Source organism: Leptosomus discolor, chromosome 5, assembly GCF_034619465.1.
Source record: "Leptosomus discolor isolate bLepDis1 chromosome 5, bLepDis1.hap2, whole genome shotgun sequence".
In the NCBI taxonomy this organism is placed as follows: Eukaryota; Metazoa; Chordata; class Aves; order Leptosomiformes; family Leptosomidae; genus Leptosomus; species Leptosomus discolor.
Window position 1 is genome coordinate 21,752,870 of NC_141395.1, and position 121,896 is coordinate 21,874,765.

The 121,896-nt window shown below is 39.6% G+C and overlaps 1 protein-coding gene across 1 annotated transcript; it reads right to left on the reverse strand.

The window, feature by feature from the left end:
* Nucleotides 1-15,614: 15,614 nt before the first annotated feature.
* STK39 (serine/threonine kinase 39) lies at nt 15,615-120,420 on the reverse strand. Its single transcript, XM_086465400.1, has 17 exons — nt 120,300-120,420; nt 96,083-96,195; nt 90,891-90,999; nt 89,428-89,569; nt 87,215-87,270; nt 85,611-85,720; nt 85,411-85,512; nt 85,083-85,216; nt 81,810-81,858; nt 81,638-81,703; nt 59,902-60,024; nt 59,749-59,781; nt 57,740-57,807; nt 43,307-43,359; nt 41,324-41,392; nt 19,750-19,814; nt 15,615-15,689 (listed from the first exon to the last, which is right to left on the reverse strand). The coding sequence occupies exons 1-17, from the start codon at nt 120,418-120,420 to the stop codon at nt 15,615-15,617; spliced, it is 1,488 nt and encodes a 495-aa protein (XP_086321526.1).
* Nucleotides 120,421-121,896: the final 1,476 nt, after the last annotated feature.

A 121,896-nucleotide genomic window follows, 5' to 3' on the forward strand; every position in this document is an offset into this window, starting at 1 on the left:
ACTGCCTTGTTACTTGGATTCAGCATTTCTACACATGATGATAAAACTAATGGTCTAGAATAAAGAATATATACAGCATGTAATTAAAATTACATTTTTCAATAAAGGGACATGCACGCACACAATGTGAGTGCTGACATATACTTAGAAGTACAGGTTATGGAAGTATACTTCTTAAATTGTATTATACTGCAATTTAGCTGTTAGTTCAAACGGATGAGTCACGCAACATTTTAAAACTGATTTAATTATTTGTAAAAGTATGGGCTTGTGTTAATTAGGTACAATAAATTACATAATGGTTTACAGATTCCTTTAAAAGGGGTTTGGAACACATACTATCTATAGAAAAACAAACCGAGCCTTCCAAGCTACTATTTGACAAAACAGTTACTGGCTATTTGTTTTATCTTGAAACAAGATCAAAACACCCTCACCATTCACGCTAGATAAAAATGTGCCTAACATGACAGATATTGCTGTATATTTGCACCTCAGAGACAGGTGAATGCCAGGAATATCATGTAGACAATATATGCATCCATATGCTTAGAAGAACGGTTGGACTAAGTAAATGTAAACTGATTATCCTTACTCTCCCCCCCCCAAAAAACACTAGTTAAGTGTGCAATTGAGGCACCTAGTGTGAGATTATTGCCGTTGTCCTTGTTTAGGGCAAAGGCATTTGCTAAAACATAAGTCACGTGGAAGAAGGTCCACAGGTCAACCTGAACATGCACTAACTAGCCTGTGAAGTATCTCGACCTCTACTCACTTTAAGGTTCAAGCTCCAGATGCTGCTTCTTGTCTTGAACTCCAGGGATATCCCATAACAAAACCTTCATTCCCAAGAAGCCCCAACTCTATGAATATGAACTACAAGCAAAAACAATGCATCCAATAATAAGTCTAAGTAGACAAGTAGAAAAATTTCTCACCCACTAGGTACCAACAGAGGAGTACACTGCAATTAGATAACCAAACCAAACCTGTAGGGCAAGAACGGTTATTGAACTCCCTGGCTGCATTAGGAAAGCACAGATTAGCAAGGAAAGTCCTTTCTGACTGATGAGGCTGGCAGGTCCTTCTCACCTCTAAGAGAAAGGGCTGTGCTTATAGCACAGCTACTAAAGAACACAAATGAAACATATCCCAACCCATTAAGATCCTACATCCTGAAGACTCACATCAGCCTCAGGTTTGGGTACTTTCTAGCATAACCATGAAGAAACCTTGCAGGATCCTTGGTTGCTCTTTGGCACAAAGCTTCCACTGTGTAATGGCATGTTTTACCCTGGAGAATAAATCATGGTGCCCACATACATTGCATTTTAGTATTTCTAGGTTGTAAGGAGAGTGACTCCTTAGCAGATAAAATAGTCTCATTCATGATAGATCATCTATTTCCTGGACATTTTAGATGATGAAATGCTTTAAATTTTTTTATGATTTCAAAAACACTGTGCTGGAAATGTCATTGAAAACAAGCTTGCACTTTTATCTTCTGCTAAACCCAAGAGAAATACCACTTCAAAAGAGTATATTACATTTCATTTGAATGCTAGGACAGACACATCAGAAAGCAAACTAAAAACCATATGGATTGCCAGTATTAATACTACCACCTGCCCATGTTTTCCCTTTTCAGCTCTGATCATCAATCATATTTCATTATCTTCTTTTCCATTTCCTTCATTTCAAAAGTACTCAACAGTTGGGTTTGGGGTTTTTTTGTTTGATTGGTTTTTTTATGCATCATAATTTCAGTAAGGCTTCATTTTGTTTTTGGAAAAAAAAATGCTTAATGTGATGCAAACATTTTTAAAGAAAAACAGAAAAAATTATACCTGGGAAGTTGTTCTTGCATGCACACACTGGCTAGCAAGACGCACATGAAATATAGAAATGAAATGAGAAACCTTTTGGTGTTCCTTGACATGTACTGTGAGGATGGGTGAGAGCTCATGAGGAGAGATTAGAGCAAACAGGGCTGCCCTTTCCCAGGTTTTACTTTTGCTAGTTGTGCTAAAGTTTGAGAGCAAGAAAACCTGATCTAGTCAAAAGACGGGTTGGACTAGATGACCTTTAAAAGTTCCTTCCAACCCAAACTATTCTGTGATTCTGTGCCCCTGCTCACTGCAGGGTGTCTGGACTAGATGGCCTTTTAAAGGTCCCTTCCAACCCAAACCATTCTATGATAAGAAGTGAAAACAACACTACCTCCCATAGGTGAAGAAACTCTGCGCTGGAGAAGGAATAAGCAAGCCTTACCTATAAGGACTGGACACAAAAAAACTTGGGAGCTGCAAAAATTTAAGCGGAAGTGATACATTACAGGTGACAAAATTACTTGTATCTTTGAAGCCTATGTCAGATAATAGCAAAGCTTTAGAAAAACATACATGTTCTGAAATTTCATGGACAACACTGTCTCCGATCCGCAAGTTTATTCTCAGTTTGTCATAATGCCAAGATGTGTATTTGATTTAAGCAGTAATTCACAATGGGTAAGGCAACATCATCTGTGGGATTTGCAGCTGCCTGGACACGTCAGACAATTAGCAATAGATTTATCTTATCTTAACTTTATTCTTAAAGTACATATTTCTGAAACTGCACTTTTAATCGTATCAGTACCCACATTATGACGAGAAGCAGCATTTTCAAGAGTAGTACACACTCTGTCTTCTTCCCATAACTCACTCTAACATGCCTTCCAATAAATTTAGTTCTAACTGTGCACTTAAACCAAAAGTATTTAATATATCAAATTTAAATTACAACATACACTTAATTTAACTATAAACCACGTTTTGCTTTTACTCAGCATAATATGTCATCAGTGGGTAAAAATCACTAAAACTTACTTCAATTTTCCTGGAAAAATTTCTTCCATGCTAGTTTGAAAGGATATCTAAACCAGAAAGAAGTTGGTAATATAAACTTAAATGGTATACACCAAGAACTTACTTAGCTTCACCTGCCTGTTAAAACAGAATTTATATAGGTACCATTTTTTATCTTGCAAAGTAATTGCATTTATATCCTTGTTCCTAAATTTGCCAATATCTGCACTAAGAGGACATCATATACGAGTAAACTTCCTTTGTATTAACTTACCATAAATTCAGACAGTAATATAGTTCAGTTCTACAAGGACATGTAATCTTTGAAATCCTCTCCAGAAGGCAATAATTTTGCCTTTAATTGTAAAAATTATTTTCACAGATAAGATTTCTTTTGTGACTAAGACAAGGATTATGATCTTTGTTAGATAAGCAGTAGAAGCCTTAATTCCCACTGTTTGTTATGTATTTATATTAGGTAGTGTTAATATGCATGTGTATTTGGCTTCAACAGAAGGTTTTGAAGGGTTCTCATTGAGATCTGGGCATGTAAGCAGTTGAAACGGCTTTTGTTTGTTTGTTTGTTTTTTCAAATGCCTTTAAAAGTAGTAACAAATTGTTTAAGTGCACAGATTTATTTTGTCAAGCATTAGTAATACTCCATCAGCTTAATTTGTGTTGACATACAAACAGAACACAGGACTAGGCAGAAAAACACAAGTTCACAGGTGGCAAAGAAAAACACAGTATGCACACACCAAGAGCTCAGTATTGTAAGAAAGGACCAGACAGGTATACATCTGAAGTACCAGCTACAAAACAAATTGCAATTTTTTCCTTACATCACATGTAACTCCACAGACATCAAAGCTCTGGTTTGGTTTTGTTCACAATTAGAGTGGTAGATTTTAAAAACCACAAATGACTGCCAGAGTAAATCAGACCTGGGGGAGTTTCTATTACAGAACATTTAGAAATTACTCAACAGTTAGTGCAGCTGCATTTCCATCTCCAGTGCTGGCTGTCAAGAACTAAACCACAGAAAGCTGCAAGCAAGCTCTGAAACTGTTTCCTGGAAGGGGCAATTCCCAAGCAACAGCAGTTATAACTTCTGAAGAGAGTCTGCACACACACCTCTGCATGAACCACAATATGACATCTGTGGGTCCCAGGACTTCCTCATTAGACATTGAGTTGTCCACAGAAAAGGCAAAGGGGAAGGAGAAGGAGGGAGACGGAATAAGGGGCCCGATAGCTCTCCTTTCTTACACGTCAAGTTAAGTGCTGTGACGCTGGGACTCACCTGAAGAGATAAATCCTCTTGTAAAAATAGAATTTCAGAACAGAAGGAAAGGAAAATAAATTATTTTGTGAACTGCAAGGTTCTCAACTGGTTTATATAAATATGTGTGTGTATATATATAAATTGGGAATGAAAAATAGATACTTTGGAGAGCTGAACAGGTATTGATGCCACTAGTAAAATTAAATTGATATGTGAGGTAGTGGAGTTTTGTTTAAGAAATTGCTACCATGTACTTTCTAGACAGGAAGCAAGGGCAGCATATAAACAAAGAGCAGCACAAAAGCATGCGTACACCTCCAGGATGGATTAAATACTTTATCAGTATTCCTCATCCTGAATTTTTTTATAGTCATGTAGCTCAGTACAGAGTGAGCACTAAAACCACCAAGTGAAAATAACTGAATTTACAAGAGAGATGTGCTGGTGCAGGGCACTTGCTTTCAGGTGCTTACAATCTACATACACACGATGTAATAAAATACACTGTATCTACTGGCAATGCTGCACTCCCCATCCTGCTCCACAGAATTTGCTCCTCTTTGACTGTACAATAGGTTTAAATAATGACCACAGACTGAGTACCAAGACAACATACAGGCAATACTCTGGAGGTCCGTACGTGCTTATCATGCCTGTGCTCCACATACGCACAAGGCTTGCTCCCTCTGTGCTATGCAGTGACCCAACGCCACGCAGCTGTGCTGGGGCAAGTGAACTGGCCCTGCTGGACGGCTCCTGGACTACCTTTAGCACAAGAGCTCAACCACCTCCAGAAAACAGAGTAGACCTAGATGGAGCAGCTCTGGAGAAGATATGTGAGGGAAGACAGGGTGGCCACGTGAAAGATCGCATCAGGAAAGGATTGCCTCAGCATGAAAGAAGCTGCAAGAGGAAGAGCATGAGAAAAACATGTTCCCTGAGCTTTGTTCTTTTAAAGCCAGAGATTGTAGTACATGAGTACCATAACTGACCTAGTGTCCATAGTAAAGAAACCACTTCAGCCCCAAGGACAACAGAACAACTACTGATGTCACTGTCTGCTCCATGGCTTTTACACACCGCTCTGTGGTGATTTCCAAGCCCCCACACTAACAATCACACTATCCGAGGGCTATGGCGCTGCCTTGAAAGGGAAGTCTGCAAAGTGCACTGCATCCCAAACACAGCAGGGCAGGGGAAGCACCACTTCCCATCTTCCAGTATGGCTTAAATTTAAAAAAAAAAACAAATTTGAAAAACTTTCATGAACTATTTTTGCAAAAGGTGCTTTGTTCTTCCAATGGCACCTAGGGTGGATGCACCAGAGTCAGCACAGGGACCGGCATAATTCCAGCTGCGGCAGCACAAGCCGAACGTGAGAGAAGTGTGGGGTTGACCCCAGCTGTTGCCAGCACTCAGCTCCACAGCCCAGGAGGACCTCTGCGCAGCTTTGTCCATACCCCACCCAGCTAGCCAGGTTACAGCTGCTTCACATTTGCAAGGATCACAGCACTACGCTAAGCTGATTGTCTATAAACCTTCTACAAAACCACACTGCCTTTTAATAGCATTTTGAGCCTCTGTTTTAGATAAGATTTTTCTGGTAAATACAAGTTAATAAAAGTTAACATAATATCTGGTTAATACAAGTTTACATCCAGGTGAATATGAACAATGATGACAGTTCAGTATAGAAAAAAAACCCAAAAGCATGAAAGATAAACACATGGGGACATATGAAATTACAAAATATTATGGTATAAATAATTTTTTCTATGCATTGCCTTGGCAGTAATTAGCATAAATAAATACATAAAAAGGTGTATTTGATAAGTGGTAGCCCCGCAGATACCTGACATACGCAGGAAAACAGACCTTTTGCAATTATTAACCAGTCAAAATTTTATCTTAGGCTAAAGAACACTTCTTGCATCAACTGAATTTGAGAATATATTATCTGTATTTTCCAGTATTTCAAAATATATCCCTTGTAAAACCAAAATGGTACCAAACATTTTCAGGATGCAAATTTTACAGTAAGTAAAACATTAACTTTTCTGTAACTCTGAAAGCATACATCTAACACACTGCAAATTGGAAGACAAATCTGTTTACTCTCCTGAGTTGAAACCAAATTCTTAATTTTTCACAACAGCTGTCTTCCATTTAAACTGATGTCAATTTGATTTGCCACAAGGTCACTGAAGTACTTTTCCAAAACGTACTTTCAGGCCTTTGGCTTATACCAGAAGAGGGTAAGTATATTAAATTTACTTCAGTACTGTTACTTTTAGCATAAACTCTTACATTGCCTAAAACAATTTATAGGGCATACACAAATGTAACAGCTCCAGCTGTCTGAATTTAAATACATATAGGTTTACTGTAAGACATTATCTGCAATTACTTTATGACAAAATCTTTGCCTGTGAAAAAGACCCTGCGCAACTATGCTGACAGTGGAATACAATGATTAATAAAAGGGCAAGAGTAACACTCATTTGCTTGAACACAGCCCCACTTTGATTTCTGCAGACTGACCCAAGCTATGCTGCCTTCAAGTACAAAAGACCTCAGAGATTCAGACCTTTGTTGACCTTATAAATCCAACAAGGGAGCACTGTTATACAATACATAAAAATCCATGAACACAAAAAGTAGTTTTAAGTAAGTGTAGTAATTTATATAATGTTAAATTGCAGGTCAATAGGTCTCATCCAAGAGCCTAGATTTATCTTTGTGAAAATCCTTCTGGAGGAAAAAAAAAACAAAAAACAATCAAGCAACACACAAGTGCAGGATTTTCCTCACCTTTTCAATCTTTCATGAAGCATCAGATTTACGGATGACTTGACTGTGCCCCATCTGACAGACAGATTCACAAGGTTAGCACTGAACCTAATCAGAAACAATCAGAAAACTCTTTCTCTCTAGTGTCATTTTCTGCTTGGATGGCTCTGCTATGCTATTATAAATAGGAAAAGCTTGCAGAACAAGCAGGGTGGAAGACTTCAGGGACATTTTAGTAATCACCTTCCATTCAAATCACACCTACTCTTTAATCACGATTGGATCCTTTTCCTTTATAGCCCCAGGAGTAAACTGAGGAGCTCATAATCAACACAGATAGGGAGAGAAATTTTAGTTTCACTGAAGCTCTTGTAAAGTATTATTAATTCATGGGGCTGAGATTTCAATAATGGTCCTTCCCTCTGGATTATCTGTTCTAATTTAAGGTGTTTTTCTCCACCCTCTTCCTATTTCTCATAATATAGAGTAAATGCTCCAGTGAAGTTAAAGTTTGCTTTAATTGGAGGTGCTCTAACAAGAAAAAAAACAAGGAGAAAAAAAAAAACCAAAACAGACAGAGAGATCCTGGATCCTGAATTCAACAGGATTCTCAGCTGATTCTCTGAGATGCTGGGAATAGTTCAGGTTTAACAACTGCAATCACATACCTATTGCCCTTTTCCTCAGTGTGAACATTTACTTCACAAAACCCACAACTACAAAAACCTTTCCACAGAGCTGAAAAAAAATGGTTAATGTCACAAATTACGTATCTTGCACTGTCAGAAAGATACAGCTTTCATCTTATGCTAAAAACTCTGCAAACAAAGCAACCATCACATGTATTTCCCAGTTTAAATATGAAGTCCTTTATCTCTATTGCAAAAAGAACCATAGAAAGTTTACCTTTAAGACAACATTTTTTTGCATCAGAACAGAGCACTGCTAACTTCTTGCTTGGGCACATTCAGGGCCAAAGGCATTGCTCACTGTGAGAGTGACGAGCAGCCTCACTGAGGCTGTGATGCCCTGCTACGCTACCACACAGAACCTCACCCCACCAGGCAGGGTAGGAAGGGAGCACTGGACAACAGGACTGATTAAACCACAGGGAAGCTTGGGAGAGGTGGCAACATGATCATCCACACCTCTCTGGTTCTGAACAAGCTCACTGTTTGCTGACCAGTTGATTTTATATTTCATTCTTTAATTTAGCATTTTGTTCTTTTTGGTCAATAATACAGTACTAGCAGAATACAGGGCATTAGCTAAAGATACCCATTTACCAGAACAAAACAGCCAAACTTTTAGCAACCTTAATAATAAAAATACCAACAGGTTAAGGTTAACATAATAATGGCGTACATGGGTCCCTCAACCTTCTTTGATGTATTGGAGAGAATAGTAACTGTTAAAAGATATAAGGAGCTTTCCTGGTAACAGTCTTCAAAAACGTTCCTTGCGCTTTACATTATGAAATACCACAGGTACAGGCTCTAACATCAAAGTACAGCCTCAGCTTATCCCTGCCCACCCCACCCCCAGTAACAGAATGCTTCATAAAACTAACACCAGCTTTCAAAAACAGAGATGCAGGCAGAAACGCAGGCCTCTCCCTTAAAGAGGCTTTCCAATTTAGCACTACATAGTCCATCTTTCAGAACACAGAAGTTTTGTTATGAGAAATATAATCACAGAACGGCAGGGGTTGGAAGGGACCTCTGGAGATCATCTAGTCCAACCCCTCTGCTAAAGCAGGTTCACCTACAGCAGGTCGCACAAGACTGCATCCAGGAGGGTTTTGAATATCTCTGGGGAAGGAGACTCCACAGCCTCCCTGGGCAGCCTGTTCCAGTGCCCTGCCACCCTCAGAGTAAAGAAGTGTTTCCTCATGTTGAGCTGAAACTTCCTGTGCTCCAGTTTGTGCCCGTTGCCCCTTGTCCTATCACTGGGCACTGCTGAAAAGAGCCTGGCCTCATCCTCTCGACACCCACTCTTTAGATATTTATAACCATTGATAACATCCCCTCAGTCTTCTCTTCTCCAGGCTAGAGAGCCCCAGATCTCTCAGCCTTTCCTCAGAAGAGAGATGCTCCAGTCCCCTCATCATCTTCATAGCCCTCTGCTGGACTCTCTCCAGTATTTCCCTGTCTTTCTTGAGCTGGGGAGCCTAGAACTGGACACAGTGCTCCAGATGTGGCCCCACCAGGGCAGATTAGAGGGGGAGGAGAACCTCCCTCGACCTGCTGGCCACACTCTTTGTAATGCCCCCCAGGACACCATTGGCCTTCTTGGCCACAACGGCACATTGCTGGCTCATGGTTAACTCGCTGCCCACCAGGACTCCCAGGTCCTTCTCTGTAGAGCTGCTCTCCAGCAGGTTGACCCCCAGCCTGTACTGGTGCGCGGGCTTATTCCTTCCCAGGTGCAGCACCCTACACTTGCCCTTATTGAACCTCCTCCCAGTTTTGTGTCATCAGCAAACTATCTGAGGGTGCACTCTATCCCTTCATCCAGGTCATTGATGAATATGTTGAACAAGACCAGACCCAGTACTGACCCCTGGCGAACACCACTAGTTACAGGCCTCCAGCTGGACTCTGCGCTGCTGATCACAACCCTCTGAGCTCTGTCCTTCAGCCAGTTCTCAATCCACCTCATTGTCCGCTCATCTATCCCACACTTCCTAAGCTCACCTATGAGGATGTGATGGGAGACAGTGTCAAAAGCCTTGCTGAAGCTGAGGTAGACAACATCCACTGCTCTCCCCTCATCTACCCAGTCATGCCATCATCTTTTTCCCTATTTATGTGTTTTTTACATGATGTGAGTAGCACAGAATAGACCTCCTCAAAACCACTGGACACACTCTGGTTGTGTGTCCTGTTGATGACAGCCACACACACAACCTTCATGTGAAAAGACAGTTGTATTACCAAAATAACTTGGAATTCCTTTACATTTTGAGATATCATATGTCGATTGCCCTCAAAGGAAACACAGCTATATCTATAGGGTCTACAGATGCAGAGTAAACATGACAAAACTAGAAAAGCCCTTTGCTCCAAGTGAATCTAAAGAACTCCAGCATTCCTGTGCATAAGCAGCATCTTTCCTTAATGAATCTGAATTATTGGATGAAAAAGAACCAAATAACCATTTGGTTTCTTTCCAGAAGAAAAAAAAAAAATAAATTAAAAGAGTTCCATAATCAAAAGATAGCTCGTTTTCATCAATTCTTAAAATTTGTACAATGGGGAAAAAAAATAAAAAAGGAGGCATGTATTTTCCATCTACTCCAATTCTATTTCTCATAGATGTTCCTCTACATAAATGCATCCACTTGTGTAAGTGATTTTCTACACCCTACTGAGACTATAAACAAGCATAGCCTTTCAAATTCGCATATGAAAATTAGATGGCAAAATATTCATGTCCTGAGTGGGACAAGATTGCCTCCCTATTGGTTTATGCAGTGAACATCAAATACTTCTCCTTCTTACCACACAGTCTTCCAAGTCCCTGTAATTGCACATTGATCCACCATTGCCAAACATTATTAGAAGTGGACAGCTTCCCAACCAGTGAGTTTGATTCAACATCTCAGATTACAATGACTATGCAAGCAGCTTGACGAGCATCAATCCAATGATCATATAGCAGCTATAAACACACATTTTTACGTGCACTGTAATGTTACTCCTGGTCATTGAGGGAAAATGAGTAACTAAAACATCACAATGCTCAACTAACATGCCTGGATATATCAGCTGGACCATTGTGTGATAAAACACAAGTAAACCAGACTTTGTTGGAGTTTTTGTGGTTTGAGTAAATCCAGCTGCTCCATCAGCTCATTAGCAGAGCACATGCACAGGGAACTCAAAGATGTAGGCTCCTGCTGCTTTTCCAACTTCTCATTTTAGAATTCAAGAATTAGCATTCTTAGTGCATGCACATGCATGAGTACATTGCAAGAGGGTGGAAAGGCTGCCCACTTGATGCAGTGGAAAAACCCACAGCAACTGACTGAATAAAGTCATATTGCAATTGATCGATGGGAAAAAAATATACCAACTACTATTTGTTATCAACGAGGTCTCATTTTTTTGCTGCTTTAAAAAAAACGTGGGGATAGGGCATCCTCTGCTCCCTGCTAAACAAAAATCAGCATTTTCAATGCACTCAATTAGCTGTGTTTTAGGTCTGTGTCAGATTCATCATCAGAGCTAACTGATTTCAGGCACAGGCCAGTCTCACCATCCAACGTCATTATGCAGAAGTAGGTGGTGAAAAGGAAAACAAATCTCTGATTAAGAAAGCACGAGGGGGAAGGGACACCATTTGCAAGCTGCATGCAGCATTCCCTCTCAGAGAAATAACCATGTTTAAAAACATTCTAAAGTGATGCCCCACAAATTTTATAGGACTGGTCTGGAAGCCCCCACATTGGAGATTTTTAAATTAGATCAAGCTGGCTGAAAAGGCACACATTCATCTTTATCTCAGGAGAGAATATTCAATGATGTTTCCTCGTTTATTTCCCTGCTCCCCTTTCCACCTCCACTCACAAAGCAGAAGTGCTCTGGGGCAGACAGGTCTATAGAGGAAATTGTGGTAGCACATAGGATAATATTTCTAGAAAGCAAAAATATTTATCACAACTAGCTAGCTGCATTGCAGTTCGAATGCAGCTCTCTGTATGTGTCAGCGGGAATATCTGAGGTCAGAGACATGCGCTCCTGTTCTCTTGGCACGAAAAGCATATGTTGCCAGAGTGGGAGGCAGCTTTCCTGGCCCAAAGCCAAAGTCCCAAGAGATAAAAGGCTGAAAATGTCCCTGCTCTCCCACTCCTTTACACATACTCAAACGAGTTATTCTCCAGACCTGTTTTTTTTCTGAGCTAAATTCTATGTTTGTATTCATCTTTTAACACTTTGAAAATAATAAATACAGAACCATGTTTCATCGACTGGCTTCCATCTCAGTCCACAGCACAGAGCTACTTTCAGCACACTAAAGCAGAGCACTCCGTCAGGGCTGGTTCCATGGACATTGACATTTATCAGCCCACAGAGCCTGCAAATGCCCAGCTGCAGGCACTGGCATATAATCACCACTACAGATGATTGTATTTTTAGAACCATCTCATTAAGCCAAATTTTCCTGGCTTCAGAGACAGCTATATGGCACCTCACCTGTTCCAGCTTCAACTCATTAATTAGCAACATCTACCTTCAAACACAGCCAGGTGCTCCAGCTAGCAACAGGCCTAAGGTATTGTCCAGCAACACCTTTCTAACAGAAGCACCACAACTGCTTTGGGGCAAGTCATGTCATACATATGAGAACTGTACCCATCTCCTCAATGCTTTTCATGTGAAAACATGAATAAATGAATAGTTCCTGGTTTTCTCTTTTCCCTTGTTATTCAACAGAGGATGTGAATATAATATTCAGGAAGCAAATTCCTGTTACATTTGGTGTCTATTTCTACTCTATCATCACTTGCACACTACTTTCTACCACAACCTACTGTATATTTTCACCTTTTTTTTTTTCACATGTATACAGTTGCAAGAATAAACTGCTTATGAGTCTCATTTTAACATACACTAAAGCTTTAACTACCTTTTCTTTCAGGTCATTCTCATTCTGAACCCATTTTGCTCACATTGTATTTATTCACAATACCTTAAGTGGCAAAAGAGATTTTAAAAAGCCAAAACAGCTGCAATAAAACCTGCTGCATGAATTTGCTGTCTCACTGAACTAAGGAAGCTCAGTGAAGCATTGGCATGTTTCTGCATCAGACTGCAAGTGAGCAATAACTGTTACAGCTTTATCTTGGTACAACACCATTGACTGCTTCAACTACAGTATTACATTCTTCTTTATTTAGATACCTCCTGCAGCCCCAACCAGTACAGCAGATGAGCATTTTTGACAGTTGCTACTCATAGCCCAACACCTTTTCCCCAGCCTTTGGGGAGGCATATAGTGAGTAGAACATGATTTTCAGCCAATTATATATTCCTGCTTCTTTTATAGACCTGTGAAAACAACAAGATTCCCTGAACGTTCATTTCTTTGCCTGAAAAAGAAAGCTAACCAGCTAACTACTTTGCAGGTGGATTAGTCAGTACCAGTGCAATGTTTTGAGAAGCACACATTAACATATGTAACAAAAATAATCTAACAGCAATGCTCTGAACTTAAGTCCTTCAGGTCCTGCTCAATAGCCACCCCATTGCAGCGTTGTAGGCTATCAACTGTTTCATTGGTAGACGCAAGCTTATGGCACCTTTTAATTTATTCTTACTCCAACACAAAAGCTGCTAATGAATAACTAGCTGCCAAATGGCAGCCTGCCTGCCAGACCAGACATGATGCGGTGCCCTCTGTTCCCACCCAACACAGCCATGGTGGAGGCTCCCCAGCTGCAGATGGGCACATACCCGGAGGCACAGCCTTCATTGCATGGCTGTTGGTGGCTGCCGCAAGTCCCCTGCCCAGCTCCTCCTCCAACTGGCCCCAGGGAGCCCAGAGCAAAGCGTGCATAAGCTGACCGAGGCAAAGCATTAACCAAAGGCAAGAGAAAAACAGCCAGTTACAGGGTGCTGAGGTAAGATACAGTCAACGCAGAAGAGGTACCGATCAGATTATCAGTAATGCCACAGCCACACCTGCAAAGACACCCCAAAGCTAAGAAAAGACACACTCACCATTTTTGTCTGCTGCCTTCAGCCGGCTACAGGCCAGGCCCCACCAGATCACAGGGCCCTTCCACCACAGGGTGCAGCACCTGCCCCTGCCAAGACCTCCCCCAGGGCCGGGGCTCCCCCGCTAATGAGCCTGAGGGCACCAGTCCCCGAGAAGGGCCTGCACTGCCCCAACCAGCCCCAGCTGTGGCCACCAGGCCTGCACCGGGGCTGGGGGCAGTGGGCAGCAGGTGTCAGCCCCAGCCCGGCCTGGCACTGGGCCCCTCTCAACCTCTTCCCCCACATAAGCCAGCATCCCACAGGCATACAGGTCCCACCCTGAATAAAAGAACGATTTCTTGAAGTACAAACACCTCAGGAGTCTTAAAAATGCTTCTGCAAAGCACTAGAAAGCAAGCAGTCAAGAGCCACCCTCTCCCATGAGTGAGCAAGTGTTGTTTTCACCCCTCCTCCTCCCCCAGGTGCTGCTCGTAAACTAAATAAGGGCAGCAGACATGTGTAACATCAGCCTGTCAAAACACACACAGAGCATGAAAATTCAAAATACAAATCTGTTTGTGCAATACACTTTTATTTTTCTTTTATTTTTTTAACCTTTGCAGTCATCTTGGAGTAATCATCATGTAAACAGTAGGATGGGATGGGATTACATCGAGTCATACGCAAATGGCTCTAGAACACCTCAATGATTATGACAAGGCATTATAAATAACTTCTCTTAATAATATATATTTGCCATTTTCAGTACATTAAAGAGCTGCCGCTTATCTAGGATTAGCTAGGAAGTAGTTTAAATTGTAACCTCTGAGAAACATGTCTCCAAATTTGAAAGTCTTTCTAAGGCTCGCTAGCTCCATAACATCTATGTCACAGGTTAACCATAAGACTACTTGGGTCAGAAGTGTTTTCTTTGTAACAGTTTTACTTGATCATTGCACAAAGCCCTATTATTTTCACTCCACCTTGGTATTTTACAGAACTTCAAGTAAAGCTTCAGTTCCGTTCTTCAAGTTTTTATCACCTGTATGAAACTGGTTTCTATTATTAAGGATAAGTTGGATCAGAGATGGACACAGTAAGCAGTCTACCTCGACGACAACAGTTCAAAGTAGTTCTAGCTCATAGACTCCCCAATAAAGCACAGTCAAAATACTCTAACACCTTTGCTACTGTATATTCCCTCCTTGCTCAGATAACTATATATATTTATATATATTGTACCACATGTATGGTACTTCTAGAAATGGAGATTATTTATTTAAGCAGCCTCAGGCACATTCTTGAAACATTAATGTCTGCAAGGCACCTCCCACTCCCTTGACAATCAGTTTATGGACTGGTTTTTAGACACACAACCAACAAAAGCTTGCTAATGCCTAATTAATTAATTTCAAAAAACCCTAGAAGTTACTAAATACTTCAAAGATATACCTGAAACCTTTTTAAATAATGGGAGATTAACTGCAAATAGCACATAATCAAGTCAAATCATTTTTCTTATTACTAGGATGTGTAATGCATAAATATATGAAAAATAAAATTCACAGTCAGTTTTAAAACTAGAATTCAAGTTTGGCTAATAATTCTTAACTTTCATATTTATGTTAATTTCTAAATATAACAGAACAGAGGCAGTATTATCAACCACAAGTACAGTTAAAATAGTATCACTCAAAGTTTATGAAAGAAGTAAGCTTGATAGAAAACTCCTTTTGTAACCAATAAATACAGCCACCTGAGCGCATTTCCACAGGCTTTTCACTTAGGGGGAATCCAAATCAAGTGCTAAGAGACATTTAGTAGCATTTTGAATGTTAGCAGCAGTGGTGTAGCTGTGGGCTTTGCTTGTTCTGACTTTGTGAATTGCTACAGAATGAAGCAGAACTCAGTGTGTGGTGCGTTAATTTTCCTTTGCATCAAAGCTGGCCTCTTCACAATCTCACAATGCGGCTTGGGGTCAAGGAACAGACATCAGCTGACGCTTAACTGAGCAAACCCAATCAGTTTCACTTCATCGGGAATCTCAGTGCCATCACAGCCAGAGGCCTGCAAGTATAAACAGAAATGTTTAGTATATCATGATACAAAGGCAGATTTGACAGCCGGGCTATAAATTTTCCCCATATCCCCTAGTCAGCAAACAGCTTACTAGAAGGAAAGCTTTCAGACTGCATGGTCTGTCATTGTTAGCCAACTGCATCCTTAATTTTAGCAAACTCTTTTAAGCAGTATTAAAGATTATGAAAAAAATACTGGGAAACAAACACTTTAACCCAAACTTTCCAGACCGAAGCCAAATTTGCTTTCTCAAGTGAGCATGCTGTTTCTGTTTGCACTCATGAAGAGCAAATAACCTACATATACTGAATCCACCTTTTACTGTTATGCTGTATGTCTCACAAGTCCAGCTATCAAGTCTGTTTGGAACACCAGTCTACTGAATTTTTAAGCAAGAGATTAAAGCAGTCTACAAAGAGTAATAGTAATATTTGCAAGGACAGCTCCTTTCTGACAGTACAATCTTTAGTACTTAAAACTGTATAGCTGAGATTCTTCAGCAAACTCTGTCACAGTACAAAGGCACAAGTAATCAGTTCATTTCTCATAACTAACAGTAAGAATATACATCCACCTTGCTCAGGACTGAACTGTTACTTTAAGTCTGCTTTAAAAAAAATTACACATGCTGTATATTTTTATATTTTGATTTTTAAACAAAGTGACTACATTTTAAGTACAGTTTTTTATGCATTCTTCACCTGTGTGGTAGAAAAATCAAAATAATAATACAACTAGATGAACAGTGTGTAATGGTAAATTATGTATCACAGATGCCTTCAGACTCTTTGTCATATCCCCCCAAAAAACATGAGAACAATTGGTTCACCCTATAAAAATGCTCTTGATCCTTTTATGCACTAGTAGCAGTTGAACCCTTTAGTAGAACTGGTTTGTATATACACAATATAAGGAAAAGAGCTCTCAGACTGTGCACACAAGGTGCACCAAGTGACATTATCCATTGGGTTTTCATGACCAAAAATAAACTCACTCAAGACTTGTGGAAGCATTACATCAGGCTATTCCTTCAAAATTACTTTGACCAGACACAGAGAACAGAAGGTCTCTCTTCAGAGAGTATTTCACAGGTCTTATTCCACTGAAGCAGCAAGTTAAAGGGCTCAGATCATCACCATTAGTTACTAGTAAGATATCTCAATGGTTTTTAGATTGGGAATTTACTTAAATAAATGAAGTTTGAATTTTGCATTTAAAATATCATGATAAAAAGAGCTAATAATATTAACATCATTCTACACTCTAGCTAGCTATCAATCTCCTCAAAGCTATGCTAAGTAACATATCTATATCCATATAGATTTTTAAATGCCTTCCTTATCAATGAATACTGTCTAATATTTAATGCACCTGGAACCTATTAGCTTAGATTTTGTGCTTAAGTACAACTACTATACACAAACTGCAACATAGAAGAAAAACTCTTAGTATTTCCAATTCATTGTTTAGTGACTGAATGCATTCTTTCATTAATTTTTTTTTCCTCCCTTTTTCATATGAAAAATCCTTACATAAAATGCAAATTATGCTGCACAATAATTTTGTGTTTCCTTGAGTGCTGCCAAGATTACTTGTGTATTAAAGCAGCCTCCTTCCCAAAGTGTGGACAGCTGGATCCTCCACAGAAGTCATTCTGTGTTAGCCAAGACAACTAAGGGAGGCTCAGTACTATATATGTTCTGTAGAATGACATCATCGTAGATCAAAGATGCACTATTAAAAAAATATGCAAAAGGGAGATCCAACCTTAAAGAGAGATTCATTCAGGCACCTCACTTTAATAACCTTCTTTACCATTTTGGCAATAATTAAAGACAAAAATGGTTACAATAAGCTGTTCTTTTTTTTCCCCAAAGATGAAAATGCTTGCTGTTTGAATAGAAGTATTATATACCAGCAAAATACCAGCAAAAGCAATCTGCAAGCAGTGAGATACTAACCAGATTCCTTGTCAGCAAATAGTAGTAACTAATCCTAGTGCTAAAGAGCACTTTTCAATTGAAATCTCTGAATGGATATAGGATTAGCTACATTTAGACTTCGAATCCCCATGAAATATTTACCAACAAAATGTGTTTTAATCAAGCTGTATAGAAGCGCTCTCAAATTCAGTGAGAGCTTGCTAAGAGGTAACAAAGACTCAGTAGGGCATAGAAAAAAAATAACGGGGTTCTCCTAGGCAACAATTCATTTAGCAACTCCATTACACGATACAGAAACAGACAGAAACAGAACATATGAATTAATCCAAGAATAAAAATAAAACAAGATACTTCTTGTGGTTATATTCTTTTTTGAGGAAGCAGGGAACTAACGCCGGAAACCTAGGTTAAACATATCAGGAAGAAACTTAGGTTAAAAATCAACCTAAGGAATTGTTACATAGCCAACGGAACTTACTTTGAGAAGGGACAAAGACGTTGATTTTGGATTGTCTGTTAATTCTGATTATGGTAAGCGTTAGGATTATAACAGCATTCACTCACTGGCATCTGAAATACCATGTGATGTTGACCGCACCCCAGCAATAAATCCAACTGAATCACAGAAATACCCCAACCCAAATTTTCAAGTGGATCTGGTTTCAACATATGTAAATATTAACTGGATACCATGGGATGTTACATTTTGTTATCTTGGCTTCTATTTTAAGTGTGAACAAGAAACTCAGTCTTCCACAGAGCCTCTGGAGTATCTATGTATCTAAATATTCTTCGTGAGATTCCACTGACTACCCAATAAAGTCAGATGTTTAAATAGTAAGAACACAGATCAGCTGCAAAAAGAGAAGCATCAGCCTTTAAGCTATATTTAGATAGTAAGAGCCACAGAAACAAAACAATTTGAGTTACATGTCCTTATTCCCCTACCCCAACTACTTCTCAGAAGAAATGTATAAGTTCTGGTGGTTTTACTGGACTGCAGGGAAAAAATGAGTCCAAACAATTTGGTCAGTTAAAACTACTCAAATCTATATTTAAAAAATACATGGAAAGAACAATCCTCAATTAATACATTACCATCAACTAGGTCACATACTGTCTAAAAATGGCTGTCTACAGCCCATCTGAAGCAGCTGCTTTTATAAATGAAGTTGTGATTCTGGGGACCTGCTTGTCTAACAGACATTCAGTCTGGTCTTTCATACACGGCTGAGTCACTCTCAGCAAGGGGTGCCAAAAGCTAACTGGGAAGAGTTTGGTATTCACATTGCTAATTATTCAGTAGCTTTACGTATGTAAATTTTTCAACTTAATTTTAGAAAGAAATAAAAACAAATACAGCACATCAACTCTGAATTAAGTTTCTTCATTATGAATTTAACATTAAATTAGACCTATCATTATAGCACCAAAATCGACCAAAATGAGGAGCCATGGTCCTGGGCCCAAAATGCAGCACAGAAAACAGTCCTGGGCCCAAAACCAGGGTCTGATGTTGTATATACAGAAGACAGAAAGAGGTGGAAGGGAGAAAGAGTGATGAAATACAGTGGGAGCAAGATCAACTTGCAAGTGTGCATGGTCAGTTGAAAGAAGGTTGAAGGGAAGAACTAAGTAAGCAGTGAAGAGGGCAACTTGCACGCAAGAAAAATGGTGGCAGGTGTTGGAAAAAATAGGATTGCACAAAATGTCCATTAGCAGGGGACACTTCAGCCAGTGTCAAGCTGAGGGAGTAGGAGTGGAAGGGAGTTAATGTAACAACTACAGTTTTCCGTGCTTTACTTGTTTCTGCAGTTCTTTCCAGGGGTTTTCTCCTTGCAGTTTCTCACTTAAACCTCAGACTTCTTCAGAACTCATGTGAACGAACCTCCTTCCCCCGAACAGTTATGGAGCTGTGTGACTGTACATATCCCTAATGTCCTATCAAAATAGGGTTTAGGATTTTTCTCTTACACATGGCAATTTCAATCATCTTCTCTGTCAACACATTTATTCATCAAAATAGCTGTAAATGAGATGAAATCCAGACTCTGTGTGAATACTGTGGTAATTAGTTTATTTCTTCCCTTCATGCTTTTACTTACCAACTTAAAAGTCAATGTTTTCAAGGCCTTTGGATCATCTACTATCTTCTGTAAGTTAGCAGCAACTGTGAAATAAAGTATGAAAAAACCTGTGATTTACAGAAAATTGCATTCAACATGACATTAAGGTTCATGTTGAGTCTTCTACTTAATTCTACACATACACATCTGTAAATTACCACTTGAAACATTTAATCACTCTCTAGCTGTCATTTGGAAGACATAGGGCAGCAGGACTGCCTCCTTTCTTTTGCAGTCACTGACACTTTGTGACTACGTGAACTGATTTAGAGGAAAAATCTGCCTGAAAAACAAATGACAAAAAAAAGCCCTACTAATTTTCAGCTTAGTCTACTCCATAAACAATTAACAATCACACAAATGCGAGTGCAAGGAAAATGGAAGAATCGTGCAGCCAAGGATAAGCTGATGGCTGTCATGATTTATATCATGTTTCTACTATAGCCAGGGCCACCATCAGCACAAGTTTCTAGGAGAAGAGAGAGCTCACTGTCCCTTCTAACTTCTGTGTCTCCTGGCTTTATGTGTGTGCTCCTGTCCCTTTTTTGGGCTAGCATTAGTACACACATAGACTCTTGGTGATCTGTTACAGCTTACCACCAAAAGAAAAATGAGCGAAAACGAGAGCGTGATACAAAAGGAGCTGAGCTTCAAACTACTGTCCCAGTGAGCCTGCCCAACATTTGTGATGTAACAGCAATAAATGGTTTAACTAGTTCTACAGAGCCTGAGTGTCCAGAGAAGGAAGCTGTATGCCATAATAGAAGTAGCAGGAAGGGAATAATTTACTCCTTGAAAACAGAGGAGGTGGCAGGAAAATAATAAACTCTTTTTCTATCAAAACACCTAAGTCACACTTTTAATTGGTCTATTTTTTACAATATTGCTACCATCAACCTTGACCAAAAAATTGGCTGCTTTCAGCTTTGTACGTTTACAAAACTTGCTCCTCAGCTTTGCACAGTCATAGATCCTGAGCTAACTCAGACTGAATCACTGAGAGCCTTTGTTCAAGACTGACTTATGAGCACAAGATGTAACAACAGGACATCAGCAAGAGATGAAGACTCCATACTTGGCAGAGCTGTTTAGACAAGATTTTAAAAAGGAAATAAACAGGTATTAAGCAGCAGACATTTCTTAGTACACTGTGTAGGTAAGTACCGTAAAGCAGAGAAGCAGGAAACCAGATGTTCTCCATAAATAATACTTTCCACAGGCTTCACAGGGTGGAAGATAGACAGCAAACATTTGCATGTTGAACGTCCTACCACTACAAACTCAGGTTCCTACTTCCTCCATCTTCTAACATCACAAGGATAGAATTTTCCACTCCTACCATGCCTGATCATACACGATCCACTGTGTAGTAATGGAAATTGGCCTCACAGGGGGAAGTACATGATTTGGCAAGGGAATTTAGAGATGTAAACAATTAGGCCAATCTACCACTGTTAAATGCAAATTTATTTTGGGGGGGGTCTCATTTCCTTTATATCACTGAAATGGCATCAAGGATTATTTATACACCTGTAACAAATTTGAAGGATAAAAGGGTGCTTGAAACCAAATCCAAGCCTTAAAAGCAAGCACAAGGTACAGTTTGTGGGGAACAGTTTTTGGAAACAAAAAAATTAACCTTCACAGTTAAACGAACTCAACTACAGGCATACAATAGAAAATCTTTCCGTTTTTAAAGCTTCATTATCCATAATCTTCTTTATTCTAGTCATTACAAACAGTTTTTATTTTAATCACACAATTCACTTCTACAATCAATAAGTCAATTTTATTGCAATACCTCCTACCTGATAAAATACATGCAAATACAGATAATGCTTGTCATTACAATTAATACTTAGAACCTCATATTTAGGCAAAAAGAAGTGTTCAGCCTCATAGCTCCTAAAGCCAGGGTAGAGTAGCTTCAATTTTTTATGTCTTAAAAGTCTATAAATAGGATCATGCACCCAAGAACAGCTCTGGCTTATCCAAATCCCTGTAAAACACATCTTTAAAAAGTAAAAAAAAAAAAAAAAAATCAAACCACATTCCCCAGCTACTATTAGCTGGCTTGACTGAAACGGAGACATAGTGCTACAAAACCAGATAGGAGTTGAGTTCTAAATCCAAAGATTTCTAACTTCACCTATTATTTTACAAAAAGATGAGCTTCAAATGCATGCTTATCTTCAGGAGGGGCAGCCTTTCATCTAAAGTTGAGAAGTTCTAGAACAACTACGGCAAGTCAGCATGCTGCTTGGCTATTTTGCCCGAAGGCAAAAACTTCCAGCTGCCCTTAAGCAAAGTCAATGGCAAAGTTGTTATTATTATTGCACTTGCAAACAGCAGCCCATTATCAGCAAGTGTTTTAATGAACTATCATACAGTGGAAAGCAGCACGGAGGACTTAACAACTAGTATCAAAGTCTTAAAAAACCCTAACCTTCCTGCTGATTCTTTACCAGGGAAAAAATTAAAATTTTCAAAGCAAAAATAGCGAAAGATAAACTTGCAATATATGTAAATAGTTAATTCTAATTACTTTTTTGTTGTTGTTGTTAACACCATAACAGAAAGGGGTGATATTTTAAGATGTATATCAATCTTCAAGAAAACTGCTTTTCAAAGAACACTGCTCATTAAAAGACTACAGGGACAGTTTTATTTGTTCACTTGTCTTTGCTTTTAATATGAACACAAGCCAAAAACTTTTACATATAAGATGCCAGAGAAACATCTGAAGTAAGCATATAAAATATGCTTTATTTTTTGCTTCTCTGATGGGCCATAACTTGAGTGGTATATGTTTAATCAAACAGAAGATTAAGAGCATTTAAGGGAGTAACGCCAGATGTTTTCAGGCTATGCTTGAAAATAAGAAAGACCTGCAAAGAGTCCATCATATTAGAATACAAGTTTACATAAAAAAGTCACACCTGCAGTTTCCTACAGAGAGATCTTTTCAATTTCATTGTACGCATTCAGCATTTTTCAAGTAAAACTAGCATTTCACCTGTGACTTTTGGTACTCTGTGTTTTACATTTTCTGGTCTTTACAGAATGGCAACAAAAATAATTTTGCCAAAATTGTGTCATTAATCCCATTCAATTATGCCACTATGAATGTGAATCCTGTCAAAGGCCTGCTCTTTCTGCAACATGTGTAGGTAACTAACATCAACTAAGAATCAAGTAAGTGTGTGTAATTACCTAGCAAAACCACACAGTCCTGTTGGTATCTTGTTTTTCTAACCCCTTGCTTTTGTTTTGCTAGGTCTTGTCCTTATTTAGGCTGCAAGGCCAACAATTAGAGGCAATTGTCTGATGGGTAAGCATCAGGGGGAAGGCCAACAAGGCAGACATCACGGTAGGATTCCGTTATAGACCACCCAACCAGGATGAAGAGGTAGACAAAATATTCTATAAGCAGTTGGTAGAAGCCTCACAATTGCTAGCCCTTGTCCACTGGAAATGCAACACAGCAGAGAGAAAATAGTCCAGGAGGTTCCCAGGGTGTGTGGAAGACAACTTCCCAACACAGTTGATGAGTAAGCCGACTAGCGAAGGTACCCCGCTGGACCTGTTGTTTGCAAACAGAGAAGGACTTGTGGATGATGTGATGGTTGAAGGCTGCCTTGGGCACAGCAATCATGAGATGATAGAGTTTTCGATTCTCAGAGAATTAAGGAGGGGGCCAGCAGAACTGCTACCTCAGACTTCCGGAGAGCAGACTTCGGCCTGTTTAGAAGACTGGTTGACAGAGTCCCTTGAGAGGCAGTCCTGAAGGGCGAACAAGTCCAGGAAGGCTGGATATTCTTCAAGAAGGAAATCTTAAAGGTGCAGGAGCAGGCCATCCCCATGTGCCAAAAGATAAGCCAGCAGGGAAGACCAACCTGGCTGAACAGAGAGCTTTGGTTGGAACTCAGGAAAAAAAGGAGAGTTTATGAACTTTGGAAGAAGGGGCAGGCAACTCAAGAGGACTACAAGGATGTCGTGAGGTTATGCAGGGAGAAAATTAGAAGGGCCAAAGCCCAAGTAGAACTTAATCTGGCTACTGCCATAAAAGATAATAAAAAAACATTTTTATAAATACATTAGCAACAAAAGGAGAGCTAAGAGATTCTCCATCCTTTATTGGATGGAGGAGGAAGCGTAGCGACAAAGAATGAGGAAAAGGCTGAAGTACTTAATGCCTTCTATGCCTCAGTCTTTAATAGTAAGACTAGCTGTCCTTTGGGTACCCAGCCCCCTGAGCTGGAAGACAGGGATGGGGAGCAGAATGAAACCCCCTGTCTTGGTTTGAAAGACAGGTGTCTGCGGAGGAAGGCAGAAGCCTCCCTTGAAATGGAAAATGCAACCCCCTTCCCTCCAAATTGTTATAATTTTGAAATTAACGGGCCTTCAGGCAAAGATATGGGGAATAGGAATAACAGTTCTTTACTAATATATATATATATATAAAAAAAAATATATATATATATATATAAATATATATATATATAAATATATATATATATATATATAAATATATATATATATATATATAAATATATATATATATATATATATATATAAATATATATATATATAACACAAGGCAGGGAAAAAAAAACAACCCACTGGTTTACACTGACAGAGTCAGAAATACAACCTGACACCCTGTTAGGGTGGCAGTAGCAGTCCGATAAGATGCTGGCTGCAGTCCTCCTGAAGTGATGGATGTAGTTCTGTTGAAGCAGCGATCTTGTAAAAGGGTCTGGTCTTCCTCCGAAGGTCCAGTGGTAGGTAGGTAGCTCTTGTCCTCTGGAACTCCAGTGGGGGGAAAAAACTCCTCTGGGAATCCAGTGGAAGAAGGCTGCTAGGGTGTTCGAGGTCTCAGTTTTTATTTAGCATGGACTGCTTGGCTCCTTCCCCCCAGGCGGAGCATCTCACAATGGGATGGGGAGTCGTGAGGCAGTTCCTTGATGGGCCATTAACAGGAGATAGCCCAGGAGCGAGTTATCGATGGGTCAGGCGATAAGGCATTGTTGTGCCCATTGACAGGAGATAGTCCAGAGGGGGGAGGCAGGGAGCACCGCCCCACCTGGTCTCAACAGCTCCTGAAGATGGTAATGGAATACTTTTCTTTTTTTTCTTTTGGCACATTTTACACTGTAACCTAGGACACCCCCATAATCCAAAGGGAAACAGCGACCTGCTACACCACATAGACACACACAAGTCTATTGGGCTGGATGGTATCCACCTAAGGGTACCAAGGTAGTTGGTGGAAGCGCCCACCAAGACCCTTGTAATAATTTACCAGCAGTTCTGGCTAACTGGGGAGGTCCCAGTTGACTGGAAGTCAGTAAATGTGATGCCTATCTACCAGAAGAGCCAGAAGGTGGATCTGGGGAACTACAGGCCTGTCAGTCTCACCTCGGTGCTGGGGAAGGTTATGGAGGAGATCATTTCGAGTGCCATCACATGGCACGTACAGGACAGCCCTGTGATCAGGCTCAGTCAGCACAGGTTTAAGAAAGGCAGGTGCTGCTTGATTAATCTGATCTCCTTCTACGACAAGGTGACCCACTTTGTGGATGAGGGAAAGTGGATGTCATCTACCTGGAGTTTAGCAAAGCCTTTGATACTGTTCCCCAAAGCATTTTCCTGGAGAAACTGGCTGCTCATGGCTTGGATGGGCATACTCTTCACTGAGTGAAATACCAGCTGGACGTTCAGGCCCAAAGAACGATGGCGAATGGAGTTAAATCCAGTTGGTAGTCAGTCAAAAGTGGTGTTCCCCAGGGTTCACCATTGGGGCCAGTTCTGTTTAATACCTTTATCAATGATCTGGATGAGGGGATCAAGTGCACCCTTGGTAAGTTTGCAGATGACACCAAGTTGGATGGAAGTTTTGATCTCCTTGAGGGCAGAAAGGCTCTATAGAGGGATCTGGACCAATGGGCCGAGGCCAATTGTATGAAGTCCAACAAGGGTCCTGCACTTGGGTCACAACCAGCCCTTGCAATGCTACAGGCTCTGGGATGAGCGGCTGGAAAGCTGCCCGGCAGAAAAGGACCTGGGTGTGTTAGTTGACAGCCAGCTGAATATGAGCCAGCAGTGTGCTCAGGTGGCCAAGAAGGCCAACAGCATCTTGGCCTGTATCAGAAAGTGTGGCCAGCAGGACTAGGGAAGTGATCGTGGCCCTGTACTCAGCACTGGCGAGGCTGCACCTCGAATCCTGTGTGCAGTTTTGGGCCCCTCACTACAAGACAGACATTGAGGTGCTGGAGTGTGTTCAGAGAAGGGCAATGAAGGTGGTGAAGGGTCTAGAGAACAGGTCTTGTGAGGAGTGGCTGAGGGAACTGGGGTTGTTTAGCCTGGAGAAGAGGAGGCTGAGGGGAGACCTTATTGCTCTCTACAGCTACCTGGAAGGAGGTTGTAGTGAGGTGGGTGTTGGCCTCTTCTCCCAGGTAACTACCGACAGGAAAAACTTCTTCACCAAAAGCGCTGTCAAACATTTGAACAGGCATTTCAGTGAACTACTTAAAATATGGGGGTTTTTTTAGGGATGAGGCAATCATTACCCTTTTCACTTTAGTGCAAGCCAAAGATTCTAGGCATGCCTCTACACCTCAACACCTTGAAGCTGTGGGCCCAGCTGCTAACAGGAATCTTTTGGGGCCTGATATAACCAGCTAGGAAAACCATCAGTAACACATGAAATGCAGGTGGCCATGGCATCTCTATATTAGTTAACCTCCTTTAGAAATGGAGCCTGAAACACAGGCAGCAGAAGGTATCCAAGCAGTTGAAAGTCCTTCCTGAAAGCCAGCCTGTAGTGCCTTACAATTATTTCTCCAGAAAGTTTGGGGATACCATCTTAACTACAGAAAAGACATCCTCAAAATCTACAGCGGAATACCCATCCTACTTTAAATGCAATTAGATTAAGCTATCAGTTGCATTAAATATAACTGACTTACCACTCTTACGAATATACTGCTAAAAATTCAGGACTATTACTAAACCTAGACAGCAAAGCCTCCTGAAAGACACAAGAAATTAAAGCCAGATGTACGCTCACAACAGCAAACAATGTTCTTGCATACAAGCAGTTGCTGCTACTGTGCAGTCCTATTCAGAATTACTGATCACATCAGACGAGAGAAAACCAATTACTTTTAAGTGGAACTGCTATTGGGCTTTACTGATGAACATCTCCCCCAGCAACCAAATTTAGGCTCTTTTCATCAAGGAAAATTATTTACTAGGTTGAGACTCACTAACCCTCCCAGTACAGCTCATGTACAAAGTTTTAATTTGGCTTAAATACGAGAAATGAACCTGAAGTTTCTGAATGCGGATGAACCCAACCACATCTGCAAACACCAGGGAGGAAAATAACCACCCCACTCTCACCACCTCTCCCTCCCCCATGCTCCCAACAATTCTATTGCAAGTCAGTGAACGACGTCAACTTCATACAGTAATGCTCTCCCTCAAGTGAAAAGGAGTTTCTCATTAGGAGTTTCTAGAGAGGTAGGAAACGTTCTCTCCACTGATACTTAAATTATTTGGAAAAGTGGAGAGCATTGTAAAATATATGTCTCTGGATTCTACTTTACAACTTATCTCTAAGTTAAGTATACTACTGTTCCTATTGGAAAAGCCATATTTCTTTGAAGTACTCTGAAGTTATGCCTTGAATGTTGCACTTCTGAAATTCATAGTAGATTAGTTTGCCTACAAGCAGCATTAATTGACAATTTCAAATCCTGTTGGAAATTCACTGTTTCTACAAGGCCTGGATATACGAGACTCAACTTTTTTTTTTCCAGAGTGTTTTCTCAAGATGTTATGGCCATGCTCCTGTAAAAGTCAGAAGAAGAAAAATGAACAAGATAACTGCAGGAAAAAATTAAGTGGTGGGGGAAAAACCTTTGCCAGCAGTATCCTTAAGTAAACAGAGTATAATTCAAATCATGCCTTGGAGCAAAAGCCTTCTTCAAACGTTAGCAGTGGTTAGCACAAGAGGTTTTTTGTTGTTTACAACAATAAATGAGATGCCATTCCACTTTCTTCAGAAGGCTTCTGAAGGACATATAATCAACCTATGTACCACAAATCATTCCAGGTTCTTTTACAGGTTTTGCTCAGTGACAAATGGTTGTGCCACTCTGTCAAAATAAGCGTTTGCGCTTGTGGAACGTGCAATAGGATAAAAGGTCAAACACAGCATATAAATATACACAACACAGGCTGCTAATTGCAGATGTAATAAATAAAAATCCCCCACACAACTACAGTCCTCTAGCATGCTTATTTATGTAGAATATACTACAAATCACTCTTTGCCATACAACAATTTTGGCCAACCACATCAGCTACAATTTTTAAATATGTGATCAATATAAGCTGAGGTAACAGAAGAAAAAAGGCCATCTTCAAGATCACAAATAAATATAAGAACCATACTTCGAGCAGTCTCAAATAGCTGTTTTGCTCCTCTAATGAGACAGAACTCTGCCTAGTTATTTAAAATTCTTAACACAGCATGAAACCTAACCCTAATGGCTTCTGAGTAGGGACAACTTCTGGAAAAGTTAAAATTAATGAGACAGTAAATAAAGCTACATGAAGTACAGTAGAACTATTTCCAGTACAATGCCAACCCAGCCAACTGAGCTGTGGCCATCTGGCATAAACACAGACACAAGCAGAATCTAAAGCTCAAGACGATATTTCTGGGGTGCTCTCAAAAGAATAATGACTCATCTGCTTTTCCATTTTGAAAAGAATGGATGGGGAACCTCTGAAAGTATGCTTAGGTTCAACAGTTTGCAAAGCTATTGCACATTGTAATCCTGAAATTCAGATATGAGGAAAGGGAAAACGTTACTGAGGCACAAAATTACTGTCACACAAAACCTGAAAAACTATAAGCTCTGAGAAAGTGAAAAATATTTTTAATACAGGAAAACTGTAGTAATTTTTATGTAGTCCAAAACTCAGTCTATAAGAAGTAGCCACCTTCAACTGCTCCCTACCTTCATCAACGGTATTGCTGTTACAAGAGGCCAAACTTGAAGCTCCACGGACTTATTGGCTTTCCTGGTGATTGTTTCAAATATTACCTCTTCCCCAACTGTAGGCAGTTATTTTGCCATTTTTATCTGATACATGGAGTTCTACATAATTAACTGCCTTGGGAGTCTGCTTATTTGAGAATTAATGCTGAGTTCTCCTGTATGGGTCTTAGGAAGCAGGATACCTGAATGACAGGGAATACTTTTCAATGGAATTATCACTCCTGAAAATTCAGCTGCTGGTATGGCTTTCCTCCAAAAAAGCTGAATTTGTTATGCAGACTTTTGAGGCAGTTTCACATATTTCAAGAGGTTCATTGCAATTTACAGATTCATTTATATTTCATACTACACAGTGGTGTTCATGCATTTGGAAGTTCATAACAAAATCAAAACTAAGTTCTAAAACCTAGCTAGCACTGGATTATAGTATATCATGTAAACAATCAAAGCAATCAACCTTTAGAGCTTTTGCTAATAATTCCTACAGATCTCTGACTTTCTTATTATTATCTAACATTATCTAATAGCTCACAAACTCCACGAAAGATCAAAAGGCTTTTCAAAAAAAGGTCAAAAAGGTCTTTTAAGTGCAGCGTGATTCCACTAGTTTACCCATTCAGGATGCTAGACATAAAATCCCTTTTGTTTATGTTGCTGGAGAACTGTAGCAGGGGAAATATTAAAGCATTTTGAGATCTGTGACAGCTAACTAACAAGTGTTTATTGCTAGAAAACTGCAAGGAGCTAGACATGATTCTTGTAAGAAAGAAATAAAAGAAAATAGAAAGATCAACAGCAAGCTGGCTTCTCTTCTGAGGAAGCTATTGGACACTGATAAGGCGGAAACATTAAAAACATTTAGAAATGTATTATTTATGAAGAGGCTGTCATTAGGAATTTATCAAAGGGAGATTAAGGCTCACAAATTTGTCTGAATTCTCAAAGTACATTGCTGAATCAGTAGATATAGACAAAGACAGTGGAAACTATCTCCACTTCAACATTTGGTACTTTTAATATCCAACAGCTTGATTTGCAGCCTTATAACCAGAAAACACAGCTTGAAAAGGAGAGCTACAGGACAACAGAAGGCCAAAACAGTTCTCCTTTGAAAGGAACATCAGGAGACTGAAAAAGGTCTCCTACAGCATCTTTATGAACAGGACCACAATTTCACAGTGCAATTCCCACAGTAACCACTTGAGCCCTGTGGTTCATAAGGGTTCTAAGCTCCAATATTGTAGACATGGGAAACCCAGGAATGTATGCTGTTTGATGTGTGTATAAAGTTCCAGGCATGAGAAAGAACTGTACCAAATAAAACCACCCTGACCTCCTGAAGAATGGCCCAACATACAGCAACAGTAAAGAAAGGAGGCAAGCAATACTTCTAATTACATACAGAATACTCATATGCGCAAGGTTGTGCTGCCCCTAGTGAGTACCAAAATCTGTGTGGATTTAACTTAAGTATTAATTTATTTGTTCTATACAGATAACTATGGTTAAGGCTAGTTCACGTCTTTTTAGATATTTTTAGGGCATAAACTAGTAGTTTGGCATCAGGGTATCTTGTTCCAAAAATGGAGAGGTGGGGCAGAAAGCAGGATCAAAGCTTTAACAACTAATCAGTTATGCTGTGTTTTTCAAGAGTGGAACAGGCAAAGGCATGGAAGACATCAGGGACATACATTCCTGATTGACCTCTACAGACAAATAAAGAATTTAAATATTTATCCTTGCTCAAACTAAAAAAATAAAAGAGTTTATGGAATAACAGTAGACCTCAAATGTCTTCACATTAGGAACCATTAACATGGGTTATTAAGACCTAGCGGTCACAGACAAAAATTGGAAAACTGAGGACTGACAAAGTAATATACAAGATTTCATTTTTCTTTAGGTAGCTGAGGGAAAAATTCCCACCCAACAGAAGCAGTATATGTTATGAAACAGGAGCCCTGTATCAAAAGAGAAAATTAACTAAGTTAGTGCTAGATATCTACCCATTTCAATTCCAATAGCACATTATTAAACTCCCAAATTCTTAATGATTTAGTATGAACATCTGATCCCAAGGTAATGTTTTACATTCTACAATCTGTAAGTAAAAAAAAAAAAAGTCTGAAATTGTGATCACTGTTTTTATTGATTAAATTAAAATATTAATATAACTGGCAAATTGTACCTTTTCCCAGAAACTTATGAAAAAAATAGAAGGCTGATATTTCAGATTGATTTTTTTTTTCCGCCAGAGTGTGTGAAGAACACTTAGCCAAATCACCACACATTTAAAACAAACTATTATAAAAAGGTAAGTAGAATATATTTGGAAACTTAAATGCTTATCTATTTCAGATCTTGATTCTGCATATGTCTAATGGGGTAGATCATCCAAGGAAGATGAGGGAGGACTATACAGAGATTTCAATATTTACCCTTCATTTTGAGAAGAGCATTTTGATGATTCTGAGCATTCTAAACCTCAGTTCAGTCTCAAATGAACATTTAAAATAAAAAAATTAGACCTGCTGCCCAACATTGCTAGTAGGGATATTTAACAAGCTTGAGATATTACAGTAAATTGTGCTCATAAATTCTCTATAGAAAAGGAGTCGGCGTACAAGGTTGAAAAAATTGTTTGCCAGTGACTGAATGTAGAAAGCAAGCACTAGCTTTCAGACAAGGGTTTTCAACAACAGTTTGATACTCATCAAGATATTGAAGACAGCTCTAACAAATACCTTCATCATTCTGCATTAAAGTTGAAATGTAGGGTTATGCAGAAATAAGGCAGGTCACATTCTGATATGCATATTATTACTTGGTAATCTCCTCTCCCCATCAGATCTTCACAACTCCTCCTGCCCTGAGTTCTGCTATGAATTATAGATATTGTTCTGACAAAACTATTAAGAAGATGAAATAGCAGCCAGACTACTTCAATACCTTGTATCTGAAACATGAAACAAGGAAAAATATATTTAGAAAAGACTCCCTGATGTGCAGGAGTTAGGTTCTGAAATAGACTACCTCTAGTTTGAAGAACCTCAATAAATCCTTATTTTGACATACTAAGCACTTGCAAAGAAGTGAATGCCAAGGAAACAAATAACAGTAACGAAATTACTATTGAAAAGAGGAACATTACTTATATTGCTGTCTTTGCAATTTCTGATTCAAATTCACAGTTGTTGTCTTTGGTTGTGTTTTTTTAACGAGAAAGGAAAGACCTCAAAACTACAACTCAAACCTATGAGAGCAGGGAACACTTTAGGCCTAAGAGTTTATCACCTACTGTAACAGGTGAAACCCAAACTAATCCCACTAATAAACAGATGGATTTATTCCTCATTTACACAGTTAAGTAGGAACTGGTGGAATGCCAGCTGAAAAAAGGAACTTTTCTTTGAAGGCAACTGCCAAGTCCACCTTGTTTTTTCTCTTAAAGTAACTAACAATTATTATTTACTTGATCATGGCTATAAGATAAGGACATTTACTACGATACATGAATACACATATATGTGTAGAGAATAATTTGCACACTTGGAAAATGTCTTACATCATATATCCATAGTTCCGCCACAACCACCATTACAGTAGCAGTATTAATCACCTAATACAATACTGTTTTTTTCACCCTGAACCTGTAAATTTCCACCACACTGGAAATTCAGCAAGGTGGGAACTTGCATGAAACCTGCCAGTTTCACACAATAAACTTTCTCAAGTGCACCTTCTATGTACAGCACCTATAGCTAAAATAACTTCAAAGGCGCAATTAGATGCAAAGCTTGATTACCTACGGGTGTACCTCAAGCTTCCAGATCTTCCGGCAGTCTAGTCATTATGAGTCACCCTTCAACACATTAGCTCTAAATGAGCCAGATGTGTTGAAATATTTAAGTCCTTAGTTAAACCCTGGGGATTTCAGAGACATTCTCCTATCTGTAATGCATGTGCGTATCTTGCTAAAGAGATACAGAGTTATGTGCACACATTGAAGGCACAAGAGTTTCTACAAAAAGCCTTAAAATACAGTCAAGTTTTTTTAAAACCTATGTTTCCTTTCTGTATAATACATTAAAAAGTAAACACCAAGTATTTAGTCTATCATTTGAAATTAATTGTTAGGGTCTATAAAGGCATTTTCTTATTAGAAAGTTTATGGGTACATTGAGCTTTGGAACATACAAAAATATGATCCACTTAACTGAATTTTTAGTTATTTCACTCAGTTTGAACCTCAAGAATAAACAGATACAAGAAAATGAAACTTGTAACAAATTCCCTTCAAGATTAAAAAAACAGTACCTCTCAAAACATGACTGATACTAAATGACAAACCTATCCTGCCTTCAAATGCTAATGCTATCCAAGTCACCTACCCGTAGCAACATTACTCTTTGAGGACATAAATTAATACAATATGTTTCCTACTCATGTAGCACTATCCTATTTTCTGTAATATGATAAGCCAGAGTTAGCTGAACAAAAGGCCTCACTTCATTCAGTTTCAAAATGATTAATCTAACAAGACAGCAAAGTAAACTAGGTATAAGCAAATGCAAAGTAAAACCAAGGAAAGCAAAAGGATATTCACTGTGTAACTGTGGCTTTTCTATGAATTGGATTATCAGTGCCACTATGAGTGAAGATGTCGTTACAGACAGTATGCTAACAAACTGGGCTTCCGCTTTCTCATCTTTCCATTTTAGTTCGAAAGTATCTTCAGCATCAGCAACCATGACATTGTAAGACAGTCGTCTGTTTCAATTTCAAATGCTTTAATACTTTGAATAATTAAGAACCATACATATTACGTACTGTTTAACATCCCTTGAAATAATGTCATTCTGGATTTGGTTACTTATATGTTCTCTGCACTCATAGCCAAATAACCCACCCACAGCCATGATTTTCTTTTTAATTCTAGGTGCCAGTTTAAGTCCTGTCTACTTACCACAGTAACTACACCAAATAAAAATGCTACTCCATCCTCCCACCCCCCAAAAAATAATCCAACAACCCCAGAACCCTTAGTCAAACCATTACAGCATCTATTGTATTCACACTTCTAAGAAAATATTCAAGATGTTAATGAAAAACCTTGCTACATTCAAAGTATGATCTCATTTCAAAATATTATCTGGTTCTTCTACACGCATTTCAGAAGGAAGCTGTTGTTTTGACTGACTAAAAGCTGTTCCTCTGGCTACTAAGTGGATACCTGGGTCTGGCTCCAACACCGAAGACAGATATCCACTTACCAGTAGTTAATGTCTGGTGTATTTAAAAGTGAAGGTACATCTTCCATGATGCTCAAGGTATTTACAGATACTTTTTGAGAAAATACCTAAAATAAAGGTACATTAATACAGGGAAGGGTAACTGCACATTTCTTGATGGCATGGATATCAAGGCTTTTATTTAAGCAGTATTCAGGAAGTATTTTTTTTTAAATATACTGCACTTTAATAACTGTAAACAACCTTTAGCTTCTGAAATTTAAGCAAGGCCTCTAGAAGATTAACTACAGCCTAAGACTTTGCTGAAATTATCACAGAATCATAAAATAGTTTGGTTGTAAGGGACCTTTAAAGTCTAGTATAGTCCAAGCCCACTGCAGTGAGTAGGGACACCTTCAGCTGGATCAGGTTGCTCAAAGCCCCCTGTCCAACCTGACCTTGAATGTTTCCAGGGATGAGGCTTCTACTACCTCTCTGGGCAACCTATTCCAGTGTTTCACCACATCACTATAAAAAACTTATTCCTTATATCTAGCCTAAATCTACCCTCTTTTAGTTTAAAATCATTACTCCTTGTCTATCACAACAGGCCCTGCTAAAAAGATTGCCCCCATCTTTCTCATAGGCCCCCCTTTAGGTACTGAAAGGCTGCAATAAGGTCTCCCTGGAGCCTTCTCTTCTCCAGGCTCAACAACACCAACCCTCTCAGCCTGTCCTCATAGGGGAGGTGCTCCAGCCCCCTGATCATTTTTGTGGCCCTCCTCTGGACTCACTCCAACAGGTCCATGTCATTCTTGTACTAAGGACCCCAGAGCTAGACACAGTGCTCCAGATGGGGTCTCACCAGAGTAGAGGGGGAGAATCACCTCCCTCGACCTGCTGGCCACGCTGCTTTTGATGCAGCCCAGAACATGGTTGGCCCTTCTGGGCTGCAAGCGCACATTGCCAGCTCATGTCCAGCTTTTCGTGCACCAGTACCTCCAAGTCCTTCTCGGCAGGGCTTCTCTCAATCCCTTCATCCTCCAGCCTGTATTGATACCAGGGATTGCCCCGACCCAGGTGCAGGACCCTGCGCTTGGCCTTGTTGAACCTCATGAAGTTCACACAGGCCACTTCTCAAGCTTCTCCAGGTCCCCCTGGATGGTATCCTGTCCCTTGGGCATGTCAACCGCACCACTCAGCTTGGCGTCATCTGCAAATTTGCTGGGGGTGCACCCGATCCCCACCATCTATGACATTGCTGAAGATATTAAACAGCACTGGTCTCAATACGGAACCCTGAGGGACACCACTTGTCACCAATCTCCATCTGGACATCAAGTCGTTGACCACTACCCTCTAGATGCAAACCTCCAACCAATTCCTCACCCACCTAACAGTCCACTCATCAAATCCATCTCTCTCCAATTTAGAGAGAAGGATGCTGGGGGGATCATGTCAAAAACTTTACAGAAGTCCAGATAGATGACATCCATAGCTCTTCTCTTGCCCAATGACGTAGTCACTCCATCATAGAAGACCATCAGGTTGGTTGGCCCTTGGTGAAACCATGCTGGCTGTCTCAAATCACCTCCCTGTCCTCCATATGTCTTAGCATAGCTTCTAGGAGGATCTGTTCCATGATCTTCCCAAGCACAAAGGAAAGCCTGACAGGTCAGAAGTTCTCAAGGTCCTCCTTTCTACCTTTTTTCCAGTCACCAGGGACTTCAGCTGACTGCCATGACTTTTCAAATATCATGGAGAGCAGCTTGGCAGCTACATCAACCAATTCCCTCAGGACTCTGGGATGCATCTTGTCAGACCCTGTAGACTTATGCATGTTCAGGTTCCTCAGGTGGTCACAAACTTGATCTGCTCATATTGTGGGAAGGACTTTGCTTCCCCTGTCCCTGTCTTGCAGCCCACCCTGTCGAGAGGTGTGGGAAGAGAGGTTGCCAGTAAAGACTAAGGCAAAAAAATTGTTGAGTACCTCAGACTTTGCCTTGTCCATCGTTACCAGCTTTCCTGTCTTGCTCATCAGCGGGGGGGTACGCTTTCTTTAACATTCCTTTCTGGTTGACATACCTGTAGAAGCCTTTCTTACTTTTCTTTGCATCCCTTGACAAGTTCAGCTCCAGTTGTGCCTTGGCCTTCCTGACCCCATCCCTATGAAACCGGGCATCGTCCCTATGCTCTTCCCAGGATACCTTTTGTCCCTGCTTCCTCTGCCTGTTCAATTCCTTCTTGCCCTTCAGTTTGAACAGCAGGTCTCAACTCAGCCATGCTGGTCTCTTGCCTTGTTTGCCTGATTTCTTATACCTGTAGATCAAGAGCTCTTGTGCTCTATGGAAAGCACAAGATCTTAAAGATCTGCCAGCTCTGTTCTGTGGCCTTGTCCCTGAGGGCAGTTTCCCAGGGGTCCTATTCACTAACTCCTTGTACAGCTGGAATTTGCTTTCCTAAAATTCAGGGTCCTGACTTTACTCTTTGCCTGACCCATATCCCTCAGGACCGTGAACTCCACCAGTCTATGACCTCTGCAGCCCAGGCTGCCTCCAATCTTGATGTCGCTGATTAGCTCACTTGCACCGGTGACCATCAAGTCCAGTATTGATTGCATCCCCTCTGGTAGGGCTGTCTGTTAGCTGGCTTCAGAAGTTATCCTCCATGCACTCGAGGAGTCTCCTGGATTGCCTACAGCTTGCTGTGCTACTTTTCCAGCGGACTCCAGAGGTGGAATGGCTGAAGTTCCCCAGCAGGAAAGAGCCTACAAGCTTGTGAGTGCAGAGCCTCCTGTAGCTGGACTAAGAAGACTTCACCCATAGGCTCCCTTGATCAGGCGGCCTGTTGTAGACACCAGCCACACGGTTCTCTTTGTTGCCTCAGTCTCTAATACTCACCCATAAGCTTTCAACCTGCTCATGGCTATTCTTCAGAGACAGCTCTTCATGCTCTATCCAGTTCTTGATGTAGAGGGCAACACCTTCACCCCTCTTTCCTCACCTGTCCCTTCTGAACAGCCTGTAGCGATTGATAGGCACACTCCAGTCATGGGATTCATCCCACTGAGTTTCAGTAACGGCAACCAGCTTTTGTAGCTTTCTAGCAGCATGGTGGCTTCCAGCTCCTCTTGTTTGTTGCCCATGCTGTGTGCATTGGTGTAGAGGCACTTCAGCTGGGCTGTTGGTCGTGTCACCTTCTTAGAGGAACAACCCCTAATTCCTTGAGGAATTTCACCTGTGTCTCCCTGTTGGCTACTATTGCCTCAGGAGCCCCTAGCTCACCTCCATAAGACTTCGAGTGTGCTGCAGTGTACTCAGCATATCTCAGGGTGACAGGCTGAGAGCCCTTACTAGCACTCTGTCCCTCTAACCATGATGTGTCATCCCACAGCTTGTCACAGGTAAGTCTGATATTATCCCTGTTCCCCTTCCAGTCTCTTTTACAGCTCTGTCAATGAGCCCCACAAGCTCCTGAGTAAAGACCCTCTTCCCCCTCTGAGAAAGGTGAATTCCATCTGACACCAGCAAGCATGGTGCTGTGCAGGCCATCTCATTATTGAAAGACCCAAAATTGTGGCACCAGCCCTGGAGCCATGTAGTAATACACTGGGTCTATCTGTTTCTTCTAATGTCACTGGCTGCGACTAGAAGGAGAGAGGAAAAAATAACCTGTGCTCCACATTCCCCCACCAGCCACCCCAAGGCCTTTTAAGTCTCTTTTGATCATTCTTGGACTACACCTTGTGGCTTATCACCACCCACATGGAAGAGCAGTAATGGGTAATAGTCCAAGGCCGTATCAGGCTAGGGAGTTTCCTAGTGATGTCCTTAACCCTGGCCCCACGGAGGCAGCAGACTTCCCTAAGAGGGGGGTCTGTCCGGCATATTGGACCCTCTGTTCCCCTCAGAAGGGAGTCTCCTACAACTATAACACATTGTATACACCAGTGAAGTAGGATTGCAACTATGTTATTTTCAACAGAACTGTTGGTATGATCTGAGTTTCATTTATGGTATCAAAAAGATAATAAAGCAATACTAGGTGAATGTTCACTGGCTAATATAGGTATACTACATATACGCACAGAGACATATTTAATCTCAAAATGTACTTTGAAAATATTCCAGATCTTTCATATGATTTAACACAGCTATTTCAGTACTGCATAAAAATACCTCATCAGCTAGATACCAATGCCTACATAAAAACTCCAAGACTCATTCCCCTCTCCAAGTGAAAACTCTCATCTGCTTTTAAACAAAATTCTCTGCGCTGATTCCCTTGATCTAGGGACCTCCTGTGAAACAATGCTACTATCCATAAGAACAGAAACCAGTCAATCGTAGCCAGAACTGAACATGCAAGATGAGATTTTTGCTTCTCTGCAGAACAGGTAGCTGAACTTATTGCTTATCAGAATGGAAATCTTCCTGGGAAGTCTCTGTTAGTGAAGCAAATCCAGCAAGACTCAAAAGGTGAAGCGTGTTGATGCTTAGCAACAAATTCTATAGAACATGCACATCAGCTGGTCCCCACTAACGGCTTCCACTCACGTATGCCATGGCCATACATTGCACAACAGCTTTTGCTGACTCTTATTCAAGTGTCCTTTCAGAAAATCAGCTGTTATGCCAACAAATTGTTGAGTTCAACATAAGCACAGGTATTTTCACCTTTCTTTTTTCTCCCAGCCTCTACAAGTTCCGACACCCATTAAAAGAAACTACAGGAACAAGTTTTATGAGACTATCTCAGAACCTTGTTTTCATTCATGTTAGAGAGGCTGAATTTCTGCATGCTTCAGCTGAAAAGTGAAAGGTAATTTATTAGATGCTTTCAATCTCGAAGCTACTGGAATCAGTTCTGGTGAAGCAGGTCAACCAAGCTCTTCCACCCTATTCCCCTCTTCCTATACAGGAAGATTTTAAACCTTTTAATTTCAAGTGAAGAAGGTGGCAAAACCATTTTACACAGAAAATTAGTTTTGTAAGCAGACTTACATTTTCAGCACCATCTGCTCTCTTATATGACCTACTGATTTAAACCAAGGGACCGAAATTTTTCTTAAGACTGCACTGCCACAGTGAAATTCTGAAATCTGCAATAATCTGCTTGCATGCAAGTTGTTTTGTTCCATGCCCATACATTTAGCAAGTCTTCCCAAAGCAAATCACAAACATATTATAACTTAAGTCCAAATTTCTTTTTTTTTTTTTAAATTAAAAGTAAAATCACCTTTAGCAGAACTTGTCTTTCAGTGAAACGTGAAATCTAAAGTCATTTTCTAGGAAGACAACAATGTCCAAACGTATCTTAAAACCTGAACAACTTCACAGATGAAGCAGACAAGCGAAAATTCTAGTACAAAGTCATACAAGAATTTGTGCTTGTGGAACTTGAGGTAAGTTACAGCATCACAGAATAATGAAATATAAATGAAATATATAAATTGGTTATAATTAATGAAAGTAAGTTGAATGCTGTAATTATATACAAGAAATTTTATTTTCTTACTTTTTTTAAATACCACAATAAAAAGATAAACAGGGAAGAACAGAAAGGACCATCATCATAATGCTAAAAATCAAAGTGTGATGCAATTCAAAGCAGGAACTAAGCAAGGAAATAACCTTTTATTATTAACTAGACAGTGTCTTTAACCAAGCCTGCTAGGGAAAACTTTACTAGTTTAAATATTCATGTTTCTTCAAGGACTAAAGTCCCATGACTAAAGCCATGAGGGATATCCATCTTCATTTGCCTTTCCCCCATCACTCTCCCTGAAAGATGATAAAAAATCCCATTCATGGTGCCATTTCCATAGAAGTACTGGCACCTTGCATTGGAAGAGAACTTTACAGCAGGGGAAAAGAGAGAGCAAAGAAAGGAAAAGGGGTCTCACTGGGTCCCAGTAGGCCATGCACTGCAGTATCGCCAGCTGTGACTCTGATTTCTGTGCAACACAGCACGCCAGGCGACTGCCCAGGAGGTGGGATAGCTGCAGATAACAATTCTTCTCTTAGTCAGAAAAAAAATATATTTATTTATTATTTCTAAATGACGTAAGATCTTGTGGCAATGAAAATTCTACAAAAAACTTCATCAGCGGTATGGTAATGACATTTTTCATACTGGATGTTTAAAAGGCAACAAATAAGGCCTAGCTACCCCTTCTCCCCTGAACAGTTATAGCAACAGTGCTGCCGAAGTGACTTTAAGAGAAGAGCGCCTGCTAGCCTGTACCATCTGCGGACCTCCCCTAAATACTTTTTCTTTAGAAATTGAAATAAAAGCATCAGTAGGGCTTTTGTTTCTTAGATCAGCTAGAATCAACCTGTATTCCGAAAATACAAGAGCAAAAACTACTGTCTTCTCTCTGAAATACTTTAGCTACTTACAAATGCACTGAGAATGTATTTAGATAATCTTCTAGGCAAGACACATGAACTTACAGATTTGTAAAACACTCTCCATATCATTGAGGAGTTTGGTAATGATATCTGAACCAACTGACAGAAACGTCTTTGATGCAACCCAAAGATTGATTTGCTAGTGTTCCTCGATTCAGTTCTCAGACATTTAGCATCTACCAGCCCCACCCTCTGATTATGGTAACTATTTATCAACTGGTCTAGAGCAACCAGAAGAGAATGAACTACAGGGAAAGAAGCACTTCCTAAGTAATCATCTTTGTCAGGCACTGAATTTCATTTTTGTTTTTTAAAAACTGCTGAAGTACAGAATAGAAAAATAGAAGTATCTTTCCTCTCAACAGCCAGAAAACATTTCTGATTATCTTTTTTCTATCATAGAAATAATATATCTAGGTGCAATTTCCACAGATCCTGAACTGTGGCTTCCTTCTAATTCCATGAACCCAAGCAGAATACTTACTAACTTCAGAGCTGCTAATGCACACTTTGCAAAATCCTACAGAAAAATAATTTTATTGTTAAACAAAAAAATTAAGTTAGCACAAAAATGATCAATCGTTGAATTGTAAATAATCCTTCACGAGATCTATATTATATCATCCCTCTCAAACCACTAAAGAGTTCTGACTCCCAAAAGCAATCCTTGGACTGGTATCAAAACTGGCTTGTTGACAGAACTACGCGTACACAAAAGCAAAATTAGGACAAAAAGGATTTTGTGAAAACCAGCATTAGAGAAAATATTTTTCACATCCATTTAACACAAACTTGTCACACGAGCATAATTGCATACAAAAATGTAATTTACCTATAACTACATCATGGCCATCAACCAGGCCTGCAGAGAACAGCTCCTGAGAAACGCCATCTGCTGTGTCTGTCCAAAAGGCGAAATAAATAAGTATGAGAGCCCACAAAAACAACAAAAAGTATCAGTCATCCAATGCAATTTAACAAAAATATATTTTAGTTCCAAAACACCCACAGAGGCAGGCTTGAATTCAAAATTATCTTTAATTAGGAGGAAAAAAAGATAATTATCTTATCAGCCTCTGCATAGCAAATTACATGAGGTGATGATTTGATTCATTGCAAACCCCCTACAGACCTTTTCTGGCCACTAGCATTTCTCCTCTATTATCTAACTATGTTCTCTTACACAGTTTACAAGTTCAGTATCTTCACAACCAAGAAAATAAACTATGTTTTGGTGTCGTTTTCACTCTTTTCTTTATCCCCTCCATTGTTTTGCATATCTAGACAGAGACTTGCTACACAGGCTTTCTTGTTTGTTACCAGTGGGGCAAAGGAGTTACATGAACAATCATTATTTTGAGCTTTAGACTTAAAATAGCTTTTAATTACTGTGACTCACAAAATTCAGAGCTTTGGATCAATTTTCCATCACTTGCTGTACTCCACTGGGCTAATTCCTAAGTCCCTGTGACTAGTACTTGCTCCTGGACAAAGACTTCAGGAAGCTTAGAGGTAAGTAGGAAGAAACAGCAGGAACAAGCCTAAATTCCAGCTAAGTCTCAACTCTAATATGGTCTCAACATCAAATATCTCCATGGAGCATCTGCTTTCAGGCAGTTACACAAAGTTGCATCATTTCCTCAAGAAACACACACAAGTGAAAAACAATACAGCTGAGTTAGCTGCAATTTCTAGAAGGCTCTGAAGAACAGAATCATAGCCATGTTCTGGGTGCCTCAGTGACTGACTCCTAGAACAGTCCTGATATATCATATCCTCTATTTTTTTGACTAAGTAAAAATTCTGAAATGGCTTATGTAACTGCTTAGAGAGTATTTGAGTAATTCTTTTGACAACTGACTAAACCAGGATGCTCTGTGCCCAATTAAGTAAGAGATCTCTTCCATTATTACCCATTGCCAAAATCAATGAGAAATGCAGGTAGACAGCAGAGAGTATATCCACGCACAGAACTACTGTACATGAAAGATACTATGATATACAGGAAAAGAGACACCTCTTCTGGATTCATTTTCAGGTGGATGCTCTTTGAAGGCTATTCTAAACATAGTGAATACTGACTTTAAGAAATATGAAACGTGTTCATAGTTCAAAGGGTTGCTATTTAACAAGGATGACACCTTCTTACTCAACATACCAGCCTCCTGTGCATTTTATCCCTGTAATACTTGGTTTTCTTTAAACAAAAGTAACTTCATGAGTTTTTACAACTCTAAGCACTATAAAGCAAATACAGTTCTAGAAGCATGCCGTAGTGTTTAAAGTTTCAACGTCAAAATTCTTTCTGGTAACAATATCAAAGCTAGAGATGCAACTCAACTTTCAGTTGAGGACAGGATTTGAAAAAACGGTGTGCACTTCATACTTGTCAACAGACTTTCTTTTATTACAAAGGGGAAAGAAACTCAAATGTTACCACCACCACATACGCTTTTATGGCTACTATATTCCATTTCCTACAAAGTTTTCCAAATGTGAAAATGGAAGTTCCGAAGCTGTAAATATTTTTTTTTTTTGCTATGCAAGGTCTTACATACCTCATAGATCGTTTCAATAAAACATGAAATTGATGAATTATACTGTGGATCAAGTCTTCTAATACATACTACAGATTATGCAACCTTGCCACTAGAATTCACATACATCTGCTATTCTTGTTCAAGCAAGTTCGATATAAAGCTCTGCACAGTAGAAAACTTTCCAGAGAGGTAGTCTGTATTAACCATAAGCAGTAATCAATTTCTGAAATACTTTTTTGAGCAATAAGAGAATAATTCAATTGAAGGAGCCTTACCTCTGCCTGGAGTAAATTCAAACCGTATGTCATTAAGTTCTTTCCTGGAGTTCCTGAAAAACATTCAATATATACACTAAAATTTAATGAAGAACAGAACATCTATTCAGTTTCTACACCTGAAGAACACCTATGGCATTGACAACCACATTTTTGTAGTGTAAATTACCTCAACTTGAAAAACACTGCTCTCCCAAAGTGCACAGACTGGAGAGACGCAACCACATTTTCATGGCGGTACTTTGGGGAAAACTAACAGAAAGATATGCTTAAGCTGAAAACCCCCTTCATAGCATCATAGAATCATTAGGTTGGAATAGACCTTTCAGACCATCAAGTCCAACCGTTGACCTAATACCACCATGTCCATTAAACCATGTCCCGAAGTGCCATAACTACATGTTTTTTGAAAACCTCCAGGGACGGTGAGTCCACCTCCCTGAGCAGCCTGTTCCAATGTTTGACCACTCTTTCAGTAAAGAAATTTTTCCTAAGGTCCAATCTAAATCTTCCCTGGCACAACTTGAAGTCATTTCTCTCACCCTATCACTTGTTACTTGGGAGAAGACACCAACACCCACCTCACTACAACCCCCTTCCAGGTAGCTGTAGAGAGGGATAAGGTCTCCCCTCAGCCTCCTCTTCTCCAGGCTAAACAACCCCAGTTCCCTCAGCCACTCCTCATCAGACCTGTTCTCCAGACCCTTCACCAGCTTCCTTGCCCTTCTCTGGACACGCTCCAGCACCTCAGTGTCTTTTTTGTAGTGAGGAACCCAAAAGTGCACACAGTATTCAAGGTGCAGCCTCACCAGTGCTGAGTACAGGGGCACAATCACTTCCCTACTCCTGCTGGCCACGCAATCTCTGATACAGGCCAGGATGCTGTTGGCCTTTGGATAAAATAAGGTCCCCTGATAAATATTTTCCTTTTCATCTTCAAAAGACACTCTGCCATACTGACTCTAATACAATAAAGTCTGAATTTTATGTATTACCTCTTCTCCTCCAAGAGTAACAAAATACTCACTTGGACGTAAGGCTCCCTGAAATCACATGTATACAAAGATACTTGTTTAAGAGACAAAGTATCTAGCAAACATTAAATGCTGAAAAGCAGTCTTTGATGCACAATATTAATAAAGCTGTTTCAAAATGAGTAACTTCTTTCACAGACCACCATTGTCTCAACAGTGAGGTTCTATCTACACAGAAAATAAGTGTCAGAGTGTGAAAGCCAAAGGTTCTCTGTCTTCCCATGTGCCACGAAGAGTGCTTCAACCAGATCAGTGTATGACATACACTGACATATAAGGGACTTACTACCTACGTTAAAGAATTCCTTCACAGTCTCATACTGTGCTCCAAACGTTTATTCCCTGCACATTTCCAGCTTCAGTTTTGGTTAATAACTTCTACCATCAATAAAACACTAACCTTCTCGCAAAACAGACGTCCATCTCATTTTTGGAAATGGCAAGCCAAGTGAGCATAGGGATGAACTTAATTGCTGTAGTACACTATTTTTCCAATGAACAGTTCAATCCACTTGAAAAACTAATAGCAACAGAATGGGTTTGGCAGTCCATTATTCTTCTCAGCAAGGAAACTGTATGCGAGCTCAAATTTCACGTACCAAGACATGAATTTTTGCTGTGGAAAAACTAAATCCAATAGGCAGGCACACTCAGCTGTGACTTACAGCTATTATCACTTGCTAAATACTTATAAAAATACTACAGAGTCAAAACCCAGCAACATGCAGGAACAGAAAACCCAAAATGATTTGCAACACAGACAAAAGCAAGATAGCAAACCCTGAAAAATAGGTATGCCACATGCAGTGTTTTAAGTGGAAAGTATTCATGTACTGAAGATATTGAACGCTTCAAAGCTGAAGGAGTTTCAGGTTCCCAAAATTCTACTCTAAATAAAGAACTATGGGAGTTGGATCATCAATACAAAGCTGCAGATAATGCAGCTAGCCAGATTTACGAGGCTCATTTACTTCTGTTGTAGAAATCTGGTGCTATTATATGGAATATTGCATTGTCTATTTTTATTAGCAGAGAATTATTATGAATCTCAAGTCTTTCTTTTTGCCCTCTCTCCTAGAAAAACCTGGATGTTTTTCTGTTTAAAAAAAATTAAAATGAAAAAAAAAAAAAATCAGCATATGACCCATCTCTGATTTCCCTTTTGACAACCCACTTCCTTTTGCTGAAATTTATTGTATCTAATAAGCTTGTTAAAACTGCCGCTTTCCAAAAAAGGAAGTTGCACAGAAATTTAGCATTCTTCTTAAATGAGATATGTTTTGACTGAATGTGGGATGCAACTCTGACTTAGACACTGATTTCCTGCACACACTTTTGAAGAACCAAATCAAGGGAATAAAAACTTTATCACACCTTTACAGAGATAAAACCAGAAAGTTTTGCTTCTTATGAGCAGGTATACTGAATTGCTCCAGCCTGCCTATCTTTTTCCCCATAAAGTCAAACACTAAAACCAGCTGAGAAGTAATTCTGTAGATTTTGCACTCTTACAGTTATCTATCTACAAACTAACATATTAGGCTCTTCAGATTATACCTTTCCACAGACCTCCCTTAAGCAGAACACCCACCGTATAAAAAGGTACTAAGTAATTACGAACTCTCATGAAAACTATCAGCTTTCTAATAGACTGATACAGCTACGTGGAAGACCAGCTGCTCCTGACAGACTCTTTCCTCAAGTAGAATGTAAATTGGGTGTATTTTACTTTGTCTCCAAATTGCAGAATGTCCCAAATAGAATGAGTAAATGAGTAATGAGTAAATCTTTATTTAAGTGAAGGTGAAAATTCAAGGAAAGTTGGTATGTATGTACTCAGCCATCCACCTTTGCTACCTGGAATTGTTACACTCAGACTATTTTGAACTTGGGACACTGCTGCTTTCTCTTTAACAATACACTACTACTCAGGAAAGCAAAACAAAGGAAGTTTGGCAAGAAGCCTGTAAGTGCTTCTGCTTATGATTCCATTACATTCCAGACATTTATTGATTTCCATAAATTATTTATTCCATTATATATTCCACCACATAGAAGATGCACTTGAGTTCTCCCCTAAAAGCTGCTCATGCTCTTCTCCACTCTTCAGACACTTCTCTGGTTGTAGTTAGTGTCACTGCTACTGCAAATTAGTTTGCTAGTTCCCTTGATATGCTTTGGTGACAACTGTTTGGATTTGTTGATTTATTTGTAGGCAGAGTTTCCAAGAGGCATTTCATTTGTTCCATTGGAGTTCTCTTTTTACTTACATCCATTACACTCTTATCATGCGGCAGCACACACAGACTTTATTTCTGCTAAATAGAAACAGTATTTGAAGAAAGGCACTTAGTATCTTTGTGATTAATAATTTTATCTTCTTCATCATTTCTTAATGGTGCCTAGTTTCTCTAATGCATTTACGAAAAAGCTATTTCTATTTTAAAATGCAAGCTCAGACATTTTGCCATCTCTTATAATACCTCTTGTTTGCTTCTTCCTCTGTGCCATTACAGACTCATATACCTTGATTATCATGAATAAAACCAGCCAACCTCTTTTTAAATGTAATATATTTTAAAATATATTTTGGGCATTTTAGCACACTGCAGTTTATTATGCAGTCACCTCCAACACAAGGAATTCCACAGAACTGCTTTGAATAAGGGTGACACCAAAGCACACCATACTAAGATGTTTTGGCAGCCATTTTTCTTGAAAAGTAATTTTGGAATTTAAAACTTTACACTTTATGAAAGTATATTTTGAAAATATATTTTGTTTTCATCAAGACCACTCATTGTGTACGCTAAGATTGCTAGATTTGATTTTCTAGGGAACAATGCTTCCTCAAAGAACCAGAAAAAGCACATGGGCCAACTTCATCACTTAGCTCCCTGCCTATAAACTTAGACCATCATGTTATCAGGTTATGCAACAAAGATGCTCTGTTTTGAAGGAAATTATTTGCAGAACAACGCTGATATTACAAAAAATTAGGATTAGAAAATAAACTATTATGCAGCTGTTCAGATTGACATGGTTCTACTGAAAAAAATCTTAAGACAAGAAAGAGATTTCAGGCATTCACATTTAAAGAAAAAGCCTTCCAAATAATTACCTAATGATAGCGTAATTCCAGCTATAGTCAATTAGCTATCTTTCACATGCTTCACAAAAGATCTACATTGTTGAATTAAAATAGGAAATTATGTTTGTGTAATGATGCAACTGTAAATTGGAGACATTAAATGTCATTATTTCTTTCATCCTTACATGCAGAATGTCTATCATGTAACTGAAGATTCAAGAAAATTAGATGTCTTGGAATTAAACTTAAGCTCTAAATCATGCTGGGATAGCTTGATTATATATCAAGCAGCAGATTTTCATTATTTATTACTACTACTTCTTTTTTCTCCCACAAATTTATCCACCACTTCTTATGCAGGGGGCAATGGGTGCAAGCTGGAGCATAGGAGGTTCCACATTAACTTAAGGGAAAACTTCTTCACTGTGAGCGTGACAGAGCACTGGAACAGGTTGCCCAGAGAGGTTGTGGAGTCTCCTTGTCTCCTTCTCTGGAGACAATCAAGAGACATCTGAGCCACCATGAAATTATGACAACCTGCGTATCAGCCATCTAAAATTCATGGATCCCAATCAGCTTATCAAGAGCGGGAAGCATGGCAAAAAGTCTAAGCTTTGTTTTAAAATCTTCAAAGGTTACATCTTGTTCTCCTGCAATGGGCCAAACTTTCTCAAAAGTAGCTTTACAATAAATAGGCTTCACCAGCAAAGCCTGCTCACATGTTAAGTTCTTGTCCCACCTGTGTCCCAGTGCACCTCTTGTGGCCATTCACTGGCCCCACAACAGCAGCAATGAAAATTGTTTTGCGGAGCAAAACAGGATCAATGAAACAAGTTCATTTAAAATTTTACTGACCCTCTGAAATATCAGAAGTCACAAACAAACCAACCAAAACCTGACTGCTTTATAGCGACCCAATACAGTCCCAGAAACACCCCTACCAGTGCAAAGTGGAAAGACAGAGAACCACAACACTAAGTGGGAACAAGCAGCCTAAACAGACAAAATTATTTAAAAAGGTTTCAACCCCACCAAATGTACTATGCCACCACATTCAGAGACAACTCTAAAGAAGATGGATGAAGATGAAACACTGTGGCCTCTCAAGGTAAATGCAATGTCTTTACAACTATTAGAAAAATATCTAATTACAATTAAATGTTGACTTACCAAAATGTAACCATATTACAGTCGACCATTAACATACATCCCTTAATAGTACAAACAAAATTACTTTTAACACTGTGGTCAATTCAAGCTTTAAACTATTTCCTTTAACATAAAGGAAGTGTAGGGTCCTGCACCTGGGGAGGAATAAGTCCATGCACCAGTACAGGCTGAGGGTCGATCTGCTGGACAGCAGCTCTGAGAAGGGCCTGTGAGTTCTGGTAGAGAAGTTGACCATGAGCCAGCAATGTGCCCTTGTGGCCAAGAAGGCCAATGGTGTCCTGGGGTGCATTAAGAAGACTGTGGCCAGCAGGTCGAGGGAGGTTCTCCTCCCCCTCTAATCTGCCCTACTGAGGCCACATCTGGAGCACTGTGTCCAGTTCTGGGCTCCCCAGCTCAAGAGAGAGAGGGAACTGTCAGAGAGAGTCCAGCAAAGGGTGATGAAGATGATGAGGGGACTGGAGCATCTCTTCTGAGGAAAGGCTGATAGATCTGGGGCTCTTTAGCCTGGAGAAGGGAAGACTGAGAGGGGACGTATCAATGCTTATAAATATCTAAAGAGTGGGTGTCGAGGATGAGGCCAGGCTCTTTTCAGCAGTGCCCAGTGATAGGACAAGGGGCAACGGGCACAAACTGGAGCACAGGAAGTTTCAGCTCAACATGAGGAAACACTTCTTTACTCTGAGGGTGGCAGGGCACTGGAACAGGCTGCCCAGGGAGGCTGTGGAGTCTCCTTCCCCAGAGATATTCAAAACCCTCCTGGATGCAGTCTTGTGCGACCTGCTGTAGGTGAACCTGCTTTAGCAGAGGGGTTGGACTAGATGATCTCCAGAGGTCCCTTCCAACCCCTGCCGTTCTGTGATTTTGTGATAAAGGAGGTTGGGGGTGGTGTTTGGGTTTCTTTATTGGTTTTTGTCCCCCTTCTTTGTTTCTTTCTTTTGTAAATAATACAATAAAAAGTTAGAATGGAATAAAAAAGCTCTAGTGATTTTAAAATTTTGATATCAGCAATATCCTTAAATGCAATTGCCTGCATAATTTACAATCACAGCTGTGCAGATTAAATGCCTAATTCCTTGCCATCTAAATATTTAGATATGCAAATTTTCTTTATAACCTAAATTTAATAAGCAGAAACAATATTTTGATTCCTTGGCTCAAAAATTATCAATTCTACATACACAAGTTCTTTTGATAAAGAAATACACCAGTTCTCTATTAAATTAAGTGATGGTATAGCAATTGCATACAGGATTATTTAGGTCATAATTAAAACTAATTTTTAAATGTTTAATTTATTTTCAATAAATATACAGCAAGGCATAAAAACATCCTTAAGTAGTGAATAAGAAATGCATTTTGAAATTACTATTTTGAAAGAGCAAGCTTTGAAGGAAATAATCGAGGTACAAACAGAAAGCAGGATTAGAATCAATAGTTTAATCAAGGATTCCTGCTTACTGATTTCAGTCATGATTTAATCATGATTAAATAGGTTATTTAAATGAAGTCTCTATGCCGTGAAAATAAAATTCAGTTCAGTAACCATGTCCCCACACCACCCCTATTCCCAGGGCAAAAACTTAGAGGTGATGGCAAAATAAATATAGGACAGTGCTCAATACTGTAATCACAGGTACATTTATTTCAGGAATTCTACAAATGGTTTTGTTTATGATGTTTGTTACTGGATCAATTCCCAGCCTATAGAGAAGTTCTGTTGCTTTCCAGTCATAAATCTACTACACAGCTGGGAGTTTGGTTGTGGATTTTGTCATTAAATGCACTGGAGAACAGAAGCCTTTTGAAATAGCAAAAATCATGAGAAATACCTGCCCTTGGTGAAGGATACACATCAGCCCCACTTCTTACAAAGGAGACTGGAATGATAAAAGTTTTTTAGGATACCAAAGAAAATAGAAGGGAAAAAAAAAAAAAAAAAAAAAAGAGAACTTTGGATTATGGTACTGCGCCAATTATCAAACTCATTCCTCCTCTAGCCAGAACAGTTTTGGGGGTTGATTGTTTATAGGTGGGGGTTTTTTTTCTCCTAAAAATTTAAGCGTCAAACTTAAATATTAACAACATAAGAGTAGCTCTATTAGGTACCTCCAGCCAAGTATGATTTTTCTGTAACTTCACATGTAACAAATTTTGTAAGAAAGAGGTCAAAAAAACAGGCCTACATCAAAGTAGGAAGATTAGCACTTGAGCATCAGCTCAGACTAGTGAGTGATATCTCATCGTCTATTTTCTGGCACATGGAGAAAATCACATTTCATTTAAGTCCTAACAACTCTTCTGCTGTAGCACAGCATAGGCAACTGCCTGCTACTAGCTACTCCTTCAACTTGTCATTCTGAATTGTATCTGTCTGTCCAGCTCCCCAGAAGATATACTCCTCAGAAAGGATCAAATGACACAAGTTTCAAAGTGTGATAAACCAGCTATATTAGCTGAAGAAATGTTTTTGTGAGAAATATAGACACACACAAACATTTATCTGTAAATAACCCGATCAGAGTGCCATTACATACAATTCTGCCTTAGCACTTTCTCTATACACTATTTTAAATAAGATAAGCAATAATATAACAGAAGTGTCCCACTTGCCACTGCATCAAGTAAAAATTTTCCATTTGCCCCTTTTGTTCTTCCACAGGCTTAATTCATCTAGTGCACAGAAACTGTATTAAATTAGGTCCTGGGACATTCCAAATTACTGTCAGTAAATTATCTTCCTGTCATAGGAGCTAATTTAACCATCTTAAATTGCTTCAGATAATTTGTAATTCTTAACTATTAACCATTAACAAGTCTCTTAATTTAACATGAAATGTCTCTGTTATTAATCTAAATAGTCAAACCCTCTGACAGCGACCTTCCTAAATCTGTAACTCTAACAACTCGGTGGTTAGACTGGAAATTTCGCCAAGGGTGACAATTCCTCCCACCCCCTTTCCCCAGTGGTATGAACAATCCCATCGGAGGACTGAATCATAAACAATTGCCTTAAACCTGTCTTTGCTGAGTTCCTGCCAGGGTCTGCTGCCAAGACACACAGTGTGCACAGCCTCACAGGAGAAAATCTGGACTACAGATTTCATTCCTCCCCAGTCTCAAATTCCTCTTCCTCTGTGACGCTAAGGATGCAGAAGCATCAGTATTTCAACGTAAGGACTACTCAGTCAGTCTGGGTCAGTTACATGCCATGGCAACAGATCAAGCAGCAACTCGGAACCAGTATTTTCAGTTCATTGCAAAATTCCAGTAGTCTCTTAATTAAACTTCAGCTTTAAAATACTAATGGTCTGTATTAAGTATTTAATACTAGAGCCTTTCAAAAGCTTTGCATGGAACTACCTAAAACACACTGCTGCTAATTTCACTTCTGGGACAACATACTCCAAGACACAACAGCGCAAAACATAGAAAATAAATCAGAAATTGCTGTCTCCCACTGAAGAAGCAACTCTGACAGTTGAGAATGTTTTTATAAGTTAGTCCCACTGAGAAAACTACCAAAACAAAAGGGTATTAAATACAAGTTAAGGATGGAAAAATCAGATACTCAGGATGGAAACCATCCAGACTAACAGAGTTAAATACCAGCACTTGTATAAAGAGTGCCATAGGATTCTTTAAAGATTTCAGAATGTGAGTTGTGCTTCTCATCCACAGCAAGGCATTTGCACTAAACAGAGGCTGGCGTTAATTTGGCATCCTTACTCAATTATGGAATAAGTCCAACCCTGCTCTGCTTGGGAAAAATAACAGAATCGGACCATCCAGTAAAAGAATTACTGAAATGCATCGAGTCTTCTACCAGAATTCCTCCTTTAGGCAGGTAATTTTTAATTTTATGGATATTATTAACCTTTTTTGGAACATACTATCAGTGAAAATAAGCAAAACTAAAATTTGAGGGGTTTTGGCATAGCATAGCCTCATTGTAAAAGAGGGAAAAAACCAAGTCAGAGGAGCACTTCCCCCCCACCCCACCGGCTCCTGTTCAATGTTGCCCACCTCCCTAGGCTTTGCCCTGTCCCACATCTCCAGGCACTACTCTTCAAACCTTTTGGCCCACACTCTCAAGCCTCATATTAAGTTGTTTCTGCCCATTGGGCTCTGAATTTTTGCATCAACTTCCATGACAAACTCTCTGCAACCAAGGTAGTTCCCTAGCCAAAGACTCAGTACTGCAAGTGCCATCATAGTTTTCTCTCCACAATCCATTCTTGCCTGAGGCACCTGGGGAAATGCCTTCTCCCTTCAGGTCCTAGCCCAGCCAGCCTCCATCACACTGAAGGGCTCCCTCCCATCTGAGATGCTCACCTGTTGCTGTCCCTTTATCCCATGGCCCTTCTTTGGGGAAGCAAAAGGAAAGCAACAAAGAGATGAGACCTTCCTGAGCCGTTTCTTGGTGTGTTTACTTCCCTTCCCCTCCCACACTCGCTGTTGGTCAATTCATTCCTATTGTATTTTGCCGGTATTTACAATTTTACTCACAGATTACTGAACTTTTTTTTTTTTCCCCAAACAGTAATTCTCAGCATCTAAAAACCAGTGTGCTCTGAACTCATCAAGCTACTGCAGTTTACATAATTTGATTGCCTCAAGGGAATTATTTTAAAAGAAAAAGCCTCCAACATTTTGGATAATATACTGAGCTTTGAGTCTTCAAATCTGGCATCTAATGTTCACAATGTTTATCTGAATATTAAACCATACTTTAAAAGCTATATAATAGTAGTAGATGAAGCATCAGAGGAAATTGTTTCTATCCTCATACTGTAGCTAACTTACTCAATAATATGGTTCACAACTTATGGTTCATTTTAACAAATTCTATAAAAATCCTCTGATGTGCTCAAGTCTCTACCAGCTATATGGCTTAATGACAAGTTCACCAAAAGACATCAACAGAATAGTTTAAAATCTGCAGTGGGGGTGGATAAATGTAGAAAACTCTGTGAGGATATTAGCTGTTTACTACCTTACAATCCCAAGGGAATGCTGTGTGACACAAAGCAAGTCATCTACACTGCTTTTATTCACTACAAGTGCCAAAACTAGCAGTATTTTTACTTTCAGATTCTCAAAAAACATTTACTCAGTAACTTAATTACAACAGAAGAGAGCAGTTAAGGAACAGAGCAACTTTCTCCACACACAGCTGTTCATTCACCCTGCAATGATCCCAGCATAAGGACAGCTGCATATAGCCAGAATGCAGAGGGCTGTTTCCTTTGTAACCCAGTACTGACCATGAGTGACTGAGGGTCTCCAGGTTTACATCCTATGATACAGGAAATTTATTTTCTGATCTTTTATAAAGGAATTCCACACAATTGCCGCCCTTCTAACAAAACAGAAAAACCAGTTGAATTGGTGCAAAACAGATTTCAGAATACTGAAGTATTAGTGCTTCAACTATTGCTGTACACTACTGTCTTCCCAAAACAGCACCTCTGTAGCTCGGTGTGATACAAGCTTGTCAGTATCTCACTGGAGTGCCAGCCTCAAACCAACTCTGGCCTTTGTTCAGTAGAGTGGTAAGGTCCAAGTATCAAGACTCTTTGGGCTGGGAAGGAAGACTCCTAACCCTATGCCCATAAAGCAGCACTATACCATTACCACAGTTGCTATATCTCCAGAGCTGGCTTTTCTGAATTTGCTCACTGCAGCTAGACCTACACCTAAAAACGCAGAACCCAGGAGTCCTCTACTCTTGGGTGTAATCACTCACTGCTGGGCCAGGGCCACTAATAATGTGCTTACAGTAAGGTCATCATAGAATCATAGAATTGTTCAGGTTGGAAGGGAGCTTAAAGATCATTTAGTGCCAACCCCCCCGCCACGGGCAGGGACACTTTCCACCAGACCAGGTTGCTCAAAGCCCCATCCAACCTGGCCTTGAACACTGCCAGGGAGGGGGCAGCCACGACTTCTCTGGCAACATGTTCCAGTGTCTCATCTCCCTCACAGTAAAGAATTTCTTCCTGAACTCTAATCTAAATCTCCCCTCTTTCAGTTTGAACCCATTACCCCTCGTCCTATCACCACACTCCCTGGTAAACAGTCCCTCCCCACCTTTCCTGTAGCCCCCCTTTAAGTACTGAAAGGCCGCAATAAGGTCTCCCCAGAGCCTTCTCTTCTCCAGGCTCAACAACCCCAACTCTCTCAGCCTGTCCTTATTGGGGAGGTGCTCCAGCCCCACGATCATCTTCATGGCCCTCCTCTAGACCCACTCAAGCAGGTCCATGTCTTTCTTGTGCTGGTGGCCCTAGAGCTGAATGCAGTACTGCAGGTGGGGTTTCACCAGAGCAGAACAGAGGGGGAGAATCACCTCCCCCAGCCTGCTGGCCACGCTGCTTTTGATGCAGCCCAGGATATGATTTGCTTTCTGGGCTGTGAGTGCACATTGCTGGGTGATATTCGGCTTTTCATCTACCAACACCCCCAAGTCCTTCTCCGCAGGGCTGCTCTCGATCCACTCATTGCCCAGCCTGTATCTGTGCTTGGGATTGCCCTGACCCAGGTGCAGGACCTTGCACTTGGCCTTGTTGAACTTCATGAGGTTCACATAGGCCCACCTCTCCAGCCTGTCAAGGTCCCTCTGGATGGCCTCCCTTCACTCCAGTGAGTGAGAGGTCAAAGATTATAAGCTTTTAACAGAATATACTGACAGGTAGTTGACACTGACAGGCAAATGAGCAGAGATAACTCCGCACAGGTAATCTGATAATGGAGGAAGCATAAGTATTTTGTTAAAAATTAACAAATAATCATCAGCTCCTTTCCCCACATTTACTGGAAAACAAGTCATTTGAGTACAATTCTTGACAAGTATTCAGCAGACTGCACAGCCCTGCTATGCTCACAGCAGCCTCAGCTGTTCCCCTCCTGGGGTCAACAGTGAAGAGGAAGCACAACTATTCAAATGCCATCAGAGCTACCTTGCTAAACAAATGCATACAGCAGCCGGCAAGTTGCTGCCCTGAATTTCCGTGAATGTTGCATAAACAAAACAACTCTTGCCTTTAAAGTAGCAAATATAAATAAATGCTTAAGTACTAACTCTGAATGTGGGCATATACCACTGGACAGAGGTATAAGGAGCTTGTAGCCCTCATTCTCAGATATGCAGTTCACAAAGTCCCAACCAAAGGGAAAGAATTCTGCTTGGTATACACGGCACTTCTATATTCCCCCACAACCACCCACACTCACACATTGATTATGTGCTAGCTGTGACCCTACTCATATGCTCAAGTTTCCATCAGAAGGAAACCCAGGCACACAGTGCAAAGATGCGTAACTCAGCCCATCGCCTACCACTGAGGCAGGACACTGCCAGAGCTCACACAGGGCCAGGAGTTTGCACTGCAGAGTGTTCTTGCCTTGAAAGTAGGTCAGCTTAAATTAACAAAATTCGCTCCACAAAATTATGCATCAGATTTTTTTTTCCAAGACACCCCTAAAATTGTTCCCAGGCCCCATACTGTATCTGCTGTTCAAGACTATTTTGTTTTAAGGAAACTTTCTGGTTCCTAAAATTGAAAATCCTGTTCCTTCCCTCTCTACCAATAACCATCTAAACCTTCATAATTGAGACACGTTAATCTAGTTACTACAGACTTGCTTTTAGGGATGGTAGGGGGAGGAAATTTTTTCACCTATGAATTAAGAGGTTCCTTAACAAGAACACAAGTTCATTGTACAAATAAAGAGTTTGGAAACTCAAGTCTCCTAGAATCAATCCTCGTTCACTTCTGTCTCAAAAGCTGCAGAAAACTGAAAGCATAATCCCTGAAATTTCACTGTACTTGCAGGACTAAAATGCTTGCCCTGTGGATGTGCCAATACTGCAAGTAACTGGCTAGAAGCTAATCACTCTATAGGTTTCACCATAATTTAAAAATAACCAAAGCACCTCACTAGTACATCCCCATAGCAGTATAAATTGGTCTGGTTTGTAAATGGTTTCATCTACCTGTCTGCCAGCAGAGAGATGAAAAATAATATTAATAGCATAACTGGGCAGTTACGTAAATTGGACAACTAAACCAATTCCAAATAATCTCTAAGTCTTTCCTCTCCCCACAATAAAATTTATTACTCCTCCCTTCAGTAAACAACCTTTGGCAGCCATGCAATTTTTTTGCAGCTGTCACTAGAAAAGTAGTCAAAGAAGGGAAAAGGGAAGATAATAGATTTTGGAACTGGGCACTCTTCTGGGTAGATTTTTTTATTCTGTTTACTAACAGGTTTTGATGTTACTGTTTTAAAGCTACCTCTGATGCATAAATCTGCTATTTGTTTCTAACACACTGATTGTAATTTTGTAAATACTTCTCTATTTGACTTTTTATCTTTTTGTTAGCATAAAAAACCTGTAACATTTAACTTTTCCCCGTAACAATAATTAAAAGTTTACAACCTCTCATAGATACACTGTCAATACAAACTGGATGTAAAAAAGTTTTAAACTGAGTGGCAGTAAGCTTTTAACTAAGTTAGTGATTTAAGGAAAGTGGTGGTAAATACATAAAAAGCTATCAAAGGTTCTTATGAAAAAACACTTTTATCCAAGAACTAGACCACATAAATAAACAATTCAAATCTTAGTTATAAATTTATTTTAATTAAAGATAATCTGATTCATTTTAACTATGTATAAATTAAAGTCAGATAACCTATCTGTATCCATTTTCAAAAGTATCTGTCACTTCTCCACAGTGGCTGATCAAACTTGCCAGTGAAAAACATTTTGAGTAGGCAACTTGTAATACAGCTATGGTTTATTTCTGTCAGGGGCTGACTGCTGAAGTGTGAAAGAAACTCATTAAAAATCTCTCACTGTGATCCTGCATTGCAAAGAAAAAAAGAAAGAAAATACTTAATGAAGGGTACACTTAGCCTGAAGCCACATTCATATTCTGCTTTTCATTCTGCACTATTTCAGTAAGCAATTAAAAGACAGCAATTAGTCACAGAAACACTATTCATACTGGTTATACTGGGATATTAAAAAGGTTAACATTCACTTTACGTTAATATTAAGAAAGTAATGAGGGACATCAAGAATAACACAGCCAACTAAAAATGAATGCTAAAACAAATACAAGAATCTCTTACCTTAATCTTAAGACAAGATTCACTGCACATGGAACTTCACTATATTCATCACTAACAGCAGGCTGAGACTATTAAAGAAAAAGGCAAAAAGTCTTACAAAGATGCCAAAGGAAAAAAAAAAAAAACACCAACCTGAAATACTTGCCATGCTAACAGTTTGAAGTTAGCACAGAATATTTTACACATCCTCTAACTCTCAAAACCTTTTAAAGACTTTCAATAACGCAGTCTAAAATATAGCTGATACCAGTAAAACTGCCATATTTCAATTACAGAGATACAAATGATAAGGCCTGCACTAAAGCACTGAGTTTAAGAACTTTAATCCACCTTGCATCAAAGCTCCAATAACTTATTAAATAATATGCATATAGTGAGAACACTAAGCTACTACTCATATTATTTCTGTGTAATAGTTTTGGTTGTTAAGGAAGTCTACTCATCTGCAAAGAACTAGTAGCATATCAAAGTGGGCATCACAGCTCAGAGAATGTCTTTCACAGAGAAAAATCAGGAACACTTATCTTTCACACTATCACTCCTCCCTCACACTATGATATCTTCCCCAACCCAACTAACATTTGTATGAAGTCTCAAGCAAAAGCGTATCCTATGTACAGAGTATCTCAGGGTCCTCCACCCTACTATGGTTTCATATCAAACTTGGCATATTGCCATCACTCACAGAAACCTGTTCAAAGGTTACAGTCAAGTCCTCCCAAAGTAGACTTGCATCAAAAGTCTCATTTGTTTCCCAACAGTTTTCTACATCAAAGCTACTTTAAGAAAGAAAAAAAAAAAGCATTACACAAGATCTACATTTTATTATTGTATTTTTTTTAAAAAAAAGGTAATGAATATTTGGAAAATTATTTAATCACTAAAAGTGGACTAGATTTTTTTCCTACTTCAATTAAGTTCCTTCCATTCATATAAACTACTACTATTATTTCTGCATTTTCAGTGGACCTATTATTTCAGTGTATAGGAATGTGCAGCCCAAAGACCACCAGGCACACACCAACAGCAACAAGCTGCACTAGTCTCAGTTCCAAGTCATCTTCTGGAGCATTTAGGAAAACAAAAATCAACAGAAGACTTCAAAGAGAGGCTTTTTTCTCCTTCATAAACTAAATGACTCATAATAAAAGTTACCTGTATAAACTGAGTCACAAACTGCAGAACTCTCAATTTCTAAGACATAAAAAGACTGTCTGGTGCAAGTCCTTTTCTTTTTCATACTCAGCTTACATAAGACATCTCAGATGCTGAAGCTCTACGTAAACTAGCTCTGCAATGGAAAGACTGGGGTCATCACAGGAGCTAATAGGACCAAAGCTGTTAGCCTTTCAGAAGATTTCTATGACACCAATGAAAATCAGAGAATCTAAAATTGCAGGTGAAGTGGCAAGGGTCACCCACCCAAGGAACAGACATTTCTAAAAGAGCACTTTGGCTGTAAGCCAGTAATCCTATTAAGCAATTATTTATAGCAGTGATGCTTCCCACACTCTCAGCACAGGGCCATGAAACTCAATATGGTATTTTATTCCTCTGAATTAATCTACTATGCCACAGTACTGAACTATTTTAATGTATACGGGATGAAGCATTTTCATTATAAGCTACACGTTGTGATGAAAATCCTAAGAATGAAAAATTATTTGGAGATCTTCTGGCTACTCCAAAACAGCCATTGTTACTCTGACAAAAAGACAGCATGTGATCCAGTCATGAAGATTCATTAAAAACAGCCAAATTACCTATCTTAACCAATTTTCCCGGGCACAAATGTAACGTGACTTTAAATTTCCTATCCATTTTATCCACTGTGTGCTCAAGTGTTACAGGCCCAACTGCATACAGCCCTATCCTCACAAGTACTTGCTGTGCAAGGCTGCAGAACAACACTCCTGCTTCAATTCACATTTTTAACAACAGAAATGAAAAAGAAATCTGTTCACTCATACACTTGGAAGAAAGAAAAAAATTGATAAAGGCATTTTTACCTCTGTGTTCTCCTCCTCTTTTACTCTTCGTGACTGGAAAACAAATGCAGTGAGATATGAGCTTTATGCATTAAAGATCCAGAAATACTACCAATTAACATTAAGACACAACATCTTGCAGGGTGTAAATGTCTTGGCACAAAGAAAAGTTACCTTTTCTTGAGAAACAGCAGCTTTGCCTTCCTCGCTCTTCTCATCCATTTCATCATCACTCCATTCCCAGTCCCCATCTTCTGTTTTATGGAGGTGACCACTGGAACCTGGTACTCTTCTGACCTACCAAAATATTAAGTGTTCACCATTATACAGACATCTTTAGTCTTTATTGGTGTTCTGGTTAATCAGCAATTCTTCATTATTTTTATTCTATATGCTTTCATTAGTTTGCTGAAGGAGTCACTGGCATACCAGAATAATATCTGACCTCAAGGATCATCCTTGAGCTAAGCTATGCAAAATTCATATAGGGAAATGGGGTTTGGACATATTTTACAACTGCTCAAGTAAATGACAACTGCTTACTACGAACTAACACTTGAAATGAAAGGAAGCTATTCAAGGAAGCAGAAGTTTCACTGCTAAAAAGCTTTAAAATGTGTAAAGGCACCAAGTGTACTTTACAAGTAAAATTAATGTCATTTAAAAAAAAAAAAAAGCAGCTGTATGCAGACTGAGAAGGTAGGCAGGCATGCACCACACCAAACTAGTTGGCCTAACTCCTGTAGATCAAACAGTCTAAGATGGCTTAATAGGAGTATCCAGCAGTTAAATCTGAAAATCAAATACTCTTTTGATGCCACCATGCTCTTTTTCAGAGCCTGACAACACACTTGTTTTCCCACAGATCATGTTTAGCCTATTTAAGCAAAACAAAAGAACATCCAACAGTTCTTCCCACACCTTGGTATGCATCTATGAGACCCATGAGATGGCTAGAAGCACAGCACAATAAGCAGCAGCCCCACTGGTGTTTAGATTAGAATCAGTTTCTCTGATTATTTCACATTACCGAACCAATACACAGTTCTCACTGCACAACTTCAAATGCTTATACAGGTAAGCTCCCTAGCACTATAATTTGTAAAGCTTAAAGTGTATCATTTTGAATTATAAAAAAAGGAGAAAAGTTATTCAGGAAAACAGCCTGTACATTAGTAAAAGAATGAAAGTAACAAAGAATTAAGTGTTTACCGCACACAAAAGGGAGAACTAACTTGGCAAAAAAGCATTTTCAGGCCAAGAACATCTGCTGGAGAAGACATTTAATAAAAACAACATTTTTTTAAAAATTATGAACTAGATGGTCTTAGCTCAAAATTGTATATCCTGTTTGCCAGTATCCACAGTAACATACAACAGGGTGGTTCAACTTTTGTTTCACAGATTCCTGTCTGTGGTGTTTTGATGTCTTGCACTAAAGTATTCTGAGCACTGACCAATTTGGTTCTACCATCCTGATGGTTCTTGGTGGTGATGGAAACCCACTCCGCCAGCACAGCTACCTCACAAAACAGAAAGGTGTAAATAAAAAATAAAATAAATTTTAAAAAAATACCTGATTTCTGACTAGAAAAATTACTGTTTTTTTCAACATAATGAAACTTGCATAAAGACTAAACTGGTATTAACTTTGCTCTAAACCCCTGCAGTTGCTGCAACCCACAATGTGAGGAGAGACACAGCATGTGTCTCTCCCAGCTGCTTCTGAATCCCATCAGTTAGTACTTCAGGAAAATACATGTGGCTTGAAAACAGCACAGGACACTAAAAGGACCTCGTGAGCTTCTAGAAAACTGTGTCATGCAGATATTAACACAATTCTTCAAAAGCGGCTTTTCAGAGAGAGCTGGGCAATTAAACTATTCCTCTAGTGGATTTGGATGGAGCACAATTTGGAGCTGGCTGGCCTGACACCACAACAGTGAGAGCGAGTATCAACTTAGGAGCCTTCTTTCACAACCTTGTATTACACAAGTGGGTATCTTAGTATCTGTCTGCACTCTTTACCTCTCTCCCTTCCTTCACTCCCCAAACACCCATCCTCTCCTCTCCTTTCCCCAAGACTAAACTAGAAGAAAGGGTAAAGTTTCCAAAACAGCACATTTCTGTACCTTCTTCAGTCCTTATGATAATCTTCCCTTATATTTCTTCCCTGCACAATCAAATAAGAGTGTCCTACTCAGTTTCTCCATATTTTGTGTTCCTTTGTAACTGAGAAAAGGGGAAACCTATGCAGTACATAGGGGAATATCCTTGAGGGACAAATTCCGCACTGTTTTCCATGTTTCCTATACCGTGCTCCTAATGCACCAATTTTAGCTCTAGCTGCCTCAAAGTTTGGTACAAGAAGCTTGTGTGTGTTTGGGAGCAAAAGTCATCAGAAGCAGTAGCACAGCAATTTCTTACTGAGCTGCAACCAGCCCAGGAACAATCAGTAGGCTCTTACTGTCTACATCACCAGGGATTAGCACAGACATAAGGTTACCGAGGAGGCCATTTGCCTGGTGCTTGTGGACATAATTTATTATCCTTCAAGGAACAACCGTGGTGTAGGCTTTTGTTTAACAGCACAAGCATTTTCCCAACAGCTATACGCAAACCGATGAGAGGACATCAACCACAACCAAAAGCATGCTGTTCAAGCAGAACAGAATGGTTTACAGACACTTTCACACACTACATCGTGCACTAATCAAAATCTCTTCTGCATCCATTTTAATGGAGCTTAATGATGCTGGCAGAGAGTTATGGGAGAAAGCTTTTCTGATGAAGATGGAGTGCATATTGCATTTTCAAATAGATTGCCTTTTAATAAGCAATAAACAAATGGCTCAAGAAAATGAAAATAAATTACTGCAAAATAAAATATCATGTTAAATTATTTTCTTGAAAGGTGTCTTTTCTGAAGGCAGAAAAACAAAAGTTTAGTCTTGTACTCTGTTTCAGTTAGACTGATTCCCACCATCACAGACATTCACAGGAAAGAAATCATAATTTCATCTAAAGCAAAATATCCTACCTATTCAACCTTCAAAAATGTGAAGATGTTGTCTATGACATTTTTTTTATCGGTGGGTGTGCTTAACACTTGGACTACTCAGCAAATTAATTTGCACAATTTTTGATTAACAGTGGATTTGCTCAGGCTCAGTTGCGGTTAAAGCCACACAGACTCAGTCACATAGGGAGGGCATGTACCCTAGCTGCAAAACAGAGCAAGAGCTGCGCACCATGTCTGCAAATAAATTAATTGTCTCTTCATCCATCATAAACCTGTATAATTTTATTTCATATATTGGGTGGAAATACACTAGCTTAAATTTCTGTTATAATAGAAACTCATCATAACACACTTGATACTAGTAGAGTGCTGCTTCCCTTCAGATTTTCTAGTGCCTTTTCCAGAGCATTCATTAGTATATGTACAGGTAGTAATACATGTGAAGTATTTTAGGAACATTTTATCATGTTTAACTCACACTAATAAAAAGCAAAAACACACCAGAAGAAGTAAAGGAATAAAACCTACATTATACAGTTAAAGATTTTTAGGCTTTGAATTTGGAACAGCCAGAGAACCACTTTAATGGGCTAAGATAAGACAACTAAGACAATCTACTATTTTGCCACTGTGGGAAGACACAGTCCTGAGATGTCCATCAGGGCTGCACCAGGACCTTCCTGGTGGTACAGTGAGCAGGTTCAACCCACAAGCCTGGGAGAAAAACTACTCTTTTTTTTCTTTTCTGAAAAAGTTTTTTGCAAGATTTGTGGGTTAAATCAGCCCATCTTGAGGTCAAATAGCAAAGACCATAAGCAAAGAGGCAGAAACAAAAGGGGCAGTGAAAGGGAAGCTGGATCATCTTGTTTTGGCAACAGCAATCCCTCAGGATCCTCAAAATCACGTACTCTAAAACCTTCACAACGAAGCATCGTGACTGGAGTGCACAATCTGCCACACCAAGTCTCCTCAAGCTTTCATTTGTGCTCCTACAGCTGTGCAGATGACCCAGTTGGAAAATTAACATAGAACACAGCTTGCAGCCAAATCAGCGTTTTAATTTAGCTGATCATAAGCTAGCACAAGTGCTAGAGCCTGCACCAAAGGAGGAGCCGAATATAATTTTCAGCAGTTGCCCCAATCATCTGGGGTAAGAAAGCATTGTAAATTCCCAAAATGGGATACAGACATAAATACGAAGAGGGAACAAATACATCCAGACACAGCATACATTTGTCTCCATGAGCATGCTAGTTTAAGTTCTGTACATCTGTCACACAATCTTTTGCCATTCCTTCTTGATTTACTCAGCCCAAACACTAGGCTTTCAGTAATAGGCTCAGTATTTTTTCTTCCCTTCCTATATGCAAAGACAATAAACATATTGTTGGCTTTTCAGTATTAAAAAACCCTTTTCCTAAGCATCTTTCCAGCTTTTTCATCGTGAATTAAGTCACACAATCAACATTACCATAGCACACATTTGCCAGGGGTGTGGTTGGGGGAGGGGAGTCAAGTCAAACTACCTGCTTCCAGTACCTTTTTTTATACAGTACTTTCTCATATAAATACCTCTTTTGTTCATGAACAAAAAAACCAACAACAAAACATGAATACCATAATGCCGTTATTTTATATTCTGAAACAGAACAGTAACACAGAAAAATATTTTATAGTGTGGATACACACTTCGTTGGTATCAAATATTTAACTAAAAAGCACAATTTTACTTCAGGAAAAACTCACTTGTTTTTTTTCATATCAACATACTATTTGTACTTTCAGAAGTGATGCATCTAGGATAAGCGTTTAAGCATTGTAATGACAATTGCAAAGTTTGGAGACCAGCACAGTAGTGCCACACTAGATAGGAATCAGCTGTAGGGGTCAGCACCCATTGCAATGTTCATACAGTTTATGGGACTACGACCATATGTAAGTGTTTAAGAATGGTCACCATCAATCCAATCAATAAGCTCCAGCATTGACCAGTTGTATATTCGCTTAGAAAAGAAAAAGTTAGCATGAAGGCACCCTTCAGCACTTTACCTATCTCCCTAGTTTCTAGTAAACCTCTTTTCATATTATGTTTGCTTTATCAAGACAAAGACACTTTAAATAATGTTAAGAGTCCTACAACCTTTTGATAACCACAGGATAAAATTAAAGCAATACAGTCCCTTAAAGAAACAGATTCTTATTCAATACTTGCCTTTCGCCACCAAAACCTTGTCTTTTGTGCCACCCCAAGTCCTAGTTTGCTAGGACGCCGTGTATCTTCTGCTCCAACCTTTTTTTCCCAATCTCACAAAACATCACAGAATTAAAGTGAGCACATTTTTATAAAGGTATGCCAACTCTCTACAGTAAAAATCTTCAGAAGTTTTTCACTTGATCACAATCAAGTCCTTCCAACCTTTTGGATTACTCTTGAAGTGTTCATCAGAGACTGTGGTAAATATATATATCCCTTTTGTCCTTACAGGCCTAAACAACCTTCAACACACAAAAAACTTTTTCCAGCAAGTACAAGGGCCATTATAACAGGCCTGTGAGGAGACAAAAAGAAAAAAAGTAAAAAAAGAAACAAAGATAAGCAATCACTGAATGGCACTGCTGCCAGAATTGTTCTGTTAGAAATGCATCTTCATCAGGGTGGAAACAAAAAGTGTATTCTCTAGATTAAATTCTCGCATATTTTACTGTTTCAATTGTCTCCTTTCAATTTACAAGAACAGGTGTGCAATACACAGAAGTATTTTGTTGAAGAATAGTTACATACATACATGTAGTGAACTGTAGCCTGTTAAGTACTTGCATTGTACAATACAACAACAGGAACCTGTGCCTCAGGTGTCAAGCAGCATTTGTAGCAAAAACATTAAAATACACCCATCAGGGGAAAGGGAGGGAAACGATTATCCCATTTTCTCCCATCAAACTGTAGTCCCCTATGGCAAAGCTTACAGAATCTTTCCTGTGGTGGTGGGCAGCTCAAGCTACTCTTTGAAATGCTGCAGCTTGTAAAAGTTAATGAAAATGCTGCAAAGGTCCAACACAAAAATTACTACATAGAAATGATGAGGAGACTTCATGGTGACTTGATGGCCTACATTAACACTCAACTGGTATCTAAAAAATAAACTAGATGGCTACTGACGGAAGGTTATAGAAGTCTGTGTTCACCAGTGCACAAAGTATCCATCTTGCTTTTCCAATAATCTCAACCTCACTGGGTCACTGCAGGGACCTGTGGAAAAACTAATAGGAACAGCAGCAGATCTGAAGGGATCACACAGACAGACAGCAGTAACATCAGCAAGGTATTCTCAAACAGCAAAAATATTCCTGCCCAAATTCAGAGAGACAATGCAACATGATGAACGTCTCAGAGGGCATCTCACGTCCCACTTAAAGAATCTCTTGTATTTCTGACAAATTACGACTCCCAGCTCTGCTCAACAAAAGTGTTTTTTGAAACGTATGTTGAAAATACACTTCACAAACATAAACATTATGAGTTTTTCTATCCTCAGAGTGCTAAAGGAAACTAATGTCAATGAACAATGTCAAGTGTATGCAAGACAGACCATTCATCCCAACTTCTAGTATTATCCTGGGAGGGAAAAGAATTACCTGAAGACAACAAGGAAGGAAGTTCAAACCATGCGTATCTTGGAAACTTGAAGACATAACTCAGGAATGAGTACTGCATAGCTCTCAAAGGACACCATACAATGATCAAGAAACAAAGAAAGCCCAGATTTTGTGCCCTGTTTATCAACTTTCAATGAGATTCACTGACACTTTACCCTTGAGAGAAGAGACAAATCCTTGTCCTTCAAAGAATGCACTATTCTTCCTGATTTATGCTATCTTGAACTCCTGTTGTTTACATACAGACGTCCCCCTTTTCTTTCTATGGGGGGATTTTTAAGACTGTAAACATTTGGCAACTACATCAATGGTTTCTATCATAATGACATATCATTTGCAAATCCACGATTCAGCCTGCTGGAGAGAAGATACCTCTGCAGACCTCTATAAGCAAGCCTAAAATTGTCAATGGACTTCAGTCTGACTTCCCAATCTCTCTCGTGTCAGCACTGAAATTGGCAGAAGAGTACTGCCACATGAGAACAGATGCTCATCCTCGAATGACATTAGCAGTTAGTGCTATGGGTAGTTTTAATTCCATATTGTCATTCAGATCCAGTTTGCTCTAAATTGATTTGTTCCAACCAAATGGCAAATAACTTTTCATTAGTCTTCTTACAAGCTAGTGTAAGAAGGATTGTCCTGAGCGGTACTAACCTAGACCCAAAATTAATTTCTGAAGTGACAGATGAACAGGGAAGAATAGGCAAATGGAAGGTAACAACAACAGCCTTAATACTATTCCTAGCAAGAATATACAAAAGGGGTTGTATTTGCAATATTGTAAATATTTGGAATTTCTGATTATCATTTGAGATACTACTAGAAGACTGATATCAAAGGCAGCATGCTTGCGTTTCACCCCAATGATTACAGAATTACAGCAGTTCAGAAAATTCTATATATTTCTCCTGATTCTCTCATTTTACAGAAGGAAATAAAGTAGTGGACAAATTAAATGATTTATCCAATGCCACAAAGCAAATCCAAGACAGAGCATGGAACTGAAACAAACTTCTTGTATCTCTACAAAAGTAAGGAGGAAGTTCTTTAACACTGTATGCAGTAGCTATATAAATGCAATTTCTCCATCAGCTTTAGTCAAAATACACAGCATTGGTAGTTCTTTACGCTAGACTGTGTATCTCTCAGGAAATACTTCAGAGGGAAAGGGAAACAAGTCAAAACATCCACAATTCTAATCTGGGTTTTATTGTTTTAAAAACCTAAATGCTCCTTCCAAAAGGGGAAGTAAACCGAATCATAACTTTAGCTAATAAAGAAAACAATGAAAGCCTTCCACCTTAAAAAGATAAACTAACACATATTAGAAAACGTATTTCACATAAATCAGAAAAGCACTAGGGAATAAAAAGTTAATTTGAACGACTGGCATTTAACCTGCATCCCACACAAAAGCCACTTAGAACATTGTAATCTACAATCAAAAGCAGTTTATAGGAGGAAAAACTTAACAAGCCACTGCCAACATTACCACAGCTGTGGAAGACAGACATTATGAACATCAGCTACGATAGAGAATGCTTGGACAATTCAGTCAGTGAAAAAAATTATGATTACCACAAAAACATTAAGCATAATATTATTATTATTGTTGTATATGTTGTTGTTGGTTAAAGCTTATTCCAGTATACACCAGTCACACAGATTTAAGAATAAATTAAGCTGCTGCCAGAGCTATTTGTCCTCACCCTTTTAAAGCAGGATACAGATAATTTAATATTGCAAGCCAACAATACCATGCATCAGCTTTACAGGGAAATGTCTGCTTAACCAGATGAACAGGGCAACTGTAAATCCCATCCATCGAAGGTTAGCCCAAATCAGCCTGACAGAAAGAACTCCAGCACCAGAATGCAGAAACTGCCCACATTTCCCAAAGCTTGATGAAAAGCAGGCTACAACACAGGGAAGCAAAACTTAAATTGTTGTCTTCTAGGCACTGATGTACTTGCTATATGTAGACGTTCGAGACTGGGGAAAAAAGAATCTATTATTCATCACTGATTCTTTTGCTTCTGCAATCTCTTTACAAGTTTATTTTTGTAGGGTGACAAGGAAGGGAATGAACATTTTCTGAATAGTAAGATCTACTTCCTTACTCACAACTACTCAAACCAGCAAAAAACTGGGCTCACTTACAGATTTAGTATTCTCTTTCAGTGTCTAATTTTAAAAAAAACATAAAAAGGACACACTGTGAGATACCAATGCATACACCCATAAAACATCACTGCAATTCATAGGTGGTATAGCACATGATCTAAACTACATTAAAATTCATTCTTTCAGTAAGAGTAATATTATCCATCTATTTTATTTTTCCTCATTCTACAGGAATATGACTGAACTAGTAACCTTGATTCTCCCCACTATCTCAATTATTTCCGCTATTCCTATTAAAGGAATAGCAACTGAGTATTTGGGATGGAGTCCTGGGTAGATTTAAAACAACATTTTTAACTCTACTCCACAAAGGAGTATAGTTACCTAAAAGTATGGTAAACAAGATGCATTTGTGCAAGCAAAATTGATGGTATTAATGAGCATTAAACAGTGCAGTAACATGGAAGGTGCCTTGCTGCCCTCCATATATAGGTAACTTGGTGCCCAAGTGTAATTTGTTCCTGAATTCCTGGAGAGAGGCAAATGCATAGACACCACCCATTTAAAAAACATGTGCAGAAGTCTTTGTGGAACCCTGACACTGCTCCCTATTAATTTCTAACTGGAGAACAGTCAGTGCTGTCCTCCATTTTTTGCACTTGCTATCTACAGAAGGCGATCCATATCTTCTTTTTCTTTTCTTTTTTTCCCCTGTGCTTCCCCCCCCCCCCCCCCCATTCTTTTAGAAACACTGCAGTCAAACAACACAACTAGCTTAGCTTTTTCTGGAGATAAAGTTGTCTTTTATTTTACCACTGATGCCCCTCAGCTACATCTGCTAGCACAGTATTCAAGATACACACAATCCCATGTGCCCCAGAGAGCAGGAATGACGAGGTGGTTATTTAAACACCTCATGTTTTTCATTTTCTGCAGTCTGTCCAGGTAAAAGCCCAGATCTGACTTTCAGGCAGAAAAGAGAAAGATCAGTCAACTGATACTTTATATCTTCACCTTTCCCTAAGACTGTGGTAATGGTTCTTACAGGAGACAGAACTTCCCTGCTATACGGATCCCAGAAGCTCTTATAGAACAGATATGCTGAATTACTCTTTGAAGTGCCAATATTACTTGGTAATTGATAAGGTTAGGCGTTTTGGTTTTTTTTTAAATCAGAAGTCCCAAGAGCTTCACTTCTCCTATAACTTCATCAGAAGTATTTACAATGCCAGTTACCATGTCAGTTCCGTGCCAGGTACTTTATAGGAAGAACAATGATGAGAAAAAGGACATTACTGAACACGGTTTTGGTTTTAGCACAACATTTTGCTCTGTGTATTCTCTCCAAAAAAAACAGACTAGTTCCTTCCGTACACATGTAGAGCAATCAGATGCTGTAATTTTTACCTTTAGCCATCTTGCAAACCTTTCCTGAATATTTCTTAAGATACAAAAGCAAATATCAATCCCCGCCCCTATGCATTTATTTGCATTCCAATGCAACAAAGGAAATCAGCATATCATCACATTTATCCAACCATGGCACAAGTCTTTTGCTTAAAACAGATACACATTTAATCACAGCTTAATGCTTGAGGTAAAAGGCAGACAACATATATAATATATACAATATACATTCATGCAAAAGCACATCAGTCTTTGCATAAGAACACCTACACTGTAATCATATTTGTGAGGGAAAAAAATAATCTGCGGTCCAAGACAGAGCATGAATTCCCACATGTACACATTATCCTTTGTTCACAAGTTGAGGTACTTCCTCAAGAGAAAGCTAGTCCTCATCCAACCCAATTTCACAGGTCATGTGAACACCCTAATCCCTTCACTGCTGGCTATTCTTAAATTCCCCTGAGTTCCTTACAATGCAAAGTCTCAGTTTTATTCTGATGCAAGCCATAAAAATTCTGCAAACCTGAATGTGCTTTATACAACTGGGAACCTTGTTTTTTCTCGCCATGACTTATGCAGACTATCATTATTAATGGAAAAGTACTACTATTTTTCTAAAAGAACACCCTGGCACTTCTTTGTAGTGCTCAAAAGGTGCTAAGGTATCACAGTAATTTGGTGTTAGTGTCCCCTCCTCTTAAGCCACTCAGCATGTTGAAAATATAGTGGGAAAAAAACTCTTCCTCTTAGTCTTTCCTTGGTTTTCTCCTACTTGGAAAAGACAGTACTTTAAGCATTTCACATTCATATGCAGGAATGGGGGGTGGAAGCTGACTTTTTGGGGAAGTTTTTTGGTTGGGTCAGGGGGGTGGGCATGTTTGTGGGGTTTTTTGATAAAGCGTAGGGAGGCCTAAAGACACTGCTTTTACAGCAAGAATTTAATCTGGCACAGAAACTAATTCTGGAATAACCACAACTGGCCTTTAAGGACCAGACACTAGTCTTAAACTCTCATCTCAAAATAACAATTAAGATGTGCAAGGCATCACTCAGGACAATATCAGACCCTTCCCTTTGCAAGAACTGTGGAGGTTTTCCTGGGGGAAAAAATTCATGTATGCAGAAAAGGACAGGAAGCCTGGTCCTGAACCCTGAAAATTTGCTAAAGTTACCATTCATATTCCACATCAAGTTAATTGTTACTGGTTCTCTACATTGTATAACCATGCTTAGGTTTTGTCCAAATTGCTGACTGAAAGGACACAGATGATTTAAAGCTTTGCAGGTGCTGATCTTTCGACACTTCTGGTATGTGTATTTCCTATGCGAAACAACAGAACTTTTTGACTGAAGAACCTAGGGAAGCTCCTAGGAAGCAAACACATTATTTTGTGTACACATCTCTCATGCCCTAAAGTCTCAGTCTAAAGGGTTTGAATTTCAGTATTCTAAGGTGACCTTACTGTGGGAGGAGATGAGGTGTCATTAGCACTTCAGGTGGTCTGTCCCAAGTCAGTAAAAGCAAAAGCTGAGAATATTCTCGCATACATATCTGTTATCTCACTGGAAAGATACAGGAACATCAAATCCTTTGATTCCAAATCAATTCCAACTGAATTTTTCAATTCCAAATCAAATGCAAATGGTGTCTGCAAACATGGCAACACTGAGAGAAACTGTTAACCCAGTTATAATTTCTCATTAGAATGACTGCAAAAAATATTTCATTTACTTTGGGGTCAAGCTTTCATAAATCATGTTTTGATCTCACAATCATTTTCAACAAAAATTTAAACTGGAGCTCTGTTGGGATTAAAATATATATCCACAGCTATCCAGCACAGCCTTCCAAAGCAGCTATTTATTGTTTGCTCTCAAGTGTGCAATGTCATGTTTATGGAACATTTATAACTATCTTCAATGAAAAAAGTCACTGATGCAAACTTGCAAATATTTGTTCTTCTTTAATGCCGCACAAGGTACTGCAAAGACTGAAAAGGCACCTAAGTCATTTAAGAACTGGAAATAGAGGAATCTTCACCATTTTTGTGTAAATTACCACATCTATTCACTATTTAAATCAATTACACTGGCAACTTAAAGTCAAGAAATCTAAGATCATTACATTTTCTTTCATGAAAGTGTACTGCATAAAGAAGATTGATAATTCTGCATTAACAGGACTTCAGCTCTCTCTACTGGTTCTTGAAGAACACCCTTTTTTAAGGGATAAAAAAGCACAAGTCAACAAAGAGTAGAAACCTGTTTAAAAAAAAAAAAAACACAAACCCAAAAGATCATTTGCTTTAAGTACTTATGTTTGCTGGCTTGTTTTTATAGCTAAACACGAACAGTATCATAGTCACACGATGAGTGTGATACCCAAGGGTAGGGCCATCAATTGAGAAGACTGCCATGAAATCCTACCTACATTCAGAGTTTAGGAGCGATCGGTGAGAGGAAAACAAAACTATAAGAGCTGAAGGGAGAGGGGAGGAGGAAGCACATTCCTACATCTCTAGAGGAAATGCCAAAAAATGGGTATAGATGCTCAGTGTACCAAGTCCCCACCCACTCTGGAGGATTCCCTGTCCAAAGCCCTCCTGCTTTCACTCTTTCACCGAGTCTTCTCTCGCTGGGATTATTCTGTTTAGAGACAGTGAAATGTAGCAGCTCAAACTAGAGACACTATTTTGTCACATAAACGTCTTATAAACAAGTGCAGGTAATTCCCTGCACTCCTAATTCTGCTTTCCAAAATAATGAATACATAAATACTGCAATATACTTATTAACTCTGCTCCAAAATTTGAACTTTATTTTCTTTGGGGAAATCGCAGTGTTTTACAGAAATCCCAGTGACGTGGCAAATGTGCAAGTTTACTAATTCAGTATGAATGCTAGTTTTCAGACATTATTTCTCCATTTATTAGTTCCACTACATAAATTTCATTACTGAATATTATTAACTGCAAATATTTCTTTAATTTGCATTTTAACAATAGTCCTTTCAGGCATGAATGTGTACCTGTGCTAAGGAGAATGTTTTCAATTAATTGTGCAGAGTAGTTGCACTGTTTCTCAAAAGTAACACTTCACTTCAAAAAACAAGGAACCCCAAATGGGCTATCAGGCATGACCTGATGGCTAATTCATACATGCAGAGAGAGGCTCTTTTATACCCTCTTTCTTTTCACTGCCTTGCCCCTTCCTCCCCGCCAATAAAATTAAGGTGCTAAGCCCAAGAAGGTACATGCAGGAATCAAAGGAAGCCAACCAAAAATAGAGCAAATTGGAAAAGTAAATTGATACTCTGAAAGATGAAGAAGAAAGATAAAGATCCAGATCTTTACAGAAGCTGGTTATCTTTTCAGGCTGCTCAGATGAATGGGCATCACGACAGTGAATCCCTACTAAAAGGCTTTCTGTTAGAGGGATCACTAGATCCTTCTTTTATAATCAAAATCCTCCAGTTCCACGATCCTTTTCTAACATCCAAGCTGTGTACTTGCTTAAAATGACCAGAGGGGAAAAGAAAGAAGACAAATACAGTCTCATGTAGAGCTTTCATTACTCAGTAGCAGAAGACTCATTATAAGGTGAGTTTCACCACCAGCAATATGGTCACGTTAAAGAATATTTAGGAAAACAGAAGAATTTACTATGATTTTTCACTTACTTTCAAGCTCAAAGGCTTGAAAATACCATTTCAAGGTGAAATTCTGATTTCTTCCCTTTTCTGTTTTCTACAAGGCTTCCACTTCTTTATGCACATTAAGAGAAATCACTGTAATATACATTCTTCATTCCACACAGATTTTAAAGAGATCTAAGCTTACTAAAGACATTTAAAAAAAAAAAAAATTCAGGCAATCAAAATGAAAACTTGAGTGCAGTTCTCCAAAAAGTCACAAATGAACATGAAAATAATGAACATAAATCTGCAACTTTTATAAAATCCAATTTTATAAAAACCCAGTGTATATATTTTAGTTAGACATCAAGAAGCAGCATGCATTCAATCAGGCTATAGCATTTAAAGTCACAGACCTAGAGCCACTCCTAACTGAGCAACGTTCTCCCAGCCTGCATGACCTTACAGCTCAGGAAGGACTGAACCCTGCTCGCCGCACTGCGCGTTAGATGTGCCTGCCCTCTGCTGTCTATGACTCCCACACGGCACAGCTGGGATGCACGCATCTGTCACCCAGTCCATGTTTTTCACCTTTCACTCTATATACTACGTAACTTTACATCTACCTGCAGGTGCACAGTTTGAGTAACTTTCTCGTGGAGCTGCTTTTCATTGTAAACAGAAATTGGGCTGCATACAAACTATTACTATTTCAGTTGATCTTTCTGCTCTGCTAGCCTTAAACTACCCGTTCTGATTAAAACCCCAAAGCTTTCAGCTTCAAACACAATTTTAACTTCTTGAGCCAAGAGCACTTTTCAGCTAAATTAAGTCCCCTGTAACACCACTGGGTAGCACAGTCTCAAGGATGTCTTGCTTCCCCTGCACTTTGCTTGCACTTCTCCCCAGGAACTTCAATAATATCACCAGTATCAAGCACAAGTGCAGGGGAGTGAGTGCCAAAAGAAATGGCATACAACTTTTTTGTGCTGTACTTCTAAAAGTCTAACCAGGAAAACTATTTACTTTTTACTTTCTTTAGAGTATTTGGCCTGGGCTCCTTTCCCCCCTCCCCTTCCTTCAATTTATTTTTTTTTAGAACTAGGAAGGCTAAAGATTTAACTTCTCCATACAAAAGCAAAAATTCTCACATAGCTATTCCATTAGTCTTTCAGCAAATGGTAACAGATGGCAACGCTGCTTCTGAGACACCTTGCATTTACAGAATCCTCTTCCTAATTCACCTCCCCTCATGACCTGCCTGACAAACTTCCCAAAAATGTACAAAATCACAAGAAACACACACTTCCACATCTTCCCAGAAGACCTCATTACTTTTATGACCAAAGACAGGCAGAAAGGCTTCTTCCGCTCCCTTGCTCAAGAGAGCACAGTGGGAAACCTTGTGACATTAAGGTGTCCTAGCAAACCAGCTGTGGCTGCCTGTGTTGACAAAATACTGATTTGACCTATAGACTAGGATCAGATTTAATAACAACTAACTCCACTGAGTCACTTTCCACTTAGGACACCATTTCAAATCTAAGAGAGGCAACCTGGTTTTGGACATCACGTAAGTCAAGTGTTTGAGGCTTCATTTCTCAGAAGGCAAACAGGTAAAACCAACACCTTCCTGCACAGTCTCAGCAACAGACAGAAAACTAATTCATTAAAAAAACAGAACAATAAAATCGGATTATCTTCTGGTTAGTTACAAGACCTACTTCCTGATCAAAAAATCTACCACCAGCACGCCCGGACTGACTTCATCTTGTCTTGAGTCTTCAACCAGGACTCCTTCAACAGCACCTTTAAGAATATACTACACTTGCATTTCACAATGCAAACCCTCTGCCAGTACTGAAAGTTTCAACAGCTTAGATAAATGCCAAATATTTAAAGCTACTGGTCTAATTAAAAAAAAGTTGTCTCATTATATACCAACCTCATGTCAGTCCATGTTCTAGGCATTTTTGAATAAGTCAACAGATCACAAAGACAACATTAGCTAATGAGCAGATCAAAGCTCATTACACAAGAGACAGTGACCACCACACGAATGAATTCCGAAGCTGAACCATGATAGCCCATGAACTTGTAACAGGTCTGCGTGGCAAGGTTTTGGTAGCGGGGGGGTTACAGGGGTGGCTTCTCTATAAAGTTGCTAGAAGTTTCCCAGATGTCCAATATAGCCAATGCCAGCCGGCTTTAAGACGGACCCGCCGCTGGCCAAGGCCGAGCCAATCAGCGACAGCATTTTTCGCCTCTGTGATAACGTATTTAAGAGAGTGAAAGAGTTGTTGTGCAGCAGGAATTGCAGCGAGTGAGAGGAGTGAGAATATGTGAGAGAAACATCCTGCAGACACCAAGGTCAGTGCAGAAGGAGGGGGAGGAGATGCTCCAGGCGCCGGAGCAGCGATTCCCCTGCGGCCTTTGGTGAAGACCATGGTGAGGCAGGCTGTCCCCCTGCAGCCCATGGGCGGTGGAGCAGATGACTGCCTACACCCCGTGGAGGGCCCCCACGCTGGAGTAGGTGGATACCTGAAGGAAGCTGTGACCCTGTGGGAAGCCTGCACCGGAGCAGGCTCCTGGCAGGACCTGTGGCCTGTGGAGAGAGGGAAGCCCACGCTGGAGCAGGTTTGCTGCCAGAGACCCTGTGAGGGGGACCCATGCTGGAGCAGTCGGTTCCTGAAGGACTGCACACCATGAAGAAGACCCACGCTGGAGCAGTTCATGAAGGACTATAGCCTGTGGGAAGACTCACGCTGGAGAAGTCATGGAGGACTTTCTCCTGTGAGGGGGACCCCACACTGGAGTAGGGGAAACGTGTGAGGAGTCCTCCCCCTGAGGAGGAAGAAGCGGCAGAAAACAACAGTGTGATGAACTGACCCCAACCCCCGTTCCCTGTTTCCCCCCTTGTGCCACTGGCAGGGAGGAGGGAGAGAAAATCGGGATCAAAATTATGCTCAGGCAAGAAGGGGGGGGGGGCGGGGGGGGGGGGAGGAGAGATGTTTTAAGATTTGGTTTTATTTCTCATTACTCCTCTCTGAGTTAATTGTTAATAAATTACATTTACCTTTAAAACAATAAAAAAATTAAAAAGTAAAATTCCCCACACCAAAATTAAATTAACTTCATCACAACACCAAACAGAAGTGGACAATTCATACACAATCCACCCCTGTAATCCCCCCGCTACCAAAACACTATCCAATACAGGAGAGCATTACTTTTTAACGATTATGATGAATCACGTGTGAGCTTTTAAACCCTGCCAAAACAAGTAATATAAGTTATTGCAGAGATGCTTATGGCCATCTGAAGTACAAAAGACACTCAACTGAATCAACTATTCCATAGTTTCTTTTAAAGTTCGTCTATTCTGTACTAGACTAGCTCCATTTGAGAGGGCACAAAATTCAAACTCAGAAACTATACAGATGGTAAAACCACTCTATGAAAGAAAGGACTGACAAACCCATATACTGTATGAAGTTCCTTGCAGCTTATGGCACAACTGCATTTAAGTATACCTGGCAGAAATGCTGACAGCAAACTCTTTATCTGAAATGTGAAAAGAAAGCTTGTGCAACTGCATGTGTCTGCCACTTAGAACACTTTCCACTTCTACTACCCACTAACACAGGCACTACGTTCTGACTACATGAATTTTTGTCAAACTTACATTTTATGGAAAAAGTGTTTCCATTACTTCCTGAAAATAAGCAAAAAAGTCAACACGGTCTGAATGCAAATTGTTCCTCTATTTTTTTTTTCCTAGTAATATACAACAATAGAAAAACAGCTGAACTATTTTTTTCATTTATAGCAGTGTTCTGGGTAAACTTAACAATTAATCCTCTGCATTAGAGGGGCCTCCCACACACAAAGTCTTATCAAACACATACTTATGAGTTCAGCTGCTGTCTTCCAGAAAAAGTGGCCTCAAGCTGCACCAGGGGAGGTTCAGGCTGGATATTAGGAAGAATTTCTTTACTGAAAGGGTTGTCAGGCATTGGAACAGCCTGCCCAGCAAGGTGGTGGAGTGATCATCCCTGGAACTGTTTAAGAGACGGGTAGATGTTGTACTTCGGGACATGGTTTAGTGGTGTTGATAGAGCTAGGACAAAGGTTGAACTTGATGATCTTGAAGGTCTCTTCCAACTGAAACTGTTCTATGATTCTGTGATTCCAAGTGTTCCAGTATAGCACCTGTCCCTTCTCTTTACACATCAGTATTAATTAACTAAGCATTTCTTAAAAGTGTAAAGAATCATAGCCATGAATACACATTTTTATTAGCAATCTGAGCTCAAACTAATGTTGCTCTCTGCTTTTCAGAAAGTCTGGAGTCCACCTGTACTAACACCCATCATTGGTGAGATGCATCTATCAGATTAAACCCATCACTGAAACAAGGAAATGTTGTGTACGTATGTCTTGCTGAGGTGCAATCATGCTGTTAGTGCTATCCAAGGAATCTGGGATCTAATGATATTTTCCTCATTAAATTCAAAGGATCGTTAATTTATTCTATAAGGTAATATGATAATTTCCCTAAACTAGATGTACTGCAGAGCTAGAATTCTAACCCATCAGTAAGGGTATTTCTACTGAAGTTTTAATAAAGACTGGTATCACTCACACTAATCATCTCTTCATGCTGTCACAAGTTTTCCCAGTAACTTACAAGTCTGAGCTCTAAAGAACTTCTATTAATAGCGCAGAGCAATACCAGCTTCCCAAAAATAGATTTCAAGCCCAATTATTACTCATATTTTTTTTTTAGTTTTTTTCTTTTTACTAGCAGCACTTCAGACAGCAATAAAATGAAATGCAGATACATGTTTTTCCCTGTTCACTTTGTAAAAGTGGTAGTCATGCAGGAGGTTTTCAAAATTAAAGAAACAGGATTATAAAACCACAAAATTGACCCAGGGCCTTTGGGTATGCAGAGTACTTACAGTTATAATTAATTTTTTAGTGTGACAAGATTTCAAAACTGACTGCAATTCTAGAAGCTGTTTCAAACTTCCTCTATTCCAATACAGCAATTCTAATTACAAATGAAATGACTTAGCATTCATTTTCATTTCAAAATGAAAACGACTTCAACACGCGTTAATAAACAGTGTTTCTAAACTCTTGCTAAGCTGTTGATCCAAGCAGGACAGGGCAGGCTGCTCTACCATCACACCATCTAACAAGACAGAGGCTGTAATCAAGGGTCCCACATTTCTATCAAGGACAAAAGTATGGCCTTAGAGAATGTCCCCTCTCACCATACACACTAAGCTCAGACCACTCACCACAGCCTTTTCTCCAGTTCTTCTTGACACCAGCAATGCTCTCCAAGTGAGCAGTCACATTAATGAAACCCAGAATTGCCAGTAAGAAGTTGCATGGTTTAACACTCATTGCTGTGCATCAGTACTAGTACATACTTAAGCAGGTTCTGCACAGGAGGCAGCAAGACATGTTCCTCCTGGGCAAGTCAATTCCAGAAGTGGTTCAGTGTTATCCTTGATTACTAGGATAGTGCCAAGGCATCATTTCAAAATTAGCAGAATTAAAAGCAAATAAAGAAACACCGGGACAGGGGGAATATGGGCACAAAGATGTAGTTTACCACTCTGATGCAACCAGTATTTTAAACGCACAATATAAGTGTGTTATCAAATTATCAAATTGGGTTTTAAAACCAGGACACATCTTCATAGAATCAAATGCTTTCCTCACACATACAAGATCATGTGTACCTGCTTTCAGGGTTTCACAAACAGACCTGAACTCCTATTTAGTCAAAACAGTTGCCGAGTGTACGCTGTAAAGGCAGAAGCAAAACATGAGAACACTACATCAAGAGAAAAGAATTTAAAGTTAAAACTAAACTGCAGCTGGAGTTCTGGGCAACAAGGCAAAGTAATTATACGTGTGCTAAATGCAAGAAAAATTAAATTAGTGCAGGGCAGATCTGACATCTCTGCTAGCAGCAGTGCTACAGATCATTAGTTATAGGCATTTCACACCAAGAGCTACAGAAGATAATTTAAGCAGTGATGACACCATCTCCTTCCCATCTCTTGCCCTAGTGACATTCTTTTTTCTATTACAGGGGTTACTTCTTTCAAGAGTGACCTCTTAGACATTTTACATGTTAATGTTTGAGCAACTGAAATCTACTTACACAAGCTTTTTAAAACAAAACCCCACAGCTTTAATATTGAAATACATTTATATTTCATGGTATGTTAAAACAGCAACTACATGAAAAGTTGTAACAAGTGAGTTAAATTTTAAATCCCTGATGAATTTTAATACTGTGTCCTTTTAAAATATAAATTATTTATCGTTTTCACTAGCTAAAACCTAACTACCTTTTTCCACTTATGCTGTAATTAAAAGACCTACTGATTTGTCTCTAGCAGTGTTCAGCTTTTATTTCTTAAGAAATATACTTCTTCCAAATCAGTTTTCTGAATGACTTTTTGGACAATTCTTTCTGTTTCTGGTGGTGTATGGAAGGCTACTAATTTTGCAATTCCAGGAGCTAAATTATTTAAATAAGTATACATACATGTATGTATGTGTTAACATGCAGTCTCTAAAGCTGACCTAATGACACAACTAGGAAACGACTCTCACAAGGCACATGCTCTATCAGAAACCTAGCTGGTGCTAGATCATGTCTAAACTACTCCTGTAAGGCCCAAGATGTAAAATGAAAAACAAACGACTATGACTTTTCCCCACTAGGTATTTTTTTATGTGGGCATTGCTGCCACCAGATGGCCAAATAGCTGAACGACTCCTACCCTTCCTCTGCATCTTGCACAGGCTAACCTGCTCAGCCTGCTACCCCTTCCACAAGCCCTCTCATTCCAGCTTTCTACTCCAATCTCTCACAAAGCCCCATCATTGCCACTGATTTCCCAAATTATGTCCACCTAAAAGAAGATTAGAAGGAACTTAAAGCATTCAGATCTTGCTGACAGTCTCTTCCAAGTATAAGACACCAGCTGCAGGAACATTTCAGTGTTGTAGAATTACACCAAACCAATATTCACAAAGACAACCGAAGAACTTACAAGTGCCAGTCCAGGTAACTGAAGCCTAACTGATGTGCCAACAAAGGCTGAAACTGTTCCTTTTCTGAAGCACTCTCCTCAAACAACCTCCCAGAAAGCCTGTTTTTAGAAAACTGGACTCAGCACACTATCCTGTCACCTGCAGAGGCTCAGCAATCTCTGAGCAAGTTCCTTATAATGAAGAGACATGGTGAGTTAAGTCACTATAGAAAGTGAGTTCCATAATTTCTCACACACAATAAGCAGGAGTCTACATTCATTCCTGTTCATTAGTTCTCATGAAGAGTAGCTTGCTTCAAATACTTACCTGTTAAATCTGTTAAGAATTATCTTTTTTTTAGTTCTGTTGCACATCACCTGGTAAACGCATTCACGTAAGTGCCAAAGGCACCACAGAAATACCAGCATATGCCATAGCTGTGGGTTTAACTCCATTCACCTGTGGAATAAGGCTCCACTGGTCTGAATAACTCAGCAGCACTCTTGCTGAGTTTGGACCCGACTTCCATATATTTGGTGTCACATTTGAAATAATCCAAAGAAACAGGTAGTCCTCAATAAATACCATTTATACTATCTTCACCCTTTCTCTAGGTGATCAATGAAGATATGAATTCCGCAGTTTATGAACCTATTCACTCGCAGAGAATTTTTCAGTTGCACAACCATTTCACCTGTAGCTTTCTAAAAGGGAGTGAGGGGGGGAAGAAAAAAAAAAAAAAAAAAAAAAAAAAAAAAATCACATCATGTATGATCACAAATACCACATATCATTTTGGCAAGGCCAGAAAGGAAGTCAAGATGCCCCAAGGCTTATGGGAGAAAGCTAGGCTGCAGAAACCATTCATTCAACAGTCACCAGCTTTGAAGGACTGCATAAGACAATGTCTCAGTCAACTACAATGTAAGGCAACCAAACAGTCCCTGCTTTCTCTTGCATACCAGTCAAGAAAAAGATGTGAATACACTCACCTTTTTTGCTCTTTGTGCTATATTAGGCGTTCTAGTGAGAAGCTTTTCAATCAGGTACTCTCTATTCTGCAAAACCAACATTTGGCAAGTTAAAAATCAATACAAGGGAAGAATAAATTTCATGTAGGTTTTAAGGCAGAGCAAAATTTACTCATAGGGTTAAACGTTTTACCTTGGCTTTCTGGAAAAATTTGCATTTTAAAAGTTCTGCTGCTGTGGGCCTGAAAGATCAATAATAAATTAGAACAGAAAACAAAGACCCCTCTCAGTGAATACAGTACAAGACGTTAGTTAAATGGTACGTCTCTAATACTTTTGAATTAGTACTGTATGAATGGGGAATGAATGATAACAGCTACTGAATTAATTCACACATACTCACCACAAATTAAAAAATTAAGCCTCTTTATGGCAAAAAAATACCAAAAAAAATAGAAAAAAAAAAAAAAAAATCAGTCTCTAAATTGCCAGGTTCTCCCTCTTTCTTTCAACACAAATGCATTTTACCCTTAAAAAAAACAACCAACCAACCAGAGTCAGGTATCATGTTCTTTGCCAAGTGACTCTATGAATGCAACTGAACTTTGCTCCACAGCAATAAAACAACAATGACATTTTCCAAACAGTAGCATCAATACCTGCTACTGGCATACTTATACTTCATTGATGTCAGCAGGTATTCACAAGAAACTATACTGACACTATTAACATGATGCATAAACCAAAAAGAGAACCATCAGGAGCATCTTCCAACCAAATAGACAAATAAAAATCAAAGGTCAAAACCTAGACATTTCACTTGCAGTTCTGTTCAAGTCTCTTTCCATCACTGTGAAGTTTATATTTTTGATGTTTTCAACTGATAATCACAATCTCTCAGCTACTGAAGTGATTCCAACAGCAGGGTTTGTCCTGCCTAGCTCCAGGGACCTAAAAAGCCACTTATCTAGCCAAAGCCAGACTCTGGTACTGAAGCAGACTCTGGAGAGAGAGCAAAGCATTTCTTGGGATGAATATCCTCCAGGTTCTTTTCATCCTTTCCATTAGGAGCCCATACCACTACCCAAGACTAATTTTGACACAGCTAAATTTATGGAAGCCAAATTCTCCAAGATTCATCATTTCTAAATGAACAGAAGCAACATCTGCTATAATTTTGCCCTTGAATTAAAGCAAGAGATTGGATATAGCACAAACTATATAAGACAATGGAAAGATTCAATTTGGAAAATTTCAGTGTCAAAAAACCCCGAAATCTGAGCTAGTTTATTTGTCTGAGGACACATCTGAAGAGTACGTGAAGAAAAGAGTATTAAGGAGCGTGTATGTACATATCAGTTCAATCCCATTAGAAATAATGAAACAACTCCTGACATCAACAAAAAGCATCCAACTTAGACACAGACAGTAGTTCCAGAGAGCACTTATTTTTCTTCCCCTCCAAAGCACCAAACTGTACAATAATGGAGCTACTATTGGTACTGTAGAGAACACCAGGCTTAGCAGTAGTCACACATAAACCTTGGATGAGCAAAAGGAAGAGGAACAAAAAAAAAAAAAAAAAAATCAGTTTCTGTGTCAAAGTTTTTAAAGTTCTGTCTCAAATTAAGTCTTAACTTTAAGACAAGTTTCAGTGATTCAGTACTACCACACCTCAAAACAGGGATATGCACAGTTAGAAGCTAGATTCTTAGTAAAGTTTTATCCAAACTAGTGTTCACCATTCCTCTACAATTAATTATGCCAGACACTTCTGAACTAGTCTGGAGATGCTTTCTGGGCCTGTTTTCCACACAGGCCACGGCAGTGAATTGCAGCTGAGGACTGTAAGTAGGATCCTTGGCACTGGGGAGAGAAAGAAAAGCCTACACACAGATCCCCAGTGTGGTCTGAGACAACAACAGTGCAATGCCAGTCTTAGAATTTGCCATAAAGAGCAGGCGCTTCTCCCACAATTGACATGATGACTATGGAGGTTTCTCAGTTCAAAACTAAATCCTGGCTTGGGAAAAACATAAAAACTAGTAATGACCCCGCAATATAAGGACGCTCCTCAGTTAAGAGTAACTGGCACACAGATCTAATCACCTATCTGCTGGTCTGATTGTTCAATTCAAGGCAATCCTGAGTATGAAGATATTGCATGTGTTTAAATATCAGTGTAATTAGTTTAAACACTAACATCACAACTACAAGATCAGGTAACTCAGCATTATGTATTTAAGGAGAGAAGGAAAACCATTTTAATTATTTACTTCTCATGTTTTCATATCAATTTAACCTTGCCCTGAAAATTGCTGGACACTGGAAACTAAAAGAAGCTTAATTATCCAGAACACATTTGATTCTCATCTGTAAGCAGCCAAACTGCAATCCTAAGCCTAAAGCATCAGGACTTGCTAAGACCACTGATTGTAAGGGGTCTGGGAATCTGAAAATGATGAAGAAAAGTGAAAGAAAGAATTTGAAGGATTTCAAGAATAAAGATGTTGCCACATAATCTTTTTTCTTAATTATACTTGTTTTCTTGTGTTGCTGCTGCCACCTTTTCAACTTCACTCCCTACAACAATATCCTGGACTTAAGCTAGTGTAAAATCAGTGAAGTACACACTATAAAAGACCCACACAGTACTCAATTAGGATTGCTCTCTCAGAACAATCTTTTTTCCCCCAGAAATACCAGCTCCGAAACTCTTTAAAAAAGTGATATATTAAATACCCTTAGGAGATAACGTTAATTAGAATGTGCTTCCTCCAAATCTTCAGCCAAAGAAACCTACAAAAATGGGTCTGCATAAAAATGAATGAAGGATAAATAAATTAATTGTTCTGGGAACTTGGGACCTCAGCAATGGTTTTGGAATAGATATGTAGTGTTTTCATCATCTTGGCTATCCCATTCACAAAACATCACAAAAAAGAACAAATCACAGAGATACTATGATATGCAATTGCCTACATAAATATGAGGAAAACTCACAAGCTTGGAGCCCCTAAATTTATAGTAAAAAAATAAATACCTCTTAAAAAGTAATTTTAATAAGTTAAAGGAAATACTAAGCTTATGGCACAAAATGAGAAAAATCAACATAACTTTTTTTTAAATTTCTTTTAAAGGCCAAGAGACTGTTAGACTTATGCACAATATCAAGATTTATGTCTTGCCTCAGATAAGAAATTAAGATGTAGAGCAAGGACTTTTGTTTGATCAGAGTTTAATTCAGCAGTGTATTTACATATAAACAAATTAGGTTAACAATCCAGAAGAAGAAAACTTAAGCAACAATTAAGAAGCAATTTCTTCTCCCCAGATGACAATGACTGACGGCTGCTATTTACAACATTCAAATCATACACTTAAAGATGATGTTTAAATACTGGAACTTTAAGTATTCTGTGTATTTTCAAAAATAATTCCACTGTACATGGCAAGAATGACCTACCTTTTGGAAGGATCTTTTTGAAGGCATAATGAAATTAGTTTTCTAAAGGATTTGCCATACTTTTTCATCATCTCCTTGTCCTCTACACCTGTCTCTAAAGTGGGAGGGTCATTTTGAAGCGTCAGCATTAACACCTACAGTAAATCAAATAAAGAGGTACTGTAAGAAAAATCAATTCAAAACATGTAGAAATTAAAATAGAGTAAGTATTCCACAGAATGCATATGTTTAAGTATCCTGAGTTGCTATTGAAAATGAACTAGTGCTAACTCTCTAGCAGTATTAATAACACAGCTAACAGCATTAAGTAATACAAAATGATTGTTACTTTCATAGGTGGGTATTTGTGATAAGGTGCTGCTCCTGTTGCTAACTCAATGGCTGTTATCCCAAAACTCCACATATCAGCCTTGAAGTCGTAACCTCGCACCTGGAATGGAACCAGAAAGGAAAAACAAGGTGGTGATGTCAAGTGCCAAAAATTAAAGACTGAAAATACTTTAATTTTTTTTTTAGTATTAGGAATACCTGCTCCATTACTTCAGGGGCCATCCAACATGGAGTACCAACAAATGTTTTCCTTACTTTGTTACGAGTAACATCACCTCCCGTTGCTAAAAATGCACTAACGCCAAAATCTGGGAAGGAGGAAAAAAGTAAAAATCTGTTAAACTACCGATAACAAAGCAAGTTTTACACTTTCGAAATTAAGTCAAATCATAAAGGTCTACTTATAGAAACTCTCCATTGCAGATCTTACCTTTGTTTCATGACACACTGTTCCTGAAATGCTACAGAATAGATAGTATAGTTTTACCTGGGAGACCCGCATCCTCCAGTTTAACCTCCTAGTATGTGTCTTCTTGAATGCAAAGGACTCCAATTCATTTGTCACTTAAGGTTTTCAAATGTGCACTTTGAGTCAAGGTTCGAAAGGTTTGCATCTGCTATTGTTCAAAGATAATGAGCTACTTCTGTATAGCTACTAAATTTGAATGCAATTTGAACAAGGAGGAATACTATATATAACTTAAATACTTATGGAGATTTGACAAATCAAAGATAACCGAAGTGATCAACAATATATATATTTAACAGTAGACCAGGACACGAGTAGTTTTTGCCAAATTCCAAAATAGCAGAAAATCTTAGTGTTCTATTAACCTGTCACTACATCAGTGACAGCTGTATGGGAGAGGTAGGGGATAAATGGAAGAAGAGCAGATTACCAACGTCATTTTGAATGGAGCTATATGAAGAGTATTTTAGACCGTGCTATTTATAATCCAGTTCTACTTAAATCAAGTAGTTTATTATACACCTACTTCCATTTTTATTTTCCTACTGTTTTCCTATTGTTCCCTGATTTTAAGGATGGAAAACAAAAATTTAGTAACTACAGAAAATGTAGTTTTATCATTACTTTCCACTAAAGAACCATTAGGCATCACAGACTCAAATTCTGGAACTCTTCTACACAGAATACCAAAACGCACAGAAATACAGTAGGCAAGTGAGAAGCAAGCATCAAGCAGTATTTTCTAACTTTCTCTGCAGCTTGCCTGATTAATAAAAACATCCCATTTTTTCCCCAAAATCTGTAAGTTACAGAATAGACAGGTTTTGTTTGTATTTCTGAAAACCATGAACAGCCTCAGAAACACCTGCTTCTAAGTTTTTAATGCCCTAAAAATCAATGCTGGTATTAGTGATAGCTTTCTGGAGAGGAATCATTGCATATAAGGAAAAGCTGAATAGCCAGAAATAAAAAATACAGGTTAAGACATGACCGACAGTGGCAAGCTTCCTGTCACATAGGAGACAAAGTACTACGGAGAACCAGCGATACCATTTGCAAGCTGTTTAAAGTACATGGGTGATTCAAAAGGAAGCATTAAGAGGACATTAAAAAGTTTCCTTATATATTTGATGGGACACAGAAAGATATTGAATAATTTCTAAATCATGTACCATTAACCAAGAATCCTGCAATCTGAAACTGGATAACTTGCAGCTACAGCACTCTAAAAGGAGTAGTTAAAAGCCAGCAGAAAAACTTGTATTTGTTGCCTCTAACCCAGCTGCAATTACCTTTTCCTTTTATTCAGCCACTAACCTACTACTTCCATTACCTGCTATTTGTACAGAGCCATCTTCACCAAGAAGAATGTTGCCAGCCTTCAAATCTCTAGAATGTACAAACAGAGGTTACTTTTATGTATGAAAATACATATGGTGCATATTTGATGTAAATAAATATTACATATTAGTTTCACTAGATCATATTTTAAAATTTAAAAGACAGACGGGAACTGAAGTGTAAAAATGTAACAGATTTACAATAAAGCAGAGTGCAGAACTCAAACTCTCACAAACTCTCTCTCTCATATAAAAAGACCCAAATTTAGCTTTGGCATAAAATAAGCAAAATTCAGGGATAGATTTTGAGAACAGAAATATGTAGGTCCATAGTCTTTTGACTTTTATAAATCTAATCTCACAAAATGAGAGCTTTCAGAGCTTTAAACCAAGATTTAATGCTTTCTTACATCCAACTGCACCACTAATGAAAAAGAAAAGTTGAAAAAAAGTTCTCCTTTTTGATACCTTCAGAGAAGACTCACCTTCAAGAAAGGTAAAGATACTGTAGATTTCTACGCAATGACACTATTAAAGCTCAGGAATAGCAGTCATATTTTGCTACAGGGTACCATGATGAAAAGTTACTTCACAATGAATCTGTCAGAAATTCAGCACGTGCTTAGCAGTCAACTATATCCATTTAGCCCACTATTCACACTAATATTAAGAAGAAAAGTTTCTGGCTGAGTTTTTTTAATAGAAATGTGCATCCCATTCTTAATGTACAGGATAAATCTTTCATACAGAATATATCATAAACATTAAGAATTTGAGCAAATCAATCTTTCCGAGATCTACTGAAAATAATTCACACTCTGCTACTGAAAGCTAACATAGCCTGTTTCCTTATGCATAAACAAGAACGCATCAAAACAACAGAACAAAATCACTGAACAATTTTGGAAACATCTCCAACTGGCAAATATCACCTAATACAGTGTTCCCTGAACTACCACTGCTTTTACTTACAACCTTCACACACGGTATTGTCTTGAACAGGACTTTTGTGGTACCGCACAGTTTAAAAATTAGATGTTATAATAAAGTAGAAATCTCAGATGTGACAAATGTATCTCTCTCTTTTTACTTTTTTAAGGTCCTTTCAGAATAGACAAGGGGAATTCCCAAATCTGACCTCAAAGGGTCCTGTTATCCTTAAAAGCTAATGAATGTTCCTTCCTCAACAATGTCATAGAATGATTCATAGAAGATTATGAATTAAGGTTTGAGGCAGATCTTTGGCATTCCAGACCAGAAGTCAAGATAATTGTTCTTTATTTCTCCATTTATCTCAATTTTCTCTCTGCAAAAGGAGGAAATAGTTCTTGATTTACATCAGAGGCAGTTCATTTCTAAGATGAGACATACGAAGTACACATAAAGAACAATTACTGTGCTCCATCTACACTACCTCCACTCTTAGGGTTCTGCCTGCAGCGAATCTGGTTTTTGTTTAAAAGATTCCCTTATGAAAGGGGGAAATTGCCTTCCTTAAATGGCAAATTCACTTCAGTAAAATTAATTAGGGAGGTCAGAGTACAGCACTTCCAACACCCAAACAGTGGAAGCAACCTGTGGAATGCTACAGCAGACATGTATAGACCACCCCAGGGGACCTGCACAATTTACACTGAGGAAGTCAGTGGAGAGAGAATATATAGAAAAGAACAATCACTAGATCCATATACACCAAGATGCAGTTCTGTAGTACCAATCCCAGCTTCATGTGTGGTCATAGAGAGGTCTGTAGAGCTGTAATAGACATTACTGATTACCAGGAAAAAATAAATTTCACATTTATATAGCAGTGCCCAAGTGCCCAAGACTGCAGGTTTACTGTGCAACACAATAACCAAGTCACAGACCACATCACATAAACTAGACTCAGACTAGCTATTTGGAGTACCAGCAGGCACAGGAGTATAGAACACAGCTCTGGCATACTTAGTGCAGCACAGACCTATCCTAACTATAAGGGAGACAAACAGGATAAAGACCAAGCAAATACTAAGTATTAGTGACAAACTGCAGTCAAGATTACAGCATCTGCCCAACCGTTATCATTTGATAATTCCTGATCACATTTACAACATTGTGAAAGAGGCAATACAATTTGCTTAGTCAAGCAACTGCAGCTGACCAGTATCAACAAATTATACACACAACTTTGAAAATACTTTTCACTGTGTATATATGCTCCTACCTGTGAATCTGCCCATTCCTGTGTAGATAGTCTAAACCCTCCAAAACTTCTTTAAGAATTGTTGCTATTATGGGCTCTTCAAGGACACCATTTTTGTGCTCTCCTCTGTTGACAATATACTTTATTATATCAAGCATTGAACCTATGTTGCAGATCCAGGAAAGAAAAAAGCATATATACAGTGTTATCATATCAGATTCTTGACAAAGTCCTATTTCTTCATTCTTTCTGTGCAACTGCAATTTAAATCTTTGCATTTACATATAAAGACCTTATGTAGCTAGCTCTCAGAATAAAGCACACCGCTATCTCATTCAAACGAGAAACAAAGAACTAGTTTTTGTCAAGAATACTGTAACGCTCAATGATCCATTAGAAAGATCTGGTTACAGCTTGCTAAGCTACCGTATTAAAAATTCAGGAGTATCCCACATTTAAACAGACATGTACAGCAAAGGTTTTGGTTTATTATCCAGCTTAGATTATGGTCCATGTGTTTACGACAAAGCAAACATGCAGCTGCAAGACTGGAAGGAGACATTCTCTGCAAATAAATGAGACAACACACCTAGTGACACCCAGCTCGACATTGAACATCAGTTTGAAGGAATTTTCTTTTTAGCCAAGCATTTTTCAACAGCTCACAGTAAATTCCTGTCAGGAATCACTGGTTTCTCTCAGGATCTACACTTACTTTTGATTGAACTGAACAATTCAACCAAATGTGACATAACAAGTGTTATTTTATGAGCACTTCCTGTCCTTGTTTTCTAGTGTCATGGTGCAGTAATCTGCTGCCATCAAGGCTAATCTTGAAGAACACCATGTAGCAACCAGGACCATCACATCTTATTTTGGAGCCTTGCTTTTCTAACCCATAAGCACATTCAGTTCGGCCCTTTTTTTCCTCTCCCAGAACCAAATAAGATTTTTACACCATTAATTGTCATAAAAACTGTAATGAGTGTTTGGTTAGTTTAAGCAATAAAAAAGGACGCAACATGCATAACGCCTGTCCTAGGAAGAATCTTCCTTGAATGAGGAATGAGAAACACTCATTATGAAATCAGAAATATATGCATTTTTACAAAAATAGAGTGGATTCTAGAGAAACTCAAAAAAAGGCCACACTGACAGAAGTTAATTAATTCTCATCAGTTTTCCCTACACAGCCTAAACCAAGAATTTTAATATATTAATACAGAATGAAAAAAACACAGCAGTTAGATCAACAGAATTTATCCCAGCAATTCTTAGCCCGTAGTATCAATATGCATGTACAAACTTTTTAAGCTTGCACATTCCTGCTGTAATACACCTATGTCTCAAGGTTCATCCTGTGTAGTCTCTCTCCTCCCTCCTTACTTACTTGGTTTAGGGCAATTAACTTAAAGAATGTACATTAGAAAAAAAAAAAATCATACTATTTCCTTGCAGCTAAACAAGTAAAACCAGTAACTTACCCCCACTTAACAGCTTCATAACCAGCCAAAGTTCATCCTTCACTACGAAAGATGTGTAATAGGTCACCACATTGGGGTGATTGCATTGACTCATTGCTTGAATTTCTTTCTGCAAGAAATAGAAAGCCCAACATATCACAGCCAGCTATCAGTTCTGCTTGTATAGAGACAAAGTTTAATTTCCGAAGTGAAATACCGTAACAGAACAGAAGTATGCACAGAACATGCACCAAGGCACCAAAACATTTCAATTTACCTATAGATCTGCATGCAAGACAAAACGTTATTGCAAAGAACACAAGGGAGGTTTGGCCAGGAGATACAGGCATAACTCCATCAATTTTCTTCTGAAAGCAGCAAAGAAATTACTGTTAAAGTCCCAAATTCATGGTGAGCAATGAAGAATGAGCAGTATCCAAGAGCTGAAGGTGTGGGTACAGGCTGGACAACAAAATGCAAGGAAAGATCAAAACCTACTGTCTTTCCTGTTCAAAAGGGATATGAAAAGAGTAGAAAAAGAGGAGGTGAGAAAGCAGGAAGGAAACTGTTGGACAAAGGCCACAGCACCATTGGCTCAGCTACTGTGGGATAGACAGGTGGACAGCAGAGCCACACAATCAAACAGAAGTACAAGAGGAAAAAGCAATGTTAAGACCAAAAGTCAGATAAAACAATTGACTAGAGCAGCACACAGTCACCAACATATGCACAACGTGGCACTACCAAGCAACACCATCTACGACACACCACAGCTGTACACATTAAGAATGACTGCCTTGTATCTGTTATTTCAAGCAGAGTCCTTCTTCTAGTCACTCTTTTACATAATTGTTCTGAAACACCTTTCTGGCAGCTCTCATTATCCTGCCAATCCTTTACATAGGAGCGTTTAGGCCCTTTTTGTACTGGAGAGCTTGGCCTCACACAAACTTAAGCTCCCACAACCCTACTTCTCCCTCTCCACCTCCAGCCACACAATCCTGATCCATCCTGGAGCCAGAGGACATGCTCGTGGAGGGTGAGCCAGTCAGCAAGCCAATCCAGCTAAAACCCAAACTCTTCCACCTCCACTCCCTACCTCCACTCCCTACCTGAAAAGCAACTGCTTTCAGGTGGACCCACGTTACATGTGCAAGGCGGGCACTATGGCAGTCCCACTTAGATTGATTAAAGCTGCCACAGATGCCATTTTCAACTTTCAACCTCAATTCAGCAAATGTTTGAAAGAGGGGGGGTTTTGTTGTTGTTATTTGCAACGCATTCGAGATCACAGCCGCTTTCTAATAAAAAGTTAACTGTATGTATTGAAGACTGTGATTTAATCTCCTGATGCCTTTTGGTGACTATTAAGTCAGGCTGCAGTTTGACACATGTTTCAGCTAGTCCTGTTGTCAAAAGTCCTCCTCCCTAGAAAAGTTCTGAGCCCTGAACCACAGGACGATGAATACCTGGATAGTCATGCAATGAGCCTGAATAACTGAGCAATTTGCAAAACAGCTTTTTTTTTTTTTTACCCCCTAGGAGGCAGTAGGTGGAAAACAGAAGCAGTATATATAGGGCACATTTCCCTTTTCCAGAAGACATGTCAGCTTAAACACAAGTGAAATTACTGCCTCAGGTTCTTAATTCAGCTATCCGTACCAAATCTTAACTGTAACTCTCCCGCTCTTTATTACTATTTCATTTCTTGCTTTATTTTTTCCTATGCTGGTAACATAATGATAGCTCAAAAAGTCTACCTGCCACTACTGAGCAAAAATACACCTCAGCTATTTTACTCACACATTAATAATGCAGAAATGTAACTAATTGACTACGGTAAATTTCACTGTCTTTAATTGAAAAGTGCTTTGAATATTGTGTCTGCCTGCATCAACTCATTGGCAAAAACTGAGCTATCACAATAACCACAGCCAAAGGCACCTTGTGTCTCAGCTTTGGTGACTTTTCCTGAAAAGAGTCTTTATCGAAATAAAAAAATAGAAAGCACCCCATGAGAGATAAGGGATTAAGTTTTAGTCAGGAAAGTATTAATTTCAGACTTGCAGTTCTGGGGAGCCTCTATCACACACAGAATGGTAAGCCTTCACAAACTTCAATTATTTGTCTGAGGCCCATGATATGCACAGGTGAGAGAGAAAAGCATTCACTTAAAACACACTGTCAGATGGAAAGCTTGCAGCAGGATATCCAGGAGAATGCCCCAGAGCCTTCTCCACATTCACATCACTTTAGACATTCAACAGCACCAAAGTTATAACAGCACTTAAAATTTAGTCTCTCCCTCATCCCTTTGCTTTTCCCTCCCTTGTGCTAGCACAAGTGTTTATGCACCACATCAGGAAATACATCCAGGTAAAAGCTAACTTCTTTTCAGCCAGGTTATTCCTGATGCAGTTTCACTAAGCAGCTGCGCAAAAATGTGTGTTGGCCTAAGGGCAGGTGGGTGATACAGTTAATAAGCAACTGCAAGACAGCTCCTTTCGGTGCTCAGCTGCAGCACCCACAGGGCCGGGCCCAGCTCCCAGTGACCAGGCAGGTGCTGCAGCAATGTGGGTGCTTTCCCAGGGCCTTCGCCACAGAAACCCTAGGTATAGCTGTTTGAGGGGCTGGGCATAACACACGAGGGGTTCCTCCAGAGAGCCTGCCTCAAAGGACTATCCAGAGCAAACAGTTTAGAAAATCTATTCACTCAAATAAGCCATTCTATAGAATATTCCTTCTAGCATCGAGTTTGTTGTTTATTTTAAAAAACTGGAGGTAAAGCGATGGGGGAAGCTACCCAGTGAGGACACTACTAAGGACAGGAACTTTTTCCTTGGATTATGGGGTTCAGTTACATTCAGCTTACAAAAGTGAGAACACAGGACATTGCAGGAAACAGAGTATTGAATTTCAGGAGTTTGGCAGCCTGTGTAACCTTAGTATTATTTAAACTCCCTCCAACACTGCCTTTCTATTTTAATAGACACTGGACCAAATCCTAAGTCTGCTTACGTGGGCACCAGGCTTGCTGCATTTTCCACTTCTCTGAAGGCCACGCAGCTGCGGATTTGCAAATAGTGCCTTTGCGCACCAACTTTAAGCACTCAGCAGCAGGATTTTGCAGAACAGCATGTTCAGAGGGCACACAGAGTTTTAGAACAACCCTGTGCCAATGGAAATGGTTTGATCAGAAAAATAAGTGATTGAAAACTGAGCAGACTCAAGAAAGTGTTAAAAAAAAACAGAATGCAAGAGCATTCTAAGTATTACCAACTGAAATAAAAATGTTAGTACAGTTGTCACAAGAGGTTTTGAAGGTCAATGATGCCCTTTTCCAGAATAACATGTCTATTTTTTAGACAAAATTTAAAAATCTCTATCAGAACTGAGAGTAAGTATACTTCCCCTCACACAAAAAAACCCAACACCTATGTACATGTACGCATGCACATGTGTGTGCACATACAAAAATAAAAGGAATCATACATGGCCCTTTTTGGCTTTTTTACTCTCCTAACCAGGAACTCTGAAAGCCAGAATTTACATTCAGATCAAAACAGATCAACAAATAAAAGAAACACAAAATCTGAACACAGAAAAGCAGAAATTGACTTATGTTTAAAATAAAATAATAAAAAAAAGATGGTATGGACAGCTGTCTTCGTACCAAAAGAAAGCAATATGGGACCAAAAATTCAAGACCTATTATCTCATCTGGCAGACAGTGGAGACATGTTAGCAGTAAAGATAGTCAAGCACTTGCTAAGGTAGCTTCGTACAAGCTGGTAATGAACTGCAGTCGTTTCTCTAGACCTCTTGCAGATCTTTGGCAGTTTTGTCTTTTTATTTGTTGCAACTTTTTAATTCTTAAATCCCATTATTAGTTCAAATTCTAATCAAAAAAGATTAAATTTTGACCATTTTATATTACAATTATTAGTATTTCTGGTTTTATAGAAATGTTCTTTATGGAGTGTAGATGTTAATGCATCATGCACAGCATCTCACCTTGGGCTGTTCTCTTTCTTAACACAGTTCAGAGTTTATCTTTTGAGTTTTTAGTTGACAGAAGCCTCACTACTTCAGAGGTAGCTTCCACTACCACAATCCTCTCTTAAAAAAAACACAATGTCCCATACAAGCTGTTGCATAAACTGAAGGCGAATGCCATCGATCACCAGGGGAAAAGCATTTTGGGTCCTCCACTGTAAAAAAGCCATTTTATCTGAAGAAACTGGATGGACCATACCCTCTGTATCAAATTCAAGATATCTTTTGCACTGGCAATTCCCTGCTGAGGAGACCATTTCCTTCAGAGGCAGGAATTTCTGCATTAGAAAAAGCCCACAGTCTCTAGGCAGTAGTATAACCTGTGGAACAGAAGAGAGTGTTCTCACTTTTAGAATGGTTTTGTGTCCTTCAACTCTTGTTATGCTGTCTATCTATAAATACGCATTAGTCTTATAAGCACCTGACTAGGAACATTAGAAAGCAACAGGTTTCTTTTTTTTTTTTTTTTTTAAACAGTTCTTTGCAACTTTGTCTAGATTGCCATAACCAATGCAGAGGAAAAACTCTCACAGTCCCTTTTTCAAAAGGCCACTTACAGGTCCCTTCCTCTGCTGATCAGTGACCCAAACAGCATTCCTCACATGGCTTGTTATGGCCTATCAGATGAACGCATGTTATTAGCTCAAACAAGAGTTTCCTTGTGTAGATGGCAGCTTAGCCATTCCTACTTTTCCCCTCAAAAGTTATCCTTACAAAACATCCAACTAGTTTTTGCCATATTTTGGAGCTTTGGATATTTTAAGGAGACCTACTAAATTTTACCTTTATATTTTTAATCAGTGTTTAATCAAAAGATAATGTATCTTTCCTCAGTATTAAGAAAAGACAGAGAACTAGACGGTAATCTCTTGAAAATGGAACCTCCAGAAAGCAAGGGGTAAGGTTCTTCCCACAGTTTTAAATAGTTGGTTATTCCAAGATTCAAATTTGCACTTCTTGGTTTTGTGGCATTAGAAAATACACATTGGTAAAGCATATTTTTAGGGCAAGGGCATACTTCTTTCACATTATTTTCAAATCCTTTTCTCATTGCATTATCCTGCATAAAATTCTACGCTCACTTTTGGACCAAGCAAAAACCAAAATCAAAACAGAAGCTAGTCCCCATGTATTATGTTCCCCTCTGATTTACTTACAAGTAATTCATCCATACTGGTTTGGCATTTTTCTAAGTTGATCCTCTTTATTGCTACGCGTTCTTGCCTGGGTTTGCACAGCGCTGCCTGGACAACTGCTGTAGCACCGCTACCTGAAAAAGGGCAGAAGAGGAACACAGTCTTAATATAATAGGAGTTTAAACCAGTGACCAACATAAGAACCCCATTCTGACAAGAACTTAAAAATCTGTTGTTTATCCTTTTTCAGAGCTTTCCCTTTCCACTAGCAAGACAGTTTGCATACTTCTTAAATGGCGAAGAAAAACCTCAAAGTTTCTGTTCCATACTGCACAAAAAATTCCCAAGCCGACAACTTAAAACAATGTGCTCATTTATCAATCCACATCCACCACCTCAATGCATTTCACAGTTTGGGAACCATTACACTTTCGTCTTTGGACACATCCGTTTCAACCAAGAACATGACTTGCAAAGTTAACCCAATTTAAAACATTATGTGGGAGGGTAGGGAGTGCGTGGTTTATCAAATGTTACTTCTTTCAGTTCTTTCAGGTCAGGCCCTGTTTAACCAGGTTTTTGTTCCCACTATGCAATGAACAGAAAAATACCAGTAAAATTGCACATGCCAAATCTTCTACAGTTTCATCTGTGTTCCTCCTCATTCGTCGTGATTAGGGTAACATCCTACAAAAAGCATGCTGATTGTTGTAAAGAGCGCAGGAGGCACAGTAAGAAGATGCATGTTGCTGAATGGCCCAGGAGAGAAAGTCAGTCACGCTTACTTGACATGCAAATCACATATGGTCATACAACTACACCGATTACAAAGCCTGGTGGAATTGAACAAATTTTGGTGAAAGCATTAGAATAATTTTCTTTAGTATACTTTATTTGTGAACAGCAGGAGTAAAAGGTCTTGTTGCTTCTTTTATCAAGCACTCACTGGCTTTGCCACAGTCAGTATAGCCTCACTACATTGATGAAATGATGGCAAGTAACATTCAGAAAGAGTTTTGCCCAGGTTGCATATCTCGCTGCCACATCAAATGCAGCAGTGTGTGCTTCCTCAAAGTAATCATATTGTGCTCATTCATGCAGAAATCTAAAACCCCCAACAAGTAGCTTTTACCTGTAATTCTAAACATTTTAATATAAATTATAGATTTCTGGTAAGTCACAAATTGGGCAGCATGTTATATTGGCCTGCTCATACACTATGTTCTATTTATGCTCAGTAATCGGCATGTCCTAGATGAACACAAATTGTGAACAAAAAGCCTTTTGTTGTCAAGCTCTACAAACGTGGATTCACTTACCAGCCGACTTAAGAACAATTGAGAGCTTTTCCCTCTGCACATCTGAAAACAGCACCGGCAATACCTCATGACTGAAAGTTATTGTCCGTGTTTTAATTGCTATTTGCTTAGCTATTTTCATGTATTGTTTGTTCACACGACGTTTTGACTCAAATGACAAAGCTTTCTAACTCAGTGTATAAATTTCATTACAAAATTCTGAGCTCATCTTAAAGAAAAAAAGTCTCAATAGGACCAACTAGTCATGTTTTTGCAGGATGCGGTCACAGGCAAATATTGACATGTCCTGTTCTGTCTGCTTACAGAACAAAGCCTTCAAACATTCCAATAATATAAGTAATAAAAGAATTAAGAGAGATTTTAAAAATTAAATAAGCCATCCCAAGGAACAAACCACCAAGTCAGCACAATTCAGTTCAAGTAAGACTCATCTACATCACTTTAATGAAGTTCTCATTCAGCAGACATCAAGACACAAAGCCTCTTGTTACTTTGGCTACACAACCGTAGGTTGAGGCACAATTTTTAGCAAATTTTTAGCTATTAACGATACAAGAACAAAGACTAAGATGTATTTTTTCATCTATGCCAGTGGTTTTATTTACTTGTAGGAAACAACCAGATCTTCACTTTCAAAATAGATTCATACACAAAGGTCACACAAAGGACAAACAGAAAAAGCACTCTGAAAAATTACTCAGCCAAGGCCAGAATGAAATGCTGACTGCTTCACAGGACAGAATCATAGAATTGTTTAGGTTGGAAAAGGCCTTTAAGGTCACCCAGTCCAACCATTAACCTAGCACTGCCAAGTCCACCACTAAACCATGTCCCTAAGCACCACATCTGCATGTCTTTTAAATACCTGCAGGGATGGTGACTCAACCATGTCCCTGAGCAGCCTGTTCCAATGCTTGACAACCCTTTCAGTGAAGAAATTTTTCCTAAGGTCCAATCTAAACCTCCCCTGGCACAACTTGAGGCCATTTCCTCTCACCCTATCACTTGTTACTTGGGAGAAGACACCAACACCCACCTCACAACAACCTCCTTCCAGGTAGCTGTAGGGAGCAATAAGGTCTCCCCTCAGCCTCCTCTTCTCCAGACTAAACAACCCCAGTTCCCTCAGCCGCTCCTCACAAGACCTGTTCTCCAGACCCTTCACCAGCTTCCTTGCCCTTCTCTGGACACACTCCAGCAGCTCAATGTCCTTCTTGTAGTGAGGGGCCCAAAACTGCACACAGTATTCAAGGTGCAGCCTCACCAGTGCCAAGTACAGGGGCATGATCACCTCCCTACTCCTGCTGGCCACGCTATTTCTGATACAGGCCAGGATGCTGTTGGCCGCCTTGGCCACCTGGGCACACTGCTGGCTCATACTCCCTCAAGTTAAAGTAAAATGGCAGTAACACTTCAAAACATTCTGGAAAAATCAGATGAGAAAAAAAAAGTCCTGTCACATCCCTGACCCCACCCCACTATATCTCTTGCTTAAGTTCTGTGAGATCTCAACCCCAAAACTATGTGCTTACTACTATTTAAAGAGACTTGACTGCAAAATTAATCCTGAGCTATCCTTTTGCACAAGTTGAAGATCTGTTCCTCTTTTGCCTACTGAAAGAGGATGAGATATGAGGTTTTAGGATGCAAACTAGAGTTTAAATTTTATGTATATGAAAAGCCTTTCAGTGTACCTCCCTGTCTTTTCTCCTCAGACAGAGATGACTTGCAATGGGATACTCTTCACCACAAGAATATGATGCACTGACAATGCAAAAAGCTTTCTATGTTTAGAATAAAGCCAATATACTTGTTTTCTTCTTTCTCCTGGCTTTTGTATACTCTATGCAATACAGTATTTTGATAGTAAAGGCAATCTGTCCAGCCTGCATTCTCAGTGTGACCCACATATAAAACCCATTTGAAAAAGCAGTTTCAAGTACTGAAGTAGGAGTCAGACATTTGATAGCTATATGTCTCCTTCCTCTTAAAAGATGTTTCCATCTCCTTCTCTGGCTCATAAGGTGAACAACAGGGGATAAAGATGAGTAAAATCTGCAGCTTTTCCATCTAGTCAGAAGGCTCCTTTTTGTGTCAATAAAGAGATGCCCTTCTGTAGTCTACTAATCAAGTAGAAATGTAAAGTGTTCCAGAGGAGTAGCTGTTACAAACAGCACAACCCAGATAAGCACTTCAGTCAAGAGATAACAGACTACACGAGTAATGCACTATCATACAGTGAAACAAAATTGTCACAGACAACCTTTTAGCATAACAAATTAGGGTCACAGAAAATTATTACATAAAATAGACTATAGTCGACCATTCCTTATCAGAAGGCATGACTTCTTCAGGTATGCTGAGCCTTACAAGTCTTCAAAAACCCTCACAGCAGAAAACATACTAACTAACACAACTAAAGCACAGACTAGTTTTAGCATCCAGTCTCTATTTAGAAAACTGCTCTAGTATAATGGAAGCTCAGGTTGGATAAACCATGAAGCCTTTACATCCAGCTGTCTCCTGCAGGAGAACAAAATAAAGGATTACCAGTGGTCACGCTAAAAAAAGAGCTTTGTAAGAATGATGGAGTTTTTCCAATACTGGAAAAGTCATTCTGCTACAGCCAGGTTCTTTTTGCCAATTTCAAAAGTTAGCGGTGAAATAATGCAACTTTAGTCCACATCAAGATGTCTACTATCCCATTTCATAATAGGCAGCCAGTCAGAGAGTTTCATCTTGTCCTCACATTTGTGCTGCCGTCCTCTCTAGTGTAAGCATGCCCTTACAGCCAACCTGTTCCCACGCTATGAACGGTACCATCCTGCCCTCAGGGCAGCAGAGCCATTAGAATTGCTTTTAACTATTTGGGTTCATGAAATAGAAATCTTCTCAAGAGCTATTACATATGGCTACATTTCACTTTCTCCTGAAAGGATATAACCTAAAAGCAGTTTTCTGCATCCCACTTTTCACATGCTTCACAGAAAGCATAAGTAAGACATGGACCTGCTCGAGCAGGTCCAGAGGAGGACCACAAAGATAATTAGGGGGCTGGAGCACGTCATGAGGACAGGCTGAGAGAGTTGGGGTTGTTCAGTCTGGAGAAGAGAAGGTTCCGGGGAGACCTTCTAGTGGCCTTCCAGTACCTAAAGGGGGGCTACAGGAAAGGTGGGGAGGGACTCTTGATCAGGGAGGGTAGTGATAGGATGAGGAGTAATGGTTTCAAACTGAAAGAGGGGAGATTTAGATTAGATATCAGGAAGAAGTTCTTTACTGTGAGGGAGGTGAGACACTGGAACAGGTTGCCCAGAGAAGCTGTGGCTGCCCCCTCCCTGGCAGCGTTCAAGGCCAGGCTGGATGGGGCTTTGGGGAACCTGGTGTAGTGGGAGGTGTCCCTGCCCATGGCAGGGGGATTGGCACTAGATGAACTCTAAGGTCCCTTCCAACCCAAACCATTCCATGATTCTATGAAAATGCTACAAACACAAATACTCATCCAGGATTTAAGCTTCTCTGAATAAGTTCCTTCAAGCTGTTCTAAATCCTACATGAAGGTATCTTGACTTTATTTTTTTTTAAACAGGAATTTAATCCTCACAGAACCTGTCTCCAGCTGGTAGAAAGAAGGATGACCTTTGAACAAGTGTGATCAACAACTAACATTAACATCTTAGTTTTATCTACCCTCTACTAGTCAAGTCCCAAGAAGACAGACAGTGAGATGAGACGGCCGGACCATATCATTTGCATATTGCACTTGCACACATCCTTCTTCATACAAGCATATGACACTTCATTTATTCCCTGCTATGTATAAAGTTCTGACACTTTCCACTCATTCATCACTGTGCGGTAACTCTACTGAAGATAGAACTACTCCTTTCAATTTTCTTCTTCTCCTCAAAAACAGAAGTCAGTAACCTCACTACCCCATAGTGATTTACCAAGTTATTTTTAGTAGCTCACTGTTACTCTACCATATTCCAACACAAACCTCTTTAAAAGATTTCTGCATTCATTAGATCCCTTCAGACACTCTACCCAAAGACACCTTCCCCAATGCCACCGTGGTTCTACCTAATCTCTGAAGAGGAGGATGTAATCTGTTGGTAACGGTACATTTTCTTGTTAACTAGTTATCTGAAGGGTTAGACAGCAGTTCGTAATTGGAAAACACTAAATACCTTACCTCAGAATCTATACAAACTCTTACATACTAACCTATACCACCTGCATTTTTACACACCTCTTCTGTTCCCCCAACATATACAAACCTCCTGTTAAACGTAGCTGATTAGTGCACATAAATTTTGTTAGCCTCAAATCCAAGACTATATTGTAACTGTCTGTAAAAGAAGCCATTACTAAATCGAATTAAATCTATGAAAATGGATGAAGCAGCTGTGAAAGTATTTTTATTTAATCTCTCAGACAATCCAGTTCTGAAGAACAGACCCCCCCTAAGTAATTCTCAAATGCAGCTCATACACAATGTCACTGCAGGATTCCTTTTGCATAGAGCAGAATGTACTTGTGCACACAAACCGTGCCTGCACAAACGCAATCTAGCTTAGGTTTCCACTCACAAAAACATGTAGGTTTTTTTTACATAACATACAAATCATCCATGCTAATATACAAGCCTTGAAAGCTATGTTGTGTATGTTGTATACTGCATGCAATATTGTGGAGCATATTCCAGCATTACTACGTATCTGTTATGAACTGATCTGTACTTCAAGACACTCTATGGCAGCATTGTGCAGAACTAGGCTCTTCAGTCTCAAAAGAATCAATTCTGTTGATGGCAAAGCAATACTTTTGGTTAAGAAATGGAGAACAAAGAACCTTTAATTTCTTTCAGTTTCTAGCTCATTAAAGCTCATTTAGACCATGATACTAAACTCTAAATCTTTCTGAAACTTAACTTCACAGAAAATGTGATTTCTCATTTCTCTCTTCATCTTCACAAGACATAAATGCTTGTGTTCTTAAGAACTTCATGATAATCATGTAAATACAATTTACTAACAATTTCTGCCCACTTTCTGTTCTTAATTCATGCTGGGATCAAATCCCTCCCCTTATAACTCACTTGGATACTAGTTTGTTTATCCTAGCCATTAGGCTTATGACATAATTCACTTAAAATACACTAAGAGTTCTACGAAATCTATGTTCATACATAGAACTGCTGCTTCAGCATTTTCATCATTCAACAATTAATCTCATTAATTCATCATAGTGCTGTACAAAACTAATTTGTTCTGCAGTTGGACATTTAAAAACATCACCATTATGGCTATAGAATGACTGGGTTATTCAATTGTTGTATTTACCTTTTTGTGGGAGGGTATCTTACACAATGTCTCTGAGGTCTAGCTTATCCTGTGCTACTTTTCAAAAGCACACTGCATAAATAATCCAGAAAAAACTCTCCAAATATGATAACAGTCTACAAATACCTCTGTGACCCCACAGAAGTCTTGGAGAAGTAGCCTAAATGTCCACATCAAAATTACTATGCATTATAGAAAAACTCCAAGAGAATTTCTAAGTAAGTGTTGAGCCAATCTGTACTAAAGCTAAGAAACAGCAAGCTTGAGCATTGACTAGACATTGTATTCTCCATGCAGAAAAAAAAAAAAAAGTCAGGGGGATTCACAATCATCAATAAAACCTCACACATAAGAAAAATAGGGCAGGAGGGAACGACTAGGCTTTTTCAACTATTCTCTTTATTTCCCACCACCCTCACTAAAACAGTAAAAGGACTGGCTATATCAGATATTCAGCTAGATAAATTACAGGAAATATTTTGAGGTTTGCTATGCAGTACTATTTTACAACTCCCTGTCAAATCTGCAGAACAGAATAAATAAATTCTTCTGCCAAAAGCATATGAGAACAGGAATCTACCGTCTTGAACACAGAGGCTTCTCGCATCAGAGTACAACAAATAACTATCAATCACAAACTAAGTATTCAGGAGATAAGACAAATCAATACCATACAAGAAAGTGGAAAACCTATACCAATGATCTGGAAAACGTCAAAGTCTTCCTTCCCTCCACCAGTGAGCCTAGACACGCCATATTGCAGGAACTCTTCTGAAATGTCTTATCTGAAGAATAATCAGCTATCACCACTAGTCATAGTTAAAAGAATTTTAAGAGCGCTCTGCTCTGACTGACAAAGGCATTAAATCTGTGGCTAGAAAGTGAAACCAGATATATTTAGATTACACATAGGTTTACTTAACAGTGACTGTGTTCAGCATTGAAATAAAGTATCAGCCTGAACGATGGCTTTTTATCTTCAGACGCTGTTTCCGTAAGGAGACTTCTACCTAGGGCAACACAGAGCCCAGTGCCTGTCAGCTTGGTACAATGCCATCAACACACTAAGATCAGAGTGGAATGTCCAAGGATGACCATTAACTATGTTCGGGGCATTCAAATAAACCTGGCAATAAGCACACAGTTTGGAAACTGAGGAAAGAAAAATGAAGACTATGCCCACTACCTCCTTCCACCTCACAACCACCCCCTCCCTCTGTTCTCATTCCAGTTGTCCCACAGAGACATAGAAGTACTGATGTTAAACCTCAGCCCAAGAGATTCTTTTATTTTTCTCTGTCAGAAGAGCTTTATTTAGGGCAACTCCATTGAAACAAGCGAAATAAATGAACAACCAAAAATATAGCTGCTGTGTTTGTCAAGCGCATGGGAGAAACAATAACTTATAGGTGGATCAAAATCACATGTTCTGTTGAAGCTCGGTAGAAATAAAGCCATACCTCACCACCAGAGAAGTACATCCTGTTACCCCATACAGTCATGTCACATATTGCAGTCTTGCCTTTGAAGCTAGAGTAGTAAGACAGTCAATATCCCAGCTCCCTTACCAGTTTTCCAATCCAATATAGTATATTTAGTGTAAGAACATGGTTTTATCCCCCTGTGCTATCATGATTAGTCTTTGAAGTGACAACAACACAGCAGAAAACACAGTTAGCAATCTACCTGGCAGCACTACACGTCACACTGGAAACCTTTTAGCCCTATGAATCACAAAAATAAGATAAGGTACATCACAAAACATGTTCCTGCTCTTTTTTTAAGAAGGAATTCCTACAAAGGAATTCAAGTCTTTTGGAAAAGATAAGGTGCTAATGAAGTTCAAGATCAACTTTCAGAAGTGCATCAGAAACAAACGGAAACCACAATGCTTCTCCTTTTGCTTGTCTTTGACTAGGAAGTTGCACATACTCCAAACACACCTTGGTACTTCACACTTAAAGAAAGGTGTAGGTGTGTCGCAAAGGAAAGTGGAGTGATGTCAAACATTAAGAAAGTTTAATGCCCATCTGTGTATGTCATCATCAAATTTATCTTTTAACTAAGTACTCCATGGCCTTGAGTCCTCTCACATGCTAGTCATGGAGCTCACAGGGAGACTGGTACATTTCCAGATCTGGTATGAGAGCATCTTCCCATTCATTAGTAATCCACACCAAGGAAATGTCAGCACCACTGCAGGTAAGAAAAACCTAAACAAAAACAGTCCACTTTCAGCAGGTCTTATCTTCTCCCTGACTTGTCATTTAAAATAGATGAGTTGTCTAAATAAAGAAGTTGAAATGGAACTATAGCAACTCAAATTAGACTGTCTAGGCAAACCCTGTATTATAAACACTACCCAAGATTAAATGCCTTTTGCTCTGCTCCACATCTCAAATATCTTCTTAAGAATTGTTATTTATAAGTGAAAAATGTTTATATAAAAAAAACCCACAATCACTGCTATTTCAGAATTTCTAGTCATCAGAACTGCAATTTGCCTTGTGGACGTGTCAGGGTAAGACTGGTGTGACCAGTGCTTGCTGCTCCCAACCCCTGGTAATGTGGTTAGCATAACTGACACCATTTTATAAGGCAAATAGCCATTCTCTATGACTGAGTGGGTCACATATTCACTCCCTTTCCCTTTATTATCATGCCCTGAGAAGGTCCTGTGAATCCAGAAGACAATCCAAACAGATTTCTTCTTCCCCTCCCTAAAGGCCTCAAGATTCCTGGGCACCAGGCCGATTACTCCCTTCCTCTGGCTTTAAAGGTCTCAGGCAACCAGTCAACTCAGTGGTGGTGATGACCTCGTCACAGAACAAAGCAGCGTAACAGCACACAGAGCACTGTCCATAAAATCAAGCAGTTAGAAGTTGTGAGTGGGGAACTTGGACCAGAGCTGCTGCTGGGCAGTAAGACTTGTGACCCCCATGGCCAGGGATGCCTCCACTGTCATGTGCTTCCTGTGGGGACTGAGTGACTGACTTGTATGTTTTCATAGGATTTTCAAGTCTAGATTATGACTGCTATATTGAAACAGCAAATTACATACTAAAATTTGACATGATCTGCAGAGGGTCCAGGTGATTAGAAAGGGTAAGTTAAGTTGTATTATAAATTCTGTATTACCTAGGTGATCAGAAACCCTACGTTACGATCCAGGTGATTAGAAATCATAAGTTGTCATATCATAAACTCTGTATTACACTACATATAAATTGAACTATACCGATTCTCCTCATAGAAATCCTGTGCCATTCTAATCATAAGTTCTGTGCTACACTAATCATAATATCTTGTTAAGAAAATAAAGCTTTAATTGTATCTACATTTTAGTGCCACCATCATTCTGCCAAGGATCCCTAAAAGAACCTGGCTGTCCCCGTAGTGTCAGGTGACAAGAAGCTTGATTAAGAGAATCTTGGGAGTAAACAGATATTATTCTCTGTTGCGGAATTTACTTCTCACACACCACAAAATTCTCCTGCTCACATGTGCTAAAAAAGAAGGGTATGGGGGAACAACCAACACACAGAGACAACTTAATAAATACAGTTGATCCTAAACCAAACAAGTAAACAAGCTAAAAAACGTTCAGTTCTGACCTCAAAAAGACATCGAATCGCTCATAAAATATGCTACTTAAAACCTACAACATATCAATTCGAATGGGCTCAAACGTGAAATGCAAATGAAGTATCTCTGTTCCCATTTGCAGAACTTAACATTTTCCTCACAAGTCCCATGGCTTTCAGGTCTGCTTGGGATACCTTATCATCGCTTTATAAACGTAGTCCAGTTTACGCCCTTTGCTATCACTTTTCCAAGGTTATGATCACAAAGTAACATCAAGTACTGCATTTTAAGAGATTAATGAACTAAAGAGTACGAAACTTAACTTAGCAGTAAAAAGTCAAGTTCTATACCTGGAATAATCTCTTCTCTCAGTCACGTTACCTTCCATTGGAGCTGCCATTGTTAAAAACAAAAAAGTGAAAAAAGGCATTATGCATAAGAGTAAAAGAAAATTATACTCCGTTTCAGTATTTTACTATAATTTACAAAAGAAATTGCATGTATCAGGTCACAGAGCAAAGAGGTTGCTTAGCTGTATTCACCTAACAAACACCTAAAATGCCTCCACTTTCACATCAGTATACAAAGGTAACGTGAATTCGCCAAACTTACAGTGTAGAAGATGTGTGCCATTGAACAATGGGTATCATTACACATAACAGTCCATTACTTAAAGAGATTTAAAGGAATATTTTTCTTTGGGCGCAATGAAAAGTAACTAACTAAATAAATCTATTTGAGCCTAGCACCTAGGGGAAAAAAGGGAAGATCTACTCTGTTAGGTTGTCATTAGGTTAAGATTATGTAAAATAATATGTTGGTAGGAACATGGACCATCTTTAAAGGTTCTCTGAAAGGACACTTGAGAAGACCAAAACAAAGAACTGAGCCACCAGTAATAATGGCACATATGTAAGAGGTATTATTATCTGTTAAACTAGCTCACAAGACACAGGAGGTAGAAGAAAAGCTCTGAGACACCCAAGCACTTCTCCAGTTAACATTAGTGTTGTAATCAGATCTGCACTGGCTTCCTGCAAAATGAAAAAGAATCCAACTTCACTTACACTGCAAATTTGTTAGGGAAGAAGAAACAGAAAAAGTAGCAGCCAAAGAACTTGCAGCAAGCTTTTTCACCCATGTTTCTGTTGCTCCTGTAGCTTGGCCGGCAGCACAGCTGTGCTGCACAGCCACCCGGCTGGCACACTGCAGGCAGAAGTCAGCTCCTGTCGTACAGCCACATTGGGGCCGTTGTGTGGTAAGGAGAAATGTGGATGTACTGTACTCAACGTGAATGAATCCAACAAATCCCTAGTCATTCTGCATTTTCCCAACAAAAGACATGAAGACATGAGTTGAAGTGAAGGATGCAACTTAGTTTAAGAATGTATTGCAAACACTGAAATGGATTTTGTCTGTTGTGTTATTACCCATTCACCCTCACAATGTAGGGTGAATTACCCTCAAATTTTCAGACAATAATGTAAACCATTTTATTCAGAATTTTTTTTAGTTACAGTTGTACCAAAACCTTGCAATCAAATTCACAGAACCAAAAGCCACACAAAGAACATCTGTGTGAAACAGAGACAGTTTCTTGCTGTTTTAACAAGCTGTGGTTAGGTCAAAGACAACATCAATGACCTAAGAGGTCTCACTTTTTTTTTAATTTAAACTTTTTCTCATCGTTCATAGTGTTACACAGGAAAAATAAAACAACGTTGAAGTAGATGTAAGAGGTCTTGACAGTTTGTTTTTACAGGGTTTGATAAAACTAGGTGAATTTTGCTCACATTTTGGGAGAATAATAAATTTGTTCCTACTAGGTTAATCCAAAAGTTTGTTTGTTTGTTTGTTTTTAAATCACAGGCTTCAAACTATCTGTTATCAAAAAGAAAAAGCAAAATCTCCAGGGCTTTTGTAGAAGAGGGCATTTCTGTAAGAAATCTGAGAGATCCTCCTTTACCTAACTAGCTCTCCAGAAAGCGTATCAGCAGGGGCATTTCATCTTTCCTTCATTGATCTGAAGCAGCAGAAACATTTCACTCAGAAGCACATGCACCACAAGAAGTAGCTTTTTTTCTGCATTCATTTGAAAAGCTGCTAAAATAAACTTCCTTATCATTCAGTCAGCTGCACAACAAAAGAATGTTGGGTAAGAAATCTCAATTTAAACTGAAGAAACTTATCGAGAAAAGAAAGGGAAAGCTGACATCACTCTTCCCTTAAAAATTTTTTATCGAAACTTGTTGTTTCAAAGGTCTAGAGTTTTATTCTAGAGTGAACAGTCAACACAAGAGTTTCACAGGAAAATCTTAACAGCAATACTTCAAGTATTCACGAAACCAACAATGCAATTTAGACATACGCATATCAGGATGCAGTTCTTACTCAAGGACAAAGCCTCCCATCAGACACAGGAGAAACTAGAGAGGAGAAAAACCAGAAATAACTGACAGAGGATAAAGTATTTGAAGTCAGAGGGAAATTTAAAAAAAAAGATTACCAACCTGCACTTAGTACTATTTGGTTGCCTCTACATCTGCATTTTGGTTTAGAGCAAACAGAGCAGTTTTGAAGTGAATACTCTCCTTCATCTTCCTTATAGAGCTTTAGTTTGCTTTGCAGAGAGGCTCTTGTGTGTGCAAAATAAACTCCTTTCAGAGGAACCTGAACTGGAGGTTCTGCTCCAGTAGAAACACGCTCTAACCCATGAAAGATGTAATGGTTCAAACAGCCTTTGCATATTTTCAAAAACAAGGACAGCTAGGCTGTTTGATCCAAGGAACTAGCATACCTATCATTCAAAGTAAAACTCCAAACCCAAATATATTGTAGAGGCCTCAACATTAACTGATTCACTCCCCTTATCTGCTCCCATTTCACCAGAAACTTATAGACATAGACACAACTAAGATACTAATGAAATTACAATGTGGAACTAATTTGTAATCCACAAATATTTTCCAAGGGACACTTTTGTCAGAGTTGCTTCCTAAATTTAAGATGCTCTTTGAAAGAACCCAAATCAAGTATTTTTCTTCTATTCCACACAAAGATACCACCAAAAATTGTTTAGAACAATGGAATCACAGAGCCATTTAGGTTGAAAGTGTCATCTAGAGAGCACCTAGTTCAATCCCGCTGCTTCAACAGTGTCAGCTAAAACAGATTGCCCAGCCAGGTTTTGAGTATCTCCACAGATGGAGACTCCACCACCTTTCCAGGCAATTTGTTGTAGTATTTGATCATCCTCACAGTAAAAGTTTCCTTGTGTTAAGACTGAGATTCATCGGTTTTGGTTTGTGTCCATTGCCTCTTGTCCTGTCTACGGGCATTACTGAGAAGAGTCTGGCTCGCGCTTCTTCATTCCCTGCCATCATATATTTGTACATATTGATAAGATCCCCCTGAGCCTTCTTTTCTCCTGATTGCATGGTTCTAGCCCTCAGCCTCAAACGAAAGATGCTCCAGTCCCTTAATCATCTCTGTGTCCACGGACATGCTCAAGTTTTGCAGGCTCATGCCTGATGTACAAAGCTGAGGAAAATCTCTGTTAAGAGAGACTCCCTGAACAGGTTTGGTTTGTCCAAGCTGAGACATGAACAGCAGGACTAAGGTTTCTACTGTTTCCACCTCCTTCTTACCTGTCTGTCCAAGCCTCTATTCAGCTGTGAGTTTTCAGAACATTATAAAGAAAAGTCCTAAAGTAACATACTCTGAAGAACTGGAAGAAACAGCTATTTTGAGCTACAGCTGTCTACAGAACAAAGATCTATAAGGGGAAAAAAATTCAAAATAAATTACCTTTTTGTATTAAGGAAGAAAAAAGTTAACCTAGCAGTTAATTTGAATAATACTCTACAACAGCAATGGCATGTTATCATACCAAATATAGGTGCATGACACTACCTCAGAAATAAAGCTTTTCCTTCAAAGTTCACAGATGTGAGGGAACTTCTTCCTCCAGTACTCTTCTAATACAGAACCAGTTCTTCCTAACAAAATGCAAAATAAAAACAAAACCCCTTTCCTATCGTATGTTCTACTACAATCTTTAAATAGTCTATTAAGTTACATGGCCAGCTATTTTTCCCCTTAAGATAAAACTAAAAGATCTAATTTTTTGTTAAAATATTTTCAGAAAAGAAACACGGATTGTGACAACTTCATTCTCCCCGTTTCATCATCAATACAGAAACCGTTATTCAATATGCATACAAATCTTGACATCTGGAAGGCAAAACTCACACTGGAAATAGCTCTGCATAGCTACATGAGAACTTGATATCTGGTATTCAACACAAGACCAAAAGTTACCTTAACAGGGAATCATCTGAACTCCACAGAACTCAGCTTAACTCCACCTCACCTTACACAGGCAGGATAAATTGAAGATTTGCTATGCTGAATCCGATTTCCTGCCTAGACAAAAAGCTGTTAAGAGAATTACCCTTCATTTCTGAAGTAGCACTATAAACAAACACTGGTGTTGATTTAGCCGGCATATTTTATTGTTTCTCATTTAGTTTGAAAGTAAACACTTGGAACAATTCTAATACCATGAATGCAGTATTTTCTAAGTCTTCCGGATGTCACCACATAGTGCATCATTCTCTTCCGAGGACAAACAACAGCAATCTACCAAAACAAAAGCAGTATTGCTACTGCACTGTCATGAAGATCTCTAATTAATACTGCAGTACTGAGCTACAAAGTTACTTCACCCAACAGAACATGCCTGCTAGAATCTGAGTCCATCACAACCACACACTACAAGCAAAATACTTATCTATTTCTCATCCTGCTTCTCATGAAACAATGGAAGAGCTGGAGCCATATATATGCTATCATATAATTAAATTTTCATCAGGTGATTCTAATCTAATTCTAATGAAGTTCCTATTAGTAGTCTGTGGCTCAGTGGCTGGAAGCACAAGACACTAACAGGAATAAATTGTAAGTTTAAATTCAGTCCCTGTAATAAAATGCCTTCAAAGCAAAGAAGTGAGAAGGAAAACGCAACTTTGTAACTGAATTGTGATCCATCTGAACATTTCTTCTCAGAAGTCTAAAGCAATAGCTCAAGCTTATGATCTTGTCCATATTACTGCTACAGGACAGAAACCATAATCACCAAGTAAATACACAACATTTTCTGGTCTGTTAAATTAACTATTTTTGCACCACTACCCTGAAGCAGCTATACTTGGCACATAGTTTGCTTACATCTATAATAAATATTTGTTCCTATTAAGAAAACCCTCAGACATTCAACATTGATCTTGACCTTTGAGTTCACACTACTTCTGAAAGCGTAACTAGGAACACAGAAAAGTTTCCAATTTCCAGTCTGCTTCTAGTCCTCATTTCTCTTTAAGTGTGTTAGCACAGCTTAGCTTAAAAGCTATGTAACATAACCATTACACCAGCCTTACAGGACATCCTCAAGTTTCACCTGTATTTTACTTCTGATCAGAATACCTCAGAGGTAGTTAGACATCCACATGAATAATTAGACTAATAAAATGAGTCAGAAATTGTTAATCATAAAGACAATGGATTAACAGAGACAGCTAATTTATCATACTGGGGTTTCACCAACTGTCAAGTAAAGTCACATACTCAGTCAAATATACACCTAGGGGCAAAGGACTGGAAATATTATTCCACCAATGCCACAAACTTACTACTCCAGCTAACAAACAAAGGACACTGTTCAAACTTTTCACTGGGCTTCTCTCAGGAGCAAGCTGCAGGAACTATCACAAACAGCAACCCTGGAAAATTGCACCTGGGAATTGTTCAGAGGGACTCTTTAAAAAGCCACCCTTTATCAGCATCTCTCCACTGCCATGGAAACTTTCTACAAAACAGTCACCAGTCAACTGAAGTCTACCTAAATGCCAGGAAGCATGTACACTTCTCCACGAAGTCTAAGCTTCTTCCCCTTTACTGCCATCCCCCAACTATCTATTCTCTCCTGAAAGGCAAACAACTCCCATAAAGTAACTCTGACTTGACAGCAGTTTCAGGAAAAAATAGGTTCCTCCTGCACTGTCAGGTACCACATGATTGCTTGTTTCTCCCTGTATACTCTCCCTGGTTTTTCTCATTACTACGTTTTCTGTCCCAGGGCAGGGGTTTTTTCCCCACATATTTTTAGTCTAACGCTCCTAGCCCCCCAGATACATGTTGAATACCCCAGCGTGGTCTCCAGCCAGAAGCACTGGGCAGGAGGAAGCAAGTAGCAGAGGGAAGGAAGAGCTGCATCATCACCACCACACAATACCAAGGTAGGCAAGGGAGGAGGACAGGAGCCAAACCCCACAAAAGGAGGCAGGAGACAAGCATTCAACATGTACTGGTTGCTTCAATTGCAGAGTTGATCGCACAACCACACAGAACCTAGTACAGTGCATATAGAGACTGATCTAAGAAAGAAAAAGAAAAGTTTTAAAGCAAACGCTTCTCTCAAGGATTTCATACCAGCATTGCTTTATTCTGCCACTGCTGGATGGTAACATTCTTACACCCACAAGCTTCAACCATGCAACCCTTAGGCACACCTAAAGACATTCAAACTTAGCAAGAAACAGTGAAACCTAGCAGAGCTGTCAGGATTTCATCCCACCAGCAAGGCTGTGCTGCAAAAGGCAGAAATAAGTAAAAGTCCACTCATTCAAAGAAGCTCATTATTGACACAGGGTAAGTAGAATCAAATTCTGTCAAGTGTGATTTCCTTTAGCGGGAAAAAACGTTTAAAAAAATCTCACTTCTAATTTTGGGCACCAGTAAATTTATTAGTGACGCACTTACCTTCCAAATTCTGCAAGCAGATTGCTACACTGCTGCTGCTGCCCAGTAGTATCCCAGTGACTTCAGCAAACCCAAGAAGTTAACAATAGTAACAAACCTAACTTGATTTTTGAGGTTGTCCTGGTTTCACTGGGACAGAATCTTAGGCCAGCCACGGTATGCAGGCCAGTCAGGCGCTTAAGCTCGGAGGGGCAAAAGCCAGGGAAGCCGACCCATGTTGGCTAACAGTTGTCTCCCATACCATAAGCCTCACACTCATTATAAAAGGGGAAGTTTGCTAAGGCTGGGGAAGCTTTTCCTCCTGGGGCTCTTCTTCCTCCTGAGGGTCACCATCCCTGGAGGGGCTTGCTCATCATTCTGTTCCTGAGGACTGCTCTCCTGTTTAATGTGACTGTTGCATGTTCACTGGGCTGAGTATAACTTTGTATAATTTATATTGGCATTAGTAATAATATTAGTCTTATTGTTTCATTAAGTCTGTTTTCATTTCAACTTACAGTTCTCCTCTCCTTTTCCTGACTCCTCTTCTTGGCTGGGGAGGGGTCATCAGGTGATCGAGCAACTGCTGTAGTTTAGCCCCAGATATGGGCTAAATGTAGACAGAGGCCCATTCTTCAAACACCAAGAATTGCTACTACTACTAGAAATATAACCAGCTTCTAACTACTGCTCCCTTATAGTTCTCAATTATTTTGGAAGGAGGAAGAGAGAGAACCAAAAGGATCACACAAAAATGAAATATAGCCTACAGACATAGCCACTATATCAGCCACCCACATCTCCTTTGCATCGAGACCTCGCTGGTTTTGGCCCTCAGGCCAGTCAGAACAGATGTGGTTTTGTTTCCGTTTAACAAAGACAAGCAGATTCTGGAAAAAAACAACTGCTCTCTGGCCTAGGGGAAAGCGATTCTTCACTGAAAGAAAAAAAAAAAAAAAAGTAAAACAGTTCTAATGTTGTTTCAGAGCAACACGACCCAACCTAAAATTGCCTTCCCAGGTCTGAATTTGGCCCCTGCTAGCAAGGTACCTTTACAATGCTGGTCACAAGCAGTGGTCCCCCTTCGAAGATGCAAAGCCTTGCTATTGTAAGATGTTAGTGAGAATCAAAATCATGCAATCCCTTCAAAATTCCACATGCTCACCAGCAGAACTGCTCCTCTTCTAGCAGTCAAGCAAGTCCTGCGGAGCCAGGACTTTCCAGGTCTCAGAGGTTTTGGACATTATCTGTAGGAGGGATTTGGACAGGAGGAGAGAGAAAGCATAGGGACAGGAGGGCCAAGCATAAAGGAGGTATGCCTTCCTGCTCTTGGAATCTGCCTAGCACGCTTTGTGTAAATTATTGTTACATAGACCAGCCAACTGCCTGATATGTTGATTACATGCTCCTTTACCCTTCTAGTTAACAGATTAACTTAAAACGAGCTTTATTTGCTGGTTGTTTGCAATTGCAACAAACCCAAAGCAACTTACACATAATTTTCTTTATTTTCACACCATTCATGCTCTTGTAAAATATAATTAATCTTCTTCCTGACAAGTCTGAATTCCAATTGCATGAGTTCAATTTTATTTAAAAGTCACTAAATTATACAACGAAGTTTGATCATTGAATCACTTACAAAGCACAGCCTCTTAGAAGCAATGAAAACTGCAGCCTTGCCTCAAATCTGGGTATTTCTAATGCAGAAAATTCATTTTTGTTCAAAAAAGCCAAGAGAGAGCTCCCTTCCTCAGCACTATTACTATCACATGAAGACAAGGCAAATAATTAACAACTACAAACTCCGCACAGCCTCATTAGCAGCACAGCACTCTGTTCTACAAGGTATTTTTAAACTGCACCATGACCATGTTTACTCTGAAAACTGAATTAAAAGCCACTCCTCATAAAAATACTAAATGAGGATTTAATATTTTTACAGTTTCTTCAAATGGTTATTGCTGACAGAAAAACTTGACCAATTATTTCCCCAAAATGTAAATTTTTAATTTACAAAATAATAAACTCTTCCTGTCAAGCTACAGAAGTTATGATTAGTATTATGAAGGCTACATTTAGTATGTGTGTGTACAATATGCTTAGGCTGCTGTGGTAACTTTTAAGATTAGTAAGGAACGGAGTTTGCTTTAGAGTAGAATTAAGGCAGGCACATCTTTCTTTCTACACAAAGTTTTTGTATAAAGATCTTAGGTAGCATTAAGTATTACTTATCAAATTATGCAGCTTCTTATGCAAGAATTACAGGGGTTTGGGAAATAAATCTCTGCAAGAATAAATATCAAAGTTTACCATAGCTTTAGCTGCTAGTATTTCACTAAGCAGTCCAATCTAATTTGCAGCACATACATAAAAACTACTGCAAAAGAAAGCCCCTCAGCTGTTGGGGGTTTTTTCCCCCCACTCAAACAAACAAACAAAAAATCCTGATTAAGCACAGGGGTAAGAAATTTTGGAAAGTGTGAATGCAACACAAGCATCTGATTAACAGAACAACACAGAACTGTAATTTTACCTCTAACTACAGAGAGGTTTTCAGAAACAGCACACACCATGCTTACAGACTTGAACATCAGTTCCTGAGCATCATAACCAGAGACTTCTCTACAGAGTCAAAGATCTCTGATAACAAATAATACAGAAGTGTCTATTCTTGGTCAGTCAAAAAGCCATTAGCATTACACATGCAGCAGGGGAGAAAAAAATATAAATAAATAATATTTCATAGGAACACCAAAGACCCCAGAGCCATTAACGTGAGAGTTGTTTACAGGCTGCTTACAGTAAGAACAGTAAAATCAGCAGAATAGTCTCAAACGGCAACCTGTTCTACTCAAAATCCCAACACATTTGTCTCAGCAACACTGCGCCTTATGAGGCAACAAACCACAAGATATTTTTGAGCCCAAAGTTAGAAAGGCAAAACTAGATGAAAGCCCCAGTTCAACTAAGGTAACTTTTTTAATGAGTTACAGTTAATACAGATAATCCATCACTACACAGTAACCCTTTATTTTCCAATTAATTCTGGCTGTTTTCTAGCCAATTAATTTTCCAAGTTAGTTGCAGCAGGAGAGATGAAAATATAATTTTGTAATGAAAGGTAGCACCCAGCCTCACCACAAGAAAATCCACTGCTTCTCCATAACAGAATATTCCTTCCGCAATTAGCAATGCAGGCTGATAAATATTGTTACATCTAGCAGAAAAGCATCACCTCCAATGTAGTTTTCCAAAAACAAGGCAAAGCCACTTGTTTGTATCAATTTAAGAAACCTTTTTAAAAACAAAACAACAACAACAACAAAGACAAATAAAATCCAAACAAAAATCAACCAAAATTCAATGCTGCTTTGTCTCATCCATATGATGTAGGGCTTATTACAATTTGAAGAGTACAAATACAATTTTAACACTACACAATTTAAATGTTCTGTGAAGATTTCTATTGCTTCTGAGGAGGAAAAAACCTTGCATATTTAAGTGACATATATCCATTTCAGTTATTTTATTCAGAATACTTGGTTATAAACCCAAACTGAACAAGACCACCTCTCACAGTATTGCTTTTATCAGCTTTTTTTTTTTAATCGAAGTCATATCCAGCTTACAAAGACAAGCCCAGCACATACATTAAAATCCACTGCACACTTTTAACTTAATGCACTAAAATCACAGAAAGAGATCTCACAGGTCTTCTCTAAATTAAATCTGGCTCTCCCTTAACAGCAATTACTGTTCTTATCTCTGTAACTCCTACTGGAAGGTTGCTTTGGATCCTCCTGTCTTAAGTTAGGAATCCCTTTCTAACTTCCAAATGGGTACACGTATGGACAGCCTGTATCAATCTGAATTAAGAACTTCCTAACCTACGCATTTACAGATAGCAATTGGAATGGTGTCTTCCAGCTCCAGAAAAATTTGTGTATACACTTTAATAGGAAGAGCCTCTCCCTTGCATCAAATCAATCACGCAGCAAGTCAAACAGGGAACCTGATCCGACAAAAAACTAACCCAGCAGAAGAACTAGTTCTCTGTCAGATCAATGCTATCCTTTCAACAGCTGCCTATTAGAGCAGATTAAATGCATCATGAAACCACACACCAAGAGTTTACAAACTGGCTAGCCACCTTAAAAATAAAGCAAACATGGAATAATATCTCATAAGAAGCACTCCTTAAAGACAGCATTTTTTCTTTAACAGGCACTTGAATCTTCTAACCATCACAAAGGAAGCAACAGACAGAGAAGAAAAAAAAGCTGTATCATTTGAAATCTGTATCATGTGGCCTTGGTTTTCAAAATAGCATTTGGCTAGATGCAGATGAGCAGTAAGAAAAGTTCATGTTCTCACACAGAAAAAGAGCAGAACCTCTCCAACCTGCTAAATTCACAGGATGAAGACAGCCCACACAACTAAATTATTTTTATTTCACGATCATTACCAAAACTTTTAAATGTCCCCTAAAACTGGCCATTGAAGTCACTCTGCATCTGTGTTTTAATTACCACATGATACAAAGCCTATTCTGTTGGGAAGTGTGACAAACCATCCTGGTGTACCTCAAGCCTGTGTACCTTTCCTCCTGCAAAGCCCACAAAGATGCTTCAATATGCTGTTCTTTTTCTCATTTAACCGGCAAAGGGCTGTTGTAACTGAACCCATCCCTGAAGACACTACCCAGCTCCTCAGGGAGAGGTATGTAGCGCTTTCCAGGGGTGAAGGGCTCGGTTTCAGCAAGTGGTAACTACTCACGTTCACAATGCAATTAACCCTGGCATGGCCGATGCAAAGGAACATAAACTGCTGCTGAACCACGTTCAGACTGTATTATCCTCCCCTCCCTCAGGTATAAAAAAAAGATGCTTTAAAAGTCCCTCACTAGGTTCATTAAAAGCAACAACATTCAGCCAACATCTCCAAAGTTACGTCCACATTTGGTCAAATGCATAGAATTTATAAGGTGGGGGGTTTTTGGAGGAAGTGGGGTAAGGTGTTTGTTTGGTTTCAGTATTTTTAACAGTATCAAGACTAAATTTAATCTCATAGTGGGTCTCCTGTTAAGGCAACAAATACAAGGTATTACTGAAACAAGATGTATTTGACTAAGCACAAGATAAATAAGTGGTAAAAAATAAGTCTCCGTGAGTTTGAGAGAAAGTCATGAAAGTAATCTAGCCTTAGTGAAAGTTCAACTGAAGTCAGACAAGTTCAGTGTCCAAGAATCTGATTCAATATAACCTGACCTAAATTTCCTCCCTAGGCATTCACATTAGTTAGAGAAATAAAATCAACATTTAATAGCAACAGTAGGTAACTAGCAGTCAAGTTTCTCTACAGATAGGTATTCATTTGCTACTCCGATTTAGCATCCACCTGTACAATGGATGTATGTTTATACATAAATACTTAGAAATACATTTTACATGGCAAAAGATACAAACTTTTAAGTGGAAAGAATAAAATGGAAAGGAGTTTCTAAATGAAACTCTCACCCAGGCATTCTACAGGTGCTGCAACAGAAAATAACTACTGTTTAAATAACTCATACGATTCCTGTCACACCCTAGACAAGGATTAATCCAACATCCTCGAGGCCTTTTTTACCTTAGAAGAGGGATTTACTTCCCAGAAAAGATATAGCTTATGCTAGTAGAATCACTTCCATTTAGATACTTAGATCCATTCCTCAGACTAAGACAAAGTCCTCTGGTCAGTAAACGCACACCCACGGGGCGGGGAGGGTGTGCTCTGCTTGCAGCACTCGCTCCGGTCTGGTCCAGCCAGCCACCCTCAGGGACCCGAACCCTCACCCCTCCTCAGTCCCTTTTCACAGCCTAGGAAGTGCAAACAGAAACACAAAGGCACCACCTGCGTCAACAGAAAGCCACGCCATTTCAAGGAAGAAGTACTTCTCTCAACTATTTTGTTTCTGCCTGTGGAAAATAAAAAGCTTAATGACAAAGCTGAGTACACACAACTTGCAACCCAGACCAATAACATGTAGCTCTGGTTGTCATCAGCCTTACAACAATTAGCAATTGGTGTGTAATACTGAAGATAAACAAGACCCCTGGATTTTTTTTCATTTAAGTGGCCTCATTCACAAGGAATAGCAATCACAGTCTTAGAGTTGGCCGTTGCCATCTGCAGTACTTGCCGGAGGTTTAAAATGTTACGTACAATTAAACCAAGTTTTCCCAAAGTATTTTTTTAGCAACAAGCAACATCTAGGTCAGGAGACAAAAAACTTTCCATCACCCACTGTTAACAACAGCAACCTTTTCATACAGCAACACTCGAAATAATCCAATCCAAATATAGGCGATGGAGCCCTAACACATCTGATCTGCATTAGCTGGACACGTGAACAAAGCGCTGAAGCGCACCACGAGAAAGCCCTCTCCATACAGGGACGTGGGGAGGGGGACGGCAGACGCGTTAAAGCTCACACGGCAAACCGGGACAAAGGCAGGTTGGTTGGGGTGAAGCGAAGCTGTAATCGCCCGCCGGCCTTACGTGCCACTGACAGGCACGGGGAACGGAGCCGAGGGGCACAAGGAGACGGGGACAAGCTTAAACAGTGAGGGAGAAGAGGAGAGGGTTTAAAATCACGAAAAATAAAAGGAAGTCACCACGATACCAGCAGATCTAGGGGTGAGATTTACCTCCCCCATGAAAATCACCAGAAAAATGCAGAGTAATCTAAGCGGATGCACGCACACGTGTGCATCCCCGGGCAGACGTAGGCGCACATACACACAAAGCCAAAGAGCGCATTCGCGGAGTTGCCGAGGTCTCGGTGCAAACCAGCGGGTTGGGGCTCAGGCAACCACAGCAGCCACCGGTGCAAGCGGCTGACCGTGCACTACGGGGCGGCGGCAGCACCCTCCACCGGGCCGGGCCGCACCGGGCGGGGCGCGGCGGGTTCTAGAAGGAGCCGCCGCCCCCCGGGGCCGCGCCGCCCGCCCGCTGCCGGGCGGATAAAGTTTGCAGCAGCCGGCGGCGGCGCCACTGCAGTGCCGGGCGCATCCGCCGCAGTGAGCGAGCCCCAGCCTGCGGGAGGACAAGCGGCAGTAGGCCCGGAGCCGGCCGGCTGGCCGCCACCGCATCCCTGTCTCCGGCCCGCAGCACCTTCCACCGCCCTCCCCGCTCTCCCACTCCACTAACCGATAACCTCCTGCAGCTCGTAGGCGTCCCTGCAGATGGGCCAGCCGACAGCCGGGGCGGCGGGCGCGGGCGCCGGCTGGGGCTGCTGGACGTGGACCGGTGACTCGCCCTGCTCCGCCATGATGCTGCTGGAGCGCCCAGGCACCCGACGACCTTCTTCAAACTTCCCTTCCAGCAACACCTTTCGGCCGCGGTCCCTCCCGCCCGCCCTCCCCGCGCAGCCGGCCGCCCGGTGGAGGGAGGAGGCAGGGCACCGAGGGGGAGGAGGCAGAGGCGGGCGCCGCCGGCCCCGGCCGCTACCCCCGCGCCACTGAGGGGAGCGGGAGAGCGGCGGCTGGGCCCGGCGGCCCCCGGCCCGTGTCTGTGCGCAGCGGCGGCAGAGCGCGGTGGTCGCTCCCCCCCTCACATGCCTCCGCCTGAGGGGGACGCGCGGGGTCTCCGGGGGGGGGGGGGGGGGGGGGGGGGGGGCGGCGGCGGCGGCCCCGCTAGCCCCGGGGGCTCGCCGCCATCCCCAGCGCCTTGTCACCTGCTTGCCGGCAGGCTGCATCTCCGGCCATCTTCCCTTCCTGCTCATCCCGCGGCTGGAAGCACTACGAGGTGCTATAAGGGGCCGTGTGGAGGCCGCGGCCCCGCCGGCAGACCCTCAGGTGCTCCCCCGGACCCCGCCAGGGCGGAACACGGGAGCCAGGGAAGAGCTTGAAGGAAACCCCATCGCGTGGCGGGGATGCTGGAAAGCACCTGTTAGGCCGGTAACAAGCACACCGGCATCTCCGGAGCTCTCAAGCGTACAAGTGTTACTGCTGAGAGCGCTGCTGCTGCAAGATTACTTGTATTTAAATTTGAGGACGTGAAAAAAAGCATTTGTTTTCATCGATAATGAGGGCTCCGGTCCTGCAAAGCGATTGTTGCTGCTTGACACGAGTGGCCCTTTCCAGGGAGGGTAGCAGAGCTGCACCGCATCACTTCAGTGCGGACATGGCCTCAGCTCGTGCCACCAAGAAGGGCTGTGCACAGCTGAGAAAGGTTTCCCTTTGCTAACCAAGTGATTTAAACAAATATTCAAGACAATAATCGTAATTAAACTTCTCTACTGCTTCCCATTATACAAGATGAGATTGAAAAAAACCTGTGGTTAGATGAAACTCTGCTCTTAATATTCGTACAGAATTACTTTTTTTTTCTTTCCACCTTCTTAGTAGCGTCCGTGTTTGTATAATACCAGCAGGATTTTACGCACTATGAAATAGTTTAGAAAATAGCTATTTGTGCAGTCTACAGTCTCACTCCTACTTGGATGGTTTGTATTTTAAGATTTATGGAGATCCAGAAGAGTGGTAAGAAAAGATTTCCTTAGATTTTAAAATCTTACTTCCTACTACAGCAGGAATTTAAGGTAATTAGAACTAATAATGAAAATACATGAGCAGGAAAGCTTTCAAAGTCAGCACTGATTAAAAGCAGAACTGAACCTCATAAATTGTTAGAAAGTATGATGAAGTATGATTTAAAGTCGTGAAAAGTTACACATAATGCAACCTGTTAGATACTTTATTCAGTCCTAGTTCAGTTTGGCATAACCCTCTTTTACTAAACAATT

Excerpts from the sequence above, each read along its gene's own strand:
- STK39 (XM_086465400.1), bottom strand. The coding sequence starts at position 120,420 with ATGGCGGAGCAGGGCGAGTCACCGGTCCACGTCCAGCAGCCCCAGCCG. Across the intron at positions 89,570-90,890 it reads TATGAAGCTGTTAAGTGGGG|GTTCAATGCTTGATATAATA; the intron begins GTAAGTTACTGG and ends TCTGCAACATAG. Across the intron at positions 59,782-59,901 it reads CTGCTGTTTCTCAAGAAAAG|TCACGAAGAGTAAAAGAGGA; the intron begins GTAACTTTTCTT and ends TTTGTTTTCCAG.